The sequence below is a fragment of the Ammodytes marinus genome (assembly GCF_949987685.1).
Source record: "Ammodytes marinus genome assembly, chromosome: 18".
In the NCBI taxonomy this organism is placed as follows: Eukaryota; Metazoa; Chordata; class Actinopteri; order Uranoscopiformes; family Ammodytidae; genus Ammodytes; species Ammodytes marinus.
In genome coordinates, this window is record NC_137222.1 from 8436322 (window position 1) to 8546693 (window position 110372).

The window sequence follows — 110372 nt, forward strand, 5'->3', positions numbered from 1 at the left end:
TTACACAAAGTAAGGACAGGTGGCAAATTGTGAGGAGATATCACTGATTTTGACAAAAACATTTTTGAATGTTCAATTGACCAGAATCGCTGACTCCAACTTTAACTCGGATTTTCTTTAGCCCTTTTTCTGTAAATTGGTTCAAATTGGCTCTGTTAGTTGAATGTAAACTAATGGACAGCAATGCTACGAAACAGGGAAATGCTGCAAATCTTCCACACATTCAGGAACATTTAAAATAACCAGAAAACGAATGGTTATTTATTTAATCATTAAAACCTCTCATCAATTCCTTTTCAGTTGATGGAACAATTGATCCTTTTAGTACCTCTGCATGAACTTCTTAATCGAGCGGACCCCATGCAGCTGCTTCTCTCTCTTCCCACAGGGATCACACGCCTAACTCAGGAGACATTTCCTCTGTCTGTCAAGGTGTTTCTTTTTCTTTCTTTTTTTTTGTTACTTGCGTGTGGTACCCAGATGTGCTGTGAGTCACTTTAACCTTTCCCGAGCGCTTTTCCTTCACATAGCGTTTAACCTCAGATATGACTGCTGGACGTCTCCGCTGACCTCCCAGTGCAGGTTAGCTGCTTCTTGTCATCACACACTCTCTGTCACAGACACACAAACAAAAGCACACACACCAATGCACACACATAGATATATTGAGTATCTCCCTGAATAAAAGCCGTCCTATCGCCTGCATTAGCAAAATCTGAATCCTAATTATCAGCACAAGCATTTTCGGAGCGTGCCCAGTAAAAAAGGTTGACAAACAAAATGAAATTAAAGATAAGAAACTGATAAGCAGAATAGTCACATTTATTTATCACTGTTATTATATCAGCCCCTTTTCTTTTACTTTTTTTTATCAGCCAATCTGTATTGGTACTGATGCTGCCTAGCCCCTATTGCTCAAACACCTATTGATGAACTGTCAGCAGATGGTGTTTGGCATCGTCTCCTGTGTGGAGCCCATCTCTCCATCAGCTTCACCTAGAGGGTTTCCCCCATTCTGTGTCCTCCCGACAAGACAACCCCCGTAATTCTGCTGTCAATACTGAATCAGACAGAGGAGATTGTAGTCCCTGCCTGTGGAGCCAGGAAGCTTTTTTAAGTGGGAGTGAGTTTATGATGAAATACATGAACTTTTTGCATATTCAAAAAACCTTTGAAATATTGTGGTTTGTTCTGAGCTGTAGAGTCTGGTGTGGAGGATGTATACCCTACAGCTGAAACAGTCTAATTTTTCATCTGATGATCTTGAATTACATTTAGGCTTTAGGCAAACGAAACCATCATTGCGAAGAATGCTATTTTTATATACACTCAACAAAAATATAAACGCAACACTTTTGTTTTTGCTCCCATTTTTCATGAGATGGACAATTGTACCATTTCTCTCAAACATTGTTCACAAATCTGTCTAAATGTGTGATAGTGAGCACTTCTGCTTTGCTGAGATAATCCATCCCACCTCACAGGTGTGCCACATCAAGATGCTGATCTGACATCATGATTAGTGCACAGGTGTGCCTTAGACTGTCCACAATAAAAGGCCACTCTGAAATGTGCATTTTTTTGCTTTATTGGGGGTCTGGGGACTCAGAACCAGTCAGTATCTGGTGTGACCACCATTTGCCTCATGCAGTGCAACACATCTTCTTCGCATAGAGTTTATCAGATTGTCAATTGTGGCCTGTGGAATGTTGGTCCACTCCTCTTCAATGGCTGTGCGAAGTTGCTGGAGACGGCTTATGGTGGAGAAATGAACATTCAATGCACGAGCAACAGATCTGGTTGACATTCCTGCTGTCAGCATGCCAATTGCACGCTCCCTCAATGCTTGTGGCATCTGTGGCATTTTGCTGTGAGACAAAACTGCACATTTCAGGGTGGCCTTTTATTGTGGACAGTCTAAGGCCCACCTGTGCACTAATCATGATGTCAGATCAGCATCTTGATGTGGCACACCTGTGAGGTGGGATGGATTATCTCAGCAAAGCAGAAGTGCTCACTATCACACATTTAGACAGATTTGTGTACAATGTTTGAGAGAAATGGTACAATTGTGTATCTGGAATGAATTTTAGATCTTTAAGTCCATCTCATGAAAAATGGGAGCAAAAACAAAAGTGTTGCGTTTATATTTTTGTTGAGTGTAGTTTTTCTTAATCCCTCTGTCAACCTGGAACAACAGCTGTCATAATGAAAACACTACCGCTTTTGTCCATAGGGGGTGCACCAATTAAAACAAACTGAAAATTCCTCGGAGAAACTTTAAATAAATAAAGTCCCTCCAGAGATGGCAAATAATGTGATGTGTGTTGTTTTGTAATTGTAACAAAAAAGGCCATGAATCTCAATGTGACTACCTAGTTGATTGAGGATGATTATTTTTTGAGGATTGAGGATAATTGACTGCAAAGCCCCGATTCATTTACCAGTAGGAATTATCCCTTTGCATTCGCCGACACAACATATACAACAAGATTAGCATTCCCCATATGTGTGCACAAACCCATGAGGGGACTGAAACAATTAAAAAGGCAACAGAGCACCACAGGTTTGCCTCAGTCCTACTGAGCTTCACAATGGAGAGATAATAGCCGCATAAACCGCTGACTGACTTCAGAAAGAAAGATGTTAGATTAGATAGAGTAAGTGGGGAATGTTACAATGCTATAACATTTATTTGAATACGTTTATTTTGTGGCCTTCCTAACAATATCTTTTTCTTCTTTTTACATACAGACTTGATTTAGACATTATTTTCTCTCAAGCATTTTCACAAAGACTGTGGGTAGAGGCTGTAAATCAAAAAGTTTTATCCAAAGATTCTTGCCTCGCTGACACACTAGATATGATATCAAACGCATGACACACTCGACTGTGGGTGAATACACGGCCCAGAGGAGTCTCTCATCTCATCTGAATCCCTCCCTGCGACCGGCTATGTGGCTTTGATCCCACACGCGTGCAGCAGGGGTTCTCTTAAAGGGTCTTGATCAGCAGATTATCTTGTAACGGCATCAAGGACTACACACAATATCCCTTTACCATACCCACTCCAACCTTAATCTGCTTGAACCTGCCAGGATTACTACTTTCCCAGCAATTCCAGCCACCGATATGAACAAGTGAAGGGGGCAAAAGGGAAACCTGACATCCTCCTGCTCATCCACCTAAGGTCGAAGTCTCGTACACAAAATATATTGTCATTACAAATGTCATACACGCCACTGATCCGCGGGATTTTGTATCCAAAATACATTCCAGAGAGGCACAGATATTACAATTCACTTTAACTCACATTTGAGATTTGGCTTCAAATCTAAAAAGAAAATAAAAGAAAATGTGCAATCACAATTTCCTTAAGCCTAAGGTGATGTCTTCACATGTATTGTTTTTACAGCCATCAAATGTTTTTTACTTGAAAAATGTAAAAGAATAAGAGAGATCTGAATGTACAACAAGGACACAGAGAAGATATCCAATGCAGAATTTAAGAGGGGTTGATAAGATGAGAGAAGTAAGTTAGTAACTGAAAAACAATGAATGTTCAGAGGTTGAATTGTATTAAAGACAGATGTTTGCACAGAGATCTACCGTTTTTATAGACTTTCAATTCTAAAGAAGTTTCAGGGTATCCAGAAAGATACTAACAGTGGAGTTAAATAATGGAAGTTTGTTATTTGGGTTTGAGAATTATACTCAGATATTTCAGATAATTCACTTAAGAAGTAGTAATACAACCATGGAAAAATAATAATTTTACAGGTTTTAATTAAGTAGTAGTATATTAAAAGTATTATCGGTCAAGTTTCAAAATAAGTTTTGAACTTCAGAAAAGTTTTGAACTTCTTCCTATCCCTTTTGAACATGAACTGTATTATTTGAGTTATGTATTTGTTGTATTTGTTTGTTTTATTTTTTAAATGTTCAATAAATTGACTGACTAAAAGCACTTAGATGCACAATGGTCCTTACTAGATTGTTATATTGGATTTGTGTTACAAATGCTTCAGTTAATGCAGTACTATAGTATTTTTGAGTCCCTTTAAAATGTAGTGGTGCAGAATTTTGAAGTAGCATAATCGCTACAATGGAAAGTCAAAAGTACCTCAAAAGTTTCTTGAAGTACTTGAATACTTCAGCAAATACTTTGTTACTTTAATGCAATTTCTGACTGAAAAAAAGTGTAATACCTTCTCATTTTATGTTCACGTTTTTTTTACCGGCATGTGGTTGGAGTAAGGAGAAAAAGACATGATGATGTAAGTGCACCGCAGTTCATGAGATTGTGTTATATCATCTGTTCTTACAGAGGGAATGAGCAGCCAGAAGCTGGTGTCTGTTGTGGCTGAATCATTGCAGTGAACTACTGTTGGATTATACTTTATTTGAGGGTAATGACATTGCATTTTTTTTCTAAATTAAATTAACTGTATCTGGTCTGACAATCTCATGTGAGTGACAGCGACCAATGTTCCACAGCATATGCCAATGAAGAATCACATTGATTTTGAAGTAAAATATTTTTGACTGTGTGTGTGGGTGTACCCAAACACAGCAGTGCCAGTGTCATTCAAAACAATGTCCAGACTTTATTGTATGCTTTTTGTTGCTGAACCTCTTTCTTTATTGTGTAATGTGGTGCACCTAGACAAACTCACATCCTGGTACTTCTGTATCAGTCAGTCATTACCAAAGCAAACCATAATCTGGTCAGTTGGAGGGCAAAAGGTTTCCCTCTAATGTCCAGACCGCTCCCTATCCTAGACCCCGTGGACATGTGACACCTAAAGCCTCCTGCGTAACAGTAAATAATCCTGCCTTAGTTAAACCCAACCAGATTAAAGCAAATCCCTTATGAATTGATTTTTTTGTTGTAGTTTCCGTAACCATATTAATGATAATATTATGATTCTCTCCTCGTTTCCTCTCCGTGTATCGTCAGGACTAGAATGTGAACAGATTGCAGAACTGTTGTGGCCAGTTCATACAGAGATGGAGGCAGGCACACTCCCCATGGCACCATATGGAAACTGCAGTGGTGGACTGAACTCAGACTGAACATTGCATGTACATTTGGGTGAACAAAACATGTATTTGTAATTTAATGGATTGAAAAAGTAGTGACCTCTTCAGCCAGTTAAATCTAAGCTGTGGAATCCACAACCGGCTGTTGGACGGCATAAGCATAAGCATGTATTCCCCAACAAAATATGAAAGGGATCTGATATAATTCTATTATGGTTCTGGTACTGCTGCTTCATCTGCTACTGCTTTTAATATTACTTATACTACAGCTATTGTACTTTTTTTTAACATGACTATTGTGAAGCGCCTTCCTTGACGGATGTGTCCTCTTGATATAATCTGGCGTTAAAGTTAGAACAAAGAGACTTGGGGAACTTTTTGTTTTTGTTTTAGCTGTCACAGTTATCTTAAGAAGTATATATTTGTGGCCTCCTTTACATGCACACACTAGATTTTGAAAGGTATTGTTGTAGTGCAGGTTGGTGTCCAAACCCAAATTCCTCAGATGGCCAATGTATTGCTCTTAACTATATTTTTTTAGGGCTCGTGGTTTGTGGAAATTATACTAAAAACATTAATATTATTTAGACATTGCAGTCCTGTGTACTGGCCACTAAGCAGCAATGTATGTATTCATCAAAAAGACTAAAATCTTCATAAAAGAAGCAATAATAACAAGAAAATTGAGTTGTCAACGGAGTGTCACTAGGAAGTGGAAAGTCCATGTCCAATAATATGTAAAAAAAAAAAAAAAAAAAAAAAAGGAAGCCATCTGTGCGACCTGACATCCCCCGCCCCTGTCATGTTGCAGGATGTTGTACTTGCTGCCTTGACAGAAGCTATGTGATAATCAAATGGTTTCCCGTGTCATCAGGGGGATGTATTACATCACGGTGCGCATGGACATGTACAGATGTGGTTTAAAAGTACCAAACAGACGATGATGATCAGCCCGAGGTAACAACAGGCACACACTGACTGGCCATGTGGCTGTTACGCAGTCAGTTGAGCCACATCAGAGGAATTGCACAATGTTGATCCCAAAGGTGCATAAACTATTACATAGGGCAGTGGGCACCTTTGCTCTCATTACATACATACTGACTGTACATATGTGCTGAATGTTTAATCCTAAAGGGGCTGTTGATCCAATACCTCAAAAGCTATTGGATGGATTGCTGTTATAGTTTGTACAGATATTCAAAGTCCCCAGATGCTCCTGCTTTTCCCTAAAACCCACATTGAGGTTGAACTATTTATTTTTTGGTGATCCCCTGACTTGTTGTTTGTAGCGCCACCATGAGGTTGAAGTGTGGTTTTGAGTGAAACTATTGCATGATTCATGTGCATTTTTGTTTGCATGTTCTCCCTCTTATCATTTAACTCCAATCAACACTGTGCTTATAGGTACACAATCACAGAGCAGCTAGCCTTGCTGAAAATGATTCTGTTTGGTTCAAACCCCACAACACATGCAGTAAGGTAAGTATTTTAAAACTTTTTTATGAATTGGACATGTCATTCCTATGAATTAAAGCTTTTTCTGTATATATTCTGTAGCCTATAAAAAGGTAGATAATCTGAAATGGTGTTACAGAGCCGCTGTAGATTCAGAAGTGGAAACCCTGAACCCTCAGTTCTGTCTCTTGCCATCCAAATCACCCCCTGTCCATTCATATGCAACCAAGCGTGCCCTGACGATTTACGTAGCTGACACGTGGCAGCCGTTAATCAAGTCTTTGCTTGTGGCTGGGAGTGGTGATAAGACCAATGGTTGAGGCTGAATACTGGTGGCGATTGAATAATCATTATATGTTTCCCCCTTTGCAGTACATTTGTCATATTGATTCAGTCAATTTGCATAACAAAAAGGCCAGGTGAGCTATTTTCTCTCTCTCTCTCTCTCTCTCTCTCTATCTCTCTCTCTGCCTCTCTCTCCCTGTGTTTGTGTGTATTCTTTGCACAGATGTTGCTCTGGAAAGTTTCTCTCTGTCATCCAGACGTTGGAGGAAAGCTATTTTTGGATCAGTGTTTGCCTGTGGACTCCGATGTAGCATCCCAGAGATTTTATTGATGTGAGAGAAAACTGTTGGGTTACTTGACATGTGCCACTGGCTAAACCTCAGATGGCCTGAACACAATGACCTCAGAGGAAAATCAATGATTATTATTATTAGAGGTGAACTGAAAGTCATTCACGGATGCCAAATTCTCATTTTACAGTAGGTGAAATGAGCATATTCCATTATTCTCCATACATGTTTTCATTATTTTCTATGAACTATCTCTAATCGATGTTTGCCTGACTTAATGCAAGCATATACTACACTAAGTTAGTGGTATGGTTTTTCAAATGACTAGTTTACTGTTTTAGGGTCTAATCAGATTCTTTAATTAGCAGTTCTCAACATGAAATTATCTCAGTAATTCAGATGAAGGACTGTGTAGTTTTTCTTTAGTGTTATTGCTGCTCAACTAGGATTCAACCTGACATTATTTTCTAGTTGTTTCCCACATTTACATTCCCATACCAAGAAACCAATGGGAAGGTCAGGACTGCTTCCATGATCGATTTGTTAAAAAAAAAAAAATCTGTCATTTACAGTAACTTCCACAGTAAATACAGTCTCTGTTGTCCTTTGAATATTGCCTCAGGTGTCACATCAAAGCTCAATTTCATGTCAATACACCATAACAATCGTCTGAGAAGGTAGACGTGGTGTATGTATTGGGTCGATTAGTCAATAACAGAACTACCCACCTTGGTGAATGATAATTACACCGCCTTAAAGGGGTAGTTCAGGATTTTGGACATAAGGCCTGATTCCCAAGTTAGCCTTGGTGTTCTTCATCATTGGAGACAGTTTACAACACATTTAATTCAGTCCTTGTAGTTGCAGAGTGCGCTCATGCTAAGCTAGCGCACGGCATTGGGGGGATACCTAGCCTGCTACTAAAACAGCCTTCCCCACTCCACAGTACACCCGAGGCTAATCAATTATAACGCCAGACTATCGATGTAAATGTCTGTGTTGATAGAATAATTTTAGAAATGAAACTAGCCTCGCATATTGCATTTTGAGGGACTTGCTGTGTAGCAGTGTGTAATCCTGCCAGGCTGCGGCAGCGGCGGACTAATACCTAGGTTACCGGATCTATAATAGTTTGTTTACCTGCTGCTCTCATAGTTACAGACGCAGAGTACAGTGCACGCAAGAAGGAGTTTTATTAGCCTATTCAATAAACAAGATATGGCCACGTTTGGAGGACTTAGCGATGCTTTTGAAGACGATTATGAGGAATTTGTTGTATCCACCACCGAACCGTACCTGTACGAGCCGGAATACACTGATGAAGAACAGAGAGATGGATGCGCAAAGGGCAGAAAAAGAAAGAGCGTCTTTAGAGACAGCCCCCGCTGGAGATGCAGCAGAGAACCGGGACAGAACAACAGGAGACTGGTGGTGCCAGTGCAGAAAATGTATAGAAATGCCGACACAGGACGAATGTTTTTGCTGCAGGGAGTGGGACTTGGTCACCCCACAAATGCAAGAGCTGGAGCTGGACACTAGCTTTCAGGGTCTAGACGTGTCTGGGCATAGCGTCTCCCGAGACAGAGCAAAACTTTGTGGTGTCTATCTGTGGGATTTATTTGTACAATTCCTGAATGCACACTGGCGCACCATGTTGCCTAGTCGTTCGTTTCAGTTGCTGTCCCACACTGCTCTGTTTACTTTCTGCTGTAGTGATTCGGTTACACAGCAAAGTAAAAGTCCGCTGCTGCCGAGAAAGTAGTCCCCAAAATGCGATAATTCATGCGATGCGAGGTTGGTTTTATTTCTAAAATTATTCTATCAACACAGACATTTACATCGATAGTCTGGCGTTATAATTGATTAGCCTCGGGTGTACTGTGGAGTGGGTAAGACTGTTTTAGTAGCAGCTAGGTATCCCCCCAATGCCATGCGCTAGCTTAGCACGAGCGCACTCTGCAACTACAAGGACTGAATTAAATGTGTTGAAAACTGTCTCCAATTATAAAGAACACCAAGGCTAACTTGGGAATCAGGCCCTATGTCCAAAATCCTGAACTACCCCTTTAAAAGATCACTAACCACAGGCCCCTTTAAATGACTTGCTTCCATTAAGCTGTCTGATAGCTCATCTGGGAATGAAATAAATCACCTGCCTTTTGTGCTAACTTCTGCACCCGTTAGTGTTGAGAAAAATCATTAGTGAGGATAGGATGCAACCCCCTAGGGGGAGCATATATGGATATATTCAGCCTGAATCTCTTAGATATACAAGTGAGGAAGTCAAACCATTGATTTTAAATCAAAATTTAAATATGTAGTAGTATGTTGGCCAAAATAAAGTCATTGATTTTGTGTCAACTAAGGTGCTTCAAAAATTGCATCATCCACCCATCCGTCTGCCCTGTAAGCAAATTGTCTACCAGCCCACCATCTATGTCCTAACCAGTCTCTAAAATGCTTAAATGCAACCACTAAAGTTAATGGCACTAGCCTGATGTCACCGAGCTTCTTGGAGGGCATTTTCGTAACTATTGGAATTGTGACATCTCCTTTCATAGTCCTCTTCCAACAGGGGCATCAGCCCCAGCATGGACCCCAAATTTCCCTTTCCTGGCCCACATTAACAAATTAACAAACAAAACAAACAGGATTGGTCCAACCCCCATTGGGAACAAGTCCGACCTACTGCAGAGAACCCAGACGGCGCTCTCGCTTTGAGTGTACAGAGATTGGATGGCCTTGAAAGGTGACCTCCTCACCCCATAGCACTGGAGCACATGGTCATAAGCCTTTTCCAGATTCACAACACATATGTGGGCCGGATGGACATACTCCCAGGTTCCCTATACAATCCTTGTGAGAGTGAGGAGCTGGTCTATTGTTCCACGGCCAGGACGAATGAGTCATTGTTCTTCTTTAATCCGAGGTACAACTCATCCACGAACACTCCTTTCCAGCACCTTGGAGTAGACTTTACCTTTCTTTGTTATGTTAAGCACACCATGCTTAACATAACAATATGCGCTTCTGCGGGGATAAATGTGATTAAAAGTCACCATTATGCATGGGATGGAGTTGCTTCATCATAGAACATCTCTACTCTTGAGGTATTTGACGCCTATGGTCCTGTAATGCTGAGTCTAGCGAGTTACCCGTGTTCCATTTTCGGCTGCAACACACGCAACATGATTTGTGTTTTCAGAGCCTGTTCAAGCTCCGGTAAATGGCTTGCTCAGCAAAGTATCCTCTCTCATCACTCAGAACAGAAAGATATCCAGTTTGCTCTTGTCATCTTGAAATTACAGGGGATAGACAAGTAGGCATAGAACAGGAAAGCATTTTGATGAAGGAATATGCGTTCCTGTTTCCTTTTTTTAATTGCGTGACCTCAGGCAAAGTATAAGACACCTGACAGTGATTGTGTACGCCTCTTATCCATATAATGTGATTCCAAAAATTCCTTCATTTTGATATAATAGATTTTGGTGGCTTTGGATAGAGTTTGTTCTTCATTCTCATATGCAGATGAAAGGCACATAGGACTAGAGTGACTGGTCCATATTTTTCAACTCTAATCAAACTTGTAGCCTTTAGCCCTTATATACAGTCACACGTCAATCATATCTTCCAGTCTTTGGATGTAGGGCCTGGTTGATGAAATTTTGACCTGAACTGCCAGGGTCAAGTCTCAGTCTGTCTGTGCACCTCATGAGAGGACGTCATGTTGGATGAATCTCTGTCGTCTTTCAGATACAGTAAATCAGTTTTTTATTTACGTTTCATATTATTTTTAGAATAAATACTAGATTTCTTTCTTTCTGTGTTTTATGAATCAAGATAACTGCTTCCAGATTCTGAAAATGTATCCTCCATCTTGATGTAGACAATGCCACAGAGAAACTCCCCAAGGCCAAATACTATGGACCATGAACCCCTCCTGAAGTTCACACATCCATCATCCATAGCATCTCACACTTACAATTTGTGCAACAATGCTGCAGCAGGACTCGATAGAGGAAGATAAGAATAAAAAAAACACTTTCATTGGACTTCCTTTTTGATTTTTGCACAACCATCCATCTTTCCTTTAACAGTCTTTAAGCAGATATTGTGGAGGACTAAGAATAACAAATGTCTCACTTTTTCTGTCAAGTCCTGGAGTGCGCCCACTCCCCTCTCTTTCTCCTCTCTGTCTCGTTCTATCATGTTCTGAATTACAAGTTTGTCGCCACCATCCTCTGTCCTTGAGCTCTGGCTCCCCAGTTATTAAATTAGCAGGATGAAATGTGCAGGTACTTCAAGCAATTCATATACACACACACACACACACACACACACACACAAAGTTAACAGCCCTCCAGTTGACCGACAGCGTAAACTAATCAACTTTGTACGGTGGTGCAGGAAAATGCATGCCTCCCACACATCTGGCGCTGTTGCGGTCGAATAAAAAGTAAGCAACACATTACAGATTAAGATGGTAGTGTTAGATAATTAAAGATGTACAAGGTTTTTCATGATATCAGGGTAGAGCATGTGTTCGTGCTTGGCCCATGTGCTGGACCATCACAAATTGTTCTGCATATCACCTGAATTATTACTGTACTAACACAGAGCACACCAAATGATGCCACTGAATGAAGCATTAATGAATTATAAACCAGCAGCTCTGAGTGTTATGCAATTGCGCTATCATCAATCTTCAGTTGTTGTTGTTGTGTGTGTGTGTGTGTGTGTGTGTGTGTGTGTGTGTGTGTGTGTGTGTGTGTGTGTGTGTGTGTGTGTGTGTGCGTGTGTGCATGTGTAGAGTACAGTACCAGAGTGAGAGGGAGAAAAATGGGCTAGACTGACTGCATAAACCTTATTGATGCTGTATTTACCACTTCTGTATGCCCACATTAACATTTAAGTTACTGTTTGAGGGCTCCAAGTGTAGACAATATATAAGGTCTGAGAAGAGTTTGATATGTTATGTTTCAACTGCAAATATATATAATTATAGGCACATTTACTGACTCGTACTTTGGGGTGTTGTACTTTTAGCAATTTATTCAGTAGAGGGGCAGACAACGGGAGTGTGAACACTTGCTGATAAACAGCATGTACTGCACAGCGCTGAATAATACAAGTATCCGAGTGTCCATGGAGAGCCATGTGTTAAGTGTGAACATTTTTCAGAATCTTGTTAATGGGGATCAAGTAAGCAGCCAGATAATGGTGCTCATGTCTCTGCACACCAGAGATATAAGGTGATCATTTATTTTGTGTCCCATACAGTCCAATCAAAGTATTTGTACATCAACAGTTCCAAGTATAGAGCACCGCATGAAATGGTAATGTTTGTTTTAAGTGGAAGTAGGAGGTTTGGCAGTGATTGTATGGAAACCACAGGGGTGGAACACTGACAGTATACAGTAGTTTTTGTTCAACCTGAGCCAAGCTGTCTTCGCTCCAGACTAATGACATTGTTTTTAATTACTGTGCTCCAGTAGTGGCAACAATCTATTAACTATTAGGTGACCTGAGATGTACCCAATCTGCTGTTTAACCAAGCTTTAGAATTATGCAAATCGCTTGTTTTTTTGTGCGTTGAACCATTTTTTTCTTCACTCAATGCAATAGTATACTTAATGATGTTTGTAGTTTGTTCCTTTAATTTAAATTGTATTATTTGTATTTTTTATTTTTAATGTCAGTGGCTTGGTTGAATACTGGCCGTACAACAATGATGTTATACTACAGTAAATCTCTCTTGGGGTCAAAACAGAGGGGTTGTGAGAGGTGTATTTCTGATTCCAATTTTATTTTATTTTTTTATGTATTAGGACTATTTTTCCATTGGACACAAAAGGGAGTCTTTGCACTGATTTGTACTGATTGTGACACAGCTGGTCAGAAACCCACAGTTTCAATCCCACATCAATTTGGAGCTGCAGTGGCCAACACCTACGTACACAGTCAGCTTGCCTTTCTATTCTCTTCTCTCCCAACTGTTGCCAGCATACTGACATTTAAGAATGTATGACTAAGTAATTAGTGACATTTCCGAAGGGTAAATCAATGAAAAGAAGAAAAACGTGAGGGCTTCTTCTACCTGGGGACTATGATTGACACCTTTGGCTCGCTTAAATTAAATACAATTAGCTGATGCAATCAGCCTCTACCCCGTTTCCACTTGGCATTAACATCTGACTTTTGTAATCGGATCACATGAATAAAGCTTTAACTACAGGTGAAAACACTCTCAAGACGCATTGAGATCGGATCACAAAAACCACATTCGGAGGTGGTTTACGTCCGTTGTGACCGTTGTGTCTGCATTCATTTGGTGGTGGAAACACCAATGTGACTCATGTCCACTTTAGGGACCTCCTACTCAACTGCTGAGCCCCCTGCCTGAGCGGAAATACGTTAAAAGTGCATCACTGGCGTTCATGCAACTTTTATAGAAGCCTCATGAACGTTAGTTGCATCCGCCAGTATTGCAAATGACAAGCTTTCTGTCTCTGGTTTCATTTCACTGCGTAAATCTGTAAACACGGAGAGCTGCAAGGCAACGACTTCCTGTTCTTATCCGCTTAAAAATAAAAGTCAACTCGCGTTTGGCTAGTAACAGGCTTTTAATGTGAAGGCGCACAGGAAATATTCTGTTCGCACGTAAAGTAACTTAACTGCATAAAGCCGTGTACTGGTGGTGGTGACAAGAGTGTAGCAGACGTTAGAAAAGCCGCCCGGCAATATATATATAGGCCTACTATCTATGATATTTCCCGCATTTGGCGAGTGTTAATGTAGAGCCCTCTAAGCAGTGTTGTTCATCGCTCCTCCTTGTCTAAATGAGACAGTAGCCTATCTCATCAACCTAGACAGGTAATTATCTTCGCATGTAATGCATTTTAATAGCAAATGCGATTAAAACTGTGGCACTGTACAGCCCTGTATGTTTACTTGTTTGAACCCCACCGGTTAAAAACAGCAATGCAAACGGAAATTGTGTACGTGATTTAAATACAGCGCGGGTAAATGGAATCGGATCACAAGTAGACAAAGAAGTCACATTTGAAAATACAAGTGGGAACACACGGACTGAGAGCTGTCCACTTGTAACCAGATTCAAAAAGTCAGATGTTAATCCCAGGTGGAAACAGGGGCTGAGCTTTCAGACGGGTCAGTTGGACAGCATTGCAGCAATCAGCATGAGCTGATCAGAGCAAATGAGACAGACTACACCTAAGGTTAAACAAGGAGACGGTTACCTGATGGAAACATCGCATTCAGTTAATGTTGTAGATAGGGCTGTCAAATTAACGCGTTAATTTCGATTAATTAATCACAGAAAAATTAACGCGATTAAAAAAATTAACGCAGATTAATCGCACTTCTATAATGCCCTTTGATCCGGTGCAAAAGTGGTGCGGAGCTGCACCTGTAGCTTTTATATGTCCATGTTGCCGGGCCGGGCGCGCGGGTAAAAGGGAGAAATGTAAAGAGTGAAGCAGGGGAAAGGGGCCGACTCGAGGGCTCTATGGACGGTTTATGGGATGCTTCGGCAAATAAACATGAAGGTAGGAAGACATCTTACTTAATTCTCCACAGTGTCCGTGCATTATTGATTTACTGGGTGCAACAATGTAGGCTATAGGTTCAAAACAGTAGGCCTATCTCTCAATCTTCCTCCAATTTTGTTTGCTAGCTGTCTCGCACTTAAACGAGTGTGTGTGTGTGTGTGTGTGTGTGTGTGTGTGTGTGTGTGTGTGTGTGTGTGTGTGTGTGTGTCAATATGTTTGCCTATAAGTAGGCTACGAAATGGTGGCAGTGCAGCACTGTCTGTTGTGGGAGATGGAAAGTCGTAATTTGTCTGCTTGTTTTTTTGAGAAAATTCGGCGCTAGTTCATGTAGCCTATAAAGCTGGCTGAGGGGAGGAGACAGAAGTTACGAGAGACGGAGAGCGAGCGCGCGCGAGAGAGAGAGAGAGAGAGAGAGAGAGAGAGAGAAAGAGAGAGAGAGAAACAAACAGTAGTAGGCTATACAGCTGTTTATAAACAGGTATAAAAGTGTCATATAAGAATGCGATTAATTTAGATTAATTAATCACAGAGCCTATAATTAATTAGATTAATTTTTTTAATCGCTTGACAGCCCTAGTTGTAGAACAGAAACCTGTCATAGAATGTTGGCAGGGATTATAGTAGCCAGGGTTTTTCCTGCATAGAGAAAGTTTTGGCGTGTGCCAAAGCGGATTTATCCAGCGCCAAAGGAAAATCAGGAGCGCCAAAATGATAAAGATTGAGAATAAATATAGCTATTTAAAACCTCTCCAAATTCAGCCCAATTTAAGTCATCCTTCTTGAGGGGCTGGGCAATAACTTGAATTTCATTTTCGATTACTATTACGGCTTCCCTCAATCATGAAAACTAAATAATCGTTATTAAACTATCTCTGTCCCGCACGCCGGGGCATGCAGGCTTTTGAATGCAGCGAACCCTTTCAGCCGTGAGCTCTGCTCGGGCCCTCCCTCACCTGATAGTGTAGCTATCGGCTGGTCCAGAGAGTAGATGGGAGATGCCGGGTGTTTTGAAAAACTTGTAGATGACGAAAATAAAAGGTAAAACTAATTGTGTTGTCTGAAAACACTTCAGACTCACAACAAACTAAAATAATGTGCAAGATATGTCACGAGCGGACACGCGAGTCACGTGACATACGCGACCACGAGAGAGAGAGAGAGAGAGGCCATTTGTCCATGAGAGAGACAGAGAGAGAGAAAAAAGGCATATACGACCTGATCTGCACCTGTAAACATCCCGACCAATTAGTTTATTCACTTTAAGTCGAATCATAGTGGTCTATGACCAAGCAATCAATGAAAAAAAACACAGGAAGTTTTAAGCTCCTTGACTCCTGCCACCACAACTGTCAACGCTACAATGCAACTGCCTATCCACCCTGCTCCTTGATATAAATAAATCATGCCCTTACATTTAATGCTATCAAAAGATGTGCCCTATCAACACCATTTACAACTGGTTATTTTTATTTTGACATATTTAATTTATTCAATTATTAAAAATATGTTTAACTTATTTAGCCTATTTATTCTCCCTGTTTTCAGCTCAAATAGGCCTTTGTTTAAAGTCCAAAGTCATGGTATTATTAGAAAAAAACCTTGTTAAAAGTAAAATAAATGCATAATGTTCTTAAATCAATGATTAACTGTCTTTAATAATCGTGATAACACAATGTGATTACTCAAAATAATCATGATTATGATTTTTTCATAATCGAGCAGCCCTACCTTGTTGCAATTACCATGGTTTAGATCAATTAGAAACAATTAAAGTATTAAATAGGTAGGCCTAGTCATTATTAGTATTTTGACTTCATATCTACAGGTTGTTTATTGTGATTTCATAAGCGTCAGTGAGCTCCATGGTAACGCAGTGATTGACAGGCTGACTGAAATGCTCTTTATCTGGACAGAAACTGTCCTCTCCCAACCCCACACCCTCTTAAAATACCCAAACCGTTTGCTTTTACTGTTGCACAGTTGCGACCCCAAAAAAAGTTGGTCGCGTACTGACCCCCCAAAGGCCCATTCTGAGCCAGGAAAAACCCTGGTAGCTATCTGGAGTTTGAAAGTATCCTTGATTAAAGCTGCCAGTCATTTCACAGTTACTGTTGAGATTTCAAGCTTTCAATACAAGAGAGAAAAATAAGTAGATTTTGCTTAACATGTCTCACTCAAACATTTGATTAACCCATTGATGACTATGGCAATCTAGGATGCATGTCCTTAATGCCTGAGGGTTTTCTGAAAAAATAGTACGAATTGTCAAGTCTACCAAAACCTTAATATCTAAGCCTGTGTAGCACATAGAAACATGAAATAAAATACATTTAAAAGTTAAGGTTCACAGGTTTTATGTAAACATGCTCCCTTAGCGCTTACACACCAACAAATTTTTCTAAAAATCGTCAAAATTAGATGGGGGAGAAAAAAAAGTATAATAAATAATATAAAATATTTAGTGTGATTTTCGTCAGGAGCCTATAGTAGACCTTGATTCTGCGCACCAAACGCCACTAACTGTTCTGTAATACACTATCGCTGACACAGCCGGCTTATTTTTTTTTATTATTTTGTTTTATTTTTTATTTTTTTGATTGATGTGATTTTCGGCAAACCACACAACTTTTGGGTGGTCACGTGGTCTTAAAAAATCAACAAAACCCACCTCATGTGTATTTGAACCAATGACAGTGCATTCTATGCTGCGCATGCCACGAAAATTAGATAAAGTAACAATGCTGCACGATGCAGCATCAGGCAGGAGAGGCAATGTGGCATCGCGCAGCAGCCGTCATCAATGGGTTAAAAGGTTTTTGCAAAGCACCTCAACAATCAAAGCCCAAAAGCAAAGCTAAAATGGATACAGTATGTACTATAGTGTACTATTTAAATGGCATATGGTGCTGAAATAAAGACTGATGTGAAGGTGGTCTTAAATTTCTAAAGACATGCTGCACCCAAGGTAGTTGAATAGCATCCATATAATCGTCGGTAAATCAAATGTAATAGTTCACAGTATTTCAAGGAGGATCACTGCGCTAGTGTAAACAAAAATAAGGGTTAAGGCGAGACACTGCAGGTGAATAGAGTAACTTTTTGTAATTATAGAGATCAGGCTTTTTTCATTTTATAAATCAAAAAATAGGTCTTAAAAATGCATGTTTGGCATGTTTTTAGGAACAAAATGTATCATAAATCTACAGAAGAGTATGAGACCCAAAGGGAAGAAAAGAAAATTAGGAGTTTTTTTCTTTTTTATAAACAGTATGTTTTTTTTTCCATTATGCACTTCAGGGAAAGTCAAAACTTCGAGAATAAAGACGAACATTTCGGGATAAAGTCGAAATTTAGAGAATAAAGACAATATACAATATTGAGAAGAAATTAATGGACGACGTGGAGGCGTAAACTGTCCAACTCGCAGCCTCTGCAAATTCTATCAATTTCCTGATCATTTGACACCTTGAAGGGCATTAACCTACTTATAACAAAGTCACTTCCTAAAGAAAATAGTAATTTGACCACTAATTCATATTTCCATGCATTTTTGCGGTCAAAATATAAAGTTTTTAACAAACAACAACTTTCTTGTTTACGTAACCTGGCCTGTTTTTGTGATGGTTATAGTCCAGTGCAGTGAGGAGGGTCCTTGCCTTGTAAACTGGGTGAGAGAAGGCAAACATCTTTCCAGCATACATGAGAAGATGATTTTGAAAGCATTCAATCTCTGAGGTTGACCTGAGTTTCATAGACTTTTCAAGAGAAAATCTGATCTGAGTTTTTTTCTTACCGATTTTATTTCAGCCACTGTCCGTTGAGCATAATCTGTGCATCGTGTGCTCTGGACCCAGATAGCATGCACTCTTTGTCAGTGCTCGCTGCATCCAGTGATCATGAAGACATCTGCTGAGGGATCATTCATGCACACCCCTGACATGATGAAGGACTCCGTGCCACATTACCTAAAATAAAATTGAGTTTGGAGAATAAATTACGTATAAACATGCTGTACGAACAGTAGTTACCAGTCGCTGTAGATAACACAAATGTCAATGGACATGAATCAAATTATTATTGGGAATTTCACATTTACAGTACATTCAGAAAATACTGAATATTGAGACAGCATAAAGAACATGCAAGAGCTCCCTGCCCTGTGTGAAGGGAATCAAAACAAAATCCACTGCTGACAACTGTGACATTTTCCAAAGTGGTTGTATTGCTAGTAAATACTTCTGTAGATAAAATACTGTAAGTATACAATCATATTTTCACAAATGGTAACAGTCGACAACAACCCAGCTGTAACTTAGCTATGTAGCATGGAACTGGCGTTGGTTGCAGCAACAGCAACCCAGCCACATAGACAAACATATTTTTCTAAGGGCCCATTATTCCCACAGCTCAATAGTCTGACATATTTAGAGCGATTGGTTAGACGTTCACAGCGGTGAGTTCGACAGACATTTATCAGTAACATTTTCTTATTTAGTTTCACCGTTGTAGTCGCTGATAAAATTCTGACGGTGACCGGGACCGTCTTGTAACCAGGGCAAGCTACAACAATACAATAACGTCACCGCTATTCAAACTCAAAAAATGGTGTGCAACTTTATCTTACCTTTCCAACAGGACAAAACTGTATCCAGCTCCGATATTGACTCGCGTTTTCGCCCGACTTTGATCACTCAGCTGCTTCAGTGAACAACGCTTGTTGTGGCTAGCCAGATGCGCTTTTTCTTCTCCTTTTCATATGATGAGCATGTTAGGAACGCGCAGCAGCGTCACATGTGCGGGAAAAATCGGACCGGGGAGTTTTCATAGAAGTAAATGTACTACTACATGTTAACAGAGAAAGTCGGGGAAGGTATAATTTTTTTGGTGAAATAGTTACCCATTCACTCCTATGCAATTACCAAATATAAAGTGTCCTTTACATGTTACATATGGCCCAGGGCTGTACAGTGCGACAGTTTTGATCGCATTTGCTACTGAAATTGATCACGTGCGATGATAAATACAAGTCCATTCGCACTAGTGCGACAGCTTGCTAATAATGAGGAGAGGCTGTCTTTGAAACACAGAGGAGCGCAACACTGCTTAGAGGGCTCAACATTAACACTTCAAATGGGGGTAAATGTAGTCTTTGGCAAGGCAGTTATAGAGTCCACCCTCCACTTTGGCTGGTGAAAGATATGTGTCCTCGGGATCATTCTGTGCTCGTGCAGCGATTCTAGCCTATAAAAACTTCACCAACGGTAATAACCGGAAAGAGACGGCACATTTCCGGAGTTAAATTAGCGCGTGTGCAATCAGAACATTTCCTGTGCGCCTTCACATTAAAAGCCTGTAACTAACCAAACGTTAGTTGACTTTTATTTTGAAGCCGGTAAGAACAGGAAGTTAGCGCTTCACAGCCCTGCAGTGGTCTAGCTTGAAAGGCAACTCATTCAGCTGCAGAGAGCAGTCAACAGTAGTCTTTTTAAACAAAGTTTGAAATAAGCCACTGAAGAACTACTCCCAACACATTCACAACAACCAATTTAACTTATCCTAAACCAATATGTGTACTTATTTATTTAATAGGCTATATTTAATGTTTTAAAGTTTGGTTTTAATTAACAGAAGGACATTTGCCAAAAATGTTTATGTTATATACAAAAAATATATAGATGTAGATATTATTTTTATATTTTTATGGGGAGAAATAATTCTGAATCAGCAAAAAATTCCAATTGGCAGGTTAGATTATTTTGTCTAAATTGCAATCAGTGCACCCCTATTAATTGTTCTATGATTATTACTGCACACACTAGGATATAATATTAATTGAGAATCTCAAATGAGACCAAGATGACATGCTCAAAGGTAGTTAGAGCGAAATGCAAGGGTTAAGGTTATGCAAGTTTTCGATCATACTTTGTGTGCTATAGGGTTGCCGCGGTAGTAGGTGTTACCGGTGTTACTCGGTGTTGAGGCTCACACCGGTGGGAGCCTCAACACCGAGCAACACCGGATAGTCTAGGCTAGGCATATGCCTATTAAAAAAAAATAGACATAAAAACCAATTGGTTAAATGTTGCGTGACGGCGGCAGTTCATTCGGCTAAATAAAAAACTAGTATGTCTAAGGCTACTCTAAATTCTAAGTTATAATAAAGCTACTCAGAAAACAATGACACTGAAAGTGTCTGCTCCGTGCAGCGCAGAGCCGCGTCACAGCAGCGGAGTCTCCCGTAGAGAGTTTATAAGACGATGGCGGAGGACTTGGCTTCAAAGCCCAAAGCAAACGTGCCTATTTGGCAATATTTTTGATGAAACCCCAATACTAGGGAACCTGAAAACGTAGGCTAAACTAGGTAGTCTGCAAACTGTTGAAGATTCAGCAACGGGAGGTAACCGGAGGTAACACACACACTCACACACCCGCGCCTACACAGCGGCAGGCTGTCTGTGTGCTGCTGCTCCGTGTCGATGACAGCTTGCGGTGAAAAAATTATAAATTGTAAAGTGTGGGGGGGAGAGAACATGTTAAGTCCCCAGTGGAAATCACGCCGCAAATATAGGCCTATCCGTGGTAGCTTCACTCAAAACATTTGGAGCTGAAGCCCCGGTAAAATGACGTCGCGTCACCGACACACCTCAAAGTGCACGACAACAGTTATTGACAACACTGTAGAAAGTTCATATGGGTTGGTATGAGTCAAGGATCACACCGAGTTTAAACGAGTGAATTTAATCCAAGCATTCAATAAACTGCGCTCCGATCATGGCTCTGATAGCCTACAGACAGGTAAAAGTGAAGTAGCCCACCAGTCATTCTGATTCGATGAGGCAACACAGTATGGTGGCTCTGGTGGCTCATATTGAACAAATTGCATAATAATTTATCTAAATGATCTACAAACACTAAGCATTTGTTTTGTTCAAGAATAAATTGCGTGATCTAATGTTTAAGATCAAAGTAAGCGCCTACAGAGCCGACGGACCGTCTTCTCTTGAAATCTGCGGTGAAGCCTAATCTTTTTTTTTTTTTACATTTTTTAAGACCCTGTCTGGTGGTGTTACCGGTAACACCGGTGTTGACGCACGTGTATTACGCACGTGTATTAACCCTAGTGTGCTACCAAATTTATTTTTGTGCTACTGAATTTATTTGCTTGCTAGCACCAGTGCGACCACCTAAACAAATAAGTGTACAGCCCTGCATATGGCCCCTTTAACAGTGATGCTCCCTTGAACAGTTTAGTGAGTTTCTTTATCCTACCTCTCTGGCAGGAAAGCATAAGGTTGGTTCAGTTCGTGGTTATGGGCTCATCAACTCAAGGCTCCATGGTTCTCTTCTGGGTTAGCTCGCCATCAACTTCAATGATCTCAAAAAACCTCACCTGCATAAATGGCCAGAATTGTACATAAAACAATTGCATTTTAAATGCCTTTCTTGTTTTTTGTCATAAATAATCATTTTAACATCAACAAAATATTAACATACCAGGAATTCACTCCTTAAACTGAAACAAAATAAATACTGTAAATTGTAGAGTCAACATATTTTAAAATGACATTTACAGTAGGCCTATGTTAATTTCTTACTAATGTGAAATTATATTTCTATTTTACCATGACATATTTATAGAAATGTTAAACATGTGCAAAACATGAATGTCAAGTTATACAGCGTAAGCTTTGCACTATTTAATGTTTAGTAAGCCAATGAAATAAAATGCATTTGTATGCTTCCAGTTGCTTTAAAATAGTTACAGACCTACAAAGCCTAGCTTCATCAAAAGTCAGCTATTTGCATTGCTTATTACCCAATGCTAATTGCGCATTGACTTGAACTTAGCTTAGCCTAGTGCCGTGTAGCTACTTGTGTTAACTCCAGGTTCCAGGTTGATGTACTTGAGCTTGATAGCTTAACCTAGAGAGCATCACCTCTGTAAACTTTGGGTCTATGTAATTGAGCTTGCAAGCTTAGCCTAGCGTTTCCGGGCGCAACATTTAAGAATTAAATTGTTCACCGCAACTCACCAATTTGGGGGTTGCTCTGTCACTCGGCAGTCCTCAGGAGTGGGGTTTCTCACATACACATACTAAACACACTTTTATCTAAAAGCGTTCAATAAAGTACCGCTAGTGTAAACCGGATTTTAACTGTTTTAACTGTCTATGGGTTTATTATTTGCCATTCAACGACAGATTACACTCACAGTAGATCTCAGCATCTTACTGCTAGGACAGGGGTGTCCAAACTACGGCCCGCGGGCCAACTGCGGCCCGCGGCCCGCTTTTTATTGGCCCGCGGCCGATTTTAAAAATATAATGCAATATGGCCCTTTAAAAAAAAAAAAAAAAAAAAAAAATTTTTTTTTTTTTTTGCATTTCTTAGTTAACCCACTAGTGCAGGGGTGTCAAAACTGATTGATTGGCCCTTGGCACATTTTAAAAATATAATGTAATATGGCCCTTTTAATTTTTAAATAATCTAAATGCACTCATTATATTGCAGAAAAATATGTCCCATAAAAGAAAAAGAGCATCAAGGCCATCCCAGAGGACCCTGCATAATATTCAAATTTAAATTAATATTATTATGGAAAATCTATGTGTCCTTCTCCAATAGCTTCTAAATCATCTGACACAGTGTTTACATTTTTTTTCATACAAAATTCTTCAGCTTTAGCCTCTTAATTTCCCTCTCAAAGTGCACCAGATTCATGCATTTCACTTTAAAAACTTAAAAAAATCTCCCGGGGGGGCATACCCCCGCACGGGATCTCAGCTGGCTACTATTTTCACCAAGCTGGACATTAGACGTAAAAGCAGAAAACACTGGGTGTATCAATGGCATTTAACAAGAGGGGGATGTATATTTTTAATGTGCAAGTAAAGTGTTGCCGTGAAGAAGGATTACAATTTACGAAGACACTATGAAACTAAACATCAGAGCAGCTACATGTCCTGATAAATGTGTTATTTTTGCAAAGTGGCCCGGCCCTTCGTAGATTTTTCTGTATGTGGCCCTCAGTGAAAAAAGTTTGGACACCCCTGTGCTAGGACCTAGGACACGTCTAACCTGCCTGAATTATGGCAGAGCTACACTCTGATTGGCCAAAGCTACTCTTCTGAACTGCGCTCTGATTGGTAAGAACTGTTAACCCCTTGTGACCTAGGCCTATACATAAATTCAGAAAATACAAACAGTCAAACCCCACTGGCAGAATTTTACCACGAGGGTGCTACATTTTCCTACAGTGTCTGATTCAGTAACATCATATATGAGATAAATACAGACAGAGAAGTCACCTATCCAGAGGCGATTTCCTCACCTTTGTGTTTACATCTTGCCAAGACGGATTATTGTAGCCTACCGCCACTGCATAATGTTGTCTAAAACATCTGCACATGCACTTCAACCTAAGACCTACCTCAAACAGGTGTTTGACACATCGAAAAGAAACGTTACGTCAGTTCACACCAAACTACCTGAATTGAATAGTGAAGTAAAGGCTTCTTGAGTGGAAAATAAATTATGACTTTCCATTCTGCAAAATTCAAATGGCCCTTGACAGTGAAGGTAAAATGAATGGCTATGATAATTGCTCGCAAGCTGAACAATATGGCCTTGGTGTACTGGTGCATGTTGCCACAACCACGCCATACAGTTGCTGATACCCAGGGCCAATCTGACTAATGCTTCAGAACTAATTTAAATGATGATGAGCCGTTTTACCAGACCATGTGCTAGTGCGAGAGTTGACTAAAGCAAGTTGTGAAAGAAGAGTGGAAGAGGCAGAGGAAAGCATGGAAAGACATGAAGCAAACATCAGAAGTACTGTAATATTCATTTTGACCCGATTACTGCAACATTAAGTTTGCATTGAAATACTTGAAATTCTAGAAATTCTTAGGTCATATTTCAGTGGAATTGTAATGCATTATTTGAGATCTGTGAAGTTTTACATTGGTGCAAAAGGGGTCTGTCGGTGAGAAAGAGTCCCTTCTTCTAATTCCCGATGTTTCCCGCATGGGTTGCCACATATTTCGGTGCAATCAGATCAAGAAAGCATGCCACAAATTATCCATGTCTAAAGAAATTAACAGTCCTGTCAGTCATTTTACTGAAGGTTAGGAAAACTTTTTAATAAATTATAATTACTATAATGGTACCTTCAAATGGTATCTGTCTCCCCTGTTCATTTTTCCCCCACACCCTGGAAATGGACCATTGCATTCCCTCATCGATGAGTATCTCAATCTGATAGGAGGTTGAAGAGGAAGGATTGATTCAAGAAGGGATGCAGTGGACTGTGTGTGTGTGTGTGTGTGTGTGTGTGTGTGTGTGTGTGTGTGTGTGTGTGTGTGTGTGTGTGTGTGTGTGTGTGTGTGTGTGTGTGTGTGTGTGTGTGTGTGTGTGCGTGTGGGTGTGTGTTAGAAGGTGGGCGTGAACAATGAGCGTGGAGATCCATGGGATGGGGGGTGGATGGGGTGGGGACATAATGGCTGGGTGGGGCGGTGAATTGTGGCCATCCCAAGGACACTGCAATGAGGTTATACTTATTGATCGAAGCACCTTTGAGGGGACATGCACAGCTACACGTTTTGCTGTAGAAGTAAATGCCAGTCTAATCGTAATTGTTACTACTTTTTTTTTTAACTAGTAGTAATTGAGCGAAGGATTTTTTTAATTTACTTTTGATTGTTTCTGCAGTTAAGACCTACTATATGCAATCTAGGGTTAAGACCTTATTTGTAGCAATAAACATATACAGAAACAAAAAATGAAAAGCAGCAGCACTTTGAATGCAAAATGGCTAAAGACAACCTTCATGTTTATCAGCTTCCTCATTTTCATGCAGCGCTTGCTTTTTCAGCATCACATGGATGGGTGTGTTGACAGCAGTTGAAAAGCAAGACTTCCTTGCAAAATCAAATGTCTTTGCACCTTGTGTGACTCACCAGTGAACCTTTGAACAGCTGGTGCAAGTGAAGAAATAGGAGGGGGGGGCAGAGAGACCCGCTGACATGTGGTGGGGGAAATCGTTCTCACTCAGATGACAGGTTGTAAACTCTGTATTAACCTGCTGCCACAACAACGGAGGAGCAAGAGCTAAAGTGACAGTGGCTGCTGTATCATCCACAATTGATATTTACTAGGTTACTGACTTGTTTTTTGCCTTGATTTTTCAGTCCTAGCACACCCATGTGTCTCCTGCATATTCTCCCCTTTATATATTTTTTCTGAGTTATGAATCATATTTTGTATGCTCTGCGATGTCGTCTGTCTGCTTCTGTTTCTAACTTCTGAAAAAAATAAATAAAAAAAAGAATGGTTCATTGCCATGGCAAACAAGCTTAATAGCCTTGATAGCATAGTTCTCTACCTTGCCCCTTAAGTTACTAAGCCGCCCAAGACTGTTTGAAAATTAGACTATAGCTAAATGTATTCTCCGATTGTTTTAGTGATGGTTTAATGAAGATTGCTTTGACAATACTGTAACTGGGGTGGGGTTGTTGTTTAATAAAATCCATGTAGAAAGGAACAGAAAGTATGGAACCATATATGGAGAGTTTACTAAAGATAGTTAGTGTGATGCTATATGTTACAGCTGCACCAGTTTTTTATTCTGTACTGAGCAGTTTGCGTAAAATGCTTGTGGAAGGCAGAGTGACCTTGAGACAAAAGAAAGCGCTGTAAAAAGAAAATCACAGGTTTGGTTCTTGTGACAGCAAAAGAAGGACACATTTTAACCTTTCAAAATGTTGTCAAGGTATTCATTTTCAGTTGCTTTGTTAAGTGAGATTCTTTTTTTTCTCCTAATGCAAACACGGCCTGCATGAATAGGCCAACATGAATGTGTCTGCGATGCAGGCTGTTGATATTTCTAGTGAGCTCAAACTTGCCGTGGCTGTCTCCTGGTCTGTCTGGGCATGTGCAGAGAGGCACTGCAGTGCTGCACTGTGAAAAAGGGAGAGAGAAAGACAGACAGAGAGAGAGAGAGAAGGAGAAAGAGAGAGAGAGAGAGAGAGAGAGAGGAGTTTTGACAGTGGGGCGCTCATTCCCTGCAATATTCTCTCCGCCATCCCATGGGTGTGAGAGAGCCTTCAGTGCATAACATACTATATGTGGGTGTCGTCCACTGCTGCAGCCCCGCATTATTAAGCATCTAAAGGTTAACGTCCATGTCAGCAACCTACAAGGCACTGAATTTTTTTTTCACAGATAAGTCTTCTCATGTGATGGCTCGTCATTGTGCTAGAGACTAGCTTATTTTCAGATTTTCTCTTTCAGAACAACCTGTTTTTATTTGGTGCAATACAACCCTTTAAACCCACATCCCATCTTAGATTAGCAGTGTAGTTCTGCTTCAACTTTCTCCAGTTCATGTCAGGCTGATTTTAGCCTCTATCAGAGATCTCAAGGACAGGTCCTTAATCAAGAGAAACAGCCAAAGTCCCATGACAGACAGTTTTATCCGCCTTTGTTAACTCCCATACAAACCTCTCCCAACAGCATCCTTTCTCTTAAGACTTTTCTTTCATCTGAATTATTTTCGGGTCAGTTTGTTCCTTCCATGTTGCAAATGATTTCCCTGTTGCGGCAGTTCAAAGATGGGACAAGACTCTCACTTGATTCAGCCACTGTTAAATAAAAAAAAAAAAATTATCCAACTGGGTCCTAACCAATCCTTCTAGATCAGGAAACACCCAGCTCATATCAAAAACACAGATACTGATTTGGCTATAGTGAGAAGAGGAACTGTACAGCAAGTATGTAGTCTTTGATCAATGTGTCTTTAAGTTTGTAATGTGGCAACGAGATGGATAGAAATAAATAACTAATTCAAGCAAGGATGCCAACAGTTCCAGCAAACAAAATTAAAAAAATATATACTCACAAACCAAGAAAACATAATAAAACAGTTATCTAAAAGAGACAATACAGTGAAGAGAAAAAGCTTCCTTTGTTGTTCTGTGTTGTTTTCTGGTAATTAATGACATTGCAAAGGGGTCACAGACAATTATTTCACATCTCTAAGGCAGAAGATGTTGGCCAGATATTATAGTGAGGCTATGAGCCCTGTAGCTTTTGATAAAGTATCAGCCTGCTATATTAATTGGCTAGTAACACTGTTGCAGGCATCATCCTCATTCTCTGCCTCTCGGGCTGCTGATGCATCAAAACAGGTGGAACATAAATGGCACAGCGTGTGCACCTTCAGAGTCGTGACGCACCCTGGTATTTTTTAAAGCTGTCATCCATTTTGTGGGCAATGATGACGAAGGTTGGCGAAAGAGGGGTGGGGGTGGGATCTCTTGGTTGAAAGGGCCATCAAGTGGCTGGAAATTGAACTGCACCTTTTTTTTCCAGACTGCTGCCAAGATGCAGTGAAACACTGCTTTCCTTTGCTCTGAAATGGTCATGCTTGAGCAGTCCCTTTGAAACAGACTCAAGACTCTCATTTCTGTTAACCATTCTGTAAAGAGCATGATATTTCTTTCTTTAATAGAAAAAAAATACATGGTTTTAACTGGAAATATTGTATTACATTTCACCTGAGTAAAAATCCTGACTAATGGGATATTTCGAATATCTGGTTAAATCACACCTGACTGACCTCACAGATTGAAAAAGCTATACCACAGTGAACGTAAAGTGACACCACCGGTCCTCTTGTTTCAAGTGGATATCCTTTACAGGTGCCCAGCCATCCAACTCCCTTGAAATGCCACACTGCATTTTTTGAGAAACTGAAGTACTCGTCATGTTCTCCAGGTGCTAGAGAGCAGCGTGTGTGCTCAGATCGAGGGCCTGCTGGTAGAGGTCACACAGAGGTCAAGGTCATTCAGAAATAAAGTAACTAGCATGTGTGGGGCTTCCCATCCACACCCTTGCATCACTTGACCCAAGGAATGAGCAAGGCAGTGAAGTCATTCTGGTTGGCTTGGTTGACATGCTTCGTGTTATAATGCTGCTGACTGGAATGGCAGTGTTGGACAATAGCCACTTAGATAACAGCTTCTACTTTACTTGAGTATTGTAGTTGTATTCTACATCATACTTCTCTTTTTTTAATGGAAATGATGTACTTTATTCTCCACTTTGCCTTTATCTACCGATACAAATCAAGATTGAGATTTTAAACACACATAATGAGTATACATTCTGATGCATTGTCAACCTCTCAATTTCTCTCACCTATTAATAAATCAATTAGTGCTAATAATCCAGTAATGTATTTAACACACTGACAGAGTCGGTTCTGCCTGCATAATATGTACTTTAACTTTTGATACTGTATGTACATTTCGCTACCAATTTACAGTCCTTAGTCACATATTTTAACTCAAGACTTTAAAACGTAGTATTTTACACCCTCTCATTGCATCTTCTCATACCAATATATTGGGGCTGAATATTTTCACCACTGCTGGACTTGAAATAAAAATAAATGGAATTGATGATATTGATCTTTTGAAATGAATGAGACTATCAGTTTATGATATCTTGATATATGAGAACAAATTATCATGAATACCTTATAAAAATATGTTCTCATAGCTGGCATTATAATCAGTGATTCAAATTGTACAAGTTCTTTAGAGTTTTTGTTTTTTTGCTGCTTGAGATTTAATATTAAAAAATCTTTAAATGTGATATATTGAAACACATATTGGTGCCACTGAGATACAGTACTCCAATCCCCTAGTTCATATTCTCTTCTGGATGCTCAATTATTTCACAAATGCTGCTTTTATCTTTCGACATGCTGCCCAGCTTTGTTTGTGATGGCTTAGCTGATGTTTCGCACCATAAATCCCCAATGTGTTGACGCTGTGAATACAGACAGTATTCTGCTTTGTGTATACAAACACTATAGAAAAGCTGCTCTTTCTCAATGATGCAAGTGGGAGTTGAGTAAATGTTAGTAATTTCAATACTGTCATTTTTGACCAATGAGAACTCCTTGTTGACTTTATGCAAACTAGAAACTATTTTCCCCTGTGTTTGTTTAGTTGGAATGAAACCTGTCCCTTCGTGCCCATAGTGTTCGTGCCACATAATCAGACATCAGCGAAATCAGCAGCTGAAAACATCATTATTGGTATCAGCTCAATTATTTAGAGATAGCCCAATATAAAAAATAACAACATTTAACGGTTACACATACGTTCTAACACTTCCTATCATGCAACTCAGTAATATTTACTGATGCCAGGGTTTATTTTTAAACTTGGATATATTAAACTACTCTTCAGGGCCCCAGAGAAAATGAAACCACTGTTTTCACAGGCTGAGTAGGCTAGTGCTTCTACTCTGAACTTCATGTGTAAAACCGGTGGTGTTCTCCTTTTAATATTTTAAGAACTCTCTTCAGTCCGTTGATAAATAATGAATGCATACAATTTACAATTGACTAGAGGTGCAATAAATGAATTAGCATACTTGAAATGCATTTGTGCTAATCTGTCCGTTTATGAGTGTGCGTATTCATGGTGAAATGAACTGAATCACAGAAATGAATGGATTTGTATTCATTTGGTGATGAACATAGCCTACATTTGATTATCTGATTATTATTTTGAATAACCTTTTTTTTAAGATATTTTTTTGGCATTTTTATGCTTTTATTGATAGTGTAGAGACAGAGGTGAAATGGGGCAGAGAGGGGAGTGACATGCAGAGAACGACCGCGGGCTGGAATCGAACCCGGGTCCGCTGTTGGCCGAGGCCCATGGAGGGGACGCCTTACCAACTGAGTTAAAGGCGCCCCCTACCTCATGTTATTCTGGAGAAGTTGTTATTCCAGCAAACAGACGCACGGTGGTAGCAAAGTGTGCCAACGTGTGCTTGCAGTCTCACGCGCACGCGCCTCTGTGGGGTGAATGTGGGGGCGTTGTGCTCTGTTTGTATCGCTTTTCTGAAGTTTCACCGAAGAAAAACCGTTAACCTAAAGGTATCTTTAAGTGAACTCCACTAAAAAAAAGAAAAGAAAAAAATCTTTAGGAGATAAAAGTTCAAATACAAACATTCGGTTCGGAGCTGTCAAAACTAATTAAGAGGGGAAGACGGGACGGGACGGGACGGATAGCCCGTGGTATTGATACCACTTCATTCACGTTAGCTCCTCCGAGACACGGGATGAGTGGGAGGGTCTGCGGTAGTGCCACAAACCACTTTACTCTACTGTACGCTCTCAAGTCGTAGCAGGCGAGGAAGGATAACCACCACGCACGAGCACGAGGGGCGAAGGAATTACTGACAGCACCCAGGTGACTGGACCGATGCAATGATACTAAAACCCAACAGCAGCCCTCTCCTGCTCACCGTCACCTGCATGTGCTTCTCAGGGGGTCTGCTCTGGTCCTACCAAGAGGAGGATGCCAGTCATGGGTAAACCAAATGGCACGAGGACTTTCTTATCATCAGATGAAAGTGAAAGAGAGTTTTTTTTTTTTAAATGCTTACTTTGCTTCAAAATGTTTGTCTTCACAGAGGAGAGTGCTCTGAAAACAACATTTCTACAACAAAGTACCCCTGCGTGAAGTCTACAGGAGAAGTGGCGACGTGTTACAGGTAGGTAGGCTACAGTGGAGTGATTGATGTATTTGGACGCTGCTCAAATTGTGTTATTGCCGCAGGCTGAATGGGATTAGGCTAGTGTGAAATCAAAATGCAGTCCAGTGTGTTTTGTGCCATTGGAACTGCAAAAATGTAGCTTTCTGCTCTCTGTGATGTTAAAAATTAGACCTGTCGTTTAACTATTCAGAGTAATGATGTTATGTTTGGATTGTGTTTGTTAAAATAATTTAAACTTTGTATGACACCGGCATGCACAGTAATGTGATATCACTGAATCGTATTGCCTGAGGATGCTGATGGCTAAAAAACAATGTGTTTATCACAATCAGCGTGCTACGACACATCCTCTTGTGATCCTTGTCATTATTTGTCATCTTAAAAATCTACTGTTTGATGTTTATGTGAGTTGTTAAACCTCTGCTTCCTAGCAAGGCTCCAATGGTTATTCCAGATTGCAAAACATCCCGCACATTTTTGTTGAAATGGCGAGATTTCTGGGGAGATTTCCGTCTTAATCATCGCCCTTTGTGAATTTAAGGGATCATAACAGTCTCAATATCCACACTCCTCCAGATATGCTGGTTATGGTCTCTGACGCTGGCTTTAATCATGAAAGTTCACAGACATTAGTGGACGCAGCGTTGCCCGGCTGCAAAACTCCTGTCAGAGGCCACGGATTAAATTGTTAGAACCTAATCTGTCTCCACTGCGAAGGGCCCACCTCACAGGCCTATTCCTTTAATTAAGTCATTCTACTGAAAAGTGAATGAGTTGCTTGTTAGAACTGGGCAGCAAACAGAATAGCCATAGTTTATGGCAACAATGCTGACAAACATATGTCGCCGTCTCCGTGATGGATGCAAAATGACAGTTGAATCATTGTATTTAGGATAGAAACGCATGCTACTCTTCAATACTCCTCACGGTGCTCCTATGAGACATTATACCGGAATGTAATGTTCCTTTTTCAGGCTGGTGAGATTGATGTAATGATGCGCTGGAGACAGAAACTTGGAACTTATTAGGGAACTCATTTAAAAAAATGTGGTCAATGATTTTTTTTTATTCATAGCAAATTTATTTCTGAACGTCCTACTTTAGGAAACTGTTAGAGGAACCAAATAAATGCTAGATTGTTAAACGATTTCTGAGGAAGACTTTGAAATGTCCACTTTGATAGGTTTAATCTCTGCATCCCTTGACAAACTGCTGGCCGTGGTTCAAGCACACAGCGACATCCTGTTTGATCTGACAATCTCAAACACATTCTTAACATAATGATGTTGGTTTATGGTTATAGCCTGTGGCCACAGTTGTTTCCCACACTGTTTATTTAAAGAAGAGAGAAGAGAATCTGTTTCCGCTAAGAGCCAAGATAACGTGTCCTGGGTGCATTTCAGTTCACCTGCGCGCTGTGTAAGCCGATGATGACTCCCTACCGGCCCTGTAGTGGTCAGTAGAGAAGTTTTACCGTAGTGCCAAAGATTCAGAATAATGATCTGAATTTGATATGATGAAGTGGATTCTGCAAACTCTCATATATCAGTCCAGTTGTGCCTTGACTGAAAAGTCGTTCAAAGGGATCCAAGCATGCCTTGACTGAAAAGTCGTTCAAAGGGATCCAAGCATGATTTAAGTTGTCAAGATTCAGCTGCCAACGGGGAATGTAGTTCATTAGGTGTTCTGTTGTTTATCGGCACATCTCGAAGACTTTGTTTCTGCAACAAACAAGTTTTTTAAACTGCCATTTAAAGAAGAAATTGGCATCAGTTTGAACACCACTGAAGCCTACAATGCACATTGCAACATGGGCAGTGTATATGGGGTTGTGATCATAGTTAGCTTTAAGTAAAGATGAACAGTTCAATTATTTTTAACCGTTCAACAATATTTTTTATTACCAGCTTAAATTAACAAAAAACTCTATGTTACAAATATGTTAGAAATAAATAATTACAGTTTTTGAATTTAAGGACTACACTATTTTGTTTTGGTTTCAAAGGAATAGTTGAGCATTTTTGGAAGTTGGCTTATGTGCTTTCTTGCCAGGAGTAAGATGAGAAGATCGATGCCGCTCTCACACGGTCTCGTGCCAGAACAGACTCCATGCAGTCACTGCTCTGGGCCAAGAAATAGTCTTGCACAAACCCCAACACCACAAATTGCTGTTTTGTACGGATTAAACAATGTAAAGAAATACATAAAAGTGTTAAGTGATTAGCTTTGGAGGTGCTTTTGTTACACTTGGACAGAGCCAGGCTTGAGATTTTTCCCCATGTTTTTTAACATCTTATTGTTAAGGTATTCTAATCCGCTGCTGGCTCTGTAGCTTCATATTTAAAGGAAAAGTTAGTGATTCTGGAGAATGCTTTTTGTTGAAATCAGTGAATATCCTCACAATCCGCTACCTGTCCGTACTGCCTTAAAACAATTCCATGTCAATACACAGCCTCTGTAAACGAGCATGTTGCTAGCGACGGTGGACCCCCTTTGTTTACATACCCCTTGTTTACATGCCCATTTACAGAGCCTAGGCTGTTTATTAACACCAAATCAGCCTGGTCCTGGGGGCTGCACTGGGGGGCGTCATCACACTCCAGTAGGTGGGACATTGTCTGTACTGCTCCACAGCTGCATTATTTCAGTGCACACACAGTACACACAGGTAGCGAATTGTGAGGAGATATTCACTGATTTTGAAGTATTCTCCAGAATCACTGACTCCATCATTAACAGACAGGTGCAAAAGTTGACCACCGATCTTGTCATTTAACTCTTTTAGAGGCATTGATTTTCCAAGACTTCTATAGATCAAGTGGGAGATGAGAAGACCACAAACCGGTTCCCCTTTGGCCATTGCATTCCACTGTGAGCACAGTTTCACACTCATCCTTGGAGCATATTTCTCATATTGTGAAACGGTTGGGGGAGACACCAGTGACCCAGAGAGCACATGTCAAAGCACAAGAGAAGTACCAGCGCCTCACTGTCCTCCGAACATATCTGTCTCAATGTCAGTGCAGGAACATCCTGCTCTCTCTGTTTTCCTGGGTTGATAAGTATGGAGATTGTTTTACCGGCTTTAATTATTTGTGTTCAAGGTCTTAGCGACTTAGAATTCACCATTTATTTTTCAGGCTTCAAAATATATTCTACATTTGTATATTTTCCATCTATAGGGTTAAATATGCTTGGCTCATATAAGATGTGAAAAGCTGTCTGTGGGGTTCTTGCTCCAGAAGTTCCCCTTAAATCATCAACGCCTGTAATTGAAACATAAATTCTCAATTGAAAACCAAATCATTTTTTTTTTTTTTTTTTTTTTACCTATAAGGTGTGAGCTGTTCCAACTCGGCAACATCTGTGGTGAAAAACGGCCACTGCTTATTGTTTTTTGTACCTTCTCTATTACTTTTTTCTTTTGTTTCACTGGTCATGCTAACATTTTACTTTGTCCTCTTAGTGTATTTTTTTCCAATCCACATTTACTTCAGCCAAAGACATAAACATATCAGTAACTGTGTCCAGAGAATTGCCTTCCTGTGGCTTGTGTCACAAAGCACAATGTCTGACCTAACTGGAGAAACACTTTGAACGGTTAAGCCAGATGAGGTTTTTATTTGAGTCCATGTTGTAGATCTGAGGGCGCTTCAAGGTTTTACTTAGCAGCAGTTACCCAGCTAATTTAATAATCCGTCATTGTGAGACAAACCCCCTCCCTGGGGAAAATGCGTCAGACAGCAGCGGTTAGCAAACAGCAAATCTTTGAGCTTTTAATGAACCATGCTCCGCTGAAATCACTTCATCAGTTGGCAGTAGATAGTGACAGAACCGTAATTTATGAACGGTGTCGGGTTATGTTCTACAGATTCATTTTCTTATTGTTGTGACGCTGCTCAATCAAACTCATTTAATTTAGTGCCGGCGGAATAATTGATCAGCATGATAAAGTACCTTTTGACATCTCTAGAAAAAGAAAAAAATTAGGATGAAAGCCAGAGCCAATGTGTTAACCATCATAGGACTGAGACGCATTAATAATCTTTGTTTATAAGTATTTGTAGGTGACAAGAGGGTACAAGAACCAGTGATTACATTGGCTTGATTTATTGTGTTACAGATGTCAGCCTTACCTACTCTGTAAAGGGAGTGCTTTACAGAGTAGAAGCAGACTTGAGTGAGTCGTTCCACTCCAGTTACACATAATTGTTTTGTGGCATGTGTAATTGTTGCTTTGTTATTTTTCCAAATAATTCTGCTGGTACAAAGCAGTTTGTTGCGCCCTGCCTTCCCCCCCTGCATTCTCCTCCTACTCTGCTGTGGATTTGAGGGGAACATTTGGTTTACGCAGTAAGGAATTCGAGTAAGACATTTCTTCAGACCCCCCTGTGTGAGTCTTGTCGGCCATGATACTTCTCATGCACTTGGTTCATCCAAACAGCGGTGTTTATTTCCCGTAAATTTCCCCCATCATTTTATTCCAATGAAATGCTTTTGGATTTTTTTTTTTTTTTTTTCATTTTTTCTTCTCATGTTCTCTTTTCACACGTTGTATTCCAGTGAATGAAGTGGCCCAGACGTTTGTCATAATAGTGTAGATAGATTTTCCATTAAATGAGTAATTGATTTATATTGTGTTTTTCAGTTAGAATCAAACACAGAGGGGGTACTGCTCAGTACAAGAGCAACAATCACTTCAGTCTTGATTATTCAACTTGGCAACAGGGCCCCCCAGTCGCTCTTGTTTTCAAATCTGCTTTTCACATCAAATTCAAATGTGTTCTGGTGCATGGAATAAACCACGCTGCTGGACTTTTGTTCCCTCTCCCAAATCAAATAGCTTTCAACAGGAGATTTTCACTTGGGGGTTCTTCGTTGCCATATATTGTCATCCCTCCAGTGATGGAAAGCTCCATGAAGGCCATATTGTGGCACAGCTTAAGGAGTTCAGCAGGCCCCAGTTAGTTATTCTCTTTGTCTTTTATTACGTTACTGATACAACTGTAAATGTTCGGCACTGGAAAATCTACAGTTATGGACATCATATGTGTTGCATCTTTCAGGATAAATTCCTATTGGAGATACATGTAACTCAGGAAGGCCCTCCATGTCATAATGTTACTAAATTAATATCAACTGTGTTGTGGGCACGCATCCACTATTGTAACATAATCATTTAGTATGTTGTAATCATTTTGATGTCAAACTTAATATTGAGCTTCTAGGTGAAATTACACATACACTGATGCAGCATAATTAGTCATAAAGCCCACCGATTATTAAAGGATGAAAGAATGAAAAGCTCTTCATTGGAAAAGTGACGACTGACACGATCAGGGGGTTGGAAAATAGAAGGCATTCTAAAATGATTACTCACAGGCTCAGACATTCTATATAGATGTGTCTTCTATTACTTAAAAACCCAAAGATCATGGACCTCATTTTTCGTGTAGTCAGAGAAATAGTTTATAGACTTAATCAGTTTCCCGAGTCAAGTCAAGTCAAGTCCTGTCATGTCTACTTGTTTGAAGAGAAAAGACAGAGGTGGCACAGTTTATGTGAAAAGATTATGGACGATAGCACTAAAGCAATGCAATAATGCACTTGCTGTAGCTGTTGTTAACAGTCCTACAGTGGTGTCCACTAAAGCGTTTCCAGAAAGACAAAGTAAAAAATGCAGGCTTATCTTTGATTTATTGAAACCCCACCTGGATTTGCTAACAGAAAGTTTTTAGATACAGTTTAAATTGCTGATGATTTTGAAGGAATGACAACATTATAAGCTGTTGCAGTTAAGCTATTGAAAAGACAAGACAAAATGCATTGTGAAAAGGTAAATAAGTTGACTGAGTAAGGAACATGGAATATGTCCAAGTAGTTTCTCAACAGGCCTACGAGTGAAACAGAGTTTACTGGAAGGAACCTTAGTAGATGCAGAATCAGATAACGTAGTGGAATATCATGCCAATGAATCAACAGTGCCTGAAATGATTCACGCTACCTGGCACTGTTTCCCCAGCATGTTGGTACTGTATACTGAGTAATACGAGGTCAGGTCAAAGTGAAAGTTGCTGTTGTACTGTAAGGCATTACATATTATAATGCATTAACAACACAAGCAACATTAATACAAAGCTTTTTCTTTAACATGCTAAATACATGTGTTAAGTAATCAACACAACAAGCGAGACCCTGGCATGATACAGTATATCCCATAATTCATCATACCTCAAATCCCTAACATGATACATAATGTCCTGTCAAAAGAAAATGCATCAACATCTGCTTTCTATCAATATTCAGAGAGAGGATGTGTAGCCTGTTAACTGAAGTAGACTGCCGCGTTACAAAGACTGCGCCGTGGGGTTCAAGGAGTTGACATTTGGCGTTGCTGTTTAATGACAGCTCTGAAGAATCTAAAGGCACATAGGAGGTCAGCTGTCAGATTAAGCTATGATCCCAGTCAGTCTGATTTAAAAGGCATTGGAAAATAAAATGAAATACTAATAATAACTTCTTGACTCATAAACACGTCAGCATTCCAGTTTACCCTTTAGTTTCGACCTGGCACTATCTGCATGTGATAATCCCCTCCAAAGGGATCAATTCCACGAATCATAAGCAGAACGAAATGAGCTTGGAGTAGGTGGAGTTACATGTTCACTCCTCAAAAGCCCTTCAAATGATTGAACAAAATATGTTTGTACCTGCAACTCTACGACACAACATGATCTTGTGTCCTTACCGCCAGGACACGAGGACATTTTGTCTAAAACCGTAACAAACCACAGTTGAAAAAGGGAATCTGTTTTAAGCCATGACAACATTGTGTATAAGGTTTGGTCTCGTTCGAGGCACAAACTTGGTAAGAGTTAGGGGAAGAGCGCAGTCTGGGTTTAAATGTACTGTTTCTTTAATGGTATGTGACTGTCAGCATGGTTTACGATAATAACCACTTTTTCAAAGTTACTACAATGGCCGCTAAAGGGATTTGTCACTCCAACATATGTTTGTTTCAGTGCAACTGCTGAAACAACTGATACTGCCATGTTTATTAAGAGGACAGTGCTGTTTGTCCAGCTTTATCGTCTCAGTAAATCAGACAACTGTGGACAATAATCAATGAAGTTCAAATCTTCCATCCCATGCCCTATTCAACTCAATGTGTTTACAGGCCGTATGGAAGCACAATAAGTGGAGCCCCTTAGGCAACATATAACCACCCAGTTCAGTTGCTGTACCTTTCTCCACAAACATTCCACTAGTAAGTGAACAGGCTGATTTGAGTGTCATATCATGTAAGCAGCTTCTCTGCTCCTGAGTCTCTCTAACATGCAGCAATATCCCCACACTTAAGCAGTTCAACATTAAAAAACTATCAAACTTACTGTATTTACTCCACCTTGTCACCTATAGCTCTACCACCAATAGTAGGTCAATTGGAGGCTTTTCTTAGGATGTGTGCCTCCTCATTATTAACCCCAGTGTTTATCTTAAATGCTTATAAAACAGCGGACATAACTTGTGCCAGTTGTTGCGTCAAAAAACTGTAACTATCAGGATATTGTGTGCATTACTTTATTGTTTGGTTATTTTTGCTTATTACAACTCTTGATTGAGAATCTGCCTGTGTGCTCATGTGCCTGTCCCACTTTGGTAGCCTGCACAGGTGGGATTTTTGTTATCCAAAGCACCTCCAAAGAACTGTCGAATGTGAGTAAATAAAATAAAAAACTCATGGCTTAAGAATATAGTATTCATAATGTACCAAAAACTTTTATAAGTTCCTATCTTGCAGAGAGTAGAGTTACTTGTTAGAAGAGAAGCGGCAAAGTTTTGGTTTTGCGCATCGACTATCACTTTCTCGAAACCCTGTGCTCGAACACAATCAATTATTGGTCACTTTAATCTGTTTTGCTGTCCGATAGAAATACAATTTAAGTTGATGTTCATAAATTAAAACACACACAGAGCCAGCCATTCTTGTGTGTCACTTTAATCGTATCGCACTTTGCACCTCATGTTTAATAATATTTGTAAGCCGAGTCGTGAGTAATATGTGTAGGGCCTGTCATTCAAACCTCAGTGAGCTGTTGGATGTTCTCACAGTCATGGTTGAACTGTGTCGCGAGTGGGAGGCAAAGGCGGGTTCTTCAAGTTTGATTTACATTCTTCATTCATCTCTGCTCCCGAAGGAGGTGAATGATGTCTTGTAAAACACTTTGATAAGCATATCTTTTAATATTTTAACTTTAGATGAGATGTAAAAGAGCTGTTTGGACACAATTTTGTCAACAATTTAACTGAAGTGGCAATATGCCCTATAAGGTAAAGGATGCATCCCATCCTGCAGTGGAGTGTAAGTTATCATTGTGAGAGCAGGGGGAGGACATGTTAGTGTTAAAGAGCATTCCTTAGAGACGGATGTAGACCACAAGCAGCAGCAAATATATTCTCTGTCCTCTCTTATGTCTTGTTATGAATTGAAGTGGTGTGTCAGGAATGTTTATACAAATCAACACATATGGTCCCACACCCTTAGATCTCTTAGTAACAGATACAAAATCAAAATGGTTATTTGATTTGGTTCCTCATAATATGGCATTTTTTCCATCTGTTTTCATTTGAAAGAAGACAGTAATACGAAACATGCCTATACTGGAAAGAGCTTGACTTTCAGAGTTCTTGTTTCATAATGTCTCCTCAAGCCTAGAGTTGTTTTATCAGAGTGGTCCGACAACTGTTGTTTGGATGATTTTGAGCTATTACACACATCCAAGTACACATACATAGGCACTATTAAACAGTATTTATTAAATTGTATGTGGAGGACAGGCTGTAAATGGAGATGGATTGTCTCCCTCTGCCGAAGCCTCCAGATCTTCAAACGGCACATGGTGTGTGGCCCATGTAAGTAACCAGCTGAATAGCTACTGGAAATGGAAATCAGTGATTAAATTATCATAAATCGCATTGTGTTATATAGTGTAATTTTAAATGTGAGTAATTTCATATGGCATAAATAGAAACAGAGGTAGGGAATAGGCAATTAAGTTCAGTGCTGGTGTTCACATCATGAAACATCTGGATATACTTTACATGTTCTGATCTTTTTAAATATCAGTTTTGAATACATGCTTAATGGTAGTAGTGGATCCTAAATTCAAATAATTACAAGACTTATTTGGTGTCTGATGAGCTCTGAAACCTTGTGTGGTTGGTTTCCCATTGAACTTAACTTTGTTTAGATCACAGGAAATTCACCCTCTCTAATCCATTTATCAATAATGTATTTTCTGATAATCAAATTTTCTTAGAAATCCCACACTTGTTTCTTTTGGCTGATGCTCATTCACCATCTGTTTCTTTCTGTAGATAACTGTAGTCTGGTCACACTTTGGTCAACGCGTTGGTTTTTGCGATGGTTAGGAGAAACAGCTGATTGAAAGCAATCGACTGTGTGTTTAATCAATGTGTGCCCTTTTTTCATAGCTAGTTGTTATTCATCATTGGCCCACTTGAAGCCTTAATTTATTCTCCTATTAGTAACAAGAATAAGCTGCTAATTTATCGGCCCTGAAGGACAGCAGCTAGTCAAAGTAAATGTTTGCCTACACCAGTCAGCTGCAGCATTCAAAAGTAATATAACACATTTTGAAAAAGGGACTTGATGTTGGGTGGTTTTATGCAACACGGATGTTGCCCCTTCCATTGAAAGGTGTGCTTGTAGCTGGTAATATTTGTGAGTCGGAATTAAAGAATATTCATCACTACATCTTTCCACGTTCACAGCTCCATCATGGCAGTCTGATGAAATTACTTAGACATTCATCTTCCTTTTCACTTTGCCCTTTTCTCTCCATTCAAAAAAGGGCCAATTTTTATTTATTTATGAGGAAATTCATTTTTAAATCATAATCTGCATTGGCCAACGGTGGCAAATATGTATGTTCAGTCCCTGTTCCCTGGACAGACTAGGAAATTCCACTACTTATAAAAGAAATAAAATAACATGAAAACCACAAAGCCTCAAGTGGGCTAACATGTCACATAGCACACACATCCCAGTTACCACGGGCACTGCATGTCATGTGAAAAATTAACAGTTGAAAGAAGAAATATTAAACGTGTTGACATAATAGTCTCCAGCCATGGCACAACTACAGGACAAGGCTCATATCATATATTCCACATTAGTCTATATCGCTGGGCACTCTAATTACTTTGAAGTCTATACAGCCAGGTCAGCAACTCTAAATTGCTCCCGATGATGGTTGGCCAGCAACCTGCTTGGTAGTATGCTGCCATCAGTGAATAAGAGAGTGTGTGTTTGTGTTTATATGTGAATAGTTGAATAAGGCAAACATTGTACGGCACTTTAAGTCTTTTTTATTATTCGTCCAATTTTTTCCGCATCATTTGCATAGTAAGTCTATTCTTATTGTAGTGTTTATTTTTAAGCAGATTGAGCCGTTAAATCTGCGGATAATAACAAAAGGATTAAATTACTAATAGTTCCCTGAAGATTCTTTGAACTCGTCCCATGGAAGTTGCACGCTTTCACCGTTACCCCAGTGTTTTAAAGGCTATTGGTAATATCTGGCGTGTGTCCAGTCGAATGGTTTGAGTTAGAAACACATGGATGGGCTGATGGCGGTTTGACTGTAACAGGCCACAGACAGCCGTGCTCTGTATAATTTCCTGATGTGTCAGTATCGGAGACATCACACACACCTCTGCACTTGTCCGCGGCTCTTTTAAGTGAAAGTTTATATAAGTGAAAATGTGTGTTTTTCCAACTCAAAATAGAATAGTTATCATTATGGATTACTTTACATGTGGTCAGAGTCAAGTCTGATTTGCTTTAGCCTGGAACACCACTGAGGAAACACAAAAAAAGAGAAGCAGAGGTTAGGGCTGCCTCGGCTATAGTCGACTGGTAGTATTTTGACTCATTGAAAAATTGACTGCTTTGTGTGATTCTCTTGTAGATGCCAGCACAGCAGGAGTGCTGGAAATGGCCAAATTAGCTGCTAACAGCATATAGACTGCAAAGCTAATGGGGTGAGAGCCCCCTTTTTGTCAATTGACCCTTTTCAACCACAAACAAGTATTTAGCCATTGTTCCGCTGCTAGTTACTATATCAATTAATTCAAGTAATTATTTCTCTATGTGGCTGCATATTGGTGAGGCAAGAAGAACCACTGTATTTGATTTGGTTTCAGTGTTGTGAACCTCACATCCAAGCCACAGATATGCACACATATTAATATAAATGTTTCAGGAGCAAGTATTCAGTTGTTTTCAAAATAATAGTTTAGCATTTTTTAAGATGTATTTATTTTCTCTATTGCCGACAGTTTGACGGGAAGATTGATACCACTGTAATAGATGCATAAGAAATATGAAGCTGGAAGCAGGAGGCAAGTAGTTTAGGTTAGCATATAAGAAACTGGAGGCGGGGAAACGGCTATCAAGGCCCTGTTCAAAGTTTTTTTTTTTAAATGTAGGAAAACCTTATGGTAACTTGTTTTTTAAACTGTGTTTTTGTGAAGATTACACAACACTTTGTATTTCTCAAATAGTTTAAACTTATCCTTTAATAGACAAGTAAAACAAGCGACTTTCATAAAACTAGCAGCAACAGATCCCTTTAACTTGTCTATCTATTGTATTGCTGTAGGCTCCGACAGCATATTTTTCTACATTAATACACACAGGCCTGCCTGTTACCGTTGCGTCACAAGAGAGAAAATGTAGCCAAAAGGGCAAGAATTACACACAAAGTTTTGAATTAGGGACATTAAATTGAGCGATGCTTTCTAATTTTCAAACCAGACTGCCTGTTTATTTTTATTTTACCTTGGGGTGTTGTAGAAAAAGCTCTGGGACTGTCACGGGCTGTGAACACTAAGTTCAAACAGTCATTAACCAATAGGCTATCAGTAGATTAATGTACCATGTTGGTGATCAAATGGGCGCCATTATTTCTCTGGACTGAAGTACACATGCACTCACTCTGGGCGCAGATCAAAACAGAGAATTGCAGAGAGCAGTTCGTTTTAAGTGGAATGGAATGAATGGGATTTTTTTGGAGAGGATGTTTCTCATGTAGAAGGCCAACTAAATTGTTTTTATTTTGCATAGGAAGTGATATCCTGTCTCCTAATCTGGCCTGTCTTTCTTTTAATACCGTGCCACTGTCATTTTTACTTCCCCTTCCAGTTTGTGGCATCCTTCCTACATTTTATGTAACACATTGTGCATTGGGATTCCTTTGCCCAGGCTTACTCAACAATACAATTCTATATTCTATATATATATATAATATTTTCAACAGCATTCATTTTTTTTACTGCTCCCCCAGGATGCTCAAGACCTCAGCAGAGTTGGGCCTTTCACCTAAAAAAAGTTTTCCTGACTGTGTGTCTTGGTGTGGTCAGCACTTTGTTTAAATGTCACTGTTTATTGCATATTAAGATTGTAATTTAATGTGAATGGAGAGAGATGATTTGAGTCAAGATTCCAAAGAGAATGATCTCTGCTGAGCCTTTTTAGCCTCATTAAGCTCACAGTTTTGGTCTTTATGGATTCCAATGAATTGATGTCGCTTTGTGCTGTCTGCTGGATGTGGTTATTGTTTCTCTAACATGTTTGCCAAACGGTTTTATTATGTGATATCTGGGTTTAGTGTGTGGCAGCTTGTTAAGAGTTCTTCTAACCCCTTATTGCACACAAATGTGTTAATGCAGCTTAAAAATACACAGTTTTTCCAAGTGATTCTTCAAAGAGTAATTGGTTAAAATCTAAAGGTGCATGTTAAATAGTATAGTATTGGTATAAGTGAGGAATCAAATGCTTGCAATATTAATTTTTTCTCATTTCCTATTACCTATTCAAATATACTATCTTGTCTCATCTAAGTACAACACCAGATGGTGATAAATATTAATCAGATTTTATTTGTGTTGCAGAGTTATTGTGCCAGTAACAACTAGCCTGTTCCGCCCCTCACTTGTAAATTTCAGTCCTTGCATGAAGCATAAGTTGTTGTTGGACCCCCTCAGTCCGTGAAATATCCCTTTTAGTCTTCATGCTGAGTTATACTGCTAAGTGCCTTGGGGTTACAATGCTACAATTGTTGTGTGGAATGGTCTGCCTCCAATAGACAGATATCAGCTTATGGAAAAATATATTTGTTCCAAAATCATTTACCTTTTATGGCGTCGCCAAGCAATCGTTAGCAAACTATATTATAATTACTGACACTAATTGGACTGAATAGCTGAAGTAACAGCAGCACATTTGAAAAAGGAATGTAAGTGCAATAAGAAACACGACTGACTGTAACAATCACTGAAGGCGGATTCCTTTCTTTTCTGAGTATTTTTAAGCACAATAAAGGACCTTTCCAAGGTTTTTTTTTAACATTCTGTAGGCTATAAAAACACAAAGGTAACCAGGCGTTTTGGAGGCATACTCTCTGTACTTTGTATTTTTTTATGTGTTTCTATAAATCCGCTTGCTAGCTGTGTTGTTTTTTAAGGCAACAGCACTGGCAGAAGTATCTGTCCCTCCTAATATAATGTAGTTTTATCCAGATCTGGAGTTTTCTAATGTGTTGTTTTACTGTATATTATGTTTGTCATGACGACCAATGTGTGCTTAAAGAAATTGTACACGAATTGACGTGCCAGAGTTTTTTTTTATTTCTAAATGACATAATGTGAAGCTGCAGAACAAACGTCCAAACCATAAGGCCTTACAAACTGCAGTGCACCTCAGTTCAATTGTTTATATTACACTTTAGTAACCTTAAAGCTGCAGGGAGGGAGTCCAATGTCTTAAACTGTATGTTTGAGTGCTAGCATGCCAGTGTTAGTCTGCATGTGCTAAAGTATAACTGAGACGGAGAGGATTCATTTAAAAGTGGCAATGACGCACAGTATTAATTATCATATCAATCTTTTTGTTATTTATTGGCTTAAGGGTAGAACAAGCTAAAGTTTCCCTTTCCTGTTGTCAAAAGTGGACTTTGTGGTCCCCTGCTAAATTTTCCGTTGTGATAATATTCATCAAGTCAGAGAGTCTTGAATACAAGACTGTGGGCATAATAAGTCATGACTTAGTATATTAAAATATCCCAGCATAATATTATGTTATCCTGTCTCGAACATTATTCCAAAGTGTGATTAATCTGCAGTTTATTTTGACAGTTATTCAGTTACTTGCTTTGTCTATAAAATATCAGTAAATAGTGAAAAATTCTCATCATAAGTTTTGCCAGAGCTCACGGTAACATCTTCAAATGTCAAGGGATTTTTAGAGAGCATTAAGAGGGCTAGGAAATATTTTCTTTTGTGAATCTTTGCTTAAAGACAATCAAATGTCCATCTACTAATCAGTTAATCAATTAACAGTTTTAAGGCATGGTGTCTGTATACAACAAGTTTGTATATATGACCATGTATCCATACTCTTTATTAATACAATCTATTATTAATAATATTACTTCTACTGCGCTGTGGAGCTTTTATAAAAGTTAGGTTCAGACTCAGTTTGCTCTGTGTCTGGAACATATACACAGCAGCATCACCAGTTGCTAAATCATAACTTTTGCCAAAAAAAATGAAGATTAAGTATAAGGGTCAAACATTAGCACACGCTGACTGGTCTCTGGCAGAAGGAATTGGAAATAAATTGATTTAAGCACAGATGGGATCCATACAAATTCATTTTTATTCCCCTCTCTTTCCTGAAAGTACACATATTTATTCATATTCATTGAACAACCAATAACCTCTAAGAAGTGACTGCTCTTAACATTTGAGTGCATCTGACTCTAATCCACCCAGAGCTTTTCTGTGCAAAGCAAATTTGTTTAATCTCACTCTACAACTCAACAGCAAAGCACATAGATTCCTTTCACATGAAAACACATTTGTAACATTTATATCCACAATACCTGTGATTATCCTTCCACGCATTGTCCCTGGTGTGTTTTCCTGACCGCCAACTCACCGGAATTTACAACACAGCAGGCAATAATTTTCTCGGCTCTGGTTTCTGTCAAGATAAGGACTAAACAAGATCATTAATTGTGTGTGTCTGCGACACACTGAAAAACTGCCATTGAGTGTTGCTTCAAAACTATTATTCAAATACCTGGAAATCTTTTCTTTTTGGCCTCATATGAGTTGTGATACACGTACTATTGTGCTTAAAATTTGGGATTTTTGAGTCTACAACAGAATATAATGATTGATCCTACTGTGAAGAGTTGAGAGCGAGTGTAGCCTTGAACCCCGCCAGTGGAGAGTTCAGAAAACCAAAGTCTCCAGTATATCTGCAGAATACATGAAAAGATAAACAGTCGTGTTGTGGATTACTTTGCAGTAAAGAATGCCACTGGAAGGGGTTTGGGATTTTAAAATTAGCATCTTAAAAAGGAGAGGGAGAATTCAGTGAGTACACTTCATGTGGATAAGCAGATGGCTGGGGGAATTACTATGGTCCGAACTAGAACCTGAAGATAAAAAAGAAACAAAGGAATTTGGGCACAGATATTGTGTTTGTGAAAATATCTGATAAAACAGATGGTTTTGTGTAAACATACTAAATGGATTTAGCCTTTGTTGCAGGTTTTGAATAGTAGTCGGTCGACTAAGACCCGGGAGCAACCGTGGTCTTGTTAATTTTTCTGTGGAAAAATAGTTGTAGGTGATGCAACAATAGTGCAAGTTGAGAATGGGAATGAAGAGGTGATGATTCATGAGCACGGCAGTCATTGAAACTTAAGTTGTGGAATGTGATAACAAGGCCAAGAGTGATGCTAAGGGAGAGAAGAAGAAGGGCCAAAAACTGAGCTGTAGTGGAATTTCCCAGATAGACTAAACAGTGTAGTATGATAATTAGGAAAATTATTCGATTCCATGGACACTATTGGATGGTGGTCAGATCTCTGGGGGAAGTTGACTGTAGTCAGAATGACAAGCAGCTCAGCACATCTTGGACGGCACCGTGCGAATATTTCAGTGATTCTGTGTATCTTTCTGTTTCCCTTATAGGCTACTTTTGTTACTAGGATGAAGTAAAGAAAAAAATTTAAACTATTAAACTGTAAAACTGCTGTCTTTAGTGCTAATGACATACAGCAGATATTCATAACCTCATGTTCACACTGCAGGAATACCTTGCTGGTGAAACAAAGGTCAACACAATTATCTGTGAAGAAGATCTTGCTTTTTTATTTTTTTATTTTCTTTTCTCAAATCCCAATATTTACAAATATTTACCTCACGTTCACTTACACTTCTTGATCAGCTGAAAGACTTTGCTTAATACTGTATACTGCCCCTTACCTGTAGGTGGCTCCATGCAATTCAATTAATGGCTGAGCAACGCTTCAACAATAAAGAACGACAGTGGCAAGCTACAAAAATAATTAAAGCTGCAACTAACAATTTTTATTTTTGATAGAGCAATGATTCCTCTTAGTACGTAAGATGTACACGGCTAGTGGAAAATGCCAATCTAAACTTCCCAGAGGCCAACATTACATATTCAGATTACTTGTTTTGTCTGACCAATGCTCCAAATTATACAATTTACAATTATAGAAAACAGAGGATTTGAGAAGCTTGAACCAGAAAAGTATGAACTGATTACCGTTTTTTTTCCCCCTTTTTGTGTCCCTCTTGATCCACACCATCCATAGCATCAACAGGCTAATCATTACAAGAGTAGGAGTTGTGTCCTCACCACTTTTGACGAACATCTTCTCTCCAGTGGAATGCAGACATGTTATTGTATATATCACTGGCAGCGTTGCTGGACAAATAAGCCTACATTGATCCGTCTGCATGTGTTGTCTCACATCTGTGTGTGTTTGTGTGCGTGATACCCTTCACTTTTGTAATGGTTATCCCCGATAGAGAGTGGAGCATGCTGGGATGTGAGGAAGTGGGGCCCTCGTGTGAAGGTGTGTGTACTGTACTGTATGCTTCTTTGTCTTCTTCATCCACTTTTTTGTTTGGACAAGACTTGTACTGTAGTCGTTCCCACTTTGGCTCACATGGGTCATTGTGAATTTGTGTTTCATTACAAGGCAAAGCCAGGCCGGTCTGGTCCACCATGTTGGTTTAGGGGAGGTTCAATGTTTATAAGGTAATTAGAGTGCTTATGGTTCACCCCGGGTAACTGAGGTCAGACTAATCTATGTCTAGATTTCAGGGGGCCCCCGTAAAATGATACGGATCATTGGAAAAATGCAATGGCCTTTAGGTGAGAAAAGGCACAGGTGGCAAAACAATCAGATTGTCTGTGATGTTCCTGCTCATTCTGAACAAGTGCGTCTGAAGTCAGATGTGTGTGTGTGGGGGGGGGGGGGGGGGTGGGGGGGAGTTGTGTGTGTGTGTGTGTGTGGGAGGGGGGAGGGTGTTGTGTGTTCAAACTCATGCTCATTGATATTCTAGTATTGATATTCCTCTTGTTCTCACACTCATGAATATGAATGAAATCCACATGTGTTTTGAATCTGTTTGCCGATTTGCATGAAGTACATGAGGAAATAACAAGCTTGCACAATAATGTATTCTTGAGCTGCCGTTCTGAAAGACGGTGAGGGCCCTTGTGCGTCATCTTTTGTGTGCCGAGTCATATAAAGAGCCTCATCTCCAATTACCCATTCTTTATCTCTTGGATGGTTCTTCTTGAAATGATGAGCCGCTGAAGGAACAATCCTATCACGCTCCTTGACTGTCCCCTAGTGAGTCACCGTGGGGACTGAATTAGATCTCAGCCGTTTCTGCTGCTCAGACACAGCGAAAAGGAGCCGACGTGGACTGTTAAATAGCTTTCCAAGAATCAATGCCAGGTATTGACTGAGACGGTTGTTTAAATAAAGACAAAGCTGTTTGGAAATAATTAGATCCTTTTCGATTTTAGCATTAGTGGGCGCTCTCGTAGAGACCTTAGTTCTCCCATACTCTTTATGCGCACTGCATTTATATCTAGAGTCACTTATTAAGAGTTAACTTGGCCCACGCATTGGGAAATCACAATTTTACCCCAAGCGAATTAAACATTTTCAACGCTGACAAGGTGTGTTTGGACTGGTAGCAATAATTGCAGCCTTAGCCATTGCCACAACATGTCATTTAACAAAAATATCTCTATAGTAAGCGATAGTATGATTGCAGTGCATTAGTTTGAAAGTCTTTCTAACTGGACACATAATTACAAAAAGCTATACATCTGGTATGTGATTTTCATGAATCAACAGTTGAGACCCTCCATATCAAAGATTTAACAGAGATTTCGACCTCCCCCCCAACTATAAATCATGTAGCTGTTTTGAGGTTAATTTATTGCTTTAGTGCATTGCGTTGAATTGCGGCTTAGTATCCATCACCCAGAGTCTTTACCAGGCATGTTGTTTTAACTCGTAGACGGGTCACATCATTACCATCTCAGTTCTGGATGTCTGCTCCTGCAGGTCTGCTTGTTTTCATGTCCTCATGTCAAAATACAAAAGGTTATCAAAGGGACAACATAAGAAGTCAACCATTTTAAATTCATTCAATTAGTATAAATGGAAAATGCCGGATAATACTGTAATTGTGTTTTTAAAAGAGTTTTCATCTGCAAAGTAACCAAATATCACTTTTACTTTATTGTTTAATAATTTAATAAGGTAGACTATATTTTTCTGAATCCTAATTTAATAAAGATATGATTCAGGGAAAATTTACTTCCAACAGCGATATTCATATCCAGTTTCCATGGGATATTTCATGATCTCCTGGAGACGGACGTAGATGTTTGTTTTCTCACGATTGTTCGACGAACCCTGGTTATTTTGCTAAGCTGATTCTTTGCTAAAAGTGCCTTCTGTCCTCATGGGGATGTTATTGTGATGTGAAATACAAGGTCACACAGGAAAACCTCCTGAGATCAGCTGTCACATGTGTGTGCATGGTACACAAATTGCAAGACACAGACATGGAAACTAATTGTAACAGCTCAGTATGCACAGGTACATTTTACAGTACAGTTGCCTTGAATAAAAACACTCACTACTCAAAACACACTACTTCCACTCATTTATGAAGCAATGTAAGTTGTTCCAGTAACTTTAGCAAACTGCCCTACAGTACATAGGTAGTATTCATACTAAAGAGCTAAACACGTCTACATTAATCACACCGGCAGAAGCTGCAGCATTAAGCGGCAGCATGACTTGAAACAAGGTGGTTGCAGGTTAATATTCTTAGTGGGAGCCTTGAGTGCAGTGAAGGAGGTTCTTATGGCCCCTCTTTAGGTAGTAAATATTCCATTGTGCCAGTGAAGAAGTACCTGGCTGCTCTGTGAATCCTGTACCCATGAAAATGATGGTAAAAGCAGTTGAGTGTAGTCGGTAGACCCATTAGACTCGATTGGGGCAGAATTTGTGATTTATTTTGTTTTACTATGATTAAATGTATGTGATGATGTTCTTGCAAAAAGCGTGACCTCTTTCTTAGAGGGTTCATTTGATTCCTAAATAGCAAATGGAAAATCTAACCATAATAAGATGAGAAATTGAAAGTAAGAGTTCCTTGGTTTAAAAATGTATTAATGTAGTAGGCCAAGTTCCAAGTCTCTCTTTAATGGACCATTTAAGAGTGAGAGGTCTCTAAAATAAATCTGAAATATGTCAGCTTCGCAGTCTTCAGATAACTTGTTCTGCTTTTCTTCCCTCAAATTATTTCCCCATGTATCATGTGCATGCACTGACTTTATTACACCTTAGGTTTTGTGTGTAAGGATTTCAGATAGTTAAGCCACAGTAGCAGCGTGGCTTTAGCCTTGGCTATGTATTGGATGGATTGTATGACATCACCTTGGTTTATGATTAAATACCTGCAAAGTTAATGATATTCACACCAGCCTCTTGATGCATTTAGCTTAAAGGCCTACTTCACCGTTTGGAATATGAAGGCGTATTGAACTCGGAGAGCCTATTTAGTATAAATGTGCAAAAAAAATTGAAATCGGAAAATCTTAGCCTGAGAAAAGGCAGAAAGAGTGTTTTATGGTCTCACTGTCTAACCCTACAGTTTCCTTCTTGTGACATCACAGTAAGGGTTAGGATTATCAGGACAGCTGGGCCAAGGGAAGACTGAGGGAAGACAGAGGGAAGAAAAACCTCATTCATTATATTATAATAGTTATTTTATAACGATAAAACACTGGTTCCATATGGGTGAAGTATTCCTTTAATTCACTGAATATGGTGAACATGGTAAATAGTAGCCTAAAGCTGCTAAACATCAGAATGTCAACATTGTCATTGAGGAGTAAGCATGGTAATTTCATAGGATGAGCATTCAAATGCAATTAATGTAATGTATTAATTAGTTCATTTGCCAAGACATGAATCATTCAACCAGGTTTCCCACAATAAAACAAGACTAAGAGTCTACAGCTACGCTAGCATAGCTTTGTTAGCCTAAAATGGAGAGGCCCATAGGAGTGGGGCTATCATCCTAAACTGTTCCTGGATGAAAGCTGTAAAGCGTTACAGAGTGATATTTTTTCATTGCCGCATTTAAAGTGAGTAGGACTTCACTATATTGTCATGACTTAACGGTGTAATTGGATGTTTTTTTTATCACGTCCTTATTGAAAGAAACACCTGGTAGCACTTTTTCCTTTGATCCAAGATTCTGAGCAGATCCCTTATTGTTATGATTTGACTTGTGCTGATCAAATATTGTTACATTATGTTATCATGGAGACAAACGCTAATAAAAGTTATCACAGATGTGGGAAGAGATGATGCATCGGGCCAAGATGTTAAAAGGAAAACTCATTAGGTTGTCACTTCATGTTGTCTCAGCAAGTTGCTTTACTGTCCCATCTGCAAACACACATGTAAACTATTTGGATATAGTTAGAGACTGTTTGTCACCGCCTTTTGTGAAATCACATCAAATCTGAGTGTAGATTTGGGGATTACAATGGAAAATTTGAGGATTGGAAAGGACAGAAATTGATGTGACAGACACACAAACAACGCATAAAGAGGGAGGTTCAGAATTTGGTCAATAACGAGGAATTAGAAAGGGAAATTTCTACAGAGAAATAAGAAACGCTGTGCAGTCAAGCCAATGGGGGATTTTAACTTCAATTCAGAGGAGTGTCATAAGACCTGAACGAACAGGCAGCTGCAGACCAGACACAGCAATGAGACCTGTAGGCAGCTGTGTGTGTGCGTGTGTGTGTCTGTGTGGTTGTGTGTGAGAGAAACATCTTCATGTTTCCCACATTAACAAACAATCGTAAAAGCAGACCAAAATACTGGATCACAACAAATCCTGCATATCTTAATTAATGTTACATGTCAAACATTATATGGAAACATGGGACCTATTACAAGTGTTTTTATTACTTTTTCGTTTTATATTTTACAGAAAGAAATGTTGCAAGGGCTTCAAGTTTGTGCTGGGTCAATGCATTCCTGAAGGTAGGGAACAATGTTTGGATGTAACTCTTGTCTGTTTTTCTTGTGGATGTTTTTGGGAATTCCCTCCCATCATTTCCCATAAGGTCTTTAACACATTTTACTTGACTATTCTCCTGTTTTGCCATTACTGAGTGTTTAATAACCCATAACAGACATGCAAGAATGTTTTGAATTGAAAAATATCTGTATATTGCCTCTTGTGTTTTCCTGTATTCCCACTTATGAAATGCATCATTTCTTTTTGCAGACTATGATGTGTGTGCTGGTGCCCCCTGTGAGCAACAGTGCACTGACCACTTTGGTCGAGTCGTGTGCACCTGTTACCCTGGCTACCGCTACGACCGCGAGCGCCACAGAAACCGAGAGAAGACCTATTGTCTGGGTGAGACCTTGGACAACAGCACATCTAGATAATTCCTCCTTAAAAACAAGGATATTATTTTTCATTCTCACATTTGTAACAGTTAAGAGTTTGAGCACATTAGAGGACATCACAAAAAAAAAACTTTGGGGGAAAATAGTCAATCCTATGGGAGTACTGCGGAACAGAAAGTCAACCATCTTCACACCATCTCTAAGATTGCTTGGTCAAGTGAAAACTTAGCCTGCCAAAAAGCCTTTAAAGGTTTAACTCCAGTCAGACAGAATAAACGTCATCAGAATGTTAAGTGGATTGCTTGATATCTTTAGCTTGTTTTGAAATATTAATTGAGTATCAATAATTTAATTTGGCTTTTAATCCATGCCAATAATTCATTAATTTGACTGGCTTTTTAACATTATCGTCCTTTTTATCAGTCATTTCTTTCATATGAATTGAAATACCCCCTTTATACAGTGCATACAGGTTAAATGAATAAATATATATGTACAGTATCTCACAAAAGTGAGTACACCCCTCATATTTCTTCAAATATTTCATGATATCTTTCCATGGGACAACACTGAAGAAATGACACTTTGATACAATGTAAAGTAGTCAGTGTACAGCTTGTATAACAGTGTAATTTTACTGTCGCCTCAAAATAACTCGACACACAGCCATTAATGTCTAAACTGAAGGCAACAAAAGTGAGTACACCCCTAAGAAAAAATGTCCAAATTGGGCCCAAAGTGTCAATATTTTGTGTGGCCACCATTATTTTCCAGCACTACCTTAACCCTCTTGGGCATGGAGTTCACCAGAGCTTCACAGGTTCCCACTGGAATCCTCTTCCACTCATTCATGACAACATCACGGAGCTGGTCGATATTAGAGACCTTGCGCTCCTCCATCTCCCGTTTTAAGAAGCCCCAAAGATGCTCAATAGGGTTTAGGTCTGGGGACATGCTTGGCCAGTCCATCACCTTTACCCTCAGCTTCTTTAGCAACCCACTGGTCGTCTTGGAGGTGTGTTTGGGGTCGTTATCATGTTGCAATACTGCCCTGTAGCCCAGTTTACGAAGGTTGAATGCACGTTTTCAGCGTCATACCAAGAGGTTGGCTTTGGAAAATTGACGTATGAGTGCTGCCAGCATTGCTGCAGGGCTTGAAGGGGTGGGGGGTCAACCTGTCAGTGCTCAGACCATACGCCGCACTCTGCATAATACTGGTCTGCATGGCTGTCGTCCGAGAAGGAAGCCTATTCTAAAGATGATGCAAAATAAAGCCCACAAATAGTTTGCTGAAGACAAGCAGACTACGGACATGGATCACTGCAACCATGTCCTGTGGTCTGATGAGACCAAGATAAACTTATTTGGTTCAGATGGTGTTAAGAGTGTGTGGTAGCAACCAGGTGAGGAGTACAAAGACAAGTGTGTATTGCCTATAGTCAAGCATGGTGGTTGGAGTGTCGTGGTCTGGGGCTGCATGAGTGCTGCCAGCACTGGGGATCTACAGTTCATTGAATACCAACATGTACTGTGCCATACTGAAGCAGAACATGATCCCCTCCCTTCGTAAACTGGGCCGCAGGGCAGTATTGCAACATGATAACGACCCCAAACACACCTCCTAACGACCAGTGGCTTGCTAAAGAAGCTGAGGGTAAAGGTTATGGACTGGCCAAGCATGTCCCCAGACCTAAACCCTATTGAGCATCTTTGGGGCTTCTTAAAACAGGAGATGGAGGAGCGCAAGGTCTCCAGTATCCACCAGCTCCGTGATGTTGTCATGAATGAGGGGAAGAGGATTCCAGTGGCAACCTGTGAAGCTCTGGTGAACTCCATGCCCATGAGGGTTAAGATAGTGCTGGAAAATAATGGTGGCCACACAAAATATTGACACTTTGGGCCCAATTTGGACATTTTAACTCAGGGGTGTACTCACTTTTGTAACCGGCAGTTTAGACATTAATGGCTCTGTGTCGAGTTATTTTGAGGGGACAGTAAATTTACACTGTTATATAAGCTGTACACACGCTACTTTACATTGTATCAAAGTGTCATTTATTCAGTGTTGTCCCATGAAAAGATATAATGAAATATTTGAAGAAATGTGAGGGGTGTACTCACTTTTGTGAGATACTGTATATATAAATAATATGTATTATATATGTATATAACTTGCATTAAGAATTACAGACAAACATGTGTAATGCTGCAGTTTATTTACATACAGTCTACCATTTACAATTTATCAAGACGGTGGTAACGGTTACCTATAGGTCCTGTAAGTTACTTACATTGTCTTTATATTCGTTGCTTGCTGTCTTGTCTCTCTCTCTTTCTGCCGGTCACTGGCACATATAGACATCGACGAATGTGCCGACAAAAACATGTCTGCCTGCTCTCAGCTCTGCTTTAACTCTGTGGGGAGCTACAGGTGCGAGTGCGAGAAAGGCTATTTCCTGGAAGAAGATGGGAAAACATGCACCAAGGGGGAGAGAGGTGAGAATTGTAATTTTTACTCAGACATTTTCACTTTATTCAAGGGCACATCTGACTGTGATGTGAGTGCTAACCACAATACACACTGTTATTTTGTGTGTGTGTGTGTGTGTGTGAGTGTGAGAGAGAGAGAGAGAGAGAGAGAGAGAGAGAGAGAGAGAGAGAGAGAGAGAGAGAGAGAGAGAGAATGAAAATAGAGATGGGGGGTACTGCAAATAGAGACACCTGGTAGTCATTACACATCCTCCAGCTCCTTGTGCATGTCAGAACAGTTCTGTCTCTCTAACACACCGCTGCCCCCGTGACTCCCTGGTCTTTTCTGATTTGCTGGATGCATTTGAGAAAAACATCACAAACGGTCGGGTCAATAATAAAGTCACTTCTTTAATGCCCCAGATTCAGTTGCCGGTGAAGCGGTCAGGAGGTGCAGATTTGCTACTTCCTCCCATGAGTTTATCTTCCATTGCTAACCATAACATTTCAGGAGAAGCCGGAGAGCGAGAACACTGTGGCACATACAGTACCATAGACATGCCTCCTGCTTTATGTCCTGCTGCTTTCTAACATAGTGTGGAAAATAGTGTCCAGACACTTTCATTCATCCATAAGATATATGCATTCATAGAGTAGGGCCCGTTATACTGCAGGCCAGAGACAAAACCAGTGAGCTTGTCGTTGTTGTTTTTTCTCTTTACGGGATTGTGCAAATTTATGGCTCAAACTTAAATGGTTTATTATGGTTTCGGAATAAAGAGTTCAGAGCTGTGAGAGAAAAAAAAATTCCTTGCTGCAATAGAGCTAGTAGTGAGACATTAGTCCTGCAGCACTAGTCTAGACTAGGCTCAGACACATTTACTAGACCACCTGCTTGTCTTAGTTAAATGTAAGTTTTAAGGGACCCAAAATGCGCAGGTCCTGCAAATGACAGTGAAAACCGCTCACACAGGTTGCAAGGACTCATTACACTGTCACCAGATGAGTGAAATCGGCCATTACAGTTGTGTAATTTTCTTTTAAAAAAGTGATTTTATGCAGAAATAGTTATTTTGACATTACAGTAATCACACTTTAGTTTCATTCAAAAGGATGGCTTTAACACAATTCGTGGATAAACAATTTGACATCACACAAATTATGCTAAATCTGTCTTTTATTTTTTATTTTTAATAAAACAACTTTTTTCCACACCTCTCAGCAGTGCATCTGTTTGAGAAGTCTGATAATGTGATGAACGCTGGAACTTGCTCAGCCACATGTGAAGATCTCCTTCAGATCAAGATGTCTGTCCTGCAGCTTAAACAAAAGGTAAGGGGGTGGAAAAAACGTCCAAAACATTCCAGTTTGCAAATTTAGAATTCATCTATACAATAAACCTTAAACTATTAAAAAAAAAACATAAATCTTGCATCCTGCATATTTTTCTGGTATTCTGTGACGAACAGTCCCCAGTTAGCATTAAATTCACCTTCTTTATTCAGCTGGATGTAAACATTTCCGTCTGTTTCTTTATCGCCACCTAAAAATCTCGCTTTTATCTCCAAGGAGTATTTCAGAAACAACAGCAAGCAGATTTTAAAAACTCTTTTGAGACTTGTCGCTGCCCCTTTACTTCCTAATGGAATAAATGGCTGAAAAAACTTCCTGAACTGGTGGATTTCTTCGTCCGTAAGTGGGAAGTGTTGGGGCAATTTGTGTGAAACTCAACAGTGGGGTTACGTTTCCCCTCTGTGTAATCGCATGCGTCTGAACCTATCTGAGCGCGAGTCTGTCAACAGTTGCACTCAACACCTTGGACTGTAATGGATTATATATTGCTTCCAGCTGTGTGGTCTGAGAGCTCCTGCTGCTAAACTGTATTTATTTTTGTTCTAAATGTCAGTGTATTAAGAAAAGAAAATGAAAATATTGTATATGCCCTCTCTGTATTATTACAGTATAGAACATTTTTATATATTTAAATGTTTCATATCATGGGAAAGGTTAGAGTTTGAATTTAGGATCAAACACCTGCGCCCAAGGTCACAGGCTAGCTGATCAGCAGGTGAACCATGACCTCGCTCAGTGTGTGTGTGTGTGTGTCTGTGTGTGTGTGTGCATTTATGTTTGTGTGTGTGTCAGTGAATTCCAAATGTGTTGGGCCCTTGCAGCAAAGCCAAGTTTTTCACGTGTTTCCCTGTGGGATTACCAGATCAACATGATGTTATACAGAGATCAAAGGTAACTTTTTGCCAAAGATGCCACTGAGCATACAGAGCAGAAACTCTCGCTGGTCTTGTTGAATAATGCAGAGGGGTTGCCTGGCCCTCCGTCTGTCGGGGTTACAGCTTGTAGTGCGGTGCATATCAAAGATCAGCTTTCATCTGTGGCCGGGTATATCATATTAACATAATCTTACTTGAAGTTGACCCGTCAGTGTGTAATGTTCCTGCCCTGTTTGACATCAGAAACATTGCAGGATTTGAATGTTCTGGATGTAACTCCAATTTATGCAGTTTTTGATATTTGACATTTGAAATTTCTACCAAATGGAGGAAAAAAAGACTTTAACCAAGTATTTTTTGTTTGATATGTTCTTTTTTTTAATAAATCATCCGTTCAATTATTTGTAATTGTCTTCTCGTTCACCTATTTTCTGCATCCTTATTCAAGATGGCCCTGCTGTCCAACAGCGCTGACGTCCCTGAGCAGATGACCAGTGAGAAAATTCTGACATCACCCGTGTTTTTACCGGGGCCTCCAGGTCTCCCCGGCCCTCCAGGTAAAAACACACAAAGCTAAAAAAGTTAATCAGTGTCAGATTATGCATAAGGAAACTGTCCTGCATTCAGCTGAGATGGTATGAAGCACTTTACACAAAGTACAGCTGAGGCAGATGGGGATTTCATTAATTTATTAGCAGCTATCACAAGGGAAAAATGTATAGTATCTGTACCAGATGATTTATAATTATTATTAGCTGTCTTTGTTTAATTACGGTAACATCAAAGAAATGCAAACCTTGTGTGAAAAAGTGAGGGGATAACCAAAATAAGTGGGATTCATGAATTGGAAACTGTCATTATTAATATTCTCTATCTGTTGAAAACCTGTTGCTGACAAAAGAGGAATAGTCAAGGGATTATAATTCCATGGAATTAATTGTTGATCAAATATTTCATTATAAACAGCAGACCGATCATCTGACCAACATGTCATCTTTAGCGCCACATCATTTTCATTTTCCTTTATTTAACCTCGAAAGTTCAATTGAGGGGTTACCCTCCTTTAACATGGCTAAAATGTATGTTTGTTTTTCAGCTGTCTGCATACTAATATGAGTCTGGATTGTTTTAGGAGATCCAGGACCAGAGGGCCGTCCAGGACTCACAGGACTGTTGGGGGTCCCTGGGCCTCCTGGTCCCAGAGGCTTGATGGGACCAATCGGACCCACACCAGACCTGTCCCACATCAAACGGGGCCCCCGAGGAGCCGTGGTCAGTACTTTCTTTTTCCATGCTTTTAATGAAATCTAGCCACTTATCATTCATTTCATATAAAGTCTGCACCATCACTCAGCATCGTATGCACAATTTAATGAGTCACATTCCTCATATTTAACAGTGTACACTTCTGAATCAGAAAGTATGAATGTGTGTTTTCTGACTTCAACTGTTCTGAGTATTTCTTGGATACAGTAAACTAGTCACTCACGTCCATTTATTTTCTGTTGTTTCGGTTCAACACTTTCTTCCGCAATTACTTAATTAATTTGGATGAAAGCACTGAATACAGTAAAACTTCAAAGCTCTATTTACTTGTTTCTTCTTTCTTTTCTTTTACAGATTTTATAGGATTCCTTGTCTAACTCACAAAAATTATTTCAGATAATTTAGTAACACCGGTCTTCAGAGAGGGTCCAGGAGAGCTGTGCCTGATTTATCTTTAAGAACGGAGCCTGTATCAGGGAGCAACAGGAGCAACCATAGACTGTATATAGGTATACTGTAAAGGGAGCAACACATAAACTATCCCATCATGAACTGTATTAAATAAAGCCACACATTTGAAAGGTGGAAAGGGATGACACATGTCAACGACAATAACAACAGACCGCAGGCCCAATCCTTTTCCAGCTCTGTTTTCGTTGGCACGCTGTGTCTTTGTACAGTGCTCAGTCTTGACAGCAAGTGCGAACCCTCCATGTTAAAGTGTGGGATCTGCACCAAGAATGTGCAGGATGTGGACATTAAGATATATTTCTAGTATTCAAAGTGTGAGTATTTATGCAATCGTGTTATGAATAAATCATACCATCAACACCTGCAATAATTTGGACGTGTCTTTTAATTCCCAACTCTTTATATTCATGATGCGTTAATGCATTAAATCAGTACACATGCCGGTGGGGGAGTTGTCCCTCTCTCCTCACAAAAGCCCGATTAGACTCTGGGCACAGTTATGAGGTCTGGCCACCAGGTCACACATGTGTTTCAACTGCAAGTCAGCGTTTCACAGATGATGAATGTGGTTTTAGCGTGTGACTCACGGGTGTGGTACAGATTTGAATATTGGCCCTACTCCATGTACAATGTCTTCACACTTCACTAATGATGATTTTCTAGGAAAAGAGTTCAAAGCAGTCCCTATAGCGCCGAGCTGATGTCACTCGCTAAATGGCCCGGAGGCAGGAATAAAAGTTAATCTTCCATAATCGTTGTAGGTGGAGCTGGAAAAATATGTCGGTTTTTCATTTTAAAAGTCTTAAACATTAACATATTTCTTTGGTGCAAAGCAGGAAAGAACCATCAGATATGTGGTCACATTAAAGCAAAAGCTATGAGTGTATATAGTATCTGGTCCACCTGAATTGAAAGGAAACTGACAAATATGCAAACATGATTGATTGAAACAGAAATTAAATTGTTGTTTTTTGTTGTTGTTTTTTAAACAGGGGCCTGAAGGAGCACCAGGAAAAGATGGCCTGAAGGTGAGGTCAGAATGATGCAATGTTAATGTATATCTGTGTGCTTATTTTAATAATAGAACGTGTGTATAAGAGGCAGCTATTCTAGACAAGAGAGCAGGCGTCCAGCGTGTCACCCCTCAGGCTGATGAGTCTTTAGACTTGGCAGCAGAATTTGTCTTGGCTCAATGAACAAAAGACAGATACAAAGGAGAAGTTGGTGCGGTAGGTTTCAAAGTACCAACCAACTAGCTACATTCGGCTCATCTGCCAACACTGTGTCTGTCATTAGATATTTCTCAATAGCTAAAAGGTTTCTCAACCTAGCCAGATTTATTTAAGGTGAAAACCACAAGGTCGGTGCCAGTATCCTCGCAAATCCTACACTGGAGTTTTCCTAGGAGATGATAGCGTCACTGCAAGTTGCTTCAGGTTCAGAGAAGTGTGCCAAGCAGCATTTTTCAATTCTCTTTTTGGGAATTATTAGAGAGACCAAAGGAGCATTATATGGTGGGGTAGATTAGCTTATCAAAATGAACACAATCAGATCATTATTATTTAGTGTCTGAGAAGCCTTGTATAGGTTCAATTAACTGCACATACAGTAGTACAGGAGCACCCTGGGCCAAATAGACTCTGGATGCCTCTAGGCTAGAGCAGTTGTCTGGAATAGTACATGGAGTTGTGTCTTTGCATTGGCTGACAGGAGGTAGAAAGCATCTTTCAAAAGGCTAACTGGAATGTTTTTGTCTGGCTTTGCATCCCTGGGACACTGAAGTAAAGTGTTCAGAAAGACACTCCAGACAATGTTTAAGCCTTGGATTAAGGAGGTACAATGCAGAGTCTGCCGTGGTTACAGGGACATTTTCTTTCATCTTGTGATATTCCTAAAAAGGAAATTGAAGAGCAGCTGAGGTCAGAAGAATACTAACGATGGATGTTTGCAGATGGCCTTGGTCCACTATCATTCAGATAGGTTTAGCTGTTATATTCATTAATGAAGATAAAGCAATTATGAACGTATTAATGGTAGCACAAAGATGAGCTAGAACGAGAAAGTCCTTCATGTCAATCTTTGATTTGACGATGGATTTGTCGTCGCAGTGAGAGAGCGGTAAGATTGAAGCTCTGTGTTCCAGCATGATGTCAAAATCAACTGGAGGTAGTGTGTTGTGCAACTAGTTTATGGCAGACTTGGAGAAATGATCAGAATTAAAAGTGACTGTAGACAGGAGTCTGGTTTTTAATGGTATGAAAAATCAAATGAATATCAGGAAAATACCCCTATTAGGAGATGAGACGTGTCTGTTGTATAAAAGCATTACTGGTTTGGTTGTGTGTTTTCAATATTGAGATTTTGGTCAAGAATGATTCAGGAATGACCGGTCATCCATGTCACACTGACCAAGAAAAGTAGGAGGTATGAATAGCTGAATAGATGCTCATCTTGTTCTAGCCCTAGCAATGTTTGCATAGCCTGCGGACCACGTATGGATCGACTTAGGTGCATCTTCATTATTGACCCAGTACCTTGGTGTTCTTTCGGTACAGCCGGGGTGTTTGTGTGGATAGGTTGGAGGGAGATGTTAATCTGTGTCTCTGAGTAACAAATCCAAACCATCTGCCAAAATACACACAGCCTCGGTGTGACCCTGAGCCGCGCTAACAACCGCAGTGGTCAGGTCAACATGATTGCGTGTGTGTGTGTGTGCTACCGTAGGTCAACAGGCCCCGATGTTTTTTTTTTTATACCTTTTTTTATACCTCAAAGTCAGGCTACGTGTACAGTATGTTTAAATATATATGAACAGCTTACTTTGTAGGTTTCACTGGTATATGTCACAGTTGCAGCAATAGTACATACAATACATCACAATTTATTTTCTTTGATAAAAGTTAGATGAAAAGGTCACCACTCTCACATCTCTGCATTAACTTAGAGCAAGCAGTCAAATAGCATAGCTTAAAATAAAGACAGGATGCAAAGATAAACAGCTAGCCTGGCACTGTCAAAAGTTCAATATGCCAACCAGCAATATATAGTTCACTTATTAACACGTATTGCGTTTCCTTGATAAAACCGAATCAAAATGACACATTGTGGTTTTACGTCGTATAACTATTTCTCTCTGTGTGCAGTGACTTGTAACAAGTAATAGCCATAGCACTGCAATCTCTGTTAAACCATCATTTGTGTTATTACACATTTTGAGGTTGGTGCGTGGATAAACGAGACACGGGACACATTAGTGAGTTTTAGAGATGAAGGATAGGCGTGTTTTTCAACTTTAGATAAAGTCAGACTAGCTGTTTCCGCCTCGCTTTCAGTCTTAATGCTAAACTAAATTCGGCTTCAGCTCCAGTGCCATACCTAACGCACACACAGATTAAAGTGGTATCCTCTCATTTCACTCTGGACTAAAAAAGCTAATAAGCGCATTTCCCAAAGTGTCAAACTGTTCCTTTAACAGGCTAAAACAACATCTAATCTGTTCTTCCCTAAAACATGTTTCTTTAAAATGATATGCCAGCTTAATCCACGAGGCATTTGTGGTTTCTAACCCTTCCTGTAGCTCTTAAAAAAAATAAAAAGTCTTGCCCTGTCTAGAATAATATGAATTTTTCTTGTGCTTTTCCCCCTCACTGTAATCCATCCAAGCTAAATGTTTGTTTTGTTTCCACAGGGGGATAGAGGAGCTCCCGGGCCTGTTGGACCACCAGTAAGATTTTGATAATCTATAGCGATGCCATACTATTGTAACTTGTTGCCATTATCTAGAACAATGCATTTGATCTTAAAAACACACACACACACACACACACACACACACACACACACACACACACACACACAACTGAAAAGCAGGCCTCTGAGGGTTCTGAACATTAGATAATAAAGTTAGTAATACTGTCAAAGTCAATGTAAATAGTGTCCAGTACTGGGTAAGCATTATCGCCTAAGATAAACACTGATGATGCTAACATTAACAATCATGAGAAGAAGCACAGTAGCCAGCGGCCAGTCCCTGACAGTCCATTGATCAGCTGGATTTCTGTTGGTAAAATCTCCTGTGACGCTTCTGAGAAGAAATGTCATCTAACCCAAAACACTGCAGGAGAAAAGGGTAAACATTTTAACTTCTAGATATCATCACAAAGTTATAATGTTGTAAGTAATCAAGCCAGTTGATTACTTCCATTCATTTTTATCAATGAAAAATAAAACATTTATAAAACAATTTCTGCATTTTTTCTAAGGAGACAAAAAAAATATCAAATCCTTTTGTAATAACCTCGAAATACTTAAAAAACTACAACTAAAAAGGTTTAGTTGATTTTGGTATTGAAAAAGGCTAATGTTGAGATCATATCTGTTTAAAGGTGGTCAGGTGTTATACGAGAAATATACAGACGCAAACAGGTTGAGTAAAATAAACACATAAATGTACATTTTGGACCTTATATTTATAATAGTATGTAAGAAGACATGTTACGGAAAATTGCCAAAAAATCTCAAAATGGACCAGTGCTTGTATTAGTGAAAAAATGAAGTTCTAGTCTGCCATGTCTTGTCTTAAATGTAGAAAAAGGAGATTAACTAATGTTAAATTCATAAGATAGTAAATAAAACTTATACATATATTGTTTGTTTCGTATTTGACTACTAGGGCCCTCCAGGCTCCTTTGACTTCCTGCTCCTGCTGATGGCAGACATCCGCAACGACATCGCCGACCTGCAGAGCAAGGTGTACGGTCGGCCTATACACTCTCCAGGGGAGGACTTCCCCTCCGCCCCCGACAGCTGGAGAGACACCCAGGACAATGTGCAGGACGCGGGCTCGGGAGAGGACTACAAGGAGCCTCCACCTCGAACAGGCGGAGGCTCTAAGAGGAACAAGAAGAGGAAACCCACGCGCGAAAAAACAGACTTTGACTGGAATATTTAAAGAGGGTGGGTTTAAAAACGCTTAACGTCAGGTGTAAATATTGAAGTGGTTGTTGCTATTCTTATTTAACTGTTTTCAAACAGAATGCTCTGAATGCCTCTTCCGTCACAGATGTTTATTTTTGTACAATATACAAGATTTTTTTGTGTGATATTTTCTTTAAACAAAACATGTTGACTGTGCAATGCATGATTTATTGTGTTCTAATTTTCAGAAACATATGGTTCTTTCACAGCACATTAAACAAGTCTCTCACGAAAGCTATTTTTACTTCATCACTTTATGTTGGTATTTGGTTTCCGTTTCAGTGAGACACCCAATACCTAAATCATTCATAAACTGAGCATTGACGAATATTATTTTTTTCAATAAGCAAATTAATCGAAATTACAAAGTCTCACCAACAATTGGTGAAAAAGCACCTCAAAGAGACCAAAGTGGAATCCTCAAAATTGTGTTCAGTCTGATTAAAAAAAACTTTTTCTGCTTGAAAAGTGACTTAAACACCAGTTGTCTTCCTTTTAATCGTGTCTACACCTAAAATTGTTTCTTGAAAAAAATAGCCTATGAGGAGAAGTAACATTATGAAATTGTAACATTATTGTTGTCATTTGCAAAGTAGGTTGATGAAGCCAGAAATTCAAAGCTGGTGAACAAAGTGATGAAACTTCCCACATATTGTAAAATCTCCTTCATAACTTAACAAAGACAGTGATCTAGGGTTAGGGTTAAATTAATTTTCAGTCCAGGGGAAAAAGCACCCGGTTGTTGGATGGCCTTGATAGTTGACTGATCCACCAGAGGGAGACCTTCTCAAAGCCATTTTCATAACTCCCAGTCACTCAACAAATTATCAAGTTCTTTGCTAAAAAAATTATAATTACACTGAATAAGAAATAACTCTGGAAAATCTTAAAACATTACATTAGGCCTCATCTATCTGTTAAAAACGGCAATATTTCAAGCATATTCCAAAATCGAGTTTAAGGACAAGAAAGATTCCGCGTCATATTGAAACTCAAAATATAAAAAATGTTATGGATAGCATTTTTAATGAACATTTACAAAAGAGGCAGTCAAGATATTTACTAAGATTAGCAAAATGGTACATAATCAACGTAAAGAAAAACGTGTTCTTTCATGGCTCATTATACAGCTCATACAAATGGATGCTTCCTCCTTTGTGCAGAAAATAACACATAAATGTGACTTAACCTACCCCTTTTTTGCATCTGTAAGCTCGATATGAATGTTTAATAAATGGTTTCCAACACAGTTTAATGTAGCTATGAGGAAACACAGGTGTTTGTTTCATTAGATGTTTTTTTAAGCATTTCAAATTCTCGTTAAATGACCTGTTTTAAATTTGTACAACTTTGTTTGATTACATTTTCACATCTGTTCACACACATCTACGTATTAGAGCCACAGAAGGGCAGACAACATTACAATGTGTTACATTATCTTTGTGAACCATTGACCGTTTAAAATATGCTCAAAAAAAGCATGTTAACTATAAAAATGCAATAGCGTCACTGCCTTTTCTTAGGGTGATTATTTTAACATCAATAGATGGTAATAGATGATAATATCACTTTGATTTCCCCACTTTTATCTAAAACACTGAAGGCGGTGAAGTCATATGAAGTCATGGCTGGAATGGACGGAACATGCTTGGCTTATGAAGTGAGCATGCGGTTTTTGGCGGCTGTCTTCCAGTTGGGTTTTGGATGTAGTTTTGCCTTTATTTGAACTCGTAAACTTTGTTCTTTCAGCCATTTTTGTTGTCTCTCGGTCATAACTCCCATTCATCTTCCTCTGTCCCTGGATTCGGATGAAGACAAGTTGCAGATCTAATCGAGGCAGCTTGACCAAAACAAGGTGATGCCAATTTCTTTATTTTCATGAAGGAAAATAAAGAAACTTTGCAATGCGTTAAACATCCCCAGCTCTCTAAGCTGCAGTGTGTAGAGATGTAAAGATAATATATATTTAAGTCTTTAGTAAATTGCAGGTACTTGTCCTTGAGTATTTGAAGTGCTGTAGGCCTACTGTACTCAGCAATTCTGAAGTACTTGTACTTTACCTAAGCATTACTATTTTGTGCTACTCTAATTTTCTTTCTTTCTAATTTACAGTTACTTTGAAGATTCCTATTTTACACATGTTGCTGTTACCTAACATAGTCCATGCAGTACTGTGAATAAGCTTTACTTTGACTAGCTTACATGTTTATGTATCAATGGTAACAATTATAACCTTTTGCTGAATTAAAGGATTCATTTTATTCAGAACCCTCCTATGTCCACTAGGTGGCAGTCATTTGTCATAAACACTTTTTTGCTGTTAGAGTACAGCCCAATGGATGATGCTCAAAACACAGTGTTTTTCGGTGGTGTACTCATAAACTTTTCAGTGTAGTTCGCATAAAACTACAGGAAGATAATCAAGACACACTCATGAAAGAAGCTTTGTGGAGGTGTTCGCTCAGCGTGCATAATATGTGTTCTCTTGTTTATTTTTGTACTGGATGGCTGAAATTAGTATTACATTTGTGTCCGTCAGAGTAATTATTGAGATAATCTGTAACTTTCTCTTCCTGGGGCGAAAACAATCAGATTCATCAGCTTGTTTAAAAAAAATGTTTACACATTTTTGATACAGCACAATCAAACAATGTCTGTGTGTTGTCAACTTAAACCAACAATTAAATCATTCTAATAATCAATCATTATAATCATCGACAACATAAACAAAAACAGATTTGTTCCCCTTTTTTGGTGCATGCCAAGGGGTCTGCCAAAACAGTCAGATGCCACCTCCATTAAGAAACCACTACATCATTGTTTAAATGTTGTGTATTTGTTTCACAATCAGCCCCACTTTTGGAGTACAGTGCATGTCATGATTTGCATTTGATTAAAGAGGGGCCGAAATTAAAGTCCTGTGCACATCCTTTTAACAAGGTTGGGTCATCAAGCCCTGGAAAAGAGTGTAAAAAAAAAAAAAAGATTGGGAACACATTTCTCCGAAATCCCTTCTGGAAATAATTAATCAACGTCATATGAGGGCAAGACTTAAAAGATTTCAAATATTTGCTGAAGTGGCCCCTTGTTCCCAATTATATCTCCCTGCTTGTCCCCCCTCATTATTTAGAAACTACCCACAAAAAGATGCAACACTGAATGGGAACCGTCACACACCCAGCCCCCCCTCCCACCCCCCTCTCCAATGAAAATGTTTAATAGCAGATGAATGAGTGAGTCATTGTGCTGCGTTAAAAAGGCCTTAATGAGGTAATTTTATTAGCAGCGGCTGCCAGGTCTGATGGAAACCAACAGAGGACACAAACACAGAGAAAATTAGTGTTACCCAATTTATTAATTAATGCATTTGTGTGGGCTGCACATTAAATGCACCAAAAACCCTCCCATCCAGTGAAGAGTATGGCCACAAAAAAACACATTGTTGCCCTCCAACGTAATTACAAGACAGTGCAAATTCACTTATAATGAGGTGAAAGGCACCCCCTTAACATACATCCACTATCCCCCCAACCACCCTCTAAAAAGGCCTTGCTCTTGTTGGAGCCTAAGTTTAAGGAAGTATTGAGAGTGAAGGAGACAATAATGAGAGATCGGCCCGGGCCTTAAGTGCTTTTAAATGCTGCAAACAGGTAGGGAGGATTGAATGGGCACTGCTTTCTGGGACTCCTGGGAGGCCTGTCTTCCCAGCACAACAACACTTGGCCCTGAGAAAAGGGCCCGGCTGAGGAGCCCGCACTGTGAATGGACCTGTGCTGCAGCGGGTCAAACTGAATGGCCACAAGTTCTTCAATTATTACAAACTATGTTGTGCCGGCCCCCGGGGGCTACACTCACACACACACACACACACACACACACACACACACACCCACACACACACACACACACACGTATACAAAACACAAGCGCATCCCGCACCTATGCCTGGGCCTCACACACACACACACACACACACACACATACAACCCACATAGGCAGCCCCCTCGCCCTTCCACCTCTCCCTCTCATTGAGTTATCTTTACTCAGGCTTTGTCTCCTCTAATTGGACCTGATGAGGGACTAATTGGTAGCTTTTTTACAACCCTCAGTACTTAAGCAATGGCAAGCCGATGGGAGGCAGCATGAGCGGAGTTAATGAGAGGCTTTGCACAAATAAAAGCTTTAAAATGGGCCTGTTTCACAGAATGGGGAGAAAAGGAAAGTTGAGAATATCTTTTGTGTCCCCCACATCTTTCACTTCTGTGCAGGTATCTGAAAAGAGGAGGGGAGTGGTGGAGGGCACACAGTGGCTGTCGAAAAAACGTTGAGCACTTGTGCGCATAAAGGGATCTGTCCCGTATTGTTTGGGGGCCCATCGTTTAGTGTGTCTGTTGATAATGAGAAAGGGGGCTGCTCTTCAAATGAATGTGGCAAAGTCCTCAGTGGACAATAAGTGCCCTCTTCTTCGTCGGGCCACACTGGACCATGTTGAAGCAATCTGAAATAAAGGTTCCAGTCCTTTTCCATTGTCGAGAGGGTGAATATGTGCGCAGAATTGAGCCAACAAATAATTGCATTCAAAGGCAGTCTATACAAGTCTCATGTGCAGTAATGATTAAATCTTTGTAGATTATTGTTTGAAATTACAGAAAAATATGGGTTTCACTGTAGCAAATGGTGCTCCTGCTAGATTCACTTCAATGTGACATTGCAGAAATGCTAAAGGAAAACAAGCTCATTATCATATGGTAAATTAAGCCTAAAAAAACACACACATTCTCTCCTGGTTGTCTTAAGGGCTGGTTAGGGAATTTGCATCATGGTAGTAAACTTAAGAGGTTGAACCGCAGGACATTTCCTTAACATGCTGTCCTCTCAGCAGGCATTTTATTCCACGTGATAATAGCTTGCTTTGTGCTTTTCAGGTATGAATAAACACAGAGATGCAACAGGCTTCGTTTAACTAAGCCACGCTGTCACGCCAGGAGGCAACAAGCCACTCTCCCTTTCCCCCTAATGTGACATGGGTAATGCAAACATCTTTAGATGGCCCAGATCCCCTAGTAAAACAGCACCCCATGCACAACACAACTGTTATTTGTTTAGTTTTTACATGATTAGGGCTAGTTTAGGATTTTTACTGATCAAGAATCAATTAATTTAATGAATCAATATTGTCTTAATCAATATTATGGCATACAATGCAAGTAGAATCTGTTTAAGAAGCTTTTTGAACTAAAAAATAGAATCAACCAGATCAATTTACACACCTGGCATTTGGTATGCATTGATCAGACGCTAAGACGCAGACCAAATAAATCAAAGAAGAATTTCAGTTCAGGCTCCAGTACAGTACACAACGGAAATCGGATCAACTCCCTGTCACTTCAATGATACATTTCCTACATCATCTCCTAATTCACTGGCCAAATATTTGTGCTGACTCATGTGTTGGCTATTCACAGTCTCAGTGACCCATTAACATCCTACAGGTTCCCATTGTCCGGCCCTAAATGGACCCATTAGCATCGCTATTGTTATACAAATCCTACATTTCCTAACAAAGAGTGTGGTTTAACTCTCTAATGAGGACTTCCTCAGACAAAGGACAGAGGCCTCTATTTTCTTTGCCGTCTCAATCCATTGCAAACCTGTTGGATTTCATGAGTGTTGTATACGAGAGTTAGCATCTGATTTAGAATATAAAATAAGTCACTGAGAATCTCTAGTGTGCTTTGCTTTCTGATTTTGCCAATGGTTTGGTGGAAGTTTCTTTGAGACTTGTGTTTTAAAGGTGAAGTAAGTGGTTTATTTATGTTAATATAAGTGTAAAATCGCTCTTTATTCATACAGTGATCACTTACATAATGTGCGCATTTCATAAGGCCGATCTCTCAGTCAGCTGCTTTGCATGTAATCAGCAAATTAACTTATTGTAGTATCCCGGAATTTTTATCCAATCAGAAGAGAGAATGCTACAAACCGACACTCGTCTCACTCATATATAGTATATACACTCCATGGTTTCACTGCCGGTGCACGCCAGAGCAACAGATGGGTGAATGTGTTTGCGCCTACAATGGCGGAGCAGGTACAAATCCTTCCCGTCTGTTTTGATGGTTTTTATCATGTTTTATCACACTTATGGATCTGAGATGATGCTAGATAACTTGCTGCTTGAAGACCGCAGTGCATTAATGTGGTGACGTAGGGATGAGTGAGGGGACTGCTAACTGCAGTAACTGACAGGAAGTTAGCTAAAAGAACCATTCCGCTTACATAGTATGTCCATGGCTTACATCACCTTTAAAATAATAATTTCCTGTGCAAGCTTTCATTATTTACCTTGTCTACTTGCTCATGCACACATGTACTTTGTTCTATAGTGAATAGTGATCATTAGAGAAATATTTTCATGCCTTTGTTGCAATTCTGTGTGAAAATATGTTTAAAAATAAACCACATTCCAAGGTGAAAGCGGACTAAGCTATGTGAGACAGAGCAAGATTGATCATGGTTGTTACTTTTATGGTTGGCACTAAATGTGTAGTATCTAAAATATAAATAAATGGGTAAAAGCCACTCTGTTTGGAAACCACATCCAACATCATTTGCTCGAATAGTCAAAATCCCTAGATTAGTGTCACGACAATAGCCTGTTTTGTTTTCGGGGCTCGTTGTGAACCCGTAATCACAGGCCCCTCACAGAAAGTGACCCCACAGGAGAAGTAGGAAAAAGTTGGATAGACTAAATAGAAAGCGAGTGGCACATAATTGTGTCATCTCCCGTCTCCCACTGAGGCTTTCAGGCTGCAGTGAAAGCTCCTGCAGCCAGCACGGCCATGTCACCTAACCTTTCAATGACCTCATGCAGGCTGACGAGCCGCTCCAGAACAACACAGGTAATACAGCAGCTGAAAAAGGACTAAAAACCTCAATGTGAATTATCTAAATGCTTGTAATGTGTTTTTGCTTGATACATTTGGGGTAACAAGACATGTGTTTTTGTGTATATTTTCCCTACGATTGCTATAGGTGCAACCTGTGCAGGATCTGCACATCTTATTACTGACTTTATTTTTTATTGTTCCACTAAAATAACATTAAAAATATAGACATTCAACTACCAAGATATTTATTTCAACTATGAACAACTTTCACAGTGGAGCTATATACCTGGTTCTTTTTTCAGGTAAAAACTGATGGCTATTTGTACGTATTTAAGGCAGAACATAAGAAAACCTTTGTAATAAGGATCTTTTGATTTTTTTTCTTTAAAGTTCTGTGACAATATTTAATGAATGATGACGTGTATTTTATTGTGGTCCATTTGTGTGTCCCACAAGACTGATGTCTGTGGCTAGACTTCACACTGTCTAGATTTGCATGTGACATAAGTGACATTCAGGGGTTGACTGGCCATCTGGCATACCGGGCATCGTCCCGGTGGGCCGGCAGGCATTTTGGGCCGGGCCGGCTCCATTTATTAAAAAAAAAAAAAAAAAAAAAAAAAAAAAAAATTAAAAATCCTTTTTTTTTTTTTTTTTTTTTTTTTTATGGACCCTCGGCTGTGTGACTTGGCCGGGCCGAGGGCCCTTCCCTCTCGGGAGTGCCATGGACATATAATTGTGCGTGCAGGCTGTCAACTTCACCTGAAAGTTAAATAAAACTTTGTCCCAGGCCATTACTCATTATGATTGGTTCTAGGCTGGGCCTGGCCCAATCACACACACAGCAGAGGGCCGCCCATTCAGAGGCTGCATTAAATTGTATTATCATGCATTCAACTTCTACTCCGTAATTATGAGCATCTGACGATGGTCAGTTACGTTCAGGGCCGTCGGACTGCGGACAGGCTTGGGGGGCCCAAGGCAGAGGGGGGCTGCACCCAAAAAAAAATATATATTTTTTTTTTTTTTTTTTTTTTTTTACTGGCTCAATATAGGCCCCTGATCTTTGAAGGCCCAGAAAAACGTTATTTAGGGAAAAAAAAGATTTCATGGGCCTTTCATTCGTCAGTACATTTATGTTATTTTTTAAATAACATTGTTCGGGGCTACGAAGATCAGGGGCCTATATTGGGCCATTAAAAAATACAAACAAAGGAAAAAAATTCCCGAAGCTGACTGGATTTTTTAAACATGTACATTTCTTCTTTCTGCTTTTTGGTCATCTGTGTCTATACATTATTCCAGCAAATAATAGCCTACTAAATAGCTTACATAGGAAACAGTTGATTTATCCTTAGTTTTCTCTTCAAAGTGCACCAGATTGATGAATTTTACTTTAACATTTGAAAAAAAATCTTCCGGGGGAGCATTCCCCCGGACCCCCCTAGAAGGTCCAGGGTCCACGACACAGTCTCCCAAATTCCTGTGAGAAACACTGTGTGTGTGCATGATTATTAAGAGTCATTAGACCAGGGGTTGTGTTCAAGTACGCGTAATGATTTGGTCATTCATCAATAGAAACATTGTGTTGTTATCTGGCTCAGAGAGTGACCAGTCACTCATACGTTTTGGACTATAGACAAACATAGCTTTTACATGTTTGTATTGTAAGACTGCCTCTCAGAGGGCCCATCAGGACTTCCTGTATAGGGGCCCAGAATTTGGAGCAACGCCCCTGCCTCCACATATCGTATAAATAATCATGGTGGGCTGCCATGGCCAAAAATGCCAGGGCTGAATTTTTGTCCCAGTCCACCCCTGGTGACATTTAATGACTATGGTTAACTTAGGTCATCATAGCCTCTTGGTAAAGATCCAATACCCAGAATCTTCATGAGTCATTATGTTTTGTGGTTCTCGTTTCTTGGGGGACAGGGTGGGATGGTGCTGGTAGTCTTGAAGCAGGCTGGTAGTTGACAAACATGTCTCCAAGGTGTCTCTGAGGTGTTGAAATTAAGTATTAATAGTATTACTATTGGGAGGATTTTAGCATTTGCATTTTACCTTGTAAATTGTATATTCTATATTGTTGCTGCTTTTTTCTATTTCACTTGTATATTGTAGGCTATATTGCATTTTTTTTATATTTCTTTCTTGGCATTCAGTCTTTGGGAAAAAGAAGAAGAATTTCATTGTGTGACTGAGAACATGTTTCTTATTGTGCATATGACAATACACACTTTGAATCTTGAATCTTGAATTTGCAATACCATTACTGTGAGCATCATAGGCTGCAGCCTATATAATAGATAGCCTACATATACAGTGCTGCTCAAAAGTATGTGAACCCCTTAAGCATTTTGGAATTCTATTTAGTTTAACCATTAATCATATATTTTTAACAATACCAGTATTTTTCATATGAAATAATAATAATAATATATGAGATCTTCAAAGCGGCTACGAGTAACATTTAAATATTTTTTAAACAGCCTCATGTTTCCTCTGATAATCATAAATTACCTTTAACAACAAACAAGACCATCAGTGCAAAGAAAGACGTTTTTAAATAGTTTTTATTACTGCTTTTGGTCTGGTCGCACACTCAGTCCGATTTTCGGTTCGCTCGTGCAGGCTCTATGGTCACATATCCATATTGGTCGCAGATTTCAGTGTGGCGCAGCAACGTGATTTGAGAAGCCTATCCCTCCAGGTGAGGGAAGGGGAGCGGAAGCCTTGTTTGAGACAGTTATTTGTCGTCATAATGACTGATAACGGGGCTGAACCATCAAAGAAAAAAATTAAAATGCAATGAAGAAAAGCTAAAAGGGAGAGTGATATAGGCTACGGGCGGGACGAGGGCGTTGCCAAGCAACGTGTATACAATTTCACGAGAGCGAAACTAGACTGCAGTGTTTACTCCTAAATGAATGAGCGGTTGGTACTAACACAAAGTTTGCTTTGCTTCACCATCATCAGATAACCATTATCTGAAATAGTCATTATTTACATCAACAACACAAACACATTACCTCATCGTGATCCATACTAACTGCCGTCTCTCATTCATTCGCTTTCTGTGAGGACACGTCTTTCAGCTCCGTGAGAGAGAGTAGTTAGGTGACACTGCTGCATCAACTCATTGCAATCAGGTATGTGTGGCAGTGACTGGCATTAGTTGATGCAGTGTCAAAACCACTCTCACGGAGCCGAAAAGAGTCCTCACACTTTCAACACACGGACATGCACTATATTGCGCCCTTCTCAGTTCACACTCGCACGCCTGGCACGCGCTAGAAAACAGCTTTGTGACAGCGGGCGTCGTAAAAATACTACTGCTTTTGTCCAAAGGGGACGCCAACGTGCCATCTTACTCGTAGTGGCTTTAAAGAAGAAATTGGGCGGTACTAGATAAAGCAGAGATCAAACAGGTCAGTTTGGAATCACGTGAACCCATACAGGTCAGACACCTAAAAGGGAAAGACAATCTCAGAGGATCTTAGGAATAGAGTTGTGATGTTGCACAGCTATACATTGATTTAAAAAAAGTTTGAGCTACATCGGTCCACCTTGAGGCAAATAATCTACAAATAGAGAGCTTTAAGAGTGACTGAACATGTGCCTAGAAGTGGACTTCCTTCAAAAATATTCACAAGCGTCACAAGAAAAGGGATTTTTCTGGTAAAGGCCAACCCAAACATTACATCTGGAGATTTGCAGACCATTTGCCACCACCATTCTTTATTTGGGAGAAGGTTCTCTTGGTGGCAGGCAGAGTTGCGTTTTAGCCCCAAAATGGCAGTTTTGGTTATGACTAAACAGTTTTATTTTGGACTAATCCGTCCACAGAATAGACTTCCAGAAGACTTCAGGTATCTCCAGGTGCTCTCTGGCAATGTTGTGACAAGCAGTTTTGTTCTTTTTTAAGAGCAGAGGCTTCTTCAGTAACCCTCCCATGAAAGCCATGTTGACTGAGTGTTCTTCTTATTGTGGAACCATGCACATCTGTCCCAGATGCTGCAAGAGAGGTCTGCAAATCACTAAATGTAATGTTTGGGTTGGCTTTTAACTGAAAAACCACTTTTCTTGTGGCGCTTGTGGATATTTTTGAAGGAAGTCCACTTTTAGGCAGATGTTCAGTCACTCTTAAAGCTCTCCATTTGTAGATGATTTGCCTCACGGTGGACCAATGGAGCTCAAACTTTTTTTTTAATTAATTTATAGCTGTCCCCAGACAAATGTGCAACATCACAACTCTATTCCTGAGATCCACTGAGATTTCCTTTAGTCTTGGCATGTCTGACCTGAATGGGTTCACTTTGGTGGGCCTAAACTGACCTGGTTTTATATCTGTTTTATCTAATGACGCCAAATTTCCTCCTTAAAGATCTCTCATTACATTGGTCCATTTCATCACTCAATTTGGCCAACCTGATTGTGTTTACCTGCTCGATTTGAGCGATGCAGCTCAGGGTTCACAAACTTTTGCACACACAAAAGTTGGCAAATAATTTGTTTTGTCTGTTTTAACAATTGATTTCTGTAAAAGAAAAATGTTGAATTGATAAACAAACATCTGTTATTTCATATAAAAATACTGGTATTGATAAAAATGAAATAGTAATGGTTAAAATAAATAAAATTCCAAAAGGCTCAACGGGTTCACATACTTTCAAGGAGCACTGTACGTATTATGTTAGCATTTTTATTAGGCCCTATAGATATTACTGGTATTATCAGCTATAAGTATTAGCATTAGCAGTAGACATATATTGGCTAGGCATATTTGCTATATAACTACTTTTAGCATTAATGCAGTAGGCCTATTGCAATTATTCTTGGTAGGTACCATTAGCATTAGATTACTATAACCGTGCTAGGCTATTTGCTTTTTAATCATTTTATAAACTGTAATCGTTGAAGTCATTTATCAGCTAGTCAATTGTGAGGAAGTTCTGCTATACTTTATTGTCTTAAATGATAGTAAATTGAATATCTGTGGGTTTTGAATCGTCAGTCAGATAAAACAAAACAAAACAAAACATCAATTGACATCACTTTGGGCTTTGAGAGATTATTATGGGCATTTCTCATATTTAATATGGCAAAAAAAGAAAAATGTAGGCTCTATAGTTAGTTGCAACCCTCAGTTCAACCCCTTTCTTTTCTTTTCACGTTTAGGCAGCTTGATTTATGTACACATCAGCTGTACCAAAAACAGAGGGAAAAAAGCGAAGGAGAAAAACGGACCAATGAGAGAGCGCCCTGTTGGCCCTACAGGCATCCCGTCATGCTCCTGCGTGGACTCAGCGCTACGTCAGCAGTGATACCGAAACATGGCGGTGTCCATATCACAGCGCCCGGCTGCCAACGCTCGTGTGTTGACATTCACTTTTCTCACAGCGTTAATATTACACCGAAGCGTCGCCGATATCGCCTCGGGTGCGTCGACGTCCGTGGAGCCTCCTCACCGCCGTTTCGAGTATAAATACAGCTTCAAAGGTCCGCACCTGTCTCAGACTGACGGCAGTATCCCCTTTTGGATCCACACTGGAAGTAAGTTTGCGTCCAGCTGTCAACATCACTGAGCTGCTTGTCTGTCACGTTCATGTCTCGAGCATAGTCTGTATAAAAAAAAGAGTCTCGAGATGACAACGAGAACAGACATGCTCGTGCATGTTGTTTTTTTGGGGGGGCTCGTAACAGACATGTTTCCGTTAAGTGACAGCGGGGCTTTGCTTCGTTCATTCAAAACTGCACCCAGGAAACAATACATTTGTGCATCATCAGCTTTGTGCATTCCCCTAGTTTTTGTATTCAAACATGTTCTGTCCCTTTTTTTTTTAAATGCCACGTTTAAAAAGGCTCTGACTGTTAGCGAGAGGGTCTGTAGGCTCACGTGCACATGCAAGTGTTGAACTTTCCTCTTTCCAAACTGGGCCTTTGGATTCTTGCATCACACAGTGAGTGAGCTGTGCAGTAGCTGACATGAGCATTCAATAAGTGGAAGACTGAGATTACACTGCACTCCCTTTTCAGCTACTTGTCAAAGTAGTAGCCTATCATTTGTTTGCTTTTTTTTCTCCCTTTGTTAAACCAGGGTTCTTGACAATCCGCATTAGAAATCAATGCATTCAGTAATCTACAAACTAGGCCTTTATTGGTATTAAAAAGTCACATATCAACGGAGGGTTGTTTGTCAATAGTTTTTTCCCTATTGTTGCAATTGAAAAACTTAAAATAATTGGTAGCATCTAATTTGAGTAGTTTGCAAATGACTCCCCCATAGAACGTCATGCAGATCAGCACATATTTGCAATATGTGCCTCTTGGTGATTTAGTTGACACATTTTTATTGGTTTTTCAGTTGTGTATGTAAGGTTCATTTTAAGTAATTGATTTTGGGGTTTATTTCTACATGTTTGGCCATTGTAAAAGGAGAACAAGTTTGTTTGTTTTGTCCAACCAGCAACCAGCAATTCAAAACACTAAATGATTCAGTCAAGTGTCGCTATGACAAAGACAAAAGCACAACAACTCCATTATTGGGTAGCTGGAACTAGGCACTGTTTTGGTATTATTGCTTGAGGAAAAGACTGAAACAAATGATCAATTATTGATTCAACTTAACCAGGATCAATACATTCCACAGCAAGGTGAGAGGGAAAAATGGCCATCACAAGTTTCTAGAATATCATTTCCTTTTTGCTTTGTGCATCGAGAACAGCACTCTCCAAAACTTAAACTTACTCAAGTCAGTTAAAATGATATGAAACAGAAAAGTAGCAGTGATAAGTACTGATATGAACAATTGTGAGAGTATCAGCATTATTGTTGAAGAAGCACGCAAATCTTTATGAAACACTGAGTAAACTAGATTGTACTTTTTAGCAAAATCATTGTCAGTTTCTGAATTAGGTCTCGCGGCTGTTAATAGATTAGAGAGTAGCAGTAGCCACATACATAGAGAACATTAAACATAACATGCCAACGAAATGCTGCTGACTTTCTCCATTCCAGATGCTATACCCAGTGCAGACCAGGTGCGCATCACACCATCGCTCAGGAGTCAGAAGGGCAGCGTGTGGACAAAAAACAGAGTCAACTTTGAACACTGGGAGGCTGAGGTGACCTTCAGAGTGTCAGGAAGAGGCAGAATGGGAGCAGACGGTTTGGTAAGGGGAAATTAAACTTCTGTCTTGTACTATACAACTTATTAATGAACTTCTGGCCGCACGCACCGGTTAGGTTAGGTTTGATAAGTCCACCTGCCCGTGCCCAGGAGTACAACACTAAACGAGCATACGCATGTATACGTATGTTGAATTAACAACTCAAGCATCTACAATAGGGCTGGGTTGTTAACCTCAATACTTTTTGAGCTGAGCCAAATGTGCCAGTAGCATCGAGCACCATGAATCAAAATTTGACACAGACATTCCATAAACTAATTTACCCAATGCTGTCATATTGCTAAAAGTAGTTCTAAGCCTAGGCCTTCTACTGCTAATGCTAATGGCCGAGTCATGCTACCAGCTATATCCTAATGCTAATAAAAATGCTAACATAATCAGTAATCTTCTTTTAACTGACATTAGATTTTGTTCAGGTAGAGTAAAAATTATGTTTTGATAAATGAGAAGTGCGTTACTAATGATTAATATTCACCAACCTGAGGAAGATTTGGATGCTCAACTCTAATTTTGAGGAAAGGAATTGGCCAATCAGAAGAGTACACATAATCCACCACAACCATTACACCAATGATTTGCAGATTACTAACAGAAGAATCATCATAAACCCAGCTTTACCACATGTTGACCACACTGATGTGAAAAAATAAATGATTATCTTTAATGTAAGCTGAAAGCTTACCTATACCTCTCACGCCAGTTAATTAGATATACTCTATAACGCTGATCGCTGAGTATAGGTCAGACTTTGCATAGCAGGCACTGAGATACTTGCATTCGAAGGAAAGGTGCACACAGGGTTACATGACATGTGTCTGACGAAATAGCAATTTAAGCAATATATATGGCACCATACACGCATTGATCAAGGGAGATGATTTGTGCTGCTTTAGTAGTTTGAGGTATTTAATGTGCATTTTATTATATTTCACTAAATCACTAAAGAGGAAGATGATAAAACAATGGTATCTAATAATTGCATGATGACATTTTCTTTGTCTAACAGGCCGTGTGGTTCACAGCTGAACAAGGCCTGGATGGCCCGGTGTACGGTGCCGCCGACAAGTGGGATGGAATTGGAATCTTTTTTGACTCTTTTGACAATGATGCTAAGGTTAGTCATCATTGTTTTCTCCTTAATATGAATGAATGTATGTTTGAAATGGTATTGCTGAAAGAGTTGAGAATCATAATGTAAGTTTTGTATGTTCTGTATGTATTTTTCTTCAATTTATTTAATCTATCTATCTATCTATCTATCTATCTATCTATCTATCTATCTATCTATCTATCTATCTATCTATCTATCTATCTATCTATCTATCTATCTATCTATCTATCTATCTATCTATCTATCTATCTATCTATCTATCTATCTATCTATCTATCTATCTATCTAGCATTTGAATATATATATTTTTTTTTAAGGTATGGGATTGATACTTCTGAATGAGATTACCTGAAAGCAAAGCCACCTCTGGTCTTTTAGATGATGAGAGATTAATGTGTTTTCATTGTTTTTCTCATCTTCTTTGCAGAAAAATAACCCAGCTATTATCGTTGTGGGAAACAATGGCAACCTTGTTTACGACCACCAAAAGTAAGTAAACACTTCTTTTGCTTTGCTTTTATTGCATCACCAAAGCAACTCAAATGTTTTAACAATTTAAAGAAGATTAGGAAATATGATTATATTTGCTTGGAAAGTAAATAATCCTCTATCTTTCTTAATCTCCCCCGGGCCAGTGAAAGCTTTAAATCACTTTTTCAATGCCATTCCAGTTTGTCTTCGAGTTCACACTGTTTGTGTACTGTACCACTAAACAAATGTTTACAAAAACATACACAGACATACAGTAACTGTTTTTCACTTTAATCATCACATTGTTCCCCCCCTCCTCCTACCTATGTTCAGCACAGTACTGTATACATGAATGTAAAGGATATATCTGGACTGACAATAATGTTTTGATGCAGCGACGGCACCACACAAGCCCTCGGCACATGTTTACGAGACTTCCGCAACAAACCCTATCCTGTCAGAGCTAAAATAACGTACTACAAGAAGACAATGACGGTAGGAGAGGCCATACATACTAACATGTTTAGCTTCAAATACAAGATTAATTTCCTTTTTTATATGTGAAGGAATTAACAGTTGTCACTTGTCATCTTTAGATTATGTCATAAATATTTGTTGATCAGCAGTCATTGGTATTTTGCTCAGCTGCCTTGTTGTTCTGTCTCCCCTCCTCAGGTGATGATCAACAATGGTTTCACTCCGGACAGAGACGACTATGAGTTCTGCACAAAGATCGACAACATGAACCTCCCCAGCGAGGGCTTCTTTGGCATTTCAGCCGCCACCGGTGGTTTGGCAGGTATTACTTAATCTCCAAAATGCCAATTGTTTCTCTCTCTTAAAAAACTCCACAGGTGTCTTTCCTTGAGTTTAAATACAAAACTATTCGGCTTAAATTGTTAGTTGTTGAGGCAAAATTGGGCTTAGTTGAGGTTATTCCATGGGAATTCTGGATGCATTTCCAGTATAGTTTTAATTGAGATTAAACGGAGAAATAACAAAATATTTAGAAAAAGACAGTTTAGAATTTACATTTTCTTGACAGGAAGCAAACATGTTTGCAATTCTCTGGTAATTACTGATGGTGATTTCCTCGCATTTTCTTTTCTTGATTTATTATAACTGCACAATTATTAGTTATTCTCGTTAGAATATTATCCCACCTAAACATCACCCCATTAATACTAAGAAATGTGAACTGATCTAACTCCTTTGTTATTGTGTTAACCTGATAAATGATAAGTATTGTTGAGTCTATTATAGTCCCAATAAAACAGTCTTGTAGATGTTCTACCCTTTTTAGATGACCATATCTACCATATATATATATATATATATATATATATATGTATATATATATATTAACGCGTTAACCCAGGGTGATTAATTTCTGGAATTAATGCGTTAATTTTTTTTAACGCATGTGCAGAATGATCCGCCCCATGCATCCCACCCGCTCTACACTACAGTCACTCTTACGCTGTGGCTGACCCAGGATCAGTAGCTGCGCACAGCCAAACATAGCAGCACGCTAGTCTATAACTGTTGCTAACGGCCACGTCTGTGTCGCGGCTGGCAGTTGCTCTCGGAAGCAACAGGAGAAACATTCTGCTCCGTTCACGGGAGGAAACAAACGTCTGCAGTTTTCAGAGGTGTGTGTACGTGACAACAACGTCGGCTACACACAAACACACACACTGTAGCGGAGGAAACTGGTGGATGTATCGGTACCGCGCTGATCTGCTTGTATCACAGGTTTCACTTCAGAGGTGTCGGCCAGAACAGCACTTATGGCCAAAAACGTCAGACTATAAGCATGAGACTAGGAGAGGAGGAGTATGGTTTATCCGCTCTTTATTTTCCTTCTTTCACAGACACAGCAGCATAGATCGCGGGAAAAGAAACACAGGCTTAAACTCCGCTCGTGACTCGTGAGGAGACGTTACAACAGCTGTTGCGACCCGCGAATCGTGGCCGTTAATAACATGCATAAACTATAGCCTAATTTATAACAGCGATCGGGACTGCATGTAGGCTACTTACTCACACACGGGTGATTCACATAAACTCAAATAAACACGTTTCACATGTGGAATGATCGATTACTGCGGCAACGCTCACACATCCGACCGAGGGAGAAGAGAAAGGAAACTTACTAAACAGACTCGCCGGCCGACTGACGTCACGGCCCTAACTGACAGTTATCCACACTGAATAAAACACATCTTAACACACTGTAAAAAATATCAAACACTAACTTATGAACTTTGGGGCCTTTTCTACACACAGACACACGAACAAACTGCAATCAGGTTGTATTCAGGAATGCAAAACCATGGATTCACTCAATAGGCCCTACATGCCATTATAGCCTATGCTATATTTGCTGAATAGAGACAGCCAAATTTAAGTATGGTGTGGTTGTTTTAGTTGATTATAATTTATTTGCAGTAATTACACCATCATTTGGATTTACAATGAATAAAAACTACATTTAAATGTATATATTCACCTTCTGTCCTTTATCTTTCAATTCATATAACAATATACAGAAACAATTGTAATTTTTTGGCCTATTTCGAATGGTAGAATTAATCGTGATTAATCGTGATTAATCCATGGAATCCTGTGATTAATCTGATTAAAATTTTTAATCGTTTGACAGCCCTAATATATATATATATATATATATATATATATATATATATATATATAATATAATATATATATATATATATATATATATATATATATATATATATATATATATATATATATATATATATATATATATATATATATATATATATATATAACCGAGGTATTAACAAGTTGTTTCTCTGTAATTACCCTGTAGTACCCCAGCATCACCTTTTCCTTTCTAAACTATTATCATAACCACGCTATTACAGTGTTATTTAATGTAAACTGTTTCCATAATTTTTGTAACTCAGAATTTCTTTTGTTTCCATCAGATGACCATGATGTTTTGTCCTTCTTGTTATTCAGACTGACAGAGCCAGGCCAGCAGCCGGTAACTACATTTTCCCAGAATGCTTTCACAAATCCTATTCTTTTCGGTAGCTGTGTGTGTCTCTGTGTGCCCATGCATGCATGTGCACAACGTAGCCTAAGCACAACCTCCATTGAGTTCACATTGAGTTCAGAGTGCTTTTCTCCCCCCCCCCCCCATTGAAGCCTCCACCTGAATCTGAGATGCCAAAAGAAGAGAAGGACAAGTACCAGGAGGAATTTCAGAACTTCCAGCAAGAGCTTGACAAAAAGAAAGAGGAGTTTCAGAAGGAGCACCCAGACGTTCAAGGAGAACCAAGTTAGTTTGCTGAAAGCAAATGGCCAAATCGACTATGTAAAACATATTGGGGGGATGGGGGGGGGGGGGGGGGGGGGGAATAATCATAAACTATAATTTTTTTTTATTTTGCTCCTATTATTATGTTTCATATTATCTGGAAAGAAAAAAAAAGCTAAATTATTCGTAAAATATAAATCATAATATTCACAAAGTGCGTGCCCAAACATTACCTTTGCGATACCTCCTGAAATGTTTTATTGATCTTGAATTGGTTTTAATCTCTAATGTGTTTCTCCTCCTTAGTTGAGGACATGTATGAAAGTGTGAATGACCGGGAGATCCGCCAGGTGTTTGAAGGCCAGAACCGCATCCATCTGGAGATCAAACAGCTCCATCGGCAGCTGGCCATGATCCTGGACGAGCAGCGGCGATATGTTTCAGTCATCACCGATGAGGTCGCCAAGAAGGGGACCAATGTCGAGTCAGGACAGGTGAGCATGTCAGTGCCAAGAGGTGCACATGACGGGGGCAGGGTTAGAGATATTTTTTATATCTTTGAGAATTCCATACTTAACATTTTGCACAGATTTATGGATCGGAAGAATAGTGGCTGGTTTTGCTCCTACAAGGCTTGGGTTAATATCAATTCAGTTTATGATCAAATCATGTTTATTGAGTATCCAGCTCTTAAAGATGGAGTCATCAATTCTGGAGAAAGCTTGTTGTCAAAATAGTATTTGTCAAAATCAGTGAATATCTCCTCACGATCTGCCACCTGTCTGTACTGTGTGCACACTGAAAATAAATCTGGTGTTGATAGACGGCTTAGGATCTGTTAAATTGTGTCTGTTAAAAAGGGGGCCCACCGCCTGTGTACAGAGCCTTGGTTTTCAGCGCATACACATTACGGAAAGGTAGTGGATCGTGAAGAGAAATTCACTGGTTTGGACAAACAAGGTTTCTCCATAATCGCTGACTCCATCTTTAAGAAGCAACCAGTTAATATTACACAGATACTACTTTCACTTCAGTGTCATTTCTGTGGACTTCCTGCTTAAGTGTACTGCTTTTATGGCTATGAAAGCTAACCAACCTTTTTTATGACGGCTTTATCAACATCAACACAGGAGGGTTTAACCTTCAGGTCATTATGTTGTATTTCTCTTTTTAGCTGGACAGCGCCGGTCAACAACAGCTGGGCTCCATTTTAGCCAGCCAGCACGACGTTCTCAAAAACCTGAATGAGTTGAGGTAAGTAACAACAGTCGTTGTTGTTGACCTTTGGTCGGTCTCAAAAACAAACACCAAGAAGATCTACAATACTGCTGAAAAACAAGCAGGAAATCCTGCCGCTTAAAGCCCTCAAATCATATTTAATCTCAGGCTGCAGTGGCTGCGACATCACAGGTGCAAGCCGGATAATTGTTAACTCCATAGTCAGCCACACACAAACAAACACAACAAAAAGCACAAAATAAGATAATCATTACACTGCCTTGATCTAGTCTCTAAACCATTCGACTTATTATAGTTTCTGCTCATGAAAAAATAAAAACATAATTGTATTTTAGGAGTTAAGCAGATTCAGACCAGTTGTAAAAACAAGAATTTAAAAGCTATCATCTCCGTGAACAATAATTCTGTCAGAAATACAGTGATCATAGCACGATAGCTATAGTAATATCCAGCTGTAATCTTCTTCTTAAATTTTAAACAATGGTCTCCTGACTGCTCTCAGATTATAGGGTGCACAGCTTTTTAATGCTAAAATAATATAGCTTAAGAGATTTTAAGGATGGTGTGTGTGCCTTCCATGGCAAAGATTCAAATGACTGTTTGTATTTGGTACTTATAGTAAGTTAGCCTGATTATGTGTAAGGAATGTCATTTTTTGATGTTTGGAGTTTGTTTTTTGGTCAAAAACAGATTTGTGCTTTTGTATTACTTGCCTGAAGACGGTGCTTGTAGGCTTAGTCACCGTGATCACGCAACAGACTTTAAAATAATAAAAAAAGGAATCTAAACCGCTTCTTTTAGATTCATAAGGCGTTATCTTAATGTTTTTTCTTAATTTCACTTTTAATCAAGTTATGAATTATCCAACTGTCTGTTATTTTTGGCTTTTCTTTCTGTGTTAAATTGAGAAGACAATGAAAACCTTTAGCTCTCTAATTTCTCCAGTTCCTTGCACCTTTTTAAAAATTCAACTGTGTAAACAAAGACATTACTAATTTGTCCCGTTGCTGCATTTTGATTGTGTTTTAATGACACACCATCTGCATTAAGAATTAATCAGAATCAAAAGATATTAAAGATTGTATTTTATGTAACATTAATCTCTTAGTCCCATGTATAAGAATCAAGCTGTTTATATGCCCTAAATCCAACAGGACATTCATCCTGATGATTTTGCATGTATGATTTTCTTCATTCTATTGTTGACCTATAAGAGACATGGACAGCCCCAGACTCACACTTACTTTGTATCTTATTAGCTTATTCAACAAAAACAAAAAAAGCTTCTATAAGTGAATTATATTGTATAGATGGCAGGGAAAGGCAGAGGCGAACAGGAGTAAGCTCATTTACACAGTAAATAAATTAAGGCCCTGGCAAAAGGCTGCAGGCACTCCCTCTAATGTGCTAATGTGAGTGACTGATCTGTATTACTTTGTAGATTAAGCTCTCAGTTGATCCTGACCCATCTTCCAAACACACAGTTTATGATAGGACTTCATCTCAGAGTCTCTGAATATCCAAGAAGGGCTTTCTGCTCATAAATGGGTCACTTGTAGCAGATGAAGATTAGATTTAGGTTTAATAAATGCTCACTTACTTTCTCAAGGGAGATTTTTATTCCCCCCCCCCCCCCCCCCCCACACACCCTCCGTAAAACGAATTAGATTTTGTTTACATGTCATCCCTGTCCATCCTTTGAGACCCCTGCCATGTGGCCGAGCAAGAAAAAGGTCCCATCTTAGCACCATTTTTTGTCCATATCAGATTAGGAGTTTTTAAATACGTCTGCTATACAGTCAAAACATGTTTTACCTCCAATTGATTTCTTGTCACTCTCTCCCCCCTATGGGCTTTTCCTACTTACGCTGCTGCAATTCCTTTCATTTGTCAAGTCCCTATTTTCTTTATAATCGTCTTAGATGTGTTTAAGATGATAAGGGAAACGTATTGCTTTCTCCCTGTAAGTAATCAACTTTAGGAAATTACATTTTGTCTGGAAATATGATCCGAGTTTACACATCTTTTATTCTCTTCTGGGAATGGTTTTGACAGTATTTATTTTACTTAATTTACTGACGAAATTGAAAGTGAAAATACAGATTTAACATTGTATGATCCAAGTAAAGGTTATGCATAATTTCTTTTGATGTCTTTATGTGGTAATGATGTATGGACACTTCTGATGCTGCCATCAGTAACGAAAAGAAAATCCTACACATACACCGTCTGCTGGTCAATTAAAAACTATATGATATGACTGGTTCCTGACAAGAAAGAAGAAACTGCAGAAATGTCTAAATATATTGATGTGTAAACAAGCAAAGATTTTACTATTCAACTGCAAAATGTCCCTATCAGCTTTTTTTGTTACAACAAAAAGTGTGTGTGTGTGTGTGTGTGTATATATATATATATATATATATATATATATATGACTGTACCTACACACATATACAGTATATATATAGTTTTTTTTTTTTTTTCATTTACACGTTTTAGCTAACAGTTAGAGTGACCCTATTTGTTTGTTTCCATCATTTTTATTCTGTCTTTAGCATCATAACCAGACTCTTGATTCCATATTCCAGATAGCCTTCCTGTGGTCTGTGACCTAACCTCTAATACTTGTAATCTGTTGTAAGAACATGTTATTTTTTTTATAAGGGATTAATTCAGCAATCCTGACCTCTTTTATCAGATGGTAATTTCAGTTTTATTGGTGTGTTTTTTTTACTATGAGAATATGTAGCCTCCAGTGAATTGGGATTAAAAGATTGACTTTGGGCAATTTTTATTACTGTAAATAAATGATACCACACAGCATACTTACTGGACAGCATGTTTCCCCATTTGTATTCACTGGACACATGTATTAAATAGTGAAGAGTAAACATTTTGACTATATTGCTGAGATGTTTATGTAAGGGATAATGTATAGCAAACGGGTCACTCGAGAAATAAAGACTGACAAGGTGAACAAGAGCCTGACGCGCAGCGATGGAATACTGTTGAAAAAGTATTCCATTGTTTTTTGAAGTAGTAGTAGTCCTAACTGTTTGTAGACATCTGTCAGCAGAATGATAAGACAGGAAGTGATGGATCAGAACTATGTCAGTAGGTCCATTGAAACGGTGAATTATCCTTAACAGCTGGCATTTTCGAGAAATAGCTGCCTGTAGAGTGCCGCGATTGACAAATCAGAACACAGCATTTATCAGTGCAGTGTAATAATTGGTATGAAAAGGCTGTCGCACTGTAGGCGATGTACCACAGTCCTTTGGGGAACCAGTGGTAGTAATTTTTTTTGTTATATGCTGCTACAGTAACTTGTGGCTCTCTGGTGACCTGTAAACTCAGTGTGTCTTCTCTTTTGTCACGGCAGAATCTCCTTTCACGAGTCATTGAAACAGATCGGCTCAGCCCAACACCAGGGTAACGCAGTCGGCATGGGAACATACGAAACCATCCAGCACTTCAACGACATCAAGGAACATCTGCACGTAGTCAAAAGGGATGTGGGGCAACTGGTCCAGCGTAATTCTCAGGTATGGAATGGGAGCGAGGAGCAGTTTATAAAACGTGAGTCTGAATTCAGCCGACTGAAGTCTCTGCAATCTCTCTTCTGTATGTTTTCGCCTGCAGAATCCTGGTGAGAAGGTTGTGAAGTGCCCCGAGGTGCCTCCTATGCCTTCCTGCTTATCCACTATCCATTTTGTAATTTTCATTGTCGTCCAGTCAGTCCTATTTTTCTGCTACATCATGTACAAGTAAGAACTTTTTCTCATTATTTGGCCTTACGTACTCTTATGGATTTAAATGACCTTCTAATGTGTTTATTCTTATTTTCTCTGGTAGGAGTCAACAAGAAGCAGCTGCAAAGAAGTTCTTTTGATGAAATACATTTTTGATACATGTAAATGAGGGAATGTCCATTTTGGTTTCATTATTTTCCGATTGTAAATTATTGTACTTGAAAAAAATGTTTTGGTTTTGTTGAACAAGTTTGTTTTAATTGCAGATTTTTAATTTGACTGGTAAATCATTGTGTGTGAATGCTGGTGTGAGACGTATTGGTGTGGATTACCAACATGATGTAACATGTTCCTTACAGTATTTTTGGTTGGTCAGATCCTTGGATTTTGATTTGAGGAATTAAATTCTGCCGCAGTCCCATTTCACGAAACTGAACTGACAACAAAAGAAAACCCTGTGTTTTGAAAATGTGCAATTTTGTATAAAATAATGCTGAACTATTGGTAATGAAAATCAGATGTTTTACTACGCTATCTGTTTTTGATTGAGTCAAGCATGTCAGATTCTGACATCCTGAACAATTTACATAAACCGGAAAAAAAAAATCACTCTGTGGTGTCTACTTATTTATAATGAGAATCACTCCACACAAATTGCATCTACAGGGAATAACGCCAAACAGTTTGCACTCACAGTTTATAGCCCTCAACAGTAGCACTTTGTATAAACACCTGTAAAGCTATGTTGTTGTAATGAGTTAAAGCTGGGGTATGTGATTTCTGATTGGTCAAAGTTAACATGAGCTGTACACTTTGACCAATCAGTGCGAGGCTCCAATGCTCTGTTCTTATTGGCTGTTGGGACTTTCCATTCACTTTGGCACGACTTTGTTGGTGTAGAGCGTGTCAGGGAGGGACCAAAGGGAACAAGTGGAGCAGTTGAGGTATTTGGATTCGAATCTCTATCCCAACTGCCATTTTTCCCCAAATCCTCCACCCCAGCTTTAATATAGGAACATTATTTCCCCATATCCTTTTTTTTCAACCACTCATGAAGCATCCATAGTTGATTCAGTATTATAGTTTAAAAAATAATTTGTTATAAATCCTTTATTAAATGTTTAAACATGAATACTTGATTAAAGAGCTACAGTTGTTGGAAACTACATGGAATATCACTTCAAATGTCCTAATATCTGCCAACAACTGCATTATAGATTTTTAAGTAGTGTAATAAAGCTCCTTTCCACTCATTACTTAACATTTTAGGCGCTGTTATCAAGAGTTTAAAAAAAAAAATCTTCTTGTGATCACAAGATAAGGGAAACAAAAACAATTGAATAATGGACAAACTGAAATGTTGATGACAAAGTGTTACACGTCATACTAAGGGAGATGGGACAGAAATGTATGTATCAAAACCAATGACATTCCATCCAATAATAAGCACTGAAAGTACTGTAAACCTCATTGTGGCACTTGTGGTTATATCAGTGGGTGGACTGACCAACATCAGCATCAAATATTCAAGAGCGATCAGTTGTAATCTGCTCATCTGCAAATAACATTAATTGAATACTGCCTGGATTACATTTCCAATTTAAGGAAAACTTGAAATATTATCAGCAATAGCACAACTTACATTAGGATCATATTCTATAGCATGAATGTGAAATTCATAGACCAAATTAATGAAGGAATTGTCATCTTATCCTTGCACACTTTACTCTTTCTCCATCCTGCAGCCTAGTGGTATACAGTAAATGGTGTAACTGTTTAATTAAATTAAATTTAATTCATGCATGTCAATGTCAAAGGCAGTGACAAGAGGCAAAACATTACAACAGACCCTTGGGCCAAGTGGTCTAAGATGCATAACATGCAACCACAACGTCCAGGTTTAAATGCATGCGGGACATTTTACTGCATCTAAACCCCACTCTCACATCTCAACAATACATTTTTACGCTTGACTGTACTATTAAATAAAGGCAGAAATAACAGTTGAATGATAATAATATGAGCGCCTGAATTAATGTATACTAAACAAACATTTGAACTTTGAAAAACTGACGTTTTTAATGCTCATCAATATTGGGGTAATCTACAAGTCCTTGGCCAAGCTTGGCGATAGTGATAGGGCAAAATGAGACGAGAGCTTCCTCCCCACCATCTCTCACCCCCTTGTCAATCATCCTCCCGTGAACAATAGCACGGCATGAACCAGTGGGGGATAAACAAGACTCTAATCCTGCTCCTCTCTCTCTCTCTCTCGACTCGCTTGGTCTCCACGGTATAAGCTGTGCAAGGGCTGGCCCGTACTTTACTAATATGATTAGGCACCAGTGGGCGGAATCAACATATGTGTGGTCCCAAACCAATGTCACCAGTCTTTCAAAAACCTGCTTTTATGACGAGTGCTGCACCCAGTTCTCCGAAAAATGCACAAAGTTTCAAAATGAATTTAAGGAAACATCTACAAAAGGTCTGCATGGTTTAAAAATAGAGGGAAAACAGGCCATCTGCCTCTTAGCATAGTGGAGCATGCAGGATTTAATCCAGATTATGGCCGAGTCAAAACGTTTGTGTGTTTGTGAGCGTGTGTGTGTCTTTAGTGTGTGTCTGTTGCTTGTCGTCAGTGTGTCCCAGGCTCCATAGTCAAGCAGCAGGTTAGCTAGAGAGCTACCATTGGATTTGACGGCTATAGGAAGGCAAAACCGGAGGACACCATAAGTGGAGCAGCATTCTTTTCTTTTTTTATCTATAGAAAAAAAAATATTCTCATCCTCGCAGAATAAACAGCCCTACGTCTCGAGATGGCTTTCATGATCAAGCACATGATTGGGAACCCGCTGTCAGGGGTTATGGGTGGTGGAGGTGACAAAGAAGAGGAGGCCACCCCCACAGATCCGGCCAAAGCAGCAGGGATGACACGCGAGGAGTATGAAGAGTACCAAAAACAGGTGGTGGAGGAGAAGTAAGTAACAAAACACTGACTGTGCTCCACTTCGAATTGATGCCACTGGCCCATCCTAAACAGTATGGCTGCAGAACGTTCAATCTGACCTTGACAAGCTCATTTTTGTACCGCATTTAAACCCTCCAAATGTTGACTTTTCCCCTTTTTTGCACATAAAATACCTACCTACTCTTGAACTAACTAAATGTAAATCCTCATGAATTTCCTATTTTCATGATCTTACAATGAGCAAGCTCTGTTTGCTCAGTGATGCATCTGTTGCTGAAGGTCAAAGCAGACGTACCACCATACTGAATCTTCTTTGTCTGAATTTCTTCTATATAATAACCCCACTGAGGCTAAAGGTTCAGGTGTAAAATGGCAGTCCCTGGCTCAAGAACAGCAAAGGTTCATGCTGAAACACTAAAAATCACATGTTTGTGGGGGATTTGTGGCAGTGCAGCAACGGACAACAATCACATCTTGCAAAATGATATATAAACTGTATATAGGCCTTTTTGTCTACTGTGGTAAATATCAGTTTCCTTTCACTAAATCAGACATTAAAGTAAACAGTTTGATTAAAATACATCATACATTCCATTGAAAGAAATAGTGTAAATGATAATTTTATTTTAAAATGTGATATATCTAATATTTGGCCTTTTTTGGGATACAGAGTAGATTTTGCCGTTTTAAGCAAATCCATTCAGCTTGTATTACACAACACAATTAATCCAGACTCTCTGCTCTCATGTTTGGGAAATGACTTATTTTTGTTTTTAAATTTAAACAAAAAAAGACAACATTTGCTATAATTGCAGATGTCTAGTAATGCATTCAGAACTACACCAACGAATCCTGATGGTCATTGATGGAAATTACAGAAAGAGAAAGCCTCAATGCACTTTTAAGGATCATAAAAGTATAATCCAAATAATTTTCATACATGTATAGTTTGTTAATGGACCTGAGTCCAATGTTGTTGTTGTTTCACTAAAGTTCCTGTTGCAGCATTTTGGCTTGATTTCAAATCTGTCCTGTCTGGCCTAATAATCCCATGTGTAATTGGCTGAGGGAAAGTGTGTGAGTCGCACATTGAAAATGCAGGAATATGAAGGGTGTCACAAAGAGCAGGTTGCTGCAAAACTGATTAGATCACACAGACTCAAACAAACAAGCGTTGATAACTTGATTCAAAGATAAAGACTCACTTATATGAAATGTGGAAATAATATTTTGTTGCCAACACTTATGCTACAACAAGATTTGATCTAATGTCTATAATATAATGCAGCTTTGATGAATTCTCTACACACTATGAATATAAATGGATTATATTTTGTGCAAACAATGTAAATACAATTCTACAAATGCTGCTTCTTGCTAAACCAATCTTTACAAAAGTGAAATAATGTCCAATATTTTAGTTTTTTCTTAGGTAGAACAATCCGACACAAATTCGTCTCCAACATCTAATGCAACTAAAAATGTTATAACTCTTTTAACTCATGCATAAAACTAGATTATAAATTAAAAATAGATTTTTTTGGGATGTTCATGCCAGTTTTTCAGATTATAATAACAGCCCATCCTTCATGAAAGGCCAAATCAGATACAACTATAGTAACAATATATTATTTTCTTTTAACCTAAATTGTCAAAATTAGATAAATAATTAAACATTAATTGACACCCCTTATTGGTAAAAGAAAATAAATTTTCATCAGACATGACTCCCTGCTTTAAATATGTCCAGGTGAACTGTGTAAAGCTAAACCACTGATGACAAGAGCTCAGGCATAAACACAAGGTCATAAAAGTTCAACTACACTACACGTATTCTTTATTTTTTACTTCGACTTTAACAGCCCGGGATATTCTTGAGTTTTGATGAAGTGAGGTTATTGTGCTTAAATTATGTTATATTTCTATTTCAGGATGGAGAGAGATGCAGATTTCTTACACAAGAAGGCAGAAAGGGCAACACTCAGGGTGTGTCTCAGAGACAAATACAGGCTGCCAAAGGTAAAGACTTATTTTTCTCATAATGTGTATTCTTAAATTAAATTTGAATACTGTACATAAATACATTTTTCTCAGTGGGAACATAAAAACTTAATGGTTGACACTAATTATATAGATATTCAGTTCTATTTATACAGTGCTTATAAATGCTAAATTGGGTAGTAGTTTGTATATCATTTCGCAAAACTGCTAAATAGCTAAAATCAGTTGCTGATGAACCATTGGTTTCTGTATCATTTTCTCATTTATTAATCAGATGATATTCTCTTTTCAGTCTTTTGAATCAGAACTAGTAAATATAATTGGCCATCATAAATGGCAAGTGACAAGCAGGCTCAGGTAGAGCAACAAATAGCTGCTTCGTAGTTGTAGGTAGTCTTTAACTCACAGAAGAATTTGGCAGCTGCAGCTTGGACAACAGGAGGTTGGAAGCCATGCCAGTAGATTAGTGAGAAAGCGCCCTGGAGATGTTATCCTGTGAGTCCCATGTTGCACCTTGAGTCGTACAAAGCCAAAGCTGAGCAGGTGTCCCAGGCTCCTTAAGGAGCGCCGCGCAGAGTGAACTGGCTTTAAGAGCAACAGCTACTATAGTGGGTGTAAACCGAACATTTTCAAAGGACTCTTAAAGAAAGACTTTCTGTAATGGAAGGAGCACAAAAGGTAAGTTGTGACTTTATTGAAACTGTTAAAAGATTAAGAAAACCAGTAGAGTGTGTTCTAATCCTATAAATGACTCCGGTGGTGAGAACCTGCTTGGATTGAACTGTGTTGTGTTAATGGCAAAAGAGCAAAAATCACCTTCTCCTACAGGTTTTCAAATGCCATAATCTTTCTGTCATATGAATGCAGTGATGACCTTGTCTGCTGGAGACGTTTTCTAATAGTCTCACACAGCAGTGACGCTATTGTTCAGTTTTTTCTGCTTTGAACAATGGGGCTCATTTCTTTTCAATGTTTGTGCTTTAAATTGAAACCACACGTATGCGACGAGGACAAAGGCAGTAGGCTACACGTATAAATCTAATTAGTTTCTCTAAATTATGTTTACATTGCATGCCAGTTCGAGAGAAAGGAGAACACATGACAAAGGCCAACGTGTCTTTATTAGAAGTGAAAAATGCTTTTTGAATAGATTTATAACAACAATAAGGCACCTAAAGGGATCCCGTTCTGCATGTTATCAAGAGGGAGTTAGAAGAATTTTTTTTTCTATATATTTAATGGTACGAGTAAACAGAAACAGTAGGAACAGGAAGTGAGTGTTGTTAGTCTAATGGAATTAGAGTCTCGTGCGAACGTAATAGAAGATATCTTTAGACTATCGTTGGGATTTCAGAGAGGAGAGGCTAAAGCAGGCCTGAGATAATCCCACAGATTGGTGTTTAAAGTAGTTCCACGTGCATGACTGGTGCAGATACTAAGTGATGAGATTGAGTTTGTTGGAAAGGCTGTAAAAGAAAATATCTTAAAATAATTTCTATGATTCAATGGCAAGTGAAGTGAGGACGTTTAATTCAGAGGAGACTCGAGATCGTATAGAAAACACAGACAGCAGGATATCCTCGAGTGCAGCAACTCAAATGTGGATTAAGAAGGATCGTAGAGTCCAATCTATTTGTTTCCTACTTTGGCCGATCAGCTTGCTTATAATTTGAATTCCTGTCCAGAGCACAGACACACTACTTTAAAGTTAAACATCAAAGTAGGATGAAAAAAAAACAATTAAAAAGCATTCAACAAATTGGTCTATTTTCAGGTTTCTTTTTAGTTTATTTTTAGTTTCTTTTTAGTTACGTTTTGCGGTGTGATCTCAGATAAACCATGGCCATGGATAAACCAGTGTGTGTCAGTTCTGGATGCAGCATTGGGACGATGTATTGTATATTGTGGAAATAAGGCTCACAGACAGCATCCTGTAAAAAGTCAGCCTTTAGGTTTTTTAGTTCTGCAAATAATAATTAAACGCCAAAAGTATTCAGTATTTGCTATAATAAAAAACAACAAGAAAAATACTTTTCATGTCTGGTTCTTAAAAAGTGTACACATACAGTTATGGAAAATAATTAACAGACCACTCCAAATGTTCTCCTCTTGTGACATATGGGGAAAAAATCTGAAAGGGGTACTTGAACACACGTTATCAGAAAGGTGGAGGTGGAGAAAAAGAGAGAGGGTTTTTTTTTCATACTTTGGGAGTCTCTAGCCAAACCGGGGGACACATATTAATGTGCAAAACCATGAAAAAATGCATTTTGCATAATAGGGGACCTTTAATTCTTTCCAGGGCTGTAATACCCTGAAGTGACGTCATGGAGCTTTGTTTGAACTGCTCCAGAAAAAAACAAAGACAGTTTGAAGAAAAAAGCTCACATGAACATTAATGAATACTGTAAATCTAGAAAAGTCTCAATTTAACTTAAGAGAAAAGTTTTGTCACCTGTTTTCAAAGATTGTGGATGCTATAGGAGGACCTTCCTTGTCCTCAATATCAATTGTTCTCACTGTGTTTTTTTTGCTACCTGTTTGTGGGTCTGCAGAGCGAGCAGGACGATAACATGTTGGAGATGGTTGGGGACGACGTCGACGTTCCCGAGGAGCTGTTGAAGATGGTGGACGAGGACGCCACGGAGGAGGAGAGCAAGGAATCCCTCATGGGCCAGTTTCAGAACATGCAGAACATGGACATGGACCAGCTGAAGGAGAAGGCCTCGGCAACCGTCACCGAGCTGAAGACCAAAGCAGAGGAGAAGTGCTCCGTCATGTGAAAGGGCCAGAGTGGTGGGAGGGGGGCGTCTGTGTTTGGATGGAGAAGAGAAAAACACAAGAAAATTAATTTGATTTCTGGGTATCTGCAGTCTGGGGTTGAGCTGCTATGAAGAAGTGTTCACTTTTATTCTATGCCACTCACGTAATACCAGTCTGCATCTACCGAAGGATATACTGCAAACATTTCCCTGTTAGCTTGTAACTGAATGGCTGCCCCATCCATCCCCATGACCAATTTCTTTAGATGAATTGTGTAGAAAAGTTATTTCCCCAGACAAGTGTTGCTTTTCACATCACTGTCACGTTCACAGGCCACAATGCATTTAAAAATTGTAAGATTATTTGTGACATTTTTCTCTATTTGTTGTAAATTCTCTTAATTAATATTGATATATCAAGATAAAAATTATTCAACCCTGTCTGAATGTTTCAACTTTCCTTTTTTGGTTTGCTGGTAATTTTTAGATTTTCTTTCTTTTTTTGTATGTGGTGTTTAAATTAATTATGATATTTAGATTTTTTCTTTCCATGTTGTGACAAAGCAGAACAATCTTGACATGTAATCTTGACGTGTTTCTCCAGATAGACCTTTTAATCATAATGAAAACAGTTTGCGCAGACATTTGCAGATTTGCACAAATTGTCATTAAGGATTTATTCTCATTAAAACAAAACAATAACAAAACAAAAACATTGTATATAAACACAGCTGAGAAATAAACTGAGAAAAAAACAAATGTATTGTTCAAATAAAAATGTATATTGAATAAATTAAATGTGTATGCGTGTATATTGTGAAGCTGGGCGCAGGAGACGCTTTTTAAATGGTCCGCCACACAGAAATGCTGCCATGCCACTGTTGAACATTTGATTAAGCAACTGCAAATAATCCCATCCACATGAATCAGGGCTAATACAGTGAATAAAGAAAATGGTCTTAATTTAATTGGGCATTATCCAAACACTTGTTTGGGATGATTAGTGCAGAACAGGGGGGAAGGAAAGAATCCTCAACATTTTCACAGGAACCCAAGTTTAAACGGCTGTGGATTTATAAGGTCTGGAGATTAGCATTTAATAGGATCAGCATAGCCAAGGTTGTCAGCCCATGCCCTCTCTCGCTCTCTCTCTCTCTCTGAGAATATCACAGGTCAATCTGAAGTCTTGCAATACCAGTTATTTAATACTTCTCTTAATTGGAAAAGGCGGTTGAGCTATAAGAGCAAGACAAGTTATACTATGCAAGGCCATACATACTGTATATGCACATTTGTCCTAGAGAATGCTTTCACAGTTGTATCGGGTAGGTTAAGGTTAGGAAAAGATTGTAGAATATTTTGGTGCAAATAACGTCTGAAGATATCAAGAGCTAAACTAATTAATTCACTAATTAACACGTTTTATCTGAACAAAATAATAAATACAAAATCGGAGTCATTGCTTCTTGCCCAGTATTAGTCCGGCACAATCATCAATATTTTGTTTTTACACTTGTTTGTAAACCAACAAGGTGGCAATGAATTATCTTGAGAGGTGGGGTTGGGTTTATCTTTTTTAAACCTTTGGACAGAGTCAGACTAGCTGTTTCCCTCAATCTCCAGTCTTTGTGCTAAACTAAGCTAACCAACTCCTTGCTTGCATATTAAGTTAAGAGAGTGGCAACAATCTTCTAGTCCAACTTTCAGCAAGTAAACGATAAAATCTTAGTTCAACCCATCATTAAGAATTATTATTATATATACAGTGTATATACTGTATAGAGTATATACTGTATGATTATATATATATACATGTACAGACTATCTGTCTGTGTATTTTTTACTCTGTGTTTGTCTATTTGTTGATGTTGTTTGTATTGATATGGATCCCCCTGGGTCTGAAATAAAGAATGATATATATCAAATGTAACTTTTAACTTCAAAGTACATTCACCCACATACAACAAAGTAAATTGTTTCGTAAATGTTACACATTGAACCTTTTAGGACCTGATATCATGCTCTGCATGTGTCATAAAACATTGTCAGATCTATCCATATGCAAGAAAACATGAAAGAAAAAAACTGCATCTTCACAAAGTTTTGCTTTGCATAAAATAAAGTTTTGCATGTGCTCGTTTCACAACTTTTTCGTTAAAACACTTAACATCTCTCCCTCGGACCCCCCTCTCTCTCTTGGGCAAACAAAGGATAAGGTCACCTTCTGTAATTAGGAAAAGCTAAATAGTTTTAGGGGTTTTAACTCTTTTGAGTAAAATAATGTAATCCCCTTAAACAGGATTACCACACTGCTGTCAATCTTTGTTTGCTGTTAAGTGGTTATAGCCCAAATGTGTAATTGTTTGGGCTTTGTCACCCTTTGAATCAACACCTATAGGAAACTGGTTAAAGAAAGTCCTCATATAGTTTAAGTGTGGTTTAGTACGTTCATTAGGATTTAATCGATTAGAAATTAGCCTATGAAAGTATTTTAAATTTATTTTATTTAACATGTGCTATCAAGTGCGCTTATTTTGGGTCAATAAAACAAATTATTCTTAAGCTAAATAAAAGATGTGTATTCTTTTTTTTGGCAACAATATCTTGACGCTTTGATTAAATATTAAGCTGTCATCTTGCAATCCGTGTCCTCACCAGAAATCTTGTAATTATGATTTTGACATACCTTAATCTGTGGGCCTAATCTTCCTTCTTTTTTAGCTGACTGACATGAACATGACATCTGGAGGAGTGGAAAGATGGTTTTAAGATTTATGTAAGTAGGTTTAGAGCCAGCGTGCACTGACTGACTGATGCACTTGAGATGGGGAGGGAGGAGTTACGGGAGGGTGCGCGCCTGATGCCTGCACGGGACGCACAGTCACCCCCTAAATCCAGAGCCAAATCCAACAGGACGTCCTCTCTCTGACGTGCAGAGGGGTTGCCGAGCGAGCAGGGGGTCTTACTTCTTTAAATAGCCCCGTCTGAAGATGCTCCACATCCACTGAGCAAGTCTGGTCTTACTGGCGCGTGTGTGCTTGTGTTTGAGTGTCCTGTGTGCAAGTTTTACTCCTCGGTTTCTGGGTTAGGGTTAGTTAGGGCAAGTTGAAACTTGACCAAACAGAAGAGCAGTGAATCATTTGTGGAAAAAAAGTTTGAGTGACTCATTTTGACCATCTTTGTTTTCTGGACGTGCGGCCGACAAATGTGGCTTCTTGGATCAACTTCCCAAGTGATGATGATGATGGACGAGCGCCTGTCTCCCTCTGCACGCTCCGTCCAGAGCCCGGGGGACAACAGCCCGGCGTCCACCATCCACAGCATAGAGGCTATACTTGGATTTAAAGAGGACACAATCTTCCACAAATCCGCCTCCTTCAGCGTGACAGAAAAAGTCCTGGTCAAGGACGCGGAGCGCAACGGGAATGTAACCGTGACCCCGATGAAGAAGTGTCACCCCTCGGAAAGTTTTGAAAGTAAGATCTTGAAACTTGTAAATTATATATATGCAAAGATATACGTAGGCTACATGTCATGTAATAGTGTCAGGTCTTAAAGTTTTTAAACATTAAGATAACATTAAAGGTACAACGAGTAAGTCGGCACGTTGGCGACACCTTTGAACAAAAGCGGTAGTATTTTTACGACGCCAGCTGTCGTGAAGCTGTTTTCTAGCTCGTGCAGGGCCTCAAGATTCAAATAATCAGGAAGCAATATAGTGCGTGTCCGTGTGTTGAAAGTGTGAGGGCACCGGACTCTTTTCGGCTCGGTGAGAGTGGTTAGTGACACAGCATCAACTACACCTGACCTGATTGCAATGAGTTGATGCATTGTCACCTCTCACGGAGCTGAACGAGTATGTGTCCCCAGTCCCCACACAAAGCGAATGAACGAGAGACGGCAGTTAGTTATGGATCACGATGAGGTAATGTGTTTATGTTGTTGTAAATAATGACTATTTCAGATGAATAATGGTCATCTGATGATGCTGGTGAGGCAAAGTAAACTTTGTTTTAGTAGGCTACCGCTCATTCATTTAGGAGTAAACACTGCAGTCTAGGTTCGCTGCGTGAAATTGTGTATACGTTGCTTGGCAACGCCCTCCCGCCCGCCTATCACTCTCCCTTTGAGCTTTTCTTCATTGCATTTTATTTTTTTTTCTTTGATGGTTCAGCCCCGTTATCAGTCATTATGACGACAAATAACTGTCTCAAACAAGGCTCCCGCTCCCCTTCTAGGATGACCAGATCGCATTTCCATTACTTTTCACACGTCCCGCAAATTGAGACGTTGTCCCGCATTGTTATTGAAAGTGAGCCCCCCTTTTTAAATGCGTGTTTTATAATCTGGCATTTATCCGATAGCTGTCAGGAGACAGCAGTCTCCGTTTGTCTGTGTGTGTGTTTGTCTGTGTGTGTGTATCGGGCTGCTGGGCTCAGTGGCTCTGTGAAGGTGCTGCCTGCAGTGCTTCAACGTTCACTTTCCTGTTACTTCAAAATAAAAGCCAACTCACGTTTGTCAAGTGAAATGCTAATGTGAAGCCAGTGAAATGCTTTTAATGTGAAGCCGCAGCCTTAATGCTCTATTTGTTTAACAGTAGCTAACTTAACTGCTGCACGCTGATCTAAAGATAGTGTTTTTTTAATTTAGAAAGCCGTGTCTCTGGCATTACCGGTGGTGACACGAGTTTATTTTGCTAAAAAAACGGCACTTTGTCCCGCATTGTCCCGCACAAACGTAGTCTTTGTCCCACATCTGGTGAATTGGGATCTGGTCTCCCGCTCCCCTTCCCTCACCTGGAGTGATAGGCTTTTCAATTCACGTTCCTGCGCCACACTGAAATCTGCGACCAATACGGATATGTGACCATAGAGCATGCACGCGTGAACCGAAAATCGGACTGGGTGTACGACCAGATCAAATGCAGTAATAAAAACTATATAAAAACGTCTTTCTTTGCACTGATGGTCTCGTTTGCTGTTAAAGGTAATTTATGATTATCAGAGGAAAAATTAGGCTGTTTAAAAGATATTTAAATGTTACTCGTTGCCGCTTTAACACTAGGCTATATTATTATTTTTTAATTGATCCCATCATGTTCATGATAGTGCGCAAATTCGTATCTTCAGCCGATTAACTGAAACATTTAATAGGCCATACATCTAAAATGGAAAAAGTAGAATTGCTTTAGGCCTAACTGAAACTGAACATAGGCCTATTTAAACTTTCAATATAAACTTGAAATGCCTCCTGAAACTGACTGTTTTTCTCTCTCTCTCTCTCTCTCTCCGCAGGTGTGTATTGTGCCAACAGCGCCTCTGAATCATCGGCCTGCCCGGACTCACCGGACAGAGACGGCAAACTGTCCGACGATGAAAACCCAAAAAAGAAGCACCGGCGGAACCGGACCACGTTCACCACCTTCCAGCTACACGAGCTGGAGAGAGCGTTCGAGAAGTCCCATTACCCCGACGTGTACAGCAGGGAGGAGCTGGCGCTGAAAGTCAACCTGCCGGAGGTCCGAGTGCAGGTAAATGTCCCCAAATAATACGCACGCACATATTCGGCCTATAGTCTTGCAGCCATTAATGATGTCGGTAACAAATAGTGGCTAAAAGATGTTTTATCCAAAACGACTTTTCCTTATCGATTTACACTGAACATTAATTTAGATCTACCATCATAACATCACACATGAGACATTTAGAGAAACAAGTAGTAACATATTAGTTGAATTTGCATTACACAAATTTGATTTGCCATCTGATCATACATTTATTAAGAAATTATTCCTTATACTCTGTTATTCACACACGTTGTTCCATAGTTACTTATATTGTTTTTATTTATTTGGAGGAATTGCTGCTGGAGAAAAAAAAGTATTCTATTTTACATTTGTGGCTTAATTTGAAAGACAAATATTTATTTACAAAATGTTTTTCATACATCAGGCGTAGTTTTCATCATATTCAATTCTTAAAGACACTTTCTGAAAATATCATGTCAGTAAAAATCTCTTATTTTGGCATCGCAATTTAATGCAAAGGGATAACATTTTCTCTCACATATCACTTCTATTCGTCCTCCACATTTCTGAATATTTAAAAACTTTCTCACAATATTATATTTTACATTATATAGGTTCAAAAGACTACAGCTTATTCTGTCTATGCTGTGTGCATCTGTTGAAATTAAAGTTGTATTGACTTTGAGTTCCAAATAAAAAATTCCCCTTTCTTTCTTTTTAAGGTTTGGTTCCAGAACCGGCGGGCCAAGTGGCGGAGGCAGGAGAAGCTGGAGGTGAGTTCCATCCAGCTCCAGGACAACTCCTGCTCCTCCTCACTGCTCTCCTACAGCCGCTCTCCCAGCGGCTCTCTGGGCTCCGGTCTGCAGCTGGACCCCTGGCTCTCCACCCCCATCACCACTTCCACCTCCCTGCAGTCCCTCCCGGGCTTCATGTCCAGCTCGCAGCAGGGCCTCCCGGGCACCTACACCCCTTCCCCTCCCCCAAACATGTCCTCCTCCTGCTTGTCGGCCTCCTTCCTCAACTCCCCCCCGCCCCTAGGACACAGCCCTCACCTGCCCCACATGGGCTCCATGTGCCCGCCGCCCCCACCGGCGTACCAGTGCACAGCTGACCCAAGGAACTCCAGTATCGCCTCACTGAGGATGAAGGCCAAGGAACACATTCAGTCTATTGGGAAGACGTGGTGATGTTAAAGAACAAATGGACACATGAAAAAAAAACTCCAGAGTGCACCGTACTGCATCTTTTCGAAAAAATAAAGAAAACTGACTGCTGTCCTCGAGCTAATGGAATTGTTATTTTGGACAATTTAAAAGAATGAAATCTACAGTTGACATCAAGGAATAAAGACATCCTCGTCACTCATTAGGGTAACACTTTCCTCTAATGCCTTCGTAAGCAGTGTATCAATAAGCATATAAGGAAAGTTGGAAGTATATTTTTATTAATTTATTTTTCAACCGTGGGCACCCATAGGTGAAGGCTGCTGTTTAAACAGACATAAATGGCAATTTAGTTAGTGTAGTGATATATAAATAGTAGGAGTTCATTGATAAAACAGTTTACATTAATAAACACTCAAACATGTTCTCATAGCTTCTTGCAAATACATTCTAATGTGTTATAATAACCAATGTTTTCAATTTTTGTACACTGCTTATGAATGCTTACTATGTGGACTTAAGAGTAAATCGTCACCCTTGTTAGCAAGTACATATAACTCTTTGACACTAACTGTGAAGCTATAAATTATGAAACTAATGAACATGATCTGGTGTTTCTTTTCTCCTTTATCATCCCTGCAAGCTGTCTTTACTGTTAAGTTTTACATTCACTCTGCCCAGTCTCATTCCCATCCAGTGTTATGTTGCAGATGTAACAAATACAGTCCATTGCTGCCCATCAGTATTTATTCTGCTTTTGTAAATTGAACCCTCCTCACTTGGATTCATTTTTCCTTGCTTGTTTTTTTTTATCTTCATAGTGAAATATTGTACGACTGTGAACATTTTCTCCGTACAATAAACTTTGTATGTAAAATCCATGAACAAAAACATTGCTGATCAAGTTTCCTTGGATAATCAGTTACATTTGAAAACAATCTCATTATGTCAGAAATGTCTGACAGAATGAAAAACAATGTGTGTCTATATCACTTTTGAAAAAGGAACATTACCCATGCTGCAGAGCCGAGGTACATGAAATCCCACGCTACACTCATTAGTGTAAAGTATTGAATACAGTGCCCCTTAGTGGCGGATTAAACTAACATCGGGTTTTCAAAAAGAGCAATAAAAACTTAACTTTGAGGCACACTATGTAATTTTGGGTGTGTCAGAGAAGTGATCATTTTCAAAGGCATATTATCATAACTGAATAAACAAACTTTCCTATCAGGAAAATTGGATCCCTGGAACACTGTTTGAAGTTAGAAAGCTACCTTAAAAAAGTGGGCCTACAGTTTTGTTTCCAAACATACGGTATATTCTACTCTAGTCTTACATTTGGTTCCAGGTGCCTCAAAATAATTTTGTTTTGATTTATGATGATAGAATAATCATGCAGGCTCTGCAAATGTTAACAAATCCCCCCGCCTAAAACTGCATAGTGGTGCACCTTTAACACTAAACGTAAAGCTAGTGATACTGCTCTTATTTTATACTAAAGCTAATTTACAAATGCTGTCTGGAACACTTCTAAAGAGTTAACATCATACTGTAAATGCAAAATAATATAATGTTTCATACTGGCTTTAACATTTAATTATTAAGTTTAAAGCAGAATTAATTAAAACAGGGGAAGTGATATAAGCAGCAGCTTAAACTTCCACACTTCCTCCCTTCTGTTTTCCAGAATGCGTTTGTCAACCCTCTTGTTTCCTCCTCAATAGCCCCTGTAAACTTTAGCCCATTCGCTCCGGGATTAGACTCATAATGCTGGGGTGAAAGTGGCTTGTACCTCTATTGTTCGCCAATCAGCCGTGACAAATGAGGACAGAAGAGGAAACTTTCCTTTGGCTTTAAGAAAAAAAGAGCCAAATTGTTTCGATAAGTATCTCCTGTTGTCTGGAACCCCTGATGGCTAATCATCGTCCCCATCATTATCTATTCCACTGGTATCATGTGATCTCTTTATGCTACACCTTAGCTTACTGGTAAATTACTTGAAGCAGAGCAAAGTGACTACAGACACTGTCATAATGGATATTGTGTGCCATCTACTGGTGCAAACTGGTCACTGTACACGTGTTGTGAACTTTGCCACATGATATCATTACTTTTATTTTCAACCAAAAACAGTTAACGTGAGATGACACTAAATAATGGCCACTTGCAGTTTGCAAAGCATGATGAGACGTCCACAATGCAGTTGTAACAAGGTTAACTTTATTCAGCATGCCCAGCTGTAACATAAGTTTGTCCTGTCAAATCTGCCGTCAAAGTAACGATATGCAAATTCGAAATAAGAAATTTACTGATAAAACAAACGTCTATTCGGTTTGTATATTTTACTTACAGAAAAACATATAGTGTGGAAATGTGATTACAGACTTCGCGTTTAGTAGATAATGACGTTTTGTTTTTCTTGCATTCAGGTGGACTCACTGTCTAGTAGTTTCAAAGCCAAAAGAGGCAGGTCTGACATCTGTAAAGCAATGATGAGAAAGGAGAAACACATTTAACCATAACACGTTATTTCCAAAACAGTAGCACAACATTTGAAGGATCCACAAGTCAATCCACAAACTGACCTCTGAGATATTTGTCTCTGTCATCTTCTCTCCAGCCAATGTGCAGTCGAAGCAGCCTGTCTGCTGTTGGAGGCATCGTCTGTTTCTGCTTCTTGTGTTGCATCAAAGCCTCCATCAGTGGCCAGTACCGGTCTGACTCTGTGACCACGGCTGCTTCTAACGGTGTGAGGTAGACACCGTTTGTCTCCTGGAGCTCGGGCAGACTCTCGATGCTCTTCTTTCCCATCAAATGACCTGGGAAGTGTGACATGGACTTAATGTAGACTAGTAATTACTTTCAAACAGCACAGTGATAGACCCTAAATCTGTAATAAAACTGCAAAAAAAATCCAGTATGTAAGTATGGTTTATAAACCAGCTAATGTAATTCAGCAAATGTATTCAGTACATCTACAGTATATCTATATTCGCCATAGTCATGAAACAGCTGTCTTTTCTATAAAAACATATATATATTTATATATAAAAGGTATATTGGTTCATTATAGTTTCATTTATTTTACTGTTGTTCTAATTCTTTGGTTATTTTTTTTTATACCTGCCAGCGAAAGCCAATGGCAGGTATTCCATTACAGGAATTTTTTTTACAAATTAACATTTTTATTGTTATTAGTAAGCTAATAGTTATTCAAACTGTCATGTTAAGAATGCATGCTTTCAAGAAGAGATATTATATAATTTGATACAAATATTATCACCAATTATCGTAAATATTTAACAAAGGAATCAAGCAAATGTTATATCAAATGAAAACAAATCAATAAAATTATGTCTTATTTTTATCCTATTAGATTAGAATATGTAAAGTTCCTCTTACCTACTGCCCAGTGGTTTCCACGTGGATTCATTTTGCCCACAGACACTGCAGGACTCTCTATGCAGTGCAGTGTACGAGGGATTGCAGCCAGGATGATGAAAACTGCCCACACCGGTCCGCAAGTCCACGAGTAGCAGAAGCACTCTCCGCCCATTTTATCAGAGGGAAAGTGTCAGATCCTAACAGCGCTATATTAACCCTAAATTGCAGTCAATCAGCTTTGTCTATAACTTCAGAAAACCTCCACCATAGTCGAGTTTTATTTCTGTGGATGCAGAGGGAGGGGTGGTGAGGGTTATTCTACACTCCCGATGCCTTTGATAGAGATGACTAATGATGAAACTTTAGTGCCCCTCCTAATTCAATTGTGCGTCAGCGGGTGTTTTTAAGGAAAAAAAATAGCATGGTGCCAGTGGTTGCCGCAATGAGAAAATGATGATGACAAAATTATGATGTAGCCTGCAATTATTAATGCTCGCCATTGTTTGTCCTGAGATTGCAGGCTGATTGCAGGAAGTCTCAACGTCATCACACGACAATGTACGGAGCTTCTGCGTAATTGCTTCCATCTTAATGAACGTGTGGAAATAGCCAGCGGATGGAGTGGAAACTTAATAACAAAAAGTATTACAAAAGTAAAAAGTAAATTGAAAAAAAAAATCGGTGCTTTGTAATTATTAAGAGCAAAATGTAGGGGAGACCGGGGACAATTGGAACAATTTCTGGTTTTGATGTCATCACTGAAAAACCTCCTGGAATATATTCAACCTGTTATTAGTTATCAAATGCTTTTACAAGCAATGTAGTCACAATATTGATTGAAAACAAGGGGCATATTGTAACAGCAATGGAATTGGATGCACTATGGGTAAGGTAGGATATCGTGTTTTATGGCTCCCTAGGCTAATACCCTCTTGTACAAAGAAAACAAATCAGCAAATAAAGTATCAAAAGTCAAATGACTTATCATGTAGAATGTTCTAATATTATGTTACATTATACTATGGGATTAGTTTACTCATGCATTAACATGTTTCAAAGATTTGACTGTGTAAGGGAAAACAATGAATTCATACCACAGCACACTAGGGCACCCTCAAAGATTGTCTGACCTTTTCTAAATGTGTGTGGAGTTTATCTTTCATTGTGAAATTACAAGATATTCTTGCTCACTTGCAGCCACAGAGTTAACTAAATCTTGTTTTCAGAGCAGAGGAAATGACGCAGTATTCATCACGAACAACGACAAATAATATTATTTTTTTGTCGTGTGCTCAGTTACAAGACAATGCAGCGTATCATTTATCGGATACACTTTATTACAGTTTATTTATCACTCTGGAAAGGTCAACAGTGCAAATTAAGAAGTCCTCAAACACGGCAAGGCACCTATGCATGCAATTTGATAATTCTCATACTTGACTGATCCCTTTCATGACAGTATTGACGGCCAGATTGCTGGAGCGAGAGAATAGATGAGGACAGATAAGGAGTCTGTGTAGGTCAGTAACATTTTGTGTTGAAAAGGTTGAAGCTTTCCTTCAGGTATTGTTAAAATCAAAACCTCCCCGCAGGATATTAGAAAGAAGCTCTCCCTTATTCACATATCATACAACCTTAACAAAACAGTATGAGTCACCTGTGGTCAAAGGGCAGCATCAGGTAGGACACACAGCGCAGTGTCAATTTAATTATTTGTTGAGTTTTTCTTATTCTAAGTAATAAGATCCTGCATATAATAATTAACCAAGAAAAGGTCTTGCGAAATCCCTAAATTCCTAGAATTACAGATGTACCTCTGACAGAAACGATATAAACACACAAACTATTTGATGTTTCATTTCAAACGTGTCACCCTGATATGATGATATAATTTTTTTAATTTAAATTATTTATTTATTGGACATTGCACATTAATCGACAGTTCTGTAAACGTGCCATTGTTAGCCAGCAGGCTAGTTTTCAACTGCAGTACTGTGGCAAGATGTTAAAATATTAGATGAATATTATTGAAGTGAATTTCCATCTTGCACCGTTCACTTACTGGCAAATAAAGGTAAGATCCTTGATGTTACCGCATACAGTGAAGCCAAGGAGTTTTTAATGACAAGGCCACTCATGTCTGATTGGTGCCCCTCAAACACTCCAAAAACCAGAACCAGAACTGAAATAATTTCCAATTAAAACAAATTTAATAATTAGATAATACAAATAAGTGTGATTGGCTTCCTTATTTATAACTTAAGTGGAAGGTGCTATTTTTTTTTATTGAGTTAAGTGAGCTCTGACAGTTTTAGTAATATAACTTTTGACATATTACGTCAAAACAATTGTATTAAAAGTGAAAAAATAGTCAACGTAAGATTGGATAATGCTAAGGCACAATAACTCTTTCATCAAGTTTTATAGTTTACTATGTTTGTTCAGAGCAGAAACAGCAGGTGGCACTGCAGGATGAATTTAGGGAGAACTCAGTCAATGTTTGTTTTAAAGACAAGTCATGGAGTGTGAGGGAAGCTGTATCAATACGTTTACATATAGATACACATGTATGTATATCATTGCATGTTCTATTATCATAATCTTAATAAAACCATATGAATACATAATACAACTGTTGTAATTTTACGTTTCTTTAGTCTAATTTGATATAGTTCATGTACAATAAAGTAAAACAAATGTGTCATCTTGTGCTGAACATCTCTGTCAATCTTTGAGCTGTGAAATGAATGCCCTTCTATTTTCTATTCATTCTTTTCAACTGTCATATGATACATTTAGTGTTCTGATGGTGGTGTCTCCAAGTAATAATATTAATTAATGCATAGTGAAAGCCATTAAAGGAAATGTCATTTTCAGCGGGAAATTACATATAGGGTCCTTGATATGGCATATTGTTACACAAGAGACACAGAGGATGAGAGCAAATAAATGACTACTTCAATTGTTTGCAAATGGGTCTTTTTCATACAGAATGTCCAACTATACAAGCGAAAAAATTCCTTGGATCTATTCTAACCACAGACGTCCACTGTGCAAATTATTTTTGTTTAGGGAACAGCTTTAACACCTTAAAATCCAGCACTCCTCTTATATTTCCTCAATACTGTCTTACAGTATCACATTTATATATTATTTAGCAGCTTGTTCTAACTTGTCCTCATAGGACTCATAGCTATATGAGTTAAATGGACTCCACTTATATAGCGCTTTTTTTACATTGTTTCGTACACATTCACCCAATCACACACACATTCATACACCGATAGCAGCAGCTACCACACAGGGTGCAAGCTAACTATCGGGAGCAATTTGGGGCTCAATGTCTTGCCCAGGGACACTTCGACATGTGGCAGGTAGGCAGGGGATCGAACCTCTGACCCTGCACTCCAGAGGCGACCTCCTTACCCACTTCGCCACTGCCACCCATGTAAATGTTCAAACCCAAGGCTCAATGTTTTTATGGAAGCAAATAATTTAGGTGTTTTGTGCATCATAATATGTTACAAATATAACTCAAAACTCCCTGAGATATTGGTATCTGTTATAAAGTTTAGGACACCCATAGTTTTCAACATGGGTGTCAGGTACAAGGTCTCAAGGAAGAGGTTGGGAATGCACTTGCATTTATGTTGTCCGATTTAATGCATTTGGCATTGTCCATCACAATGAAGACTAAAAAGTTTGAGGCAGCATTCATGGCTGCTTTCTATAGGACTGCCATTTAGTACTGGTAGCAGGTCAAACAGTCACCTCAGCTTAAAGCATCTCTCTGCAGTATCCCAGGTAGGTTATGAAATACTTGATTTGATTGGGTTTGTATTTACCAATTTATCTATGAAACATACTTTTTTAATGCCATGTAAATAATGTGAGTTACAATTCCTCATTTGTGTAGGAGATAATGCTGCCAGTGCCATTACTGAATGAATGATGTCATATTTTTTAGAAAAGTAGCCATCTTGTCTTTGGGCTTATGTATGCATGTTTGCCTAGATATTAATTTGATGAAAACAGACGTGAAAGTTTGCAACAGTTCTATCTTGAA

At 39.1% G+C, this 110372-nt stretch overlaps 5 protein-coding genes across 6 annotated transcripts; 4 read left to right on the forward strand and 1 right to left on the reverse strand.

Moving 5' to 3' along the window:
• The first annotated feature begins 30873 nt into the window (after nt 1–30873).
• Nucleotides 30874–64939, forward strand: ccbe1 (collagen and calcium binding EGF domains 1). 2 transcript variants are annotated; one of them, XM_080046326.1, is made up of 11 exons: nt 30874–31045; nt 31148–31228; nt 52691–52743; nt 52991–53125; nt 55477–55614; nt 56810–56919; nt 58264–58372; nt 58948–59087; nt 60545–60580; nt 63241–63276; nt 64225–64939. In XM_080046326.1, exons 1-11 carry the CDS (start codon nt 30942–30944, stop codon nt 64501–64503), a joined length of 1221 nt encoding a protein of 406 aa, XP_079902452.1. In that variant the 5' UTR covers nt 30874–30941; the 3' UTR covers nt 64504–64939. The 2 variants fall into 2 exon arrangements, with proteins under 2 accessions (XP_079902452.1, XP_079902453.1); XM_080046327.1 differs by having other exon boundaries at nt 60545–60585; nt 64225–64399.
• An 11815-nt stretch (nt 64940–76754) lies between these two features.
• lman1 (lectin, mannose-binding, 1) lies at nt 76755–89088 on the forward strand. Its single transcript, XM_080046798.1, has 13 exons — nt 76755–76975; nt 78440–78594; nt 79619–79726; nt 80151–80212; nt 80590–80689; nt 80870–80993; nt 83170–83228; nt 83393–83525; nt 83811–83998; nt 84679–84758; nt 88129–88291; nt 88389–88513; nt 88602–89088. Exons 1-13 carry the CDS (start codon nt 76756–76758, stop codon nt 88636–88638), a joined length of 1554 nt encoding a protein of 517 aa, XP_079902924.1. The 5' UTR covers nt 76755; the 3' UTR covers nt 88639–89088.
• A 2226-nt stretch (nt 89089–91314) lies between these two features.
• cplx4a (complexin 4a) lies at nt 91315–96250 on the forward strand (the record flags this gene model as incomplete). Its single annotated transcript, XM_080047254.1, has 3 exons — nt 91315–91475; nt 93398–93485; nt 96023–96250. The coding sequence occupies 3 exons, from the start codon at nt 91315–91317 to the stop codon at nt 96248–96250; spliced, it is 477 nt and encodes a 158-aa protein (XP_079903380.1).
• Nucleotides 96251–99434: 3184 nt separating this feature from the next.
• Nucleotides 99435–102943, forward strand: rx3 (retinal homeobox gene 3; the record flags this gene model as incomplete). Its single annotated transcript, XM_080046822.1, has 3 exons — nt 99435–99705; nt 101524–101759; nt 102479–102943. 3 exons carry the CDS (start codon nt 99435–99437, stop codon nt 102941–102943), a joined length of 972 nt encoding a protein of 323 aa, XP_079902948.1.
• A 2414-nt stretch (nt 102944–105357) lies between these two features.
• Nucleotides 105358–106478, reverse strand: grp (gastrin-releasing peptide; the record flags this gene model as incomplete). Its single annotated transcript, XM_080046592.1, has 3 exons — nt 105358–105401; nt 105508–105741; nt 106325–106478. The coding sequence occupies 3 exons, from the start codon at nt 106476–106478 to the stop codon at nt 105358–105360; spliced, it is 432 nt and encodes a 143-aa protein (XP_079902718.1).
• Between the last annotated feature and the right edge of the window lie 3894 nt (nt 106479–110372).

What these genes read in the sequence shown, in the direction of transcription:
- lman1 (XM_080046798.1), top strand. Translation starts at nt 76,756, where the DNA reads ATGGCGGTGTCCATATCACAGCGCCCGGCTGCCAACGCTCGTGTGTTG. An exon ending in CTTTTGGATCCACACTGGAA is followed by an intron (nt 76,976 to 78,439) that starts GTAAGTTTGCGT and finishes TCTCCATTCCAG; the next exon opens with ATGCTATACCCAGTGCAGAC. An exon ending in TGGTCCAGCGTAATTCTCAG is followed by an intron (nt 88,292 to 88,388) that starts GTATGGAATGGG and finishes TTTCGCCTGCAG; the next exon opens with AATCCTGGTGAGAAGGTTGT.
- ccbe1 (XM_080046326.1), top strand. Translation starts at nt 30,942, where the DNA reads ATGATACTAAAACCCAACAGCAGCCCTCTCCTGCTCACCGTCACCTGC. An exon ending in AGGTCTCCCCGGCCCTCCAG is followed by an intron (nt 58,373 to 58,947) that starts GTAAAAACACAC and finishes GGATTGTTTTAG; the next exon opens with GAGATCCAGGACCAGAGGGC. An exon ending in CCGGGCCTGTTGGACCACCA is followed by an intron (nt 63,277 to 64,224) that starts GTAAGATTTTGA and finishes TTTGACTACTAG; the next exon opens with GGCCCTCCAGGCTCCTTTGA.